The sequence below is a fragment of the Capricornis sumatraensis genome, chromosome 3, assembly GCF_032405125.1.
Source record: "Capricornis sumatraensis isolate serow.1 chromosome 3, serow.2, whole genome shotgun sequence".
Taxonomy (NCBI): domain Eukaryota; kingdom Metazoa; phylum Chordata; class Mammalia; order Artiodactyla; family Bovidae; genus Capricornis; species Capricornis sumatraensis.
Window position 1 is genome coordinate 40986854 of NC_091071.1, and position 135257 is coordinate 41122110.

A 135257-nucleotide genomic window follows, 5' to 3' on the forward strand; every position below is an offset into this window, starting at 1 on the left:
TCATTCTATGAGGCTGTTATCCCGATACCCAACAAAACCAGAGATCAACGTCCCTCATGAACACAGGTGTCAAGTCTTTAAAATGTTAGCAATCCGAATACAGTGACATTCCACACCACAGACAGGTGGGATTTATAACAGGAACACAAGGCTGACTGAACATCTAAAAGTCATCGTAATAAACCACGGTCATAGAACAAAGGACAAAGTCATCTCAATGGATGCGGGAAACCGTGACGAAATCCCACACCCGTTCATGGTTTAAAATAATGTTAACAAACCTGGAATCGAAGGGAGCCTCTTGGAATTGATAAAGGACATCTGTTTAATCTCCAAACGCTGCTGTATCAAGCCATGGCAAGTCAAGTTGTTTGAAGCGACACAGACGTATCACCTGCCAATCAGAGGTCGGATGTCTGTCAGGAGTCAAGTGTCAGTCAGCAGAGCGGGTTCCCTCTGCTCCAAAGGGAGAATCCGTTTCCTTGCCCTTCCCTGCTGTGCGAGGCGCCTGAGTCCTTGGCTCCTGACCCCCCTCCTTCATCTTCAGAGCTCAGCAGCTGGGGGCCGAGTCCTCTCACGGCCTCACAGCGGCCTCGTCCAACCCCTTAATCCATTCCAGAGAACACCTGGAATTACAGTGGGGCCACCTGGAAATCCACGTTCGTCTCACCGTCTCCAGGTCAGTTGATCAGCAGCCTCAGTTCCGCCCTCCCACGTGACCCGACATATTTGTGATTCCAGGGATAAGGACACGTGCATCGGTGGCTGGGAGTGTTATTCTGCCCGTGACACCATGGATCAGAGACGTAAGCCAGCGTCATAATCCACGGTTACTGATGGAATGCTTCTCACTGAAGTCAGGAACACAGCAAGGATCTCTGCTCTTGCCACAGAAGGCAGTGCACACACTGGAAAGGAGGAAGGGAGAATGTCCTTATTCACAGATCGTGTGATATTACATAGGGCTTCCCTGGGGGCTCAGCTGGTAAAGAATCCGCCTGCACTGCCGGAGACCTGGGTTAGGTCTCTGGGTTGGGAAGATCCCCTGGAGCAGGGAATGGCTACCCACTCTAGGATTCTGGCCTGCAATAGTCTGTGTAGTCCATGAGGTTGCAAACAGTTGGACACTGAGCAATGGCTTGTCCTAGGTAATCCAGCTACACACACACCTGGGACTAATTAGTAAGGTCCTGGGATACACGATCAACAAGAGAAACCTGCTGAACCTGCTGTATTTGTACATACTGAAAACAATCTGAAAGTGAAATTAAAAGAACTCCACTCAGGGACTTCCCTGGTGGTCCAGTGGCTAAGATGCCACACTCCCAATTCAGGGGGCCCAGGTCTGATCCCTGGTCAAGGAAATAGGTCCACATGCGGCAATTAAAGACCCTGCATGTCACGACTAAAGATCTCACACACTACAGCTAAGACCTGGCACATATATATATATATATATGTATACATATATATGTATATTTTAAGAAGCAAAAATCTGGCTCCATTCATATAGCATCAAAACTCATAAAGTACTTAGAAATTATCAAAAGTAGTACAAGATTTATATACTGAAAACTACCAAAAAAAAAATGCTAAGAGAAAGTGTAAGTAAATAGATTCTATATTCCTTAATTAAAAGATTTTTGTGATCTTGGGTTAGGCAAAGAGTTTAGACACCACATCAAAATCGTAAGCCATGAAAGAAAAAAACTGATACACTGGACTTCATTAAAATAAACTCTCTTACTTCAAAGTTCAGTTCAGTCGCTCAGTCGTGTCCAACTCTTTGCGACCCCATGAATCGCAGCACACCAGGCCTCCCTGTCCATCACCAACTCCTGGAGTTCACTCAGATTCACGTCCATCGAGTCCGTGATGCCATCCAGCCATCTCATCCTCGGTCGTCCCCTTCTCCTCCTGCCCCCAATCCCTCCCAGCATCAGAGTCTTTTCCAATGAGTCAACTCTTCTCATGAGGTGGCCAAAGTACTGGAGTCTCAGCTTTAGCATCATTCCTTCCAAAGAAATCCCAGGGCTGATCTTCAGAATGGACTGGTTGGATCTCCTTGCAGTCCAAGGGACTCTCAAGAGTCTTCTCCAACACCACAGTTCAAAGCATCAATTCTCTGGCGCTCAGCCTTCTTCACAGTCCGACTCACATCCATACATGACCACAGGAAAAACCATAGCCTTGACTAGATGGACCTTAGTCGGCAAAGTAATGTCTGCTTTTGAATATGCTATCTAGGTTGATCATAACTTTCCTTCCAAGGAGTAAGCGTCTTTTAATTTCATGGCTGCAGTCACCATCTGCAGTGATTTTGGAGCCCAAACAATAAAGTCGACACTGTTTCCACTGTTTCCCCATCTATTTCCCATGAAGTGATGGGACCAGATGCCATGATCTTCGTTTTCTGAATGTTGAGCTTTAAGCCAACTTTTTCACTCTCCTCTTTCACTTTCATCACTTACTTCAAAAGACAACAGCAAAAAAAAAAAAAAAGTGGCAAGCCACAAACAGAAAAATATCTGCAAATGTTATCCTTGACAATCCATAAAGTTGTACTTATAATGTTCAGTGCAACAACTCAGTAAGGAGACAGATAAAAAATGGATGAAAGTCTTGAATAGACAGTGCTAGAGAAGATGCCAATAAACACATGAAAAGGTGCCCAGTATCAGTCGTCAGAGAAACACAGAAGGGCTCAAAACCAGAAGAGAACAGAGCTGACTGTGCCGGATGGCGGTGAGGATGCAGGACCAGACTCTCACAGTCTGTAGAATTACACAGTCATCTTGGAAAGCATCTTTTAAAAGCGAAATACTATGTGAGCCAGTAACTCCACTGCTAAGAATCTACCCCACAGGAGTGAAATCTACGTCCACACAAAGGCTCACGGCAGTGTTACACATAATAACCCCAGAGAAACCAACCGGATGTCTAGCATCTGATGTATAAGTAAACAGGCATTATCCAGTCACAACGAGGAATGAAGTTCCGATGCACACTTTGTGGACGAACCCTGAAAGCATGCTCAGCGAGAAAGGTGAGACGCAAAGGGCACCTGCTGTGCGGGGACGCTCTCCACCAGCAGTGTGTGCCTGCACAGCGGCACACGCGTGCTGAGTGTCTCCAAGTTGTATGGTGTGCTGACGGGTGGATTTTATGGTGTGAGAATTGTGTATCAGTAAAGCTGTTTTATTTAACTTCTATGCAGAGTACATCATGAGAAATGCTGGGCTTGAAAAAGCACGAGCTGGAATTAAGATTGCTGGGAGAAATATCAATAGCCTCAGATATGCACCCTTATGGCAGAAAGTGAAGAGGAACTAAAAAGCCTCTTGATGAAAGTGAAAGAGGAGAGTGAAAAAGTTGGCTTAAAGCTCAACATTCAGAAAACGAAGATCATGGCATCTGGTCCCATCACTTCATGGGAAATAGATGGGGAAACAGTGGAAACAGTGTCAGACTTTGTTGTTTGGGCTCCAAAATCACTGCAGATGGTGACTGCAGCCATGAAATTAAAAGACGCTTACTCCTTGGAAGGAAAGTTATGATCAACCTAGATAGCATATTCAAAAGCAGAGACATTACTTTGCCGACTAAGGTCCATCTAGTCAAGGCTATGGTTTTTCCTGTGGTCACGTATGGATGTGAGAGTTGGACTGTGAAGGAAGCTGAGCGCCGAGGAATTGATGCTTTTGAACTGTGGTGTTGGAGAAGACTCTTGAGAGTCCCTTGGACTGCAAGGAGATCCAACCGGTCCATCCTAAAGGAGATCAGTCCTGGGTGTTCATTGGAAGGACTGATGCTGAAGCTGAAACTCCAGTACTTTGGCCACCTCATGCGAAGAGTTGACTCATTGGAAAAGACTCTGATGCTGGCAGGGATTGGGGGCAGGAGGAGAAGGGGACAACAGAGGATGAGATGGCTGGATGGCATCACCAACTTGATGGACATGAGTTTGGGGGAACTCTGGGAGTTGGTGATGGACAGGGAGGCCTGGCGTGCTGCAGTTCATGGGGTTGCAAACAGTCGGACATGACTGAGTGACTGAACTGAACTGAAATGAAAGCTGTTTTAGAAAAAAAAAACTGTTGGGTAAAGGCATCAGAGTTGATCCTTTATTACATTATCCCAACATACTTCTAGAAAAACACTTCAGCCTAGACAAAATGAAATGGAGGGAAAAGGGTAATACTTAATAACTGTATCAAAAGTAACAACTATCCACAGGAAAATTTTTTTATAAATATATGAAAGATCATAACACAGAAATCTACACAAATACCAGGGAGAGAAACTGAAGAAGACCCAACTATGCCCCGTCCACACTGGAAGGGGAGACTCAAACTGCAACAGGTCAAAAGTGAACAGGCAGTTGTGCGCATGCTGCAGGCTGTGCCTCGTGGACAAGGAGGAGGCCGGAAGCCCCTGCAGACGGAGAAGGGTCTGCTCTGCCTCCAGAGTTCCACGGGAGCCCAGAAAGGGCCCGGGTATCTGGACCCTGAGCACAGCAAGCTGGTGCCCGAGAGGGAGGAGGAAGGGAAAGCCACCAGGAAGAATGAAGCTCGAACGCCAGCTCACTCTTAGGAAGCGAGAGAGGGGAGGCCCCGAGACCATCTCAGAGAAAGGACAGTGATGGCCCCACCAGGTCTTTTAAGAGAATACGCTCAATACAGAACGGGACTTGACACCGCGAAGAGCTTGACACATACATCAGCCTAGATTAAAAAGCTTTTCTCCCCACAGTTTTTCCATTTAAGGAGCATCTTATGAGGCCACATTAAGATTAGGAACTCTCACCAGAATGACAAGAGAACGGAGAGGCAGACCTCAGTGCCAAAGACAGGCCTACTGGCCACACACCACAAGGGCCTGCATCCAGAACACGGTTTAAAAACAAGCTGCACTGACAGCACCCAGCTAACTCAGCAAGAGAGCGGAACATGCACTTTACAGGAGACGACAACCCACTGGGCAGCAAGCCTCTCTGAAGCGTTGCCTGCCATCACTGGCAACTGAAGAAACGCAGGACAGCGACAGCCTCTGCCTACCCGCCTTCGGGCTGAGAGTAGACAGGGTGGGATGCTACTGAGGGCCCCTCTGGCCCTGGGAGGGGTGGGTGTGTTACCTGCCAGGACGACACACACTGGTCCCGGCAGGTCCACTCAGGACACAGAAACCACAGCAGCCCCACAGCAGGAGGCAAGGAGGGGTCTACAACGTGGCACCACGTCCATGAAGACCTGAAGCCAGACTCCTCAGGGGCCCTCGGGGTCAAGGGGAAAGAGGCCAGGGCAGTAGTCTTCCTGCGTCAGGACAGGCCGCCCGGGGGAGCAGGGACAGAACTGGCCCCGGGCTTCTCCCAACTCGGCGGGCTGACCGCCAGCACTGCTGCAGGACTCGGGCAAGGCCGACCCGGCTGCCGCAGTCCCAACAAGGGCGCCCCACCACACATGCTCCCCAGGGGTTTACAGGAAGTTCCAGCCCAGGCCTGTGGGTGTCAGGGGACAGGCGCCGGGCCGCTCGCTGGCTGGGAGCTTTTCGGTGCAGAGGCCCCAGGGCCTGACTACTGCTGAGTCTGCACTTTCTACTGTGTAAATGCGTGTTTGCCCTGTAAACTTCTGGGTGTGGACTTTCTCCCTGCAGATCTATAATTTCTCAGAAGAGCAGCTGAGAGATGACCTGGAAAAAAATCAAAGCTCGATAAAGGGAGGAAGACAAAGCCAGTCCTTGAGTCACGGGATGAGCAGGGGAGGAGCCACGAGGCAGGGGGTCTCTGGGCCCCGGGGGCTCCTGCCTCACTGGGAGGCCTCCACAAGCCTAGCCTTACCCACACGTGGTTCCGCCTTTTTCAAGCCCTGCTGACACAGGCCCTCCACCCCAGGCAGAGCAGAGGAAGGGGTGGGCGGGCACAGCAGCCACAGGCAGGGTCCTGGTGAAGGGGAGGGGCAGCTGGAGGCCAGCCCAGGGACCCAGCTGGGTCTGGAGGAGCCACACCCAGCCTCCCACGTCTGACCTGGGGCTGACCTCAGGCCAGACACTGGGCCCCCCGAGGCCTGCACACTGTGGGGTGGCCGTGCCCCACAGGTACCCCAGAGGGCAGGATCTGGCCCCCGAGGCCAGGCCACCCCCACTCTCCTCTCTGGAGAACAGGGCCGTGAAAGCAAATAGAGCAGCCAGGACCTGGCCAAGCATTCCTAGAAGAGGCTGGGGGTGGGGCACGGCCAGACAGCAGCTGACCCTGAGGTCACGGGAGAAGAGGAGGCTGGGCCGGGCCCTGGGAGCTGACCAAGGACCCCACCCAGGTGGGGAGGAACGGGCGGGGCGTGGTCAGCATTCGGGGGACTGGCAGGCCCAGCTTAACTCCCACACGGCCATCAGCTGGGCAGGAAGCCCCCAGGAGCCCCCGAAGGGCCCCCACCCCCAAGCAGGGGGAGGCTGAACACTAGCCCCTCGCAGGCTGCTCCAAGGGAGACCCCCGCCCAGCACTGCCTGCAGCCCCAGCTCCGCGGCCAGCCCTGCAGGGGGATGGGGGGCAGGGGAGCCGGGACAATGGGGATGGGCCCTCGGGCCTCAGAGCCGCACCGGCCCCCTCGCCCCTGAGGGCATGGTAGGCAGACGCCGCCCCCAGCCCGTCCCTTGTGCCACCTGCCCCACACTCCGCTCTGAGCCGCCGCTGGCGCCCGGCAGGAGGGGGTTAACGGCGCTGGGGCCAGCAGCTGGGCTGGCCGGCGACACGGGTGCTGCCCTGCGGAGGGGAAATCCAGAGGGCAGGACCAGCGGCCCAGCAGACGCCCCGCTCCCGCTCAGCACGAGGGATGGCCCCAAGCAGAGGTGAGGCTTCCTCGGCCCCGCCACTCGCGCAGGGGTGGCCAGCCCATGCCCACGGCCTACCATGGTAGGGGCTGCCCCCGGGAGGGCTTCGCTCTGGGAGCCCCCGGGGGAAGCCTGGCCGCTCCTCTGGGGGGAGTGCCCACCTCCTCTCCCACCCCGGGCCCTGGCGGGGGCGCAGGGGATGCAGGGCCTCGCACAACCCCAGCGCCCCACCCAGGCCCCCCCACTCCTTGGAAGCCAGGCCACTGCCACCCCGTCCCCTTGCGGAGCCTCGCCCACCCCAGCTGCTGTGCCCACCCTGAGACCCGGAGCACTCAGGGCAGGGAGAGGCCCGCTGCGGGGGACAAGCCCAGTGCCCAGTGGAACTTCTGGGGGGCCTTGAGGGGAAGCCTGGCATCCTTTGTCCAGTGATAGAACCAGTCTCCAGTGGTCAATGGCCTGGGGCCCCATCTGCCCTCGAGGCTGGCACCCTCCTCCTCTCCCCACGCTGGTGCTGGGCTAAGTCCCTGGTACGTGCCACACACATAGCAGGGAGGGGAGCGCCCCCGATTGGGTGGTCTGACTGGGGCAGTGGGCATCCAGCTGTGTCCAGGCCCTCAGGGCAGCAAGCGCTTGCCCACCCAGGCCTGCTCCAGAAGGTTCTGTCGCTCACACCTTCCTCCAGGCCTGCCTGGCAGCCTAGGCTGGCTTGAGTGTCCACCTTGGAGATGAGACTGAAACACGGCCTAGTGGCCAGGTCCCTGGTCCCCAGTTCCCTCTGGTCCTGCACAGTGGAAAGGGCAGCTGGTCTTGACCTGGAGGACGTCCCAGTCCTGCCCGTTGACGTGGGGCCCACGTCTCTCGCCCACACCTTCCGCTCTGGTCAGCGGGGCCTTCTCTTAACGGGTGCATGTCGTGGTCCTGGGGTGCAGCTGGCCTGGAAGGTCCCATGTCTTGCTCCGACCTGAGTCCCCGTCCTGGGCCCCTCCCCAAGCCCCTCTCCCCGCAGGAGGCCCGGCCCTGGTGGTGCTGCTGGTCTCCTGGGCAGCGCTGGGTCCCCACGGCCTGGAGGGAGTGGAACCCACGGCGCCAGCAGACCCTGAGGGCCTGCAGTGCCCAGTCGTCTGCTCCTGTGGCCACGACGACTACACGGACGAGCTCAGCGTCTTCTGCAGCTCCCGGAACCTCACGCGGCTGCCAGGGGGCCTCCCGCCCGGCACCAGGGCACTCTGGCTGGACGGGAACAACTTCTCCTCCATCCCTGCGGCCGCCTTCCGGAACCTCTCGGGCCTGGGCTTCCTCAACCTGCAGGGCAGTGGGCTGGCTAGCCTGGAGCCGCAGGCGCTGCTGGGCCTGCGCAGCCTGTGCCACCTGCACCTGGAGCGCAACCGGCTGCGCGCGCTGGCGGCCCACACCTTCCTGCACACGCCCGGCCTGGCCTCGCTCGGCCTCAGCAACAACCTGCTCAGCCGCCTGGATGAGGGCCTCTTCCAGGGCCTGGCGCACCTCTGGGACCTCAACCTGGGCTGGAACAGCCTGGCTGTGCTGCCCGACACCGCGTTCCAGGGCCTGGCTGGCCTGCGGGAGCTGGTGCTGGCGGGTAACAAGCTGGTCTACCTGCAGCCTGCGCTCTTCTGTGGCCTGGGCGAGCTGCGAGAGCTGGACCTGAGCCGGAATGCCCTGCGCAGCGTCAAGGCCAATGTCTTTGTCAAGCTGCCCAAGCTCCAGAAACTCTACCTGGACCACAACCTCGTGGCCGCCGTGGCCCCGAATGCCTTCCTGGGCATGAAGGCGCTGCGCTGGCTGGACCTGTCGCACAACCGCGTGGGCGGCCTCCTGGAGGACAGCTTCCCGGGGCTGCTGGGCCTGCACGTCCTGCGCCTCTCGCACAACGCGCTCGCCGGCCTGCGGCCCCACACCTTCAAGGACCTGCACTTCCTGGAAGAGCTGCAGCTTGGCCACAACCGCCTGCGGCAGCTGCCTGAGGAAGCCTTTGCAGGCCTGGGCCAGCTGGAGGTGCTGGCGCTCAACAACAACCAGCTGCAGGAGCTCAGGCCCGGCGGCTTCCTGGGCCTGCTCAACCTGGCCGTGCTCAACCTCTCCAGCAACTGTCTGCGCGACCTCCCAGAGCGGGCCTTCCAGGGCCTGGCCAAGCTGCACAGCCTGCACCTGGAGGGCGGCTGCCTGGCCCGCCTGGGCCCGCTCGCCTTCGCGGGCCTCTCGGGGCTGCGCCGGCTCTTCCTCAAGGGCAACAGCATCACAGACATGGATGAGCGCAGCCTGGGGGGCCTGGTCGAGCTGCTTGAGCTGGACCTGACCGCTAACCAGCTCACGCACCTGCCCGGCCGGCTCTTCCAGGACCTCGGCAGCCTGGAGTACCTCCTCCTCGCCCGCAACCGGCTGTCGGCGCTGCCGGCGGACGCCCTGGGGCCCCTGCAACGCACCTTCTGGCTGGACATCTCGCACAACCGCCTGGAGGTGCTGCCCACGGCCGTGCTCGCGCCGCTCAGCCGCCTGCGCTTCCTCAGCCTCCGAAACAACTCGCTGAGGACCTTTGCGCCACAGCCCCCGGGCCTGGAGCGCCTGTGGCTCGAGGGCAACCCCTGGGACTGCGGTTGCGCGCTGGGTGCCCTGCGGACCTTCGCCCTGCAGCAGCCAGCCTCCGTGCCCCGCTTCGTGCAGGCCCTGGCAGAGGGCGATGATGACCGCCAGCCGCCCTTGCTGGCCTACAACAACATCACCTGCGCCAGCCCGCCCAGCCTGGCGGGCCTCGACTTGCGTGACGTTGACGAGGCCCACTTTGCCCACTGCTGACCCAAGGCTGCCCCGGCGTCTTGACGGGCCCTCGCGACTCCGGGGGGACAGAGTTCAGGACCTGCAGGCCCCAGCCTGCTCCGAGGGCCTGTTCATTAGGGTCGGGGACATGGCCTCCCCAGCTGTCATCAATTAAAGCAACCAAATAAACGGGGCCGTGTGTGCGGGCAGGGTGCAGCTCAGTGTGGGTGGGGTGCTAGCCAGGGCCCCTTTGGCTGCCGCAACCCCGCGGCCCCGTGGCCTGCCCTGCGCCCAGCCTCCCTTTTCATCCAAGAGTCCCCCCCCGGGAGCGGTGGGCCCTCACTCGGGCTCCGGGAGCCTCATGCATCAGCCCCTCACCAGCGTCCTCAGAGGCAGCTTGGTCCTGGGAAGCAGGGCCGGAGGGGGTGCGACCATCCCTCTCTGAGTCTGTGTGCTCCCAGCTGCACCCCTGGCCGAACACCCAGGCTCTTCCGCGGGAGAGTGGCACACGGGCCGCCATTCCACCGCCCAGGATGCATCCCAGCCTCCCCGGGACCCACGCAGGGAAGAGGCCTGGGGCTCCGCTCCACACTTGCCTCTCCTGCCCGTCAGCCTGGCCCCCGGCCTGGGGCGGGCCCTCAGCTGTCTCTGGGCCAAGCCTGGCCACTCACACACCCCAAGTCACCCGACACTCCACTTGAGACTCACCTGAGTCTCCAGGGGCCTGTCGACAGCAGGACTCCTGGCCAGTTCTGGGACTCGGGGGTGGACATGGCGACACCAGGCCGGGGAGGCGGGACCAGGGCGGAATGCTCTAGAAAGGTGAGACATGTAAACATGGCTGTGCAATGCATTTATTTCAGCTCCTCTGAGTTATAAGTTTGACCCCTTACTGGGTGTCACCTCCTTCACTGGGATTCTGGGCCAGCGGGCCAGGCAAGCTTCCAGACACACCAGCTCTGTGGTGCATGAACAACGTAGAGACTTGGCTGTGGGGAGCAGCTGTCTCTCTGGGCCACAGGGGTACAGACCTGCGCCAGCAGGCAGGGCAGGCCATGGCGCGGGGAGCCCACGCCATCCCTGGGTGACCGGGTGGAGCCACTCACTGTTGGCGGCTCAACCGAGAGGCTGCCGAAGCTCCGCAAACGTCCAGGGCGGGCCCCGTGGGGAGAGCGGTACACAGGGCCTGGCCGGGCCCCTGCTCCAGACCTCCAGCCCCACAGCGCACAGGAGCGCTCAGCCCACCTCGGTCAGGAGAGCCCCGCGGGCGTCTGGCTGAGAATCTTCTGGGCGATGGAAGAGAGCGCGGGGAAGGCGGGGCTGTCGGGAAAGTCCTGGATGAAGTCCCGGCCGTCCTCCAGGCTCCGCGTGAGCTCGGGGTCCAGGGGCACCGAGCCTGGGCAGGGGCGGAGAGTGGGCGGTGAGGGCCAGGCTGGGAGGCCCTGTCCACCCCCTCAGCCCAGGAGCCCGCGGGCAGCACTGCCGATGCCCCACAGGACCAGTTCCTGGGCTCAACCTCCCCAGGACAGCCAGCAGCCGCCCAGCAGGCCCCGCCGCCTCCCAGGTGCTCCTGCAGAAGAAAGCACAGGATGCCTGTGGATGGCAGCTCTCACCGGGGTGAGGGGGTCAGCAGGGTGGGAGGAAGCCCCCCTCTCCCGGGGGAGGGAGCAGGGCCCTGCGGCAGCCCCAGCCCACTCACCCAGGAAGGGGACTCCGGCGTGTCTCGCCAGCTCCTCGCCGCCTCCCCTGGAGAAGATGTTGGTGCACTCCTGGGACACAGAGACACGGGGTCCACCTCCATCCTCTCTGCCAACAGTGGGCCGGGCCTTGGGGGGGGGTGGTGCTGGCCGCCCATGCCCAAGACCACCCAGGACTCACCGAGCAGTGGGGGCAGACAAAGCCGCTCATGTTCTCCACGAGCCCGATCACCCGCAGCCCCACCTTCCTGCAGAAGGTCAGCTCCCGTCTCACGTCCCCCACGGACACCGCCTGGAGACCAGGAAAGGGGCAGGGGCAGCAGATGGGTACCCCCAAAACAGCCAAGATGGGCGAGGAGGGCACGGCAGAGCGCCTGCCCCGGGGCGAGGGCGCCTGTGCGGGAACAGTACCTGGGGCGTGGTGACCACGAGGGCCCCCAGGGGGCTGTAGGGGCGCAGGGCGTCCACCACGGCCATGTGCTCATCAGAGGTGCCCGGGGGCGTGTCCACAACCAGGTAGTCCAGCTGCCCCCAGGCCACATCAGACACAAACTGCTTTATCAGTGCTGTGGAGACCCAGGGAGGCTCAGGATTGGGGGTAGCAGGTGGGTGGGCAGGGTCTCACCGGGCCCACACCCACTCCCGGCCCCAGGGCAGGGCGACCTTTGGGCCCGCGGCCCATTCGGAGAGCTGTGTGTGCCACTGTGCGCCAGAAGCAGGGAGAGACTCTTCCCCAGCACGCCCCCAGGACTTCTGCTCGGGCCCTAGCTTCAATGGCCGGAGCGGGGACCCTCCAGGGACACATGTCTGTGCCTCAGAGAGACGGCCTGTGGGGAACGCGGGCATGGCCTGGGAGCACCCCCCGCCTTGGGCCTGCTTCCACACCTGGCAGCCCCGCGCTGGCCCTTAGAGGGAGCCGAAACCCGTTTGCTGGGGCAGAGGCACCAGAGCCCATCTGGGCACCCCACAGGGCGCCTTCCTGCCTGGGGGAGGACCAGGCAGCTGCAGGGCTCACGGCTGAGGCTCACACTCTCACTCCCCAGGCCAACTGTCTGCGTACTTGCAGGCTCGACGGGTTGGGGTTGGGGGGAGTGTCTTGGAAGTGAAGACCTGCACCAGTCTTTCCCCCAGCACCCGAGGTGGCGGGGCGGGTGGGGAGCCGGCAGCCTGGCGTGGCATTACCATTCTTCTTGGGGCCTCTCCACACCACAGCCTCGTCCGGCTGCTCCAGCAGGAAGCCCACAGACATGAGGGAGATGCTCTGCTCCCGGTCCACAAAGACGGGCACCCAGCCACTGTCGCCCTGGTGTACCGCCCTGCCCTGCACCCGGAGCATGTGGGGGACGCTGGGGCCGCACAGGTCCACGTCCAGGATCCCCACCTGCAAGGGGGCGTCCACGCGGCTCGTGAGGGCCTCTGGCCAGGTGCCGCCCTGTGTGCCCACCCAGGAGAGCGGGGGCTCGCAAGGAGACAGGAGGCGCTCACCTTCTTGCCCGCGTGGCGCAGGGCCAGTGCCAGCTCCGTGGAGATGGTGCTCTTCCCGACGCCCCCCTTTCCTGAGAGGACAAGGATGATGTGCCGGACGCCGGCCAGGTTTCCAGGCTCTGGTCGGAAAAACAGGGGAGGAAGGCCGGGTGTCTCCGTACCTTCCTTCCACTGCCCACTTCCCGTGCTCACCAGGCACTTCCTACGCCCAGGTCCTGAGAGGGCCATCCTGAGACCTGCCCCATCATCTGACATACGCCAACACGGCCACGCAAGAGGGAATCCAGCAGACCCCAGACCCAAACCACTGCTTTCTCAGGAACGGTCCCCCCCGCTCGGCCTGGAGCAGGGCTGCTGCGGCCAGAACTGCTGCAAACGCTCCACTCTGCAGTGTGCACACTTGAGTGCACGCACACCTGGCGTGCACAAGGCCAGTTCCAGCCAAAGCCTCCAGCTGGCACCAAGGGATGAGGGTGGAGACCAACGTGCTGCCGGCCCCTGTGCCAGCACCTACAGGTCTGACCGCAGGCGGGCAGCACCCTCCTCTGGGGGCAGAAGCGGCACTCCTGGCAGCCCCAGCCTCCTGCTCAGGAGGCACCCACACCGTGTGAGGGCGGAGAAGTCAGGTCACTCGGATGGCGCACGGCTGTGCCTTAAGAAACCCTGGGCACCCCCCGGGCACCATAGCGCCAGTGCCAGACCCCAGGCAGGCTCTGCCCCAGCTCCTGTTTCTCCCAGTGAGCCTGAAATGTCACCCTGAACACATTCACGACTCCCACCCCTGCTACCCCACAGAGGCGCCATCTGTGTACAAACAACCCTTAGCCCCTGCAAAGCACCCTGAGGACCTCACCATGGAGAGTCCCACCCGGCCTGCAGCAAGCTGCTCATTTCAGCAGCCTCCCTGCATCCCGGCTCCCCAGGAATGGCTCAGTGCGAGGTGAGTGAACACGATCTCCCTCCTGACCCATCTCTTATAGACAGGTTCAAAGGCTGCTGCCACCAAAGGGTCCCTAGAAGGAACTCAGGGTGCACCTGGCCTGGTTTCTCCACAGGCTGCGGTCCTCAGGCGGTACAGTGCCTGTCGTGGGTCTCCGTCTAGAGATCCTGTACGGTGACGAGGAAAGGGCACCATCCCCCAGCTGAAGATCACTGCCGACAAACAAAAGCCTCGGCCACCTGCCTCAGGCAACTTCCGTGATGACTTAAAAGGCTACTACTTAAACTGCTTTAATATCAGAAAGTAGTTGGGGAGGGGCTTCCCTGGTGGCTCAGTGGTGAAGAATCCTCCTGCCAATGCAGGAGACACGGGTTCGATCCCTGCTGTGGGAAGATCCCATGTGCCACAGAGCAGCTGAGCTCGTGGGCCACAACTACTGAGCCTGTGCTCTGGGGTCCGGGGAACACAACTCCCGAAGCCCACAAGCTCTAGAACCTGTGCTTCGCAACAAGAGAAGTCACTGCTCGCCACAACTAGGGAAAAGCCCACACATCAATGAAGACCCAGCACCACCTATAAATAAATAAAAGTATCTTTTAGAAACAGTAGTTGACAATCAATTTCACCTTTCTTTGGTGGGTGGAGGGGCACTTGGGCAGAAACTTAGGAAAGAACAAGGCAGATGCGGGTCCTGACACCTGCGTGCCCTCCACACCAGCACCGCATTGCCAACCTAAGAGTGACGCCTTGCTCTCCTCACTGGTGGGACTGGGGAGCTTCATCTGCCCGAGCCTCAAGCAGGATACTGCGGCTCCCATCAGGTAACTGGAAGGAGCAGCCAACTTCCCAGACCACAGTTCTCAGGAGCCAACCACAACTTTCCCTCATAAGTAAACTCAAAGGCTTACAAACGATGACAAATCAAATGCACACTACTACACGGGAGAGGCTGCCCTGGAAGGGGCAAAGGAAAGCAGAGTCTCCCCACAGAGGGAAGTGAGGGATCCCACGTGTGGATGAGCCTTCAGTCCAACCAAATCAAGATTATCTGTTACACTGGACAAGTACGGGAGTGTTTGTATGTAAAGAATCTCTCCAATAGGATAGAAGCAACTGACAACAGAAGCTGCCTCTGGGCACAGGGAGGTTTACTGCATAGCCCGTGAGGCTTCGCGAATTTCTGTGTGCATTTGCCCCTCCGTTAAAATAAGAAGTATTCATCATCAACCTGGAAACCATCCCCTCACCTTGTAGCAAGTGTGCCCGTATCATAACAAACTTCTTCTGATTTTTCTCTCCTGTTACATTTATAATCGGATGAATGAATCCAGCATTGTAAACGCTTTGTGCTCAAGATATCAGACCCAAAGTCTTTTAGAAAATAATGTGGCTAAGGTCCGTCTAGACAAGGCTATGGTTTTTCCAGTGGTCATGGATGGATGTGAGAGTTGGACTGTGAAGAAAACTGAGTGCCAAATAATTGATGCTTTTGAACTGTGGTGTTGGAGAAGACTCTTGAGAGTCCCTTGGACTGCAAGGAGATCCAATCAGTTCATCCTAAAGGAGATCAGTCCTGGGTGTTCATTGGAAGGACTGATGCTGAAGCTGAAACTCCAATACTTTGGCCACCTCATGCGAAGAGTTGACTCATTGGAAAAGACTCTGATGCTGGCAGGGATTGGGGGCAGAAGAAGGGGACGACAGAGGATGAGATGGCTGGATGGCATCACTGACTCGATGGACTTGAGTTTGAGTGAACTCCGGGAGTTGGTGATGGACAGGGAGGCCTGGCGTGCTATGAGTCATGGGGTCGCAAAGAGTCGGACATGACTGAGCTGAACTGAATTGAATCTGTGCGAATCCGGCTGTGCCCAAGGTATACATTGGGTCTCATGCAGATTTTATTTTAAAAAAAAAGGCTTAGAAAATCAGAATAAAACTTCTACAAAAAATAGAGAATGTGACGTTTCGGTTTCTCCTTAGAGCGCCTTATTCAAGGAGAACCTCCTTCTAAGCGCCGTAATGACACGTGCGCGCATCTCTGAGAACTTTATACCGCAAAATAAGACGGTGTGTTGAAACCCAGAGCCACGACTAGCAGCTGCGGGCCTGCCCCTTCCCTCTCGCCTCGGCGCCCGCCGACCCGCGACGTCCAGCGGCCACGCACACTCACCCGCAGCAGCTTCCATCCTGCCCTGCTCGCCCCGCGTCCTCCCCTCGCAGGCCGCCTCCCTCCAATCTGAGTGAAGCGCCTTCGGACCAATGGGCAACGCGAACCCGCCTCGGCTCCCCTTGATAGGTCCACTCGCGCTACCCTTAGCCAATCAGATTGCGCAAGGGGTGCACGCAGGTTCCGGAGCAGACGGAGTACAGGACGGGGACCCACTTCCGTGTAAACGCCCCAATACGGGACCGCTTCGTTTGCCCGCCCCACGCCCAATAGGCGTGCGGGACTTGTCGCCGACCGCTTCAGATATGGCCAATGAGGACGTCGATATAGGATTGATAGGTCCAGCAGCCTCTCAGAAAGAGGCATGTGCAGCGGGGCCCGCCCCTCTTTCGAACGCCGAAGTCGAGTGCTCTGCGGGACCAATGCGGCGCGGGGGGCGGGCCGCGGGGCGGGGATTGTTTACGTCTTGCTCCGGAGCGGAAAGTAGGTCGCGGCTGGCCCGGCTGAACGCGGCGGCGCGGAGCGGCTGCAGGTGAGCGGCGGGCCTCGGCCGCTCCTCCCCGAGTATTCCGGGCTCTGCTGCCCCGCCTGGATCGGGACCGCACCGCACCCGTTGGCCTCGCGGAGCTGCGGCCGGCGCGGCCGGCGCGCCTTTGTTCTGGCGGCGGCGGCGGGGCCAGAAGAGGCGGGCGAGGCTCTGCGCCGCAGGCCGGGCGGGGCGGCGGGTGGGAGGAACCCCGCGACCTCGCCGACCCTTAGACAGTGCGATGCCCGACGGAGAAGCGACCCCTGCTGCAGCGGGGTCGTCTCGGGGCCGTGCATCCCGCGTGCACGACCTGGCGCCTTCTGTTGCCGTGGCGGTGGCGGGCGGGGCTTAGGCCGGGCCCGCCGTGGCCGACTCCAGTAGCGAACTCGGGTCTGCAGACGGGCTCCCATCCCTCAAAAGCTGTGCCTGCGCGCGTCCCCTGCCGTCCCTCGGGATCGTGGCGGGGGACAGTCCCGGCTCTCCTGGGGAATTTCAGTACAAGATCCCAGAGATCGACTTGTAACTGTAAGTCGGGCTTGGAAGTTGAGAGCCAAAGAGGGGAGGGGAAAGCGTTCTGGGCAAAGGGCTGGAAAGAACCAGCAGCCGGAACAGGGCCGGAACTTGATGGGCTTGGTAGGATTTTGCATTTTATCCGGAGAACAATGGCAAGCCCTGAGAAGTTTATAACTCGCTAATTAAAACATTTTTAAGATTTGTGTTTCGAAAAAGCTGGGTTGTAGTGAATGAAGTGGGCGGAGCCGGAGCGGAGGAGTCCTGCCGGGGTTGGGGAGGCGCGGTGGCAGCAGATGGTTCAGGACACCGTTGGAGGTGGTATGGGGCGTGGAGGGCCGTGGTGGGAGGAGGTGTTGGGATGACTGCTGTGTGTCTGGCATGAGGAACTGGGAGGATGGAGGTGCCATTTGTCAAACTGGACACTGGAGGAAGGGCAGGCAGGGCTTGAGATGCCCGAGGAATGGGTAGGCAGGACACTTGAGTTCCTGAGGCCAAGCTCAGAGAGGGCCCTTTGAGAGTCATGGATGTCTGGATGGTGTTCCATGCTCTCTACCTGAGTGTCATCAAGGTGCTTGGATCCTGGAGCGAGGTACAAGCTTGTGAAGAGTTCCAGACCTGGGTGGGCCAGCACAGGCTGTGGGACCTACTGGTGTGCTGCGTCTTTCTCTGCTCCGACCCTGTGGTTTCTTCCAGCTCCTGTCCACCATGGCCAGGCGCCCGCGGAGCAGCAGAGCATGGCATTTTGTCTTGAGCGCAGCCCGCCGAGATGCGGATGCCCGGGCTGTCGCTCTGGCAGGGACTGCCAACTGGGGCTACGACTCTGATGGGCAGGTAGGTTCCAGTGGGTGAGGTTGGCATGGCTGGACAAAAGTGAGGAGGAGACCCGCAGAGCAGGCACTGTCTGAACTGAGATGGGAAGGGAAAGATGGCCCTGGGGGCAGAGGACGAGGTCATCTCGGCTGCATGTGCTGTTTCTGCTCTCCCAAGCACTTCACGCCAGTTAAGGACACATGTGGCCTTGTGTGGTAGGACCCCAAGGCAGATATGTTTCTCTGTAGTGGGTGTCCGTGGGTACTTTGGTCAGTTCACTTACAAAAACGTTTCCATTCTATCTACTCAGCCCATTACAAGGGTGGTTATTGTTATCTCCAAGTGCAGCTTTTTGGACATTTCCTCTGCCTGTTGAAGTCTGTGTTCTATATTTGTGTATATGCACCTGAAAAAAAGAACTTTGATTCTTAAAGACGACCAGTATTCCTGTCCCTTACTGTGCTCAGGATCCTGAGCTCTGCAAGGCCCAGGAACACAGAGGCCGTGAGGAGGGGGGCTAAGCTGTCTATCTGCAGGGTAGGTTCCTGAGGTCCCTCAGGGACCTGGGGCTTTGCAGCAGGAACCTTGTGGCACTGACCCTGCGGGGGGCTGTATGCACTCTGTGTCTGCAGTGGGGAGCCTCACAGTCAGGTTCCTGAACCTCTCATGGCAAGAGCTGGGCTTCGGCTCTGCCCTGAGTCACCGCCGCTGTTCTTGGGGATCTCTGACTTGGCTCTGGTCTGTTACCCTCACCCAGCCTTGGTGCCCTGGCTCAGCCAGGTGTCTTTGGGGGGACAGATGTCTCTCCCCCCACCTTCAGTATGAGGGCAGCTGAGAACCTGGAACCACCAGGCTTTGGGGGGGAATTGGAGCTGGTGGTATCCTGGGCCCCCTTCCTGGGCCTCCCTTAGCTCCCTGCCCAGGCCAGCAAGAGGCCCTGGCCTGCATTCCTGTCCCGCCTCCAGCTCCCACTGACCACGTGGCCCGGGCAGTCTTTCCTGCCTGCGCCTGCCTTGCTGGCTCATTGCTGTGGGATGTGGGAAGCGTCCAGGGGCTGGAGGCACGGTGTCTGACACGCACTTGCAGCTCATCCTGTTGTCCAGCAGCCCTGAAGGCTGCACGCACACATCGCTGCCCCTGCTGCTCTGAACTCTCTGTGCAGCTTGTGGAGAGGCCGGTTCTGCTCTCCGTGCAGGGGGTTACGTGCTGGATGCCAAGCGTGGGAACTCCAGGGCCAGCGGTAATCAGGTCTGCACCCTGGCTTGGGGAGGGGTGTCTCCTCCCGCAGCAGGGAGCCTGCCTGTTCCCCAAGAGCCAGGTGCTGGGGGCCCTCAGCCTTTCCGTGGGTGCCCGTCTGACGGGCTCGACCTCCTCGCTCACTGCCCAGCCTCTGCGTTGCTTCCCTCCTGTGTGGTGCTCGGGGCTGAGTATGATCAAGCAGGGACTCCATCCTGGGGGGAGGAGGCAGGTGCGCAGGGAGCCGATAGGAAGAGGACACAAAGCCCAGGCCTGGCAGAGCCTCTTTGAACCGGTATTCAAGAGAGATCCAGGGGCGAACAGACCCCACCCCGACCCCAAGGGGACAGGGTGGGCAGGACAGGGGGCCGGGTGGGGGCACTGACGCTGTCTGAGGAGGGTAAGTCTCTTGACTTTGCTCTCAGGGGAGCAGAATCTCAGGTCTGAATAGGTCCACTGGACTGCTGTGCAGAAGGCATTTTGGCCCAGAGGGGCACCCAGAGGCCAGGAGAGTGAGGGCAGAGGCCTGAGCCTGACCAGGGGGCCAGGCCAAGCTGGGAGAGTTCAGCACAGGCACGTGGAAGCAGTCTGTGCCCTGGGCCCTCGCTGGCTGGCTGGGGTCTGGAGCCCAGGTGGGTGTTTGGAGGCACCCTAGCTGGCTTTCAGGAGGGTCTGGTCAGCTGGTCTCCGGAACCTGACCAGTTCAGCCTTGGCGTCTGGTGCTGGGCTGACATCGGGCCCCTAAGGCTTGGAGTCTGTCCTGTGAGGACTGAGCCCCCGTGCAGAGGGCCTGTGACCGCAGGGCTCCCTCAGCAGGGCCCTGTGATGGGGGTTGAGCTGCCCTGGGCACAGACGGGGAGCCGCAGTCTGGGCCAGGTGTGCAGGCCCTGCCACGGCAATCGGGCCCCAGGAGCCCAGCTGCTGCTCCAGGGAGACCAAGCTGCCTTCATTACGTCAGTGATGGGCTTTGCCACGGGCTCCCCTGTGTATCCGTGACCTAGGAGCTCTTGACCTTGAGGGATGGCTGAGTGTGTAGCCCCGCCGGGGGCTGATAACCCACTGGGCCTCCAGGGCTCTCAACTCCATTCCCAGGAAGCTTCCTCATGGTCAGCCTTTGAGGAGGCCAGAAGAGGTGTCCGTGGTGGCAGCGGCTGGCTGTGTCCCAGGGCCGGGGTGGTCCTCTGGAGGCCAAGCCCCAGGTCTCTCCCTCGGGACGTCCGGCTGTTGAGCCATGGGCCTGCAGCGGGGCAGGTGGGTGGAGGGTGGCTGGGCCAGTGCCGGCAGGTTGGGCGGCGACATCTACTATGTCCTTCAGCATAGTGACTCAGACTCCGACCCTGAGTGCGCGTCCCTGCCGTCGTCCATCCCCAGCGCCGTGCCCGTGACTGGGGAGTCCTTCTGCGACTGTGAGAGCCAGAGTGAGGCCTTCTGCGGCAGCCTGCACGCCGCCCACCGGGGCCGGGACTGCCGCTGTGGCGAGGAGGATGAGTGTGAGTGCCGGGCCGCGGCGGGCGGGGCCTCGGGGTGGGCCAGGGCTCAGCCGGGACCTCTCGCTCTCGCAGATTTCGACTGGGTCTGGGATGACCTGAACAAGTCCTCGGCCACCCTGCTGAGCTGTGACAACCGGAAGGTCAGCTTCCACATGGAGTACAGCTGTGGCACGGCCGCCATCCGGGGCACCAAGGAGCTGGGGGAGGGCCAGCACTTCTGGGAGATCAAGATGACGTCGCCCGTCTACGGCACGGACATGGTGAGTGGCTGGTGGGGCCGGGAGGTGGGGGTGCTGCCAGGCGCCTCGGTCCCCTGCCCCCTCTGCCCGCCCCCATTCCCAGATGGTGGGCATCGGGACGTCGGACGTGGACCTGGACAAGTACCACCACACATTCTGCAGCCTGCTCGGCCGGGACGAGGACAGCTGGGGCCTCTCCTACACAGGTGCGTAGGGCCCGGGCGGGCGGGGCTGGGGCCCCCAGGCTGTGGGGCTCACCCGACCCTGCTGCCCCCAGGCCTTCTCCACCACAAGGGTGACAAGACGAGCTTCTCCTCGAGGTTCGGCCAGGGCTCCATCATCGGTGTGCACCTGGACACCTGGCATGGGACGCTGACCTTTTTCAAGAACAGGAAGTGCATAGGTGAGGCCGAGACCTACTGTGGCCCTAGGGAGCAGGGTCAGAGCCCCTGGGGGGGCTGAGTGCCCTGAGGCTGTTCCTCCCCCCCGCCCCAGGCGTGGCGGCCACGCAGCTGCAGAACAAGAGGTTCTACCCGATGGTGTGCTCCACGGCGGCTAAGAGCAGCATGAAGGTGATCCGCTCGTGCGCCAGCGTCACCTCCCTGCAGTACCTGTGCTGCTACCGCCTGCGCCAGCTGCTGCCCGGCTCGGGGGACACGCTCGAGGGCCTGCCCCTGCCGCCCGGCCTCAAGCAGGTGCTGCACCACAAGCTGGGCTGGGTCCTGAGCATGAGCCGCCAGCCCCCCGAGCCCTCGCCCGCGGCCAGCGGCCCAGAGCCCCGGCGCTGCCAGCGGAAGCGCTGCCGAAGGACCTAGCCTGCTCCCTGATCGAGACCCCCGGGGCTGGGACGTCGTGGTCCCCGCCCCTGCCTGTGGACTGCCCCAGGGCCGCCGAGGGGAGGACCGAGCTGAGGTTTGTCCTGCTGCCCCTCTGCTGCCTGAGGCTGGGACGGGCCTCACCACAGGGGCTCCCGGCCGTTAGCCCTGTGACCCCAAGACCCAGCCTGTCTGCTCCGGTGCTGGGCATGAGAACAGCTGCCGCCCCAGCGCATCTGGGTGCAGGTCTGGGGGGCTGGCAGGGAAGGGGCTGGGGGCCTATGGGCTGCTGCCTGCGAGGAGGGCGCAACTTGAGAGGTGGGCTCTCCCTGGCACCACCGGCCTCATGTTTTTCTTAACTTGCTTTGCATGTTGTCAGCTCTGTTCCTCCTGTCTGGGGCTGAAAGTGACCATAATAAACTCGAAGTCTGATGTCCACCTGCCTATAGAATGAAGTGGGTCAAAGTGAGGCCTGGGGCTCACAGGTGTCTGCGCTTGTCTCCTCTTGGGGCCTCACGGTACCCTGGGGAGAGGTAGCCTGGTTCTCTCCTCCCTCTAAACCTTGTCTTAAAAATGAAGGTACTTCCCCCCCAACCTCCCGGTGATGGGAGTTTCCCCTGTGGGATCCGAGGCCCCTGCAGCCCTTCCTGCTGGTGCCAGCTGTCTACCAGCCCCTCGGCCAGCGTGCATGCCCAGGGCTCGTGAGCTGCACCCCCAGCCATCTCTAGACCTTCCGCAGGCGGGAGAATTTTCTTCTCCCAGTTACGCAAGATTTCTCTCTGCCGCCCCCTCATCCCCCAGCTTGGGGTCAGACCTGACTAAGCCCCGGGTTCGGGGCGCACCACCCCCCGTGGTTTCCCACAGGTCCCCTGGGAGGCTGTGTTCTCTCCTGCCTGCAGGCGGGGGAGGCCCTGTGCAACCCACGGGCCTGCTCAGGAGCCCAGGTCCAGCAGGAGGTCAGGGTCAGTGGTGGTCAGGAAGAGGCAGATGCGGCGGGAGAGGTCGGGCCCCACCCTGCGGGGTGGCGTTCGCTTGCCCGTCTTCACCGGGAGGTCAGCCAGCAGGGCCAGGCGCTCCTGCTCCGTGCCACAGGCCATGTACGCCTAGGGAGGGCGCAGGGGTGACCAGCAGGCCTTGGGAGCCGGCCCCCGTGCCTAGGGTCTGGGTGAGGGCGGGCACCCACCTGCTGCAGCAGGCGGGGGGATGGGAAGGCGCTGACAACGGCATCGGCCACGGCTGGGCTGACGCGGTTTAACTGCCTGACCTGCCGCCTCCAGGCCCCCCGCAGCCCCATGCCGTCTCTGGCCACTCGCTCGCCTGCCGTCCAGCGCCCAGAGGTGCAGAAGGGGAAGGCCCCAGACTCCCGGGCCTGCCTGGGGAAGGGGTGCAGGGAGGTGCTAGAGGCTCCTCGCCTCTGCTGAGCACCCCGTCCCCCGCTCAAGAGAGCCTGGGACTGCTCGGCCCTTGGACACCGCTGCCCCCACCCCCCCCAGCAGCTCCCAGAAGGGAGAGGGTCACGCACTTGAAGGGGCGCTGGGCAAGGGCTTTGGTGAAGGCGCACACGTGTTGGCTCAGCTCCTGCCAGGAGGCCACCAGCAGCACGTCCACGTTCGCCCAGAGCTGCAGGTGCACCAGGGCCTAGGTGGGAGTGACCGCGGTGTGGGGCACAGGGCTCCCCAACACATGCCCCCACAGGCCACACGAGCCCCCATGCGCCCTGGACAGCAGCCAAGGGCCAGGCCCCAGGCCCACCCGACTGCCTCACCTCCTCCACCTCAGGCCAGCCGACCGCCGCCTCGGTGCAAGTGACCGCTGGATGCTCTGGCTGCTGCGTCTCCAGGCTGGTGGGCTGCTGAGACCTGGGCAAGATGGACCGTCCCTCTGGCCCCCCCGACTCTCCTCCCTCCCCACAAGCTGCCCAAGGGAGGGGGTCAGCTGTGACGCCAGCCCCCAGAGCCACCCCGCCTTCCCCCAAACCCTCCCATCCTGGTGAGGCGGGCCAAGGGTGTCAGGGTGACTAGTACCACAGGTAAGTGTCCAGCCCGATGACAGCTAGGTGGAGACAGGCAGGGCTCTCAGGTGTGACCCAGGGCACAGAACAGGTCGGGCCACATACCTGCAAGCCAAGGAGGCTCACCTGTTCCTCAGGGCTGTGGCAGGCGGGGTCCACTGGCCAGCGCCCGCTTGCAGGAAGCAGAGGAGCCAGCCCAAGAAGGAGCCCTCGGTGCTGGGAGGGGCGTGGTGGACTCCTCCGCCCGGCCTGCTCTTCAGAAAACCAGCCCTGTGCTTCCCACAGGAAGGTCTACAAAAGTCCCCAGGCACATCCCAGGCACCTAGAAGACTTGGGCTGAAGCCCCCTCCCCATTCCTGGCCCACCTCTGCCTGGCACAGAACAGGTGCTTGATGAACTGTGAACCCTGAGATCCAGGGTCTGGCAGAGGGTCCGACCTAAACACACTCTGTGCAAACTTCAGCTGAGAGAGCAAGCCCTATTTCTCCCCTGGCTGGGTTGTGGGGTGTCACAAGGCCGACTGCACAGCCAGCCTGCGGCCCTGGTCCCCAGGCCCCCACCCCTAACTTCTGACTCAGGGCTCAAGAGTACCTGCCTTATCGTGGCTTCTACAGCCCAGCGGTTTCCCCCACTTCAGCCCTGATGCCCAAGGCAAAGCTCCCAGCCCTGCCATCTGCTGACAAGGCTCTTTGCCCGCTCCCCCGCCGCACCTGGGTCAGCTGGACAACGCCCCGCATAAACTCTTCAGGCTCCAGCAGCCGCAGCACGTGGGGCTCATCCTCAGCCCATACCTCAGGGGGCACCTGGGGAACATGCGGGGCGCTGCTGCCCACCCCGGGCCACAGTCCGTGCCCCCAGGAGTGCCGGGGCTCACGCAGGGTCTCCCAGGACTGCTCTCCACCAGCCCAGCGTCCCGACTTCTACTAACACCGACCCAGAGTGCCAGGCGGCTACGCCTGCGGCCACAGCCTTGGACGGGCGGGAGGGCCGGTCCCTCAGCGCGGCCCTTCCTTCAGGCTCTAGGTCCCAGCCTTGTACAGCCTTCTCCGCGACCCCCATTCCAAGTTCACTGCTCTGAGAAACGTGCCTCTCAGAGCAGCTCTGCCACGTGAAACACCCAATCCCGGGCTGCACTCGGCCCCCACCCCCGGGACACTCACACCGCGCGGACAAGGGTCTGGGCTCGCTCGGCTCCAGCGGAGGCTCCGCGCCGGGCGCTGCGGCTCCGCGCGGGGCTCACAGCCCAGGGCGTGCAGGGCCTCCATCAGGGTGTCGGCACCGGCGTCTTCCAGGACGGCTGGGACGGGGCGCAGGGGGGCCGGCGGTCATTGCTCCCTCCCCCGCGCGGGCACCAGACACCCACCGCCCGGACAGCGCGCTGCCAGCACTGACCGCCGGCTGGCTCCCAGGGCGCAGGGAGGAGTCTGGCCAAGCGGGCCCAAGGCCGGGCTCCCACCTGGGCGGCTCTCCGTACCTGGGTCCACGAGCACCGCCAGGCGACGCACCGCCTGCCCGGGCCGCAGCCGCCGCAGCGCCTCGGCCGCCGGCCTGCGCTCTCCAACCGGGTCCCGGGCCCTCGCGGGGCTCTCCGCGCCAGCCGGGCCCTCGGCGTCCGAATCCGAGATCTCCCACGTCGGGGGCCGCCGCTGCCCCGGGCCTCGGCGGACGCCCCCGGCCCTCCCGAGCCCAGCCCTCGCCATGGCCCGCCCGGCCCCTTCTCCGCTTCCGGCCGCGCCCGGACTCATTTGCGGGGGACACCCGCCGCTTCCGGCGCCAGGCGCGGCGGCGGCGGGGTCTTCCGGCCGGACCGAGGAGGTCTCCCTGGCCATGGTGCGCAGAAAGGTGCGGCCGCGGCTGATTGCCGAGCTGGCCCGCCGTGTGCGGGCCCTGCGCGAGCAGCGGGAGCGGCCGCGCGACTCGGTGCGCTACGCCCTGGACTACGAGACGCTGATACGGCCGCACTCGGGCCGCAAGCTGCCCATGCGAGCATGGGTCGACGTGCACCGCGAGAGTCGGCTCCTGCAGCTGCTCGGCCGCCTTCCGTTCTTCGGCCTGGGCCGTCTGGTCACGCGCAAGTCCTGGCTGTGGCAGCACGACGAGCCGTGCTACTGGCGCCTCACGCGCGTCCGGCCGGACTACACGGCGCAGGTGCGCGCATCCGGAGCTCCGCGCCGCTCCCGGCCCCGCGGGGCTCCCGCGCCTCCCCTGCGCGCCACTGAGTGGGAGGAGGTCTCCGGTTGCCCGACCCCTGGGCGAGCGCTTTCCGAGCTGACCTCCTCCCCTACTTGCTTTACAGAACCTGGACCACGGGAAGGCCTGGGGCATCCTGACCTTCAAAGGTAAGGTGTCGGAGACTCGGTGGGGAGGCTGCCCGCAACAGGTTGTTCCGGCAACGTCTGAGCGAGGGCCCTCGGTCTCCTCTCCCCAGGAAAGACGGAGAGTGAGGCCCGGGAGATCGAGCAGGTCATGTACCACGACTGGCGGCTGGTGCCCAAACACGAGGAGGAGGCCTTCACTTCTTTCACGCCGGCGCCGGAGGAGACGCCGTGCCCCGTCCCCTACCCGCCGCTCCTCCGGGCCATGATTCTAGCAGAGCGACAGAAAAACGGAGACCCCAGCACGGAGGAGCCCATGCTCAGCCTGGAGAGGATACGCACTGATCCCTGGGACTATCCTGAGAATCTGGAGGCGAAGAAAAAGACCAAGGGCACCGCAGTCTAAAGTGCGGGAGCGGGCAGGCTGCCCCAGGGGTGCAAGACAGTGGGCACCCCTTTGGGTCACACCTGAATCAGCCCCCCTGGTATCTTGGATCTGACCTCCCCGCCGACTTGTCGAGGATCTACGTTTTCGTAGAAAGGGTGCGGTCTGCACCTTGTCTCCTCTGTCCCGGCTTCACCAACGCGCAGATCTGACTGCCAGAAGTGGCTCCTGGGGGCACGCTGGAAGCAGCAGGGCAGCAGGTGTGGAGCCCTGTGCTGGCCTGTCACTTCCACCTTGGCTCCCCTTCCCACGACCCGGGCAGAAACTGAACGCGAATAAAGGCACATGAAGTAGCCTGGGATGTGGCTTCTTTTGAGTTTGGGGTTGGGGGACCAAAGCGGGCTGGTGGCAGGGCTTCGGGGAGGAACAGGCTGTCACTGCTGCTTACGGCCGTTGATGCGGAGACCCGAGGGGACTGGGGCGGCCCGGGCGCGGCCGTAGAGGTCCCGGTGTGGTCCTGGACGACAGGCGCCGCCTCGCTAAGCCCACCGAGGCTGCGGCTCCCGGCGACAAGGCCGCTTTAAGCACAGGCTCCGCCCCGGTCCGCGCGCCGCCCCCGCCTCGGGCCCGCGCCGCCCGCGCCCCGCCGTCGCCATCATGATCTGCCTGGTGCTGACCATCTTCGCCAACCTCTTCCCGGCGGGTGAGCGGCGGGGGCCGGGCCACGCGGGTCAGGGAGGGGGTGCGGCCGGGCTGGGCGGGCCGGGGAGGGGGTGCAGCCGGGCCTGACGCGCCCCGACCCCGCCGGTCCCCGCAGCCTATACCGGCGTGCACGAGCGTACCTTCCTGGCCGTGAAGCCCGACGGCGTGCAGCGGCGGCTCGTGGGCGAGATCGTGCGGCGCTTCGAGAGGAAGGGCTTCAAGCTGGTGGCGCTGAAGCTGGTGCAGGTGAGCGCCGGGGTCCGCAGCCGTGGGGAGCGGGGCGGGGTCTACGGGCGTGGGGCGGGGCCCCGGGGGCCAGAATCCCCCGAGCACGCGGCCTGTCTCCCTACCTCCCCAGGCTTCGGAGGAGCTGCTGCGGGAACACTATGCCGAGCTGCGCGAGCGCCCCTTCTTCGGGCGCCTGGTCAAGTACATGGGCTCCGGGCCGGTGGTGGCCATGGTGAGTGTCGGCGGGCGGGCAGGTGGGCGGGACGCTGACCCGGCGCTGACCTCCGACCCTGTCGGCAGGTGTGGCAGGGTCTGGACGTTGTACGCGCTTCCCGGGCGCTCATCGGAGCCACGAATCCGCCCGACGCCGCGCCCGGCACCATTCGCGGCGATTTCTGCATCGAGGTCGGCAAGTAAGTCGGGTTCCGATTCTCCCAACTGGGCTGCGCGGGGCCCTGACCGAGCTCTGCCTGCTCCGGGCTGTGCTCATGCCGCCTCTCCCGCACAGGAATGTGATTCACGGCAGCGACTCCGTGGAGAGCGCCCGCCGCGAGATCGCACTCTGGTTTCGCACTGACGAGCTCCTGTGCTGGGAGGATAGCGCGGGGCACTGGCTGTACGAGTAGCCGGGCCTCTTGGGCAGGTGTGCCAGTCCGAAGAGGGCTGCGGCTGACCCCGCGCCCTCCAGGCCCCACCCCAGAGCTGTGGTAGACCCGCAGCAGCCTTCCCGAGCGCAGGTGGTTGCCCGCCTGCCGAGTTCTGGTTGCCTTCCTCCCCTGAATGGGGTTCTCAGGCGCCTCGGCCCAGCCCGCGCCCGTTTACAGCTCGCCTGCAAACGCACCAGGGCGCAGCTCTGGTACTTGGCTTGTCCCGGCATTTGTTTTTATAATAAACGGAAGAAAACTTTTGTGCTCCAGTTGGTTTGGGCACAGGGACACAGAAGTATGGTGTTAAGACATTTATTACATACAGAGCAGACACGTAGGGTCACTTGCAGGGCCAAAGCCTGAGGAGAATCGTCCCAGCCCCTTCCCCTGGCTGCACCCACCCGGCTCACCCCCAGGTCGCTTCAGGCCCCCTGAGGACAGAGAGGGACTTGACGGACATCACAGTGGAGAGTGGCAGGGCATGGGGGAAGCCTGCAGCGGTACCGGCTGGGCTCAGGGGCAGTTGCCCAGGGTCTGTGCTTCTCTGTGGGAGGGGGTGGGCAGCAGGGCCTGGGGCGACCCTGCCCAGCGCCTGGAGGAACAGGAGTGAGGCCTGGGCAGGGGGGTAGCAGTCCAGGGCGATGCCCCTCAGAGCAGCAGGCACGGACGCCTAGCAGCTCCTCTCCTTGGCCTCTGCTCATGAGCCTGTCATCAGGGCCCTCATGGGAGCAGGCTGTGCCACCGGCCCCAGGCACTTAGTAGCGTGTCTTAGGAGCAGGCTCCTTGGAGACTGCACCGGAGGCAGGCCCTGGAGCACTCCTTCCTATCACCCTGAGGCTGAGCCTACATCCAAGGACTGACCCCAGGAGAGGCCAGGGCCCCCCTGTTCTTCCTGAGGCCTGGGCCTGCCCTGGCAGCCTGAGAAATCCCACCCTAGGGGCCTTCTCCTACAAGGTGGGTCTTTGCCCAGGTTGAGCCAGTGGGGAGGGAAAGATGGGTCAGTGAGGGCCTAGCACACGGGATGATCACAGGGCTCGAGCGGGATGAGGGTGTCTGTCTGTCTTCTTGAGCAGCTGCCCCAGAAGCTTGGTTACGTGCTTTCATGCCAGTTCCCAGGGTGGCAGGGGTTGGGGTGGGGGAGAGCCCAGGGAAGGTGAGCAGCTGGGCCAGCTCCCTGAGGGTTGGAGCCCCGCTCTTGTGGACAGCAGTCAAAGGCAAGTGGACCAAGGGTGGGAAGACTCAGCAGGGTTGAGTCCCTGCTTGCCCCCCGGGGGGACCCTGGGAGAGAGTGATGGGAGTGGGGGACTCAGGGTGGAGCCGGGGCCACCTGTAGGGGTGTGCCCCGGCCTGACCCCCCCGGGGTTCTGCCTCGCTCTGGCCCTGCAGTGCCCTGGGCCTGGAGGACTTAGGGCCAGGTGCCGGCCAGGAGCTGCTGGGGGGCCAGTGTTCCAAGAGGCTCTGCAGCCTCCCTGGTCAGAACGCCACCCGCTCCCTGCCCCACCCCCAGCCAGACCCGCTGCTCTGCCAGCTCGCAGGGGGAGGCCCTGGGCCTCAGGTGAAAGCTGCAGGTTGAGAGGTCAGAAGTGGGATGGACGGGTGCCTGGCCGCCCCGGGGTGGCGGTGCGCAGGTGGGCGGGGCGTATGTACAGGTGCGGGTGGCGTCGGGCGGGCAGGGTGGAGGGGCGCAGCTCACTCGGGGGTGTAGGACACCTGCCACACGATGATGTGGCTGCGCTCGGCCTTGGACAGCACCGGCTTCACCTGGCTGACGTCCCCCATGCCCTCCTCCGGCTCGTCGTCCTCGCCGTCGCCTGAGGAGAGCATGGCTGCTTGAAGGGGCCGCCCACCCGTGAAGGGGCCTCCGGCCCAGGACACCCCGGCCCCGCCCCGTGTTGCGCCCTCACCAATGCGGAAGTCGATGTAGCCCTCCCCGCCGCTCAGCACCAGCACGTTCTTCAGCTTCTGGGCCTCGGCATCTGCGGCAGGAGCGGCGGGCCCGGGGCCCTCGGAGGGGCTGTCAAGCACGCTGCCATTCAGGGTGGCCAGCACATTCCCTGCCGATGGCACAGGGCCTTAGCGGGGCGGCGGGGACCCCCGGGGTCTCCTGCCAGAGCCTTGCTGCAGCCCTCGGGGTGGGGTGGGGTTGGGGGGTGCCAGGAGCTCACCTGGCACCGAGACGAAGAATTTGACTGCGTCCCGGTGGCCGTGGAAGCAGAGCTGCGCCTGCGCCATGGAGCAGTAGGGGATGAAGCTGCTGGCTGCCCGGTCGCTGCTGTCATCCCCGTACACATGGATGACGCCGCCGGGGCGGGCCCCCTCTCCCGACGTGGGGGACGTCTTGTTGGCTGAAGAGAGAGGGGCCGGGGGTGCTGAGCCTGCACACTGGGTGGGTGGGCCTTCCAGCAGGTGAGGGATGGGGTGGGGCCTGCCTGGGGCCCACAGCTGAGCCAAGGGCAAGGCCATCTCAGCCCCAGGGCGTCCAGGATGGGGGCCTCCTGAAAGCGAAGGTAGGCACTTTGGACTCACCTCGCAGCCCCAGGAGCTGGCCTCGGTGCAGGACCACGGCTGGGGAGGGTGAGGGCAGGGCAAGGAAGGGAGAGAGACAGGTGGTCACAGAGGAACTGGGCAGAGGGGGCTGCGCCCGGGCAGCCCGCATCCACCCATGTCCTGGCAGTGCGCCCGCCCGGGACCCTAACGTGCGCCCACCGTCTCCGCAGGCACCTGGGGGCACTCACTCTCAGTCAGGGGGATGGAGATGACGACTCCATTGCCGGTGCCCACCCAGAGGCGGTTGCCCGCAATGAGCAGGGCCGTGATGCGCACGAAGGAGAAGCCCAGCTTTCCCGTGCCTGTGGGAGCAGGGGGTGGTCAGCGGGGTGGCCTCGGGGGACCCCCACCCCACACGCTGGCCGGCCGCCCTCACCCAGCATCTTGCTGACGTAGGGCTCGATGTCCACGTCCTGCAGGTGCTGGTGGGTGTGGGCGTGGTAGAGCCGCAGTGTGGAGTCCAGGCGGATGGACACCCAGACCCCGTCGCCGATCCATGCCAGCTGCCGCACCTGGCTCTCCCGCCGTGGGTGGGCATCGAACGACTTCTGTGGGGTCAGGGCAGCCCGTCAACGGGGCGGGGTCCCTGAAGCTGCCACAGCTGAGGCAGCTCACAGCCGCCTTTCAGGGCCTCATTGCCCTCTCCTCCTGGGGGCCCTGGGACCTCCCCACAGCTGTGCCAAGGGAGGTGCCTGGGGCCTGTGCAGACTGCGACTGCTGGGTCAGAGGGAAGCAGCAGGTGGGCTCCAGGCAGATGGGCATTCACAGCCCGGCTGCCCTTTGCTGGCCCATGACCTCGGACAAACCAGTCGCCCCGAGGGCGTTTCCTGCGACCCCACGAAGCCCCACGTGGGGAGCCCTGCCGCACTCACCTCGATCTGCATGGTCTTGGGCTGGATGACGTGCACCTTGTTCTTGTAGCCACACCAGACGCGGTCGTGCACGACGGCCATGCAGCGGATGGAGTGGTGTGGGTGGCCCAGGTCCATCAGGTGGTAGTTGCTCAGGTCCCACTGGCCGTCTGCACAGAGCCCGCGAGCCCTGCTCAGGCCTGGCTGCGCTGCCTCTGCTCACGCGGGGGTCCCGCCCCGAGGGGATGTCAGGCCCCCCGCACCCTCAAGCCAGCTCTCACCTTCACCCCGGTGGAAGATGGCCAGGGTCCCATCGGCCAGAGCCACCAGCACGCGCCCCTTCACGTGCCTGTGACGGGAGGGCAGGTGGGCGGTGAGCTGGGCTCAGGCCACTGCCCGCAGCCCTCCCTGCCCACCCGCCCCGGCGGGGTCACGCACACCAGGCTCAGCACCGAGTCCTTCAGCTTGATGGAGTGCAGACACTTCTTCCAGCTGGCCACAGCTGAGTGCACATAGAGCCTGCAGGAGGAGGCCGGTGGGCGGGGGTGCCCGGGGCACCCTCCCCACCCTGACCCCCGTGGCCCCACCTACCAGCCGTTCTGGGCTCCCAGCCACATGGTGGGCGCGGCACTGGTGCTGCCTGCGGGGTCCCCGCTGGGCTCCGGCTCAGGCTGTACGCCGCTCACGTCAGCCTCTGGCCCGTTCTCACTGTGGGGAGGATGGTGGCTCCAGGGAGGTCCACGGAAGCCTGGCCCCACCCCTGCCAGTCCCCCCTACTCCCGCTGTCCCATCCTGAGAGAGCCTACCTGTCAGGCTGGGCGCTGGGGGGCGGGGTGGGGGCCGGGTCTGTAAAGACATGCTCCGTGAGGGGCCCAGGCCGCACAGCAGCTGCCTCTGCCTCGCTGGGCCCTGCATCTGGCACCTCTGTGGCCTCCGTGGCCTCCTCCGTGGATGGAGCCGGATTGACCTTCCCATTGGCGACAGCCGACACCTCCCCTGTGGAAGGGAGGGGTGAGAGGAGATGGCCACAGGCCTGGCCTGGGACTCACCCTGGCCCTCGTCTAGCACCAGGGTGTCCCTAGGGCCCAGGACTCACCCTGGCCCTTGTCCAGCACCGGGGTGTCTCCCCGGGAGGAGCAGTTGCTGCGTGGTACGTTGCAGCGCGTGGCACAGCCCACCAGCGTGATGCCCGCCAGCACCCCATCCGTGCCTGAGTCCTCGGGGTTCACGTCGCTGTCCAGGAAGATCTCCCCTGGAGGGTAGTCGCCATCGCTGGCAGCTGGAGGGAGTCATAGCCGTCACCCCGTTCTGAGGGGCCCCCGTGACACCCCCCAGCTCCAGTCCCAGTGTGGGTGTTGGGAGGGAAGGGGCTGCCTGTGACGCCACCCCATCTCCTTGTCCCGGGTGAGCACCACACTGGGGTCTCCGCCTCTGTCAGCGACAGGACGGGGCAGTGAGCTCTCCCCGGATGCCCGCCCTGGGGACCCAGCACCCACCAGGGATGCTGGAGATGCAGAGCACGTGGGCATTGCACACGGTGAACTGGTCCACGACGGTGCCCGGCTGGTTGGCGTCGATGACCACCACTTTGCTGGTGGTCAGCGTGCTGGTGAGGATCCACACGCGGCTGGAGGTGGCATCCGCCTCGGGGAGCTCCTTGGCCTGTTTCCAAGCACAGGGACAGGCTGGGGCACCCACTACTCTGGCAGCAATGGGGGCCAGTGAGGGGGCCCCACAGTCTCTCAGGATCTGGCCTTGCCCATGGCCTCAGGGCACCTGAACACCCTCCCCTGTGTCCAGGACAGCAAGAAGGCAGGACTGTACTCTGTGTCTAGGTCCAGGCACTCAGAGCCTCACCTCCCCAGAGGAAAGCTAAGTTCCCAGCATTAAGGCGCTGACTCCTACCTCAAGCCTGGAGGTGAAGTGAAGCCCCAGCATCCAGCCCCTAGCCTAGCTCCCCGGCAGGCAGAGACTCCAGCCCGGCTGCCCTAAATCTCCGCCCCTCCTCGCTGCCCCGCCCACCCTCAGCGGACCTCAGGTGAGCCGGGTCTCAGGCCACTGTCCCCAGCTATCCTCCAGACTGGGCGTGGCAGAGCCCTCTGGACGACAGGACGCCCGCTACCCTGACCTTCTTCTTCTCGGGGGATGCGTGGTTGCTCTTGGCCTCTCCTTCCACTTCCCGGTCGCAGGTCAGAGGGTCGCGGCCCGGCGTGGGCTTGATTCCATTTCCAGGGCCGTCTTCACTCAGCTTCCAGCCGCTCAAGTTGACGCCCGCGGCACACCACAGCTGGGGGAAGGCAGCCGTGAGGGCGGGGAGCCGCCCCCCACCCCCGGCTTCCCCGCCCTCGTGGACGTAGCTTCTGGGGGCCTCTGCCGCCCGGCGCGCTCCGGGGCCTCACCTTCATGGTCGGGTCCTCCTCCACCAGCGGGCGGCAGTACACAGGTACCGGCACATTCTTCACGCGGGTGTCCTCCTGGCCGCCGTTGGGACTCAGCTGCAGGGACAGGGCAGCGCGCGCTGTGGACGCCAGGCCGGGCTGGCTCACCGGTGTGCGGCTGCCGTCTGCTGCCGGGTGGCGCACTTGGGACCGCCCTGCCCCGCCCACGCCCCGCCCCAGCTTGCACCTGGGACCCCGCCCCGCCCCAGCACCTCCTTCTACTTGGGGGCCCGCCCACGCCCCGCCCCAGCACCTGCTTGTACTTGGCCGGCAGACTCCAGCCGCAGGCCTGCAGCCGCCCGTCGTCATTGCGCACGTGCTCGCGCACCTGGCGGTACTGCTCGCGCTTCTGCTCCCGCCGCGCAGACGACGTGCAGTCGCTGGCGGGGAAGGGCGGGCGGGTCACTAGGTCTGCGGGAGGGCGCCTGTGCCCCGGGGCTCCCCCTCCTGGACCTGCACCGCCCTCGCCAGGCACGCATCTGATGGCTCAGAGGCCACTCCAGCAGCTTGCCCCGGCCCAGGTGTCCCTGTCGCCGTCACCCACGGCCGTCCCCCTTCCTTCCCCTTCCCTTCTGGGGAAACCCCCCACAGTCTTCTGACCTGGCACAGAATTCCCCATTCGGCCCTGGACCCAGATTCTTAGCTTCAAAACTAAGGACAGCACAAAATTCCAGACACAAACTCATTCCCCAGGAAGAAGCTCAACGCTGCAAGAAAAGTTCCTGTCAACTCCGAGAACCTCTGTGGAGCAGAGGGTGCAGGAGCCGCCCGGTAGGGCTAGGGTCGCTTCTGGCTGCCTGGTGGGGGTCACTAGAGGAGCAAGGCCCAGCCCCTGGGACCATGCGGAGGGAGTAGGGGGAGCATGACCTCGGCCAGGGATGCCCAGTGCTCCCATGGGTGTGCATGCCTCAGTGGGACCCCAGAGCAGCACGGTCGGGGCCAGAGGAGAGGGCCCGGGAGACTCACTCATCTGGGAAGAACTCCAGGGGCCGGCTGCCCGCTGCACTCTGGCACATGCCGTGGTTGCGGCGCTGGCTGAAGCCGGCTGTGGTGGGTGACTTGTAATGGATGTTCACAGAGGGGTAAGACCGCTTGGCCGGAGGCGGGCTGGACGAGGAGCTGAAGAGGCGGCTGAAGCTGCCGGCGAGGCACAAAGAGTGAGGGCAGGCCCGAGGGGCAGCCTCCCCAGTGGCCACTGCCCACACCCGCCCATAGCCCCCAGCTCACAACTGCCAGATGGTGGACTTCTTCTTCTCCTGGACAGACGGGTGCTCGCGGGATGCTCTGCAGGGAAGGGGAAGGGGAGAGGCCCTGCTCAGCCCAGCCCAGCCTGACTCTACCCTGCCCAGTCCAGCCAGCCCCCGTGCCATCACTGGGCCCTCCTGCCTCCCTTGCTTCAGACCCTCCCCCTGGACACAAGCACGGGAGCATCAGACGAGAGGGGCTCCTAGACGAGAGGGGCACCCATCACTTCCTAGAGGGACCCTGCCACGCTGGCCCCTCTCTAGCCCCAGCCTCTCTCTAGCCCAGAGGGTACATCCACTGGCCAGACCAGGGCTGCACCAGAGGCCTGGCTCTGCTGGCCCCTGCAGACCCACCAGGGAGGCCCTGGCACCCTCAGTCCTTCGGGAAGAGAGGGGGAGGAGAGGTCAGTCGCAGTTCCCTCCCCAGGACCTCTGAGAGCGATCCTCGCCCCTGACCACAGGAGCCTGGAGGCCCACCTGATCATCTCAGTCCACCGCACGGCCTCCTGTAGCTCCATCAGCCGCTCTTTGTACTGGTTGCGCTCCATGAGCACGCGGGCCATCTCCACTCGCGTGAAGCGGCGGCGCTGCGCCATGGGGATTTTGTCCTGCAGGGAGAGTGCCTCTGCTCAGCGGTGAGGGGCCGCCTCCGGGAGTGGGCGCACCCCAGGGTGGCTTCCCCATGGGCTCAGGCAAGTCGGTGGGGAGGGCTGGCCTCGGGACAGCACCACCCACCCGGAATGGGTCCCCTTCTTCCTAGAAGGCCACATGGCACACTCCAGGGCCACTACGCGATGTATTTTCTTAGAAGCTCCTGGCAATCCCAAACGCCTCCATCAAGGTTAACAGGTGGGACTGGCCCATGGGCACAGCAGTAAGAGAGGACCTGGGGGGGTCTGGTGAGCAGGACCTGGGTCACTACGTCAGAACTCATCGCTTGAGGTACCGGTGAAGCTGCTGTCCCTTTCAGAACCGTGTCCTCATGCAGCCCTACTTGGGGTCACCCTCCCTGAGTGCCCCCACCACTGGCACTCAGAGTTCACAGCTGTGCTTGCAGCCTCAGGCGCAAGGCACCGATCAGGTGCCTCCCCCACCAGGCCCCAGGTGGGTGGGCCTTGGGGAGCGGCAGCTGCCCAGGACACCTGTGGCTCTGTCCCCTCCTAGAGTATCTGGAGGTGGGGGCCGCATAGGGTGGGCCAGGTGAGAGCTAGTTTCCCAGGTGCTGGCTGTGGAATTGGTCTCCCGATAGGTGTGTCACACGACCCCACAGTAACAGCTGATGAGTGTGAGGTTAGCATCCAAACGTCACCTCAGGTTAGAGGCCCAGGACCACCCTCTGTGTAAGGAGGGCAGCCAGGTCGCTGGGCCAGGTGAGCGGAGGGAGCCTGCCCGTGACTGCGGGCAATCCACAGCTGCTAGGACCTGGGCGAGGTGGCATCCCACAGGAAGGGGGGCTGGTTCTGACCTCATAGAGTCCAGGGTGGGGGTGCTGCTGCTGGGTGCAGGCTTCACACAGGAGATATGAAGAGGGCCCAGAGACTGGAACTAGGGCATCCCGCTGACCGCCCCATCGCGCCCTGCCCCGCCCCCAAGCCCCACCACGCCCTGCACGTTAATAGTGGAATATACCAATTCTGTACAGAGACAGCTGCTTACATCCTCCACCTCTTCTTTGGGTTCACGGTGGGCAGTGATGGCCTCCGACTTCACTCTGTGGGATGAGGACGGGAGTGGGGCGGCAGTGAGGCCCCCCAGGGCACCGACGGGGCTGTATCCCACCTCTCAGCTGCTCGCAGGGCTCTCCCCTCAAGCTATAGGCCCTGAGAATTCCTGCCGGAGCCCTGGGGCCCCCCACACCCCTGCCCATGTGCTCCCCGAAGCCTGGCCAAGGAACAGGACCTCCAGTCAGCCGGCCAAGCGCTGGTGGGAAGGCAGTGCTGGCCAGGGGAGACCTGGCCCTGAGCCCCACAGACCCGCATAGGCGCCCCCTGCCTCGGGCCCGCCCCTCACACCTCCCTTTCCTGTCTGCAGCCAGAGGCACCCCGTCGGGAGAGCGGGGTGACGATGGAGGAAAAGGCCACAAGGAGGTGCAGAGCGCTGAGGGGGTACCCCAGCCCTTCCTGGGCTGACTGAGGGCGAGGGCAGGGGGATCGCCGGGACCCACAACGGCTAGAGGCCCTTTCCCCTCTCCCCTCCTCCTAAGCGAAAGGCCGCGTGTGAGCGCGGCGGGAAGGGCCGGCTCAGCCGCTGGATGAGGGACACCCACGAGGGAGCGCTGTCCCTCGTCCAGGACTCCCGCAGGCGACAGGAAGGCGCGCCCAGGGCGGGCTGGATCCCGCCCTCCATGCCCGGCCCCGCCCCCACGGGAGCCCCGCCCCACGGGTCACGCCCACCTCCTCAGCTCCTCCTCCAGGTCTTTGATGCGGTTCTCCAGCCTGAGCTTGGCCTGCCTGGCGGCCTCCAAGTCCCCCTTCAGCGCCTCCTGCTCCCCCGACAGCTGGTCCACCTTGGCGATGAGGTCGTTTTTCACCACGTTCAGAGCGTTTCTTTGAAAAGGCAGAGAAAGATGAGCTGCTGTGTGCATTAAAGGATGGGCTCTCAGAGGTGGCTGCCCACCCTGGTGATCTGAGCACATACACCCTGGTCCCAAAAGTGAATGAGGGGTGACAGGTGGTGGTGAGAGGCTGTGACCCCTGCCACCCTCCAGGAGGGTGGGCTCAGTCTAGTGGGTCCAGGTTCTCCCTGCAGGCCACCCTGCAGGCTGGGTGGCTGTAGCTGTTACAGGAGCCCCTGGCCCGTGGAGGGAGGGCATTCTTACTTGGTTTCTAGAAGCTGTGAGTTCTCCAGCAGCAGATTCCCCACTTCCTTGCCCATTCCTGAAACAGAGGGCACGGAGTTGTCACATGTGCCTGGTGAAGCCAGACCCTGATGCCCATCCCTGTCTCAGAGTAACAAACGTCCCCCTGGGGGAGGGGGTGCAGCCCACGCTGGAAAGACCCCACCCCGGGAGCTGACGCGAGGGGCCAAGGACCAGAGGCCCGAACTGCAGGAAGACACCAGGCTGGGCCATGCCGGGAGAGGCCTCTGCTGGTCACGGCGCAGGCTCTCCACCAAGCAATGCAGTCGGGCAAGGACCTGCTGCATGTGAGCTCGTGGGGTCTTGGCCTGACCTCTGCAGGGCACTGGGCAGGTCCCCGGGTCTTGGTGGACACCGCAGCCCTGGGCTGAATTCTAGAGCTCAGCGATGGGGATTGCGGCTGTCTATTGACATGAGGTCTGCGCACCAGCAGGGCCTGGACGGCACCTCGAGAGGACTCTGCACAACCTCCTCCATCTCTGCTCGCCCCGCCCAGCGTCACCACCCTCCCTCAGGAGCACAGAGGCTGCAGTTGTGGTGATGGGACAGGGCCCCGGGCCCAGGGGGAGGGATGGCCCATGGCAGGTACAGCCCTCAGCGGGCTGGGAGCAGACCTGGGACCTGGCCCGAGGGCAGGGCCTGCAGGGGGCAGAGGTGGGAGTGAGGAGGGCAGCGCTCTCGGGGTGGTGCCTGGTGGGGACCCAGGAGGCCACAAAGCCCCAGAGCACAGCTGATCCTTTAGGACAGCCTCCTGCGCAGTTCGCCCCACAGCCTAACGCGGCCGCGGCATGAGGTGACCCCGCAGTGTGCCCAGCCTGGATCCCTTGCTGTTTCCGTTCCCAACTCCCCGTCCCCAGCGGGGCCTGCCTGCCCTTCAGGTGGGACACAGCTGGCCCTGGGCGCAGGCCTTCTGAACTAACGAGGCTCAGAGACACTGAGGCCCCCCTCAATCCATCGAGGGCCTGCTCTGAAGGGGTCAGGTATCCACTCGCCATGCCTGCTGGGGGCCCCACACCCCCACCCAGAAGCCACGGCCCTGCTGCCCCCACGCGCCCCCCATCAGGCTCAACAAAGCAAATGGCTCGGGAAGCGTGAGGGGGTGTTGGGGAGGCAGAGGAAGCCAGAAGTAGGGAAATGCATACTGAACCGGGGCCTTGGCCTTACCAAAAAAATCATCACGCACTATGGGCGCCATCCCAGTCCCACGGGAGACGGGCAGCCAGGGCGGGAGGAGGAGAGGGAGAGAAGAGAAGCGCGTTAAGCCCGTGTGACGAGCAGGCGCGGGGACATCAGGGCTACTGCTCGTCAGGCTAGGGGTGCTTGCGGGAGCGGGATGGCGGGGCAGAAAGGTCACCCTTGGGCGACGCAGAGGCCTGCCAGGCCAGGAGCGCCGAGTGGTGAGGGGCCCTCAGGGCGGCCCAGTGGACCTCTTAGACAGTGACCTCCTGGGAGAGGTGGGGGTTAAGGGCGGGGTCTCTGCAAACGAGGGGGAGCTGTGCCAGGCCCGGTGCCTTCGAGTGGGTGTGTGGGAGATGACCACCTGAGGGTGGTCAGGGCCCCAGAGCCTCTGCTGAGAGCAGGCGGGCAGGCTGTGGCTCACGCGCCCCATGCAGAGGACCCCTGACTTCCAGGCTGCACCCGACAGAGGGGAGACACCACAGAATGGGGCCCGCACGCGGTATCGTTAACTCTCGGCCCTGCGGAAGCTGAAGAGACAGCCTCGGAGGAGAGGCCGGGTCCAGCGCGCAGCAGCTCCCCCTCACTTGTCGAGGTCCCTGTCCGCAGGCCAGTGGAGCAAACCAAAACAAGCTTCGGAGCAGCAGTGGGCTGGCAGCAGAAGCATGCGTGCCTTGGTGGCTGAGGCCGGGGTCGGGTGGGGACGGGCTGCAGCTGGGGTGTCCCAGGGTGCCACCCCTCCACCAGGACGCCACCGCGGGGAAGAGAGTGACAGCAGAGATACACACCTGAGAACTCCCCTGCAGCCACGTCCAGCAAGGCACGGAGAGACCGGGGCGGGGGGTGGGGTGGGGAGGAAGCGACAAAGGTCAATTGGTGACTGAAACCAGCAGAATCAAGAGACTCTTGTTAAAGAAAAAGCAGCAGTGACCGGCCATTTCGGGTTGAAGAGCCCGAAAGAGTATGAGGGGACATCCCCAGGCCCTTGGGTGCCAACTGCCACTCAAGGCAGGGCCTCCGCGGGAAAGGGGAGGCTGGGACAGCACGGCCCTCAGTACCCGGGCCTGGGGTGGGTGTGGCCCTCTCTGCTCCCCCCACCCATCAGGAGGGCCACCCGCCTGTGAGGCCAGCCTGTGTTGGGGGCTTTGGTGGGTGCTGGGCGTCCAGCCTCATAAGCGCCCCCAGAGTGGGTGAGCTGCCAACACGGACCTGGCCTCGGGGGCGGGGGGCCTGGCCAGCCCAGGTCTAGGTGAAGGGCAAGACCTCAGGTCAAGGACGGCCAGACGACCAGGGCCCTCTCCTTTGCCAGGAGGAAATCACTGAGTCAGGATGGGGTGGGGTGGCCCTTCTTTGTGCCACACTGCTCCCCGCTACCCAGCTGAAGACTTGATGGAATGGTGCGCTTCCATATGGTTCACTTCACACAGAGAGAAATGGTGTAGTCACCCGACGGAAGTGACAAGCGACAGACTCTGCTGGAGGCGCCACAGTTGCTGCCTCCAGAACCTGGTGTTCTTCTCAGACCTCTTTCTACACAGACATCACTGTTCAAAAAACAAAATCTCGACCACACTCTCCATCGTCTTGGGCAACGCTCCAACCATCACCTTGAAAGCATCCACGTGGAGACACCCCACTGTTTGCCACAGCTCCTCTGATAGGCGTTTCTTCGACCCAGGGCTGTGCAGGCACCACAGCACGTGCACGGGCTCCTGTGGGCATGCTTGGCCCTATCGGAGGAACAGTGGCCTAGCTCCTGCAGGCCCAGATGGCCTCCACGTCACCCATCAGCTCCCACCGCAGCACGGACAGCACCCGCTTCATTTTCATCAGTCGTTTGAGGAAAGAGAGTTATCTCTATACTCTCACGGTTCATTTCTGTGTTATTCCTGAAGTTGAGCAGCTTTTCAGGTTTGTGGGTCCTGTGAATGTCCTACTTTATTCTCTACTCATTTCCTGTTGTATGTTACTTCTTTTAATGTTAATGATAGAGACCATATATATATAGGCTTTGGCCATGAAGAGAGGCGCAGATTATGAAAATACTCTCCGATATCCTCTTCCAGTTCTGTTATCCTTGTATTTTTACGTTTCAATCTTTATCCACCTAGAAATTACTTGTGTGCACAGTGTGAGGTTAGATTAGACTTCATTTTTCCAAGTGGCTATTCAACAACTCCAGTACATATGCTGAGTCAGCCACAATCGAGCACCTTCTGGCGTCAGTGATGGGGGACCGGGCTTCCCATCGCTGACGCGTCCTCCAGCTGAGCCGGACTCTGGGCACAAGAGCAGAGCCCCAGCTCAACCGTCCAGCTCATCCCTGGACACAGGGCCGGCCCCACGCTCCAGGGCTCCGTCCACACGTCCCGAGAGCTCTCCACCCTCCTCAGCTCCTCAGGGCTGCCTGCCCTGCCTGTGCCCCTCACACTGAAGCCTCCAGAAAGGCCCCCAAAGGCCCGTCACCCCCAGGAGCAGGGTCTTGTTCCAGCAGAGCTGAGTGGTGCCCAAGAGGCCTTCCACCCAACAAAGTGCCGGGACTCAGGGTCCCACCCCCTAGCTGAGAAGACAGCTCTCCCTGCAGCCCCTCGGAGCAGACTCATCTGAGGTGCTAGTTAGGGCTTCCCGCGGGAAGATCAGGTCAGGCACCCCTGCTCCAGGGAGCCAGCCCCAGGAACCCTGTGCGCATCACGCTGGGGGCTGGTGACCCACCTTCACCTACGGCTTCAGTCCTGCGGTTCCAGGTAACACTCACTGGTGTGCGGCTTACAGGGACTGACATCCAGGGTGGTGCCACCTGAACCACAGGAGGTGGCCAAGCGCCACAGCATCTGCCAGCCGGGGAGGCACCGAGGTGGGAGGGCAGGGACGGCCACACGGCGAGAGTGGACCCACCATCAGCACTGCAGCCGTGGGCATGGCAGGGAGGGGCCAGCCCTGCAGCCTGGGGCCGTGGGGCAGATTTGGCCAGCGGGAGGGATCGACATGGGCAGAGCTGCCAGGGAGTGAGGAGGCCTGTGAGCTCCAGCAATCTCTAATAACCAGGTGAGGTGCCACAAGCGAGGCAGAAACCTCAGTCCCGACAGCCAAAAGGGAGACGACCCAAATGCTCCTCGGTGGCTGAACGGAGCACGAAGTGTGGTCTGTCCACACACTGGAACGCTATTCAGCCACAAAAAAGGAATGAGATCCTGACACGCTCCTACGTGGATGAGGCTCAAAGGCACTCTGCTAAGTGAAGGCAGGCAGATGCAAAACGCACTGACATAAAGTGCCCAGGGAGGCACATCTGCAGACAGGGGGTGGAACAGTGGCATGGGGTCGGGGGAGGTGGCGGGGACCGCTGCTTATTTGGGGTGGCGGGTGAAGTGTTCAGAAGTCACACAGTGAGGAGCGCACAGATTGCGTGGCGTGGACATCCCACCTCTGTAAAGCTGCTGGTCAGGGCAGGGCCGCTGCCCGGGCTGGGTGTGAGGTCAAGTCCTGGCTCTGCCTACGCACCTCACCCTTGTGACCCTGCTTTCCTCATCTGGGACGTGGGCCACCAGCAGTGCGAGGGGTCAATGGTGGCCGTTCATGGAGCGAGCTGGCGTCCCTCTTCTCGTAAGGACCGTGATAAATGCAGGGATCCTGTCACATGACACGAACGGGGAAAGGCACGAGGCCCGGGGCCCAGCGTCGTCCCTGAGACCCCCCGCCATCAGTGTGGCCAGGAGCAGGCCTCCACCCCCGATAGGGAAGTGCACAGTGTCCTGTGCCTGCACGGTTTCCAAGCGGGCAGGGCCCTGGTGCGAAAGCTCTGCCACGCACAAGGCTGCCCGCAGCCCCTCGCAGCCTCCCCGGCAGGAGGGCGCTCGCTCCAGGGACCACAGCCTGGACCCAGGTGCCTCCTCCCAGCCGTGCCCGGCCCTGCCGGCCTGCCGCCCGTCCCCATGAGTCCACACCTGTCCCGGGGGGACCCATGTCTAGAAACCTCTCCTGAAGACATCACCGGACACTCTGGCAAAGACCTAAGCCCGCTAGTGGCTATGAGAGTGGAAGTCGAACTGTAAAATTTAGAACCAAGATGGAACCCATCAGGTCATTTGCAGTGACGTGAAGATAAGGAAGGTAAAACGTGCCACGGAATCTTAGTCATTCGGGGGAATATTAGAATCAGCACAGAGAACAGGCTGGACGTACGTGGCCGCCCCACACTCTGGGCACACGTGCTGGTGAGGGTATCTCTCATCATGACACGGCGAGGGCGGGGGAGCTGCTTTGGTGTTTACTCTCTTATCCGCAGGGTGTGATAATTATTTAACGTTATTACCAGCATGTACCCTTTTTCAAAAATTGAGAAAAATGCCTAAAAATTAAATTTATATGGTATTAGCTGAAATATGTAAAAAAAAGAGCAGAAAGATGTCAAAATATTAAAGGTGATTATTCCTAATTAGATTTTTTTGAATACTAATAGTTTTTTATATTTAAAAATATGTATTTTTATATAATGCTTAGGAGAAAGATTCCATTAAAAATATTTACTGCCCAGAGTGGGCATCCCTGTCTTGTCCCTAATCTTAGAGGGGACGCTTTCAGTCTTCCTGCACAGAGTGTGAACGTACATCCCAGTCCTGAAACGTGCGTCTGACAGCCGAGACGGTGGTGAGTTTCATGTGTGTGTTTCACTGCGCCCCAATGCACATGATTGTTCACCCACAGCTGGGCACAGCTGTGCTGGTGCCAAGCCCCGGTGCTGCGGCAGCCCGCAGCCCCGACCCTGAGTAAGAGGTGGCTCCTGGGAACCACTAGACACAGGAGGCGGGGCTGTGCCTGCTGAAAATGCCAGCTGGGCCCCCTTCGTCTGTGGGTCAGACCCGGCGGTGTGGGCAACTGGCAGGCCAGCAGGGCGGCACTATCCACACGGTAACCCGCTGTGGAGATGCCCCGAGCGCCCGCAGGCGTGTCTGTCAGGGGAGAGACAGCAGCAGCAGGACTGACAAAAAAACTCCGGGATGCTGGACAGCCCTGCCTCCTCGAGCAGCAGCTGGTCAAACACCATCACACGTCAGAAGGCAGGGCTCCCAGATGCCGCTGGAGGATCGCTACCAGCCCGGGGGACACACGTCCAGAGGGAGCAGCGGTGCAGGCTCCAGCTGCTGCCCCAGCCCAAGGAGAAACGAGAGGACCCGCCCCCTGGGGGTTGGGAGGGGACACACCGGAACCACGGCCCGGCGCCCGCCTCGCTGGCTTGGAGTGGCACGGACGCTTCAGGAACAAGGCTGCCTCTCCAGGCTCCGCTCTGGACACGTGCCGGGTCCAGGAGTGGGGCGGAACCTGGGAGACTGCAGGACTTGCCACCACTGCCTGAGGGCCCCAGCCCGGCCTCGGGCCTACATGGGCTCTCCCTGGACCATCTCAGACTCGTGGAGGGTGCTGACTGTCTGGGCACATTCCTCGCGAACTGGAAGAGCTAACAACAGCCACCCTCCCAGAACATCTCCTGAAGGTGGGAAGGGTTCGGTGCAGGGGCCGCTGAGGACTACCGGGGACAGGACTGTTCTTGGGGTGACGGTGTCGTCTGCAGTTAGTGGCTCAACTCTGTGAGCACCGCAAACCCCACAGGGTGGCACCCTCCACATTTACAGCTGGTAAAAGAACTTCTCACAGAGACTCCACCCTCATCACAAACAAGAGCACCCACAGCAGGCCTAGGGATGGCGGTGTTACCTAGCAGGTCGGCCCCTTCGTCCACGTCTCCAATGACCTCGGAGCCCGCCGTCGACAGCTCGTGGTACAGGGAGTCGGTGTTGATGCCGAAAGCCTTGTTCACGATTCCCTGGGTCGGGCTGCGAAGACACACGGTGAAGGAGGCCAGTGAGTGGGCAGCGCCGGCAGACCGGGCATGGGGCACCCTGCGGGGCTGCCGACGCCAGCACCGCCGGACTGGGCATGGGGCACCCTGTGGGGGCACAGGGGCAGGAGTGGCAGGTGCTGGGTCAGCACCCCAGGCGTTTCCCGCCCAAGGAGCTGCAGGCACCTCCCTTGGGGGCACCGACCCCGGCACGGGCTCAGGGCCCAGCAAGCACCTGCTGCCCGTGCGGTCCAGGCGAGGCTCCCGGCCCATGTCCAGCTCTGGGGTGGAGTCGATGATGTCCTGGACGTCAGACCACTCATCACTGCTGCCCATGCCTGGGGGACACAGTGGAGCCTGGGTTGGGGGTGGCCAGCGTCTCCTGGCACTCCCTGTGGCTGCCCTGGGGCCCCCTTGTCCAGAGACCCCAGGCCAGGCCAGTGTGGGCGGGAGGGTCGGGGGGGTTCTTCTGGGGGACTGGGGGGCCGGGCGCAGTACCTATGCTGACATTGCGCATCTCCTGTGTGACCTGCACCTCCATGTTGCGGCTGTTGCGCTTCTCCCGTGCCCGCTTGCTGTTCTTGGAGCCGCCGTAGTCGCCCAGTGGCTGCAGGCCCTCGCTGAGGGGCGTGACTGCGGCCGAGGGCACGGAGGATGTGGGCGTGTTGGACTTGGTGCCCGTGGTGCTGGGCGTGGCCGCTGCTGAGGACTGGCCCGACTCGGACATCTCGTCCTGTGGACACTGGGGCCAAACACAGATAGAGGGAGGCTCGAGGTGCGGGTCTCGCCCCCGGGAGGCCGGCTGGACCACACAGGGTGGGTGGGCAGGTGACATCCACTGCCTCGAGGCCCCCTCACTTGGGGTCTTTGTCACCCTGCAGTAACAGAGCACTTGGGGCCAGAGTGAATGGGACGGGGGGGCACTTCTCTCCCACCGGGCTGATTCCTCTTGTCACTCGGCTCATCTGGCTGCAGCCTCTGGCTCTCCAGGGGCAGGTACAGCTTATTTAAAAGGCTTCCCCAGGACAGACACGAAGTTATGTGGATGGGGCAGGTAGCCCCTTGCAGCTGGAGGGTGGACGGAGCTAAGCCACAGCCCAGGGCAGGGCAGAGGGCCCCCAGTGGGGGAGGGGACTGGGGAGGCCGGGGTGCCTTCTGACCAAGTTACCGCTCCTCGGCGAGGCCCTAGAGGGCGGACCCCTCCTGCCCCGGCCACAGTCAGGGGCTGTGACGCCCCAATTCTGCCAGCGGTGGCCCCTCCCCAACAAAGAGACACCAGGGGACAGGCTTCACTTAACCTCCACGGCCCAGCTGAACTGAAGTTTGCCTTCGACACCCGCGCAAGTGCAAACAAGTTGAAGCCCGACTTCCGCAGAATGGGATGTCCCCCAAATATTTCAGGGGTGCAAAAAGACCACATTAGTAAAAACTGCTGTTGACTGTCGACCTTAAGGATCTCCCTGGAGACAGAACACACTGTCTGAATACTGTGCTTCCCTCCATCCGTCTTTCCTGGGGAACCTCAGTAGCAGCAGCCCCTGATCTTCTGTGAACTGAGCCCGGGGCCCGCAGCTTCTCGCCTGTGCAGAGAAGGGGCACAGTCTCTTGCGGGGGACAGCCCTGTGTCCCCTCCGGGCACACATTCCCCTTGGTGCTTCCAGAGGACCTGATGGTGGGCTACAGCCTTCTCCGTGAAGCTGGAGCAAAGCTGGGATTCCTGCCTGTAACTAAGCAAGGCCGACTGGGTTCCTGGGGCCGCCTCCAGGTGACCGGGGGTCAGAGCTGGTTGGGAACTTCTGAGATCTGCCTGGCCCCGCCTGGTCACCCTGGGTTCCACCCCTCCTGGGCTGAGACGCCTCCACCATTTGCGTCACCACTAGGAGGGGCTTTCGTCCCGGCGGCTGTGTCCCTAGGGGACACTTGGTGGTGTCTGGAGACATTTGTGGTGGTCAGAGCCAGAGCTGGGGGTGGGTGGAGGTGGGGTGCCCACAACACCCCACAGGGCACAGGACGGCCCCCCAGCCAACCACACTTGGCCGCGTTGCCAATGGGCCGCGGTGAGAGGTCGCCTGCAAACACTTTTGATTTGGCTTTGGGCTCTGCAGGCTAGGGCCCATTTGTAAAGGACAAACCCTCTCCTGCCCATAGCGCCGTGCATGTTGTGGGCCCGTGATGGCCCCCTGTGCTCTGTCCACCCACGCGACAGAGGCGCCTGCGTGATCCACGGGGAGGGTTCCTGCCGGTGCCCAAGGAGGCCAGGGCGTAAGGCTGCTGTCCCGGGATTTCACAAGGACGGGGCGCCACGTGAGCCCACGCCACACGGAAGCACACATTTCCAGACCACCTGACTCAACGGCCATGCTCCCTGCCTGTCTGTGACTTGAACACTTTTGCTCCCTGGGCCTCCTGACCCTGGTGATCACTGCGGGGGTGAGGCGGCATCACCAGGCCTCCCTGGCTCCCCGAGCTGTCCGTTGCCCTACAAGAGGCCACCACTTACCCACAGGACACTCCCTGGCCACTACTTACCTAAAGAAACCTGCCAACCTCTAACACCAACGTGCAGCAGTGGCCTCCAAATGCCACTCCAAATCCCACATCCCAGCGGCCGTGCCTCCCATGAGGAGCCACAACTGTTTGGTTAAAACACTGAAAGTACAGTACATAAAAACAAAAAACAAAACAAAAACAACAAAACAAATTTAAAAATTAGGAAAACCGGAAAACCTACAGCATAAAATAAAAAGAACTTAAAAGTAATTGTTAAAAGAAATCAAACAAAACACACCTACGAACTAAAACATAAAAGACTATGGTTTATTAAAAGAGGACGATTTCAGACAACGCAGGAGGAGGAGAGACGCGGTGGGGACGTGAGGGGCCGTCCGGGTGGCCGCCCCACCCTGCAGCTCTGAGGGCCATGCGCTCGGCAGGAGCCCTGGGGAGCCTTCTGCCCAGACCCCACTTGCCGGCGGGACCCTCAGTAACTGGTGGGCACGAGGCTCACTCCGCAGAACAAATGCAGAGCGAGTGGGCTCACTTTCCAACACAGCTGGTAGCTGGCAGCCTCCTGAAGCCTGGCCGGGTGCTGCAAGGCCAGGGGGAAGCTACAGGGAGGCCTGGGCCTGGGTTCACCCCCGACCTGGGGGCCAAAGGCTCTGCCACCCACAGGCACCCTCTGATGGCCTCGGAGGGGCATCACCGGACCCAGGGCGGCCTTGTCTCCCACAAGGTGGCCTCTTCACGGTCAGGAGGTCGGTGGCCTGCCTTCTCCAGGCTGATGCAGCCCACAGACCAAGACACGCGGACAGTGCTGGGGAGCCCTGCATGAGTGCCTGCCCTTGGCCTTGCGGGACCCCAGTGCTGGGGGGCAGGGCACTGCTCACTAAGCTGGGCAGCCCGGATGTCCACCTTCTCAAGCTTGGGCCTGGAGGTCATCAGCACAGGCGGGCCAGGGAGAACAGCCCAGAGAAGAGAAGCTACCCCCGGCCTCTGGCCTTCTCCTAGTTGGAGCGCAAATCTGGGACGCCAGGACCACGCGCGGGGAGAAGCCTGGTCTGGGGTGTGGTGAGGGATGGTCACTGTGCTCAGCCCTGCCCTGGGCTCGCCCTAGCACAGGCAGCTTCCCAGAGCGGCCGGGACCCCGTGCGGACCACACCCTCCTGGACACAGTGGGGCAAGGTGGGGCCCCCATTCCGCGGCACGGCTACAAAACCTGGTAGCTGGAGCTGAGCTGCAGCTGGCCGAGGTCACTCAGGTGCCAGTGGTCCCCTGCAGGTGCGGGCTTGCCCCCCATCTGTGCACGTACCGAGCCATCGGCCAGGGGGAAGACGCTCAGGGACGTGGGGCGCTCCTTCCTGCTGAAAGACAGAGAGAGGACAGGGAGGGTTTAGAGGAGGGGATCCCGAGGCAGGGCTGCAAACCCCTCCTGGACACACGGGCACCCACGGTGCAGCTAGGGTTGCTCCCCCGGACGCCCCTGTCCAGGGCTGAGTAGGCCGTGACTGTCTGGGCCAGGCGCCTGAGACCCCCACTGACTGCAGCCAGGCTGACTAGTCTGCTCACTCGCCCGGGGCACCTCCGCTCCGCGGTGGTCCTTCGTTCCATCCCCCTGTTGCAGCGTCACCACCCCTTCATTTGCGTCCACTCTAGACAGAGGCCTGCACGGCAGGGCCTGCGGCGGCCCTGTGGCTCCGCCGGCGGCACGACTGGCTTCTCCTTGGCCAAGCTTCTGCCTCCAAGGGTCAGGAGGGGTCAACCTTTCTCCCCTGCTGCTTATCCCGTCACTGCTGTCAGGAGCCCTGGGTCTGGAGTAGAGAGCTCGTGCTGTCTGCAGCCACACGAGTTTTTTTCTCGCTCCCAGTGGTTCCTCCTTTTAAAGCTCCGCAAGCAAACTGGGAACGTCCAGTAGGCTGGATGGAAGCTCAGAACCACCTGCCGTGGCCAGTCAGTCCCTGGAAGACACTCCAGGCTGTTAGTGGTGAAGGCACAGGGTCAGGCCCCGGGCGGCGCAGAGTCCATGCTGCTCAGAGCCTGGTCAGGCCAGGCGTCTGGACCCCTCACACAGGTGCTGAGATGGGGGTGGTGAGGCCGCTTCAGGGGTCCCCAGGGGCTGGTTCACAGGCTGGGCTGTCTGGAGGGGGGAGCCTTCTTCACGGTGCCTGGCGGTGCAAGTGGTGGACAGGCAGGTGGAACGGCCAGGGGCACGACTCCAGGAAGGAGGTCTCTGCCGGGGATCCCCCACAGTTCCGGGGCTGGTGCGGCTGGGGCCCCCGTTTCCTGCCTGTCTGTCCTGCTCAGGAGGATGGTGCCCCTGCAGAGCAGCGTCCTGGATCCTTGGGGCCTGGCTGTGCCCTCCGGGGCTCTTCTGTGGGGACAGAGCCAGAGGAGGCTTGGGGGGCTGGAGGTTTCCCGCAGACGATCCCGTGTGCCTCCTCCGTCAGCCCTCGTCCCGCGAGACAGACGGTGCTTTCTACAAGGCTCAGCCGTTACTTAGAAGGAGCCCGGATGGCAAGCTAGGCAGGCTGGGTCCATAAATCCACCATGGTTCTCCCCAAGGCTGTGTGCTGGCCACAGGCCTTGGCCCCGGGCGTCCAGGGAGGCAGCGCAGCCTGCGGGCTCCTCCCTGGGGCTCCCAGCCCCTGCTCGCTGCTACTCCTCCATGGGGCTCTGGTGTGGGGGCCTCCTCTCCTCGGGCCCAACTCTGACAGGGGGCTGCACACCAGGGTCCTTTGGGCCAGGCTGTCACCAGGTGCCACAGGGCAATATGACGGTAGGGGCAGCATGGGGCCACCTGCCTCCCAGGACGGCACTCTTCTCCATCGTCCGCCTCCACGGCTCTGTGCACGCGTGGAGATGGCCAGGCCCAGATCCCCGATGGAAATCCTCACGAGGGATGAGTCCCACGTCCTCTCCTCTCTGAGCCTCAGGAGTGTTCGCTGGGAATTGCTGTTGGCTGGCCATCCAGAGCCCGGTCCGACACTTGGCCAGCACATCCTCCTGTTTCAGCCCGTCCACCTCCGAGGCTGCAGCCTGAGACGGCCACATGGCTCACAGATGGCATGCCTCTGGCTCTGGGCTGAGCGACTGAGCTGGGCTGCCTGACACCGGGCGCAGGGTCTTCACCGGCACCTGCCACCTCCTGGGGTGTGGACATGAGGTCTAGCCTGTGGCCGGCGGGTGTTGGCCAGTGGGGCCTGCATTGCTCCCGTCTCTGAGACCCACCCGCCCTCCTCAGCCGCAGGCTCTGTAAACGTGCGTCCGGAGCGTGCGATCGACGCGCAACCCTGGCAGCCGTCCGGGCTCCCCTAACCCGAGGCCCGGGGACGGCTGCGGGCTTTACCTTCTCCTCCAAGACTGGCGAGGACTGCGGGGCGGGACAGCACACGGCAGGGCGGCACACGGCGGGATGGCACAAAGTGGGGGCAGCACACAGTGGGGGCGGCATGGGGCGGGGGGGGCGAGACAAGAAGACAACATTAGAGGGCGATGGTCGGGGCTGGGGGCATGTGTGGGCACATGGAGAGGAATGGGCCCCACAGGAACAGACTGACGTGGGACACGCAGACGCCTACTCCAGACGGACACAGGACACAGAGACACACACCTTCTTGGCTTGGATGGCAGGTGGCACCCACTCAGACAGGGTGGGGGGCGAGCGTCCTCCCCCAGACGCCCTTGCACACGAAGGCACAGCCGCGCAGTGGCAGGGCACACGGTCACACACGCCACATTCGCGACACAAACATGCTCATCAGTTTTATTCTAGACACACAGGTTCATGACATGGCCAGGGGTGGAGGGAAACGGCCGAGGCTCAGGGGCCAGTGCTAAGGAAGAGGCCCTCCTGGGGGAGCCCCCACAGGATCCAGAGTCGCAGCAGGACAGGATGTACCCCAGAGAAAAGCGGGCCTCCCCTCAACCTGCCATACGGGCCCCAGCGGGACGGTGCTCCCTCTCCTCCCATCAGGGTGCTGTCTAGACGCAGGGGTGAGGCTGCCACCCACATGTGTTCACCTCGAGTCTGCCCGGGGCCGTCAGACACGCACAGGGCCCCGGAACCTCTCGATCACAACCCAGGTCCAGGCGGGGCTGCAGGGCGGCAGAGCCCAGTCCCACATGCTGCCGCAGGCACGAGCAAGCGATGCTGTGCCCTGCGGGGAAGGTGAAGCCAAAGGCGGCCAGCCAGCTGGCAGGGCGACGGGCGTGGCCCAGGCATGGCCCTGCCCTCAGCCTCCCACACAGGCACTGCTCTGGCCACCACCTCCACACACACAGGAAGGCGCCTCTTTCCCTCCAGGGCAGGGGGCACAGGCGGCAGCCCCCACGCCACTTTCTGCAGGCAGGGGTCTCCTCCCTGGGGCTCTGCTCTGGAGGAGTCTTAGCAGAGCCTGAGAGCCTGACGAGGGCGACGGTGAAGCCACACCCAGGAGGATGGGAGGTGGGCCCCAGAACTACAGAGGGAGCCCCCAACTCGAGGCTGGTACTCGGTGCGGTTGCTTGGGAAGTCCCTCCATGACTCGTGGCAGGCGTGAGGCGTCTGTGGTGTCGGGCAGCGGCAGCCTGGAGATGGACATTGCCCACCTTCAGACAAACCTCATCCAGAAGCAACGTCTACAGAGGCTGTGTATCTGAACAAACTCTGGTACATATTCCCTCACTAAACTCTCACAGAGCCGGGGTCACATAATGACCCCTGACACCCTCTCCTGGGGCACTCGTGTTTCCAGAAAGGAAGCATCCACAGTGGCTGGAGCTCCTCTCCCCACCGGAAGCAGCGAGACCATCTGAAAACAGGCTGGGGGCCTGGTGCCCATCCTTCCCAGGCTCTGCCAGGCCTTGCGGACACATTGCACTTTGGTTTCGGATCCGAGGACGCAACAGCTGTGCGCACCACGCCGGGCGAGGAGCTGGCGGGCCCGGCCTGGACGAGCTTGAAGTATCTTGATTGCAGACATCACCCACCAAGGAGGAGGCGCTGAGAAAACGGAGCCTTTACGGGACGGACCAGGGGCTTCAGGCACTCGTGGGAGGAACAAAGGGCCGCAGCTGCAGAGGCAACTCCACTGGGGGGTGAGGGGCGCTGGGGTCCAGCCTTAGGCCCCTCCTCCTTCCTCCAGCCTGGGAGAAGGCCTCCGACTGTGCGCTCTCAGGGGACGGAAGTGTGCTTCTGTCCTGACTGAAGATGGACCAGGACCAGCCTGGCCTCTGCAGGTGTCTCTGCTCCCCGAATGAAATTGGAGCAGGGTGCACAGCTGTGTCTGCTGGGCCCCCAGGGGGAGGGGCCTCCCCCACTCCTACAGCCAGTTCCCGCCACTCGAGCTGGTCGTGGCCAACAAAGTCAGCACAAACATGCACACACGCATCTCAGAGGGAGTCTTCACCCCCCTCCCATCCTGGTGGATCCTGTTTCCTTTATTTCACAAAAGAGAAGATGAGGTGCAGAAGCACGTGGTGACCCTTAACACATCGCAGAGGATGGGGTCAGGGCTGGGCGCCTCCCATTCCCGCTGACCGGCCCCAGGCCCTGGCATCCTGCAGGACCCCGCCCGCCCCATCCCTGGGCATGTCTGCTGGGGACGGAGTGGCACCTGGTGCCACCCCAGCTGGCGTCCTGTGACTGACACTTGTCACGCTCTGTGAACACCTGCAGGTGACTGCCAAGTGCTCTGAGTGCTGGTTTTGAGGCTACAAGTACATTTACAAGAGTAGGCGAATTCACCAACGCGGAATCGGCAAGTGTCAGGATCCACCACGCGGTTCCCCGGGGAACTCCTGACTGCCCACAGCCCCGCACCCGCTGGGTGCCTCCTCAGCACACAGCCTCGCTCACGCCACATGCTCCGACCAGACACGCCCTTCCTGAGCCTGGGGTCGGGGCGCTGGGGTGCAGCTGGCTCCTACCTCCGCCCTGGCAGGCTGCCCTCCGTCTGGCTGTTTCCCCCGACCTGCTGCATCTTGGACCTCTCGATGTGCTCCACGTAGGTCTGGATCATCTGTGGGGATGACACGTCTGTGTGACGCTGCCTGCCCGCCCCGGCCGCTGCTCTCAGGGCTCCGACAGAGGAGGAGGCAAAGCGTAGGGACCGGGCGTCGGCCGCGCAGGGTCCACGCCCGCCGGTTCAGCAGGGGCGCCCCGGGAAGACAGAAAGTGGCCGGGCTGGGCAGCACCCACCTCCGTGTGCCGCTGGTGCAGCGCGTTGTACTCCTTCTTCATCTCCGACTCCCGCTCCTCCAGCCGGGAAACTGGAAGACACAAGCCACCCGCCTCTCCAGGTCACAGCCTGCTCCTGCTCCGGGCTGGCCTGCCGGGAGCAGAGGGCTGCAGACAAACCCACACCCAGCACCCTGAGCCCAGGGGCGGCCTCATCCGCGGCGACTGCCCTGAGGACACAAGCAGGCGGGCTCCGAGAGGGCCAGTGGGGGAGACTCGCATGGGCCTCAGTCAGCGGGCAGCTCCCGGGTGCGGGCGGAACCCACGGGGATGTTGAGTTGTGGCGAGTGTGGACAGGAAGTAAGCGGATGGTTTGTGAACAGAGGCTGAATTAGGAAGTAAGCAGCCTCTGACACACGTTCAAGAGAACAGAGTCCAAAACACAGAGTGGAACACACGGTGTCCCTCACTTGGACCCGGGGCTGAGAGGTGGGGTCATGACCATGCCATCTCTGGGCTGAGGCACTGGGATGGGCCCCTGCATGCTCTGTGAGTGCCCGGACCGCCTGGAGGGCCACCCCAGGGCCACCAGGCCTCAGACACCCTGCGCCCCTGGGCCTTGGTTCCAGCCGCAGCCCAGTGGAACTCGGTGCAGAGCATGGGATGGGGCCCGGGGCAGCCGTGCCCTCCCCTTTCCGTGGTCCTGACCCCCAGCTCTGATCAAATGGAAAATTCAGAGTGTGTCTTGGAGCTTATATGTGTTTTCCTTCTAAGAAGAGGTGTCCTGTGCGCTCAGTCGTGTCTGACTCTTTGCAACTCCACAGGCTGTAGTCTGTGTGGCTCCTCTGTCCATGGAACTCTCCAGGCAAGAGGAGCTGAGTGGGTTGCCATTTCCTTCTCCGAGAAAAGATGAAAAGGTTTCATATGTGAAAGTATTCTAAGCGAAGGGAGTGTGAAGGATTCTGTGGAGTTACAGAAAGGGTGGATCTATGCCAAACTGAAACAGGCCCCTGCTTGTTCTCACCGAGCAAGGACGTGTGTGTGTGTGTGTGTGTGTGTGTGTGTGTCTCTGTGTTTGACTCATCTGTGTGTGTCTGTGTGTCTGTGTGTTTGACTCTATGTGTGTGTGTCTGTGTGTTTGACTCTATCTGTGTGTGTGTGTCTGTGTGTGTGTGTTTGACTCTATCTATGTGTGTGTGTGTGTGCGTCTGTGTGTTTGACTCTATCTATGTGTGTGTGTCTGTGTGTCTGTGTGTTTGACTGTGTGTGTCTGTGTTTGACTCTGTGTGTGTGTCTGTGTGTGTGTTTGACTCTATCTGTGTGTGTGTGTGTCTGTGTTTGACTCTGTGTGTGTGTGTCTATGTCTGTGTGTTTGTGTGTGTGTCTGTGTCTGTGTGTTTGACTGTGTGTGTGTGTCTGTGTGTTTGACTCTATCTGTGTGTGTGTGTCTGTGTCTGTGTGTTTCACTCTACCTGTGTGTGTCTGTGTGTGTTTCACTCTATCTGTCTGTGTGTGTTTCACTCTATCTGTCTGTGTGTGTTTCACTCTATCTGTCTGTGTGTGTGTGTGTCTATATGTCTGTGTGTGTGTGTGCACTGCCATGGCCATCGGTCGCCTACATGCTCACCTACACGCTCACCTACATTACCTGTGGGGTACTGGCTTCAGCAAATGGCCTTCATGTCTTGGTTTGGGATATGATAGACCCAGTCACCAAACTTTTCTTTTAAATTTCATCTTAACTTTTCAGAATGTGGACAGTGGACAGAATGTGGTCCACTGGAGAAGGGAATGACAAACCACTTCAGTATTCTTGCCTTGAGAACCCCATGAACAGTATGAAAAGGCAAAATGATAGGATACCAAAAGAGGAACTCCCCAGGTCAGTAGGTGCCCAATATGCTACTGGAGATCAGTGGAGAAATAACTCCAGAAAGAATGAAGGGATGGAGCCAAAGCAAAAACAATACCCAGTTGTGGATGTGACTGGTGATAGAAGCAAGGTCCAGTGCTGTAAAGAGCAATATTGCATAGGAACCTGGAATGTTAGGTCCACAAATCAAGGCAAATTGGAAGTGGTCAAACAGGAGATGGAAAGAGTGAACATCGACATTCTAGGAATCAGCGAACTAAAATGGACTGGAATGGGTGAATTTAACTCAGATGACCATTATATTTACTACTGTGGGCAGGAATCCCTTAGAAGAAATGGAGTAGCCATCATGGTCAACAAGAGTCCGAAATGCAGTACTTGAATGCAATCTCAAAAATGACAGAATGATCTCTGTTTGTTTCCAAGGCAAACCATTCAATATCACAGTAATCCAAGTATATGCCCCAACCAGTAATGCTGAATAAGCTGAAGTTGAATGGCTCTATGAAGACCTACAAGACCTTTTAGAATTAACACCCAAAAAAGATGTCCTTTTCATTATAGGGGACTGGAATGCAAAAGTAGGAAGTCAAGAAACACCTGGAGTAACAGGCAAATTTGGCCTTGGAGTAAGGAATGAAGCAGGGGAAAGGCTAATAGAATTTTGCCAAAAGAAAGCACTGGTCATAGAAAACACCCTCTTCCAACAACACAAGAGAAAACTCTACATATGGACGTCACCAGATGGTCAACACCAAAATCAGATTGATTATATTCTTTGCAGCCAAAGATAGAGAAGCTCTATACAATCAGCAAAAACAAGACTGGGAGCTGACTGTGGCTCAGATCATGAACTCATTGCCAAATTCAGACTTAAATTGAAGAAAGTAGGGAAAAACCATTAGACCATTCAGGTATGACCTAAATCAAATCCCTTATGATTATACAGTGGAAGTGAGAAATAGATTTAAGGGACTAGATCTGATAGATAGAGTGCCTGATGAACTATGGAATGAGGTTCGTGACACTGTACAGGAGACAGGGATCAAGACCATCCCCATGGAAAAGAAATGCAAAAAAGCAAAATATCTGTCTGAGGAGGGCTTACAAATAGCTGTGAAAAGAAGAGAAGCAAAAAGCAAAGGAGAAAAGGAAAGATATAAGCATCTGAATGCAGAGTTCCAAAGAATAGCAAGAAGAGATAAAGCCTTCCTCAGCAATCAATGCAAAGAAATAGAGGAAAAGAACAGAATGGAAAAGACTAGAGATCTCTTCAAGAGAATTAGAGATACCAAGGGAACATTTCTTGCAAAGATGGGCCCGATAAAGGACAGAAATGGTCTGGACCTAACAGAAGCAGAAGATATTAAGAAGAGGTGGCAAGAATACACGGAAGAACTGTACAAAAAAGATCACGACCGAGATAATCACAATGGTGTGATCTCTAATCTAGAGCCAGACATCCTGGAATGTGAAGTCAGTGGGCCTTAGGAAGCATCACTACGAACAAAGCTAGTGGAAGTGATGGAATTCCACTTGAGCTGTTTCAAATCCTGAAAGATGATGCTGTGAAAGTGCTGCACTCCATATGCCAGCAAATTTGGAAAACTCAGCAGTGGCCACAGGACTGGAAAAGGTCCATTTTCATCCCAATCCCAGAGAAAGGCAATGCCAAAGAATGCTCAAACTACCGCACCATTGCACTCAACTCACACGCTAGTAAAGTAATGCTCAAACTTCTCCAAGCCAGGCTTTAGCAATACGTGAACCGTGAACTTTCAGATGTTCAAGCTGGTTTCAGAAAAGGCAGAGGAACCAGAGATCAAATTGCCAATATCTGTCAGATCATCAAAAAAGCAAGAGAGTTCCAGAAAAGCATCTATTTCTGCTTTATTGACTATGCCAAAGCCTTTGACTGTGTGGATCACGATAAACTGTGGAAAATTCTGAAAGAGATGGGAATACAAGACCATCTGACCTGCCTCTTAAGAAACCTATATGCAGGTCAGGAAGCAACAGTTAGAACTGGACATGGAACAACACACTGGTGTCAAATAGGAAAAGGAGTACATCAAGGCTGTCTATTGTCACCCTGCTTATTTAACTTATATGCAGAGTACATCATGAGAAACGCTGGGCTGGAAGAAGCACAAGCTGGAATCAAGATTGCCGGGAGAAATATCAATAACCTCAGATATGCAGATGATACCACCCTTATGGCAGAAAGTGAAGAGGAACTAAAAAGCCTCTTGATGCAAGTGAAAGAGGAGAGTGAAAAAGTTGGCTTGAAGCTCAACGTTTAGAAAACTAAGATCATGGCATCTGGCCCCATCACTTCATGGGAAATAGATGGGGAAACAGTGGAAACAGTGTCAGACTTTATTTTTTGGGCTTCACTGCAGATGTTGATTGCAGCCATGAAATTAAAAGACACTCCTTGGAAGGAAAGTTATGACCAACCTAGGTAGCATACTAAAAAGCAGAGACATTACTTTGCCAACAAAGGTCTGTCTAGTCAAGGCTATGGTTTTTCCAGTGGTCATGTGTGGATGTGCGTTGGACTGTGAAGAAAGCTGAGTGCCAAATAATTGATGCTTTTGAACTGTGGTGTTGGAGAAGACTCTTGAGAGTCCCTTGGACTGCAAGGAGATCCAACCAGTCCATCCTAAAGGAGATCAGTCCTGGGTGTTCATTGGAAGGACTGATGCTGAAGCTGAAACTCCAATACTTTGGCCATCTCATGTGAAGAGTTGACTCATTGGAAAAGACCTTGATGCTGGGAGGGATTGGGGGCAGGAGAAGAAGGGGACGACAGAGGATGAGATGGCTGGATGGCATCACTGACTCGATGGACATGCGTTTGGGTGAACTCTGGGAGTTGGTGATGGACAGGGAGGCCTGGCGTGCCGCGATTCATGGGCTCGCAAAGAGTCGGACATGACTGAGTGACTGAACTGAGCTGAACTGAACTTTTCAGAGGAATGAAGGCACCTGTTATCCAGGTAGTGAGATAAGGCAGCAAACTAGGCCTTAGCCATCTAAACCTCTATTTCAGAAACCTGACGTTACAGGGGTCCTTATAACTTTAACAGTAGAGGTTTTTTTTTTTTTTTTTTTTTTCCCTTAATATTTGCTTATTTGGCTGTGCTGGGTGTTAGGTGCGGCATGTGGGATCTAATTCCCTGGTCAGGGATCAAAGCCGGGCCCCCTGCACTGGGGGCTCAGTCTTAGCCACTGGACCAGCAGGGAAGTCCCTGACAGTGTAGTTTAGACAATGACTTCTAGAGCTAAAATAATATTTTTTTTATTAAAAACAAAATGCTTTCCTTGCCTCTCCTTGCAAGGGAGAGGGTGTTCCCATAAGCAGCCTCCTGGGCCAAACCTTCTCCAGGAACTGTCCCTACAAGGGCATCCCTTTTGGGGTCACGGAGGAACACCCGCTCCCCAGGAGCACTCACGGGGGCCTCAAACCACCGCTGGGGAGCCTGTTCTGAAAGGCCACACAGAGATTGTGCATTTAGGGCCAAACTGCAGCGTTAAGCAAACATGCTCTGTCATCAGAGGGGCCTTATTTATGTACTTTATTTATTTCCACAGAGGAGTTAAGGCCATTGACAGACACAGAGCCGTGTAAAGAGAGAAAACAAATAACTGGGGGAATCACAATGAAGATGAAAAGCGGCTCTCATCGCCCAGCCTCCCTCCCAGCTGGGGCAGGGCTGGGGACAAGTGCGTTCAGGAACTGTTTCCTCCCTCTGGCTCCCACTTACTCTGATCTGCATAGTTTTTGGCCTTCAGTTCCAGCTGGCGGGTCTGGAACTCGTAGTGTTCCACCTGGATTTGCAGCTCTTTCTTCTCTTGTTCCAAGGCATCTTCAAACTCAATAAATTTCTATACGTGCAAGGAAGAGAAACAGCAGGTATCGTAAACGTGGGCGGGCCAGATGACATCGGCCCCTCAGAAGGGCAAGGGCTTGGACTCAGAATGTGGGTCCCCCCACCCCAGAGCCCCTTCCCTTCCCTGGGGGAGAGGAGGGCCAGACAGCTCCCCAAGAGTGGACACCACAGCCTTCTGATCAGCTGCCTGGGAAGTCACTCGGGGCCCTGAAGCTGGAAGAGCCCACTCGCTCACTTTAATCTCGAAATTCTTAATAGTGTTTATTCATTTTTGATGTTTTAAAAACAATTTATTTATTTGGCTGCACTGAGTCTTATTTGTGGCATGCAAGGTCTTTAATTGCAGCACGTGAGATCTAGTTCCCTGGCCAGGGATCAAACAGGGGCCCCCGCATTGGGAGCATGTAGCCTTAGCCCCTGGACCATCAGGGAAGTCCCTCTTAATAGTTTTTAAGCAAGAGGCCTGCATTTCCACTTTGTCACTGAGCCCCGCAAATGACGTAGCTGTGGAAAAGACTGAACCCTGAGCATCTAAAAGAGGCCGGGCGTCCTGCCCTCCTAACGTGTATCTCGGTCACTGCTCAGCTCAGGATGCCGCACAGTGCTGCAACGCACAGTGCTGCTCTGATTCTTTTAAAAACGGGGAGGGGGATGTTGGTCTGGATTTGGAATCTGCACCTTATGTGGTAGTTTTCTGAGCAAGATTACTACCAGATCAAGTGAGAAGAAAGCAGTTCACAAAGGAAAAGAAAATCCTACACGTTCTTAGGAGGAAACTGAGCTTAACTCTGACAGCCTGGGGTGAAGTTGGGCTCTGCTCCCCAGGGGATGGACCAGGTGGAGGCCTCCAGGACACACAGCCCGGCCACAGCCCTGATGGGAGCTGTTAAAACCTCGATTGTACTGCATGGGAAATGGAAATATTAGTAACACATTTCATTTGTAGGAAGTATACATGTCAGCTGGGTTCTGAGGATGTCAAGAGGCTTCAGGGGATGGGAATGTGAAGCGGCTTGTGGGTTCCAGGTTTCAGGCATCTGGGGAGTTGATGAATTCACGGTGGCCACAGCTTTATTTCCCATAACACCTGCACTCAGCCCCTCAGCCCCACTCGGGGCCCCAGTGACGTTTCTCCCCGCATCAGCTTTGCAGAGGTCTTTGTGCTGAAAAGCACTGGGCTCCTGCCCGCAGGATGCCTCACCCAGAGCAGTGACAAAGAGGGGCAGGATCGGGGAAGGGAGTGAGAAGGAAAGTCTGCACTGATGACATCACATGCAACTTAAGTAAAATAAATGATGCAGAATATATAACCCGCTGCCAGGAAAATGCACACAAACGGTGCAGCTGCAAGAAAAGCAAAAATAAGCGGTTTTGAATGACTGTGGTCATGACCAGCATATGAAGAACAGACATGCTATTAACTGACTGGTAAAGAAAATTTTTAAATTGGGTAATTTTAATTCCCATTACTAAAAAGTGATATAAACATATACTTTTATAGAAAAATCTTATGACAGTGTTAAGTGAACTTAAAAAAAAAAACATAGTTCTGCTGTGCTATCAATGATTAATCAACAAAACCAAATTCTAGCATCCAGAGAGCACCAGATAAAACTGGGTGACATTCTTCCAGACTCGTGTGTGTGTGTCTGTGTTGGACGTGCCGTCATCTTGTACATGGTATCTGGGTCTGACTCACTCCTTCGTTTCTACTAGAATGTCTTTCCACACTAAGAATGGTATTCTACCATGCCCACTTCTGACAGCTGTATGTGTATGTTCCCCTGAGGGTCTGTGTGTGCAGGGCAGAGTCTACTCAACTAGCATTGCCTCTTGTTGGACTTTTAGCTTGCTCTGCGGGTGGTTTAGTCGCTTAGTTGTGTCTGACTCTTGCCACCCCATGGACTGTAGCCCGCCAGGCTCCTCTGTCCACAGCTCATTATGTCCTTTCTCCAATTTTCTGCTACAGGTTCTTACTTTTCTTAACAATGTGTAAGGACTTATTAGATCCATTCAAGAATTTGTCTTCTATGCTACAAGTATTTTTCCCAGGATGTACTTTGTGTGCAACATAGAAGTTTGACTTACTTCTGCACAATTCACTTAGTAATTTACCCTTTCTTCATGGCTTTGAGGGCTACCTTTGTCATCTGCTAGACCCTAAGACTATTTCAGTCTCTGTCTGATCCAGTAACCAAAGGTTTCCTTAAACGTGTAGTGCTATAGCATTTTCTAACAGCCGATACACAGTCCACTTCTTCCGCCTTCCCTATCAGTACTTCGTTTATTCCCACTTGTGGATCCTTCTTGATTAAGTGGAAAGTCCTCCTCAATCACTTATTTATTTACTTATATGCTTATTGATTTGGCTGTGCTGCATCTCATTTTGGATATTCGAGGGATCTTCGATCTTAATTGAGGCATGTGGGATCTAATTCCCCAACCAGGGATGGAGCCTGGGACCCTGACCTGGGAGCACAGAGTTTTAGCCACTGGACCACCTGGGAAGTCCTCGCATTTACCGTGTTTATTTTTTGAATCGGACACAACTGAAGTGACTTGGCACGCATTTTTTGAATCAGCATTTTGCCTGCCAGGAAGCATCGGTTCTTCGGGCCTCAGGAAGGGGTCCTTGTTTTTCATGACAAAATGCTCAGGGCTGGACTTGGGAGGAAGGGAAATCTCACCCTGAGCCAGTGAAGAGAGGTGCGATGGGGCAGAAGGAAGGCGGGAAGTGGGAAGAGCGAAATTCTCCCTCCCTATAAACCAAGCCTGGGCCCGTGTCCAAGCTGGAACACCAAGGTTCTACACAAAGAAGAGCACTCTGCGGGACCAACCGTTTCCCTACGATTCCCACCTGTATCTCATCGTGTTACCTGCGTCTCATAGTTGACAGTCAGCTAAAACGATTTTGAAGCAAAAGACAGCGTAAGAGAAAGCCAGATTAAGAGGGTCAGTGAGATGTTTCTAAATCTGTCCTGAAAGGTGGTCACTAAAATCCAACACAGAGGGGCTCCCCAGGTGGTGCTGGTGGTGGTTTAGTCGCCGAGTCATGCCTGCCTCTTGCGACCCCATGGACTGTAGCCTGCCAGACTCCTCAGTCCACGGGTGGCACCAGTGATAAAGGATTGGCCTGCCAATGCAGGCCACACAAGAGACACAGGTTCGGTTCCTGGGTCAGGAAGATCCTCCAGAGGAAGAAATGGCCACCTGCTCTAGTATTCTTGCCTGAAAAGTTGATGAGTGAGTGAAAGTTGCTCAGTCGTGTCCAACTCTGCAACCCAGGCCAAAATACTGAGGTGGGTAGCCTTTCCCTTCTCCAGGGGATCTTCCCAACCCAGGGACTGAACCCACGTCTCCTGCATTGTGGGTGGATTCTCTACCAGCTGAGCCACCAGGGAAGCCCAAGAATACTGGAGTGGGTGGCCTATCCCTTCTCCAGGGGCTCTCCCTGACCCAGGAATAGAACCGGGGTCTCCTGCATTGTTTACCAGCTACTAAGGAAGCTCAGAAAGTGTTTAATTGAATAATTCTTGATTTAAAACAAAATATTTGAGGGGAAAAAAATCCAATGCAGATGACAGTCCCCAGAGGCCTGGTCACACCAGGCCTGAATCAGCTCATTGCTTTGCAATCACCATTGGGTGGCAGCATCTCCTCAGATCAATGAGAAGCCCCTAGAAACTCACAGGGGACCTCCGCCAACTAGAGGGCCATCCCTCGGCCTCTCTGCTGGGCTGGACCAGCGCCGGGATGCTGAAGGCTCTTGGTGGGTCGGCAACCACTGCACTTGGCACTTGCGGAGGAGCCATTCCTTGCCCGCTGCGTCGGGGGTCAGCCTAGAGCTGACTAGGGGCACCTCAGGAGCTCTGCACCCACGGAAGCATCACACACACAACACGCTGCTCTAAGCTAAGCTTGAAATATGTCCTCTTTCTTCTCCTGAAAAAACTCTTACAACATCATTATAGTAATTTTAGTTAATGAAGAGGCAAGCTAGCTCTTCAACTGAAACGGAAGATCCAACATCACCTTCGTCAAATATTATGAGGGATAAATAATGTGTAGGACTAGTGCCTGGCCAACTAAACAGGTACTGGGTCTTTGGTTTGTATGAGGAACCGCTCGAGGTGAGACTTGGGATGAAGTAAGAATCCCCCGGACAAGTGAGGCACAGCTGATGGGATAAAGTAGGGGCTTTGAGGCTGGTGGTGAAGTGAGTGCGGAAAAGTGGTTGAAAATCACAGTTCTCCAAAATGAGCTAGGGGAGGTGGGGAGAGGGGTTAGGAGGGAACTCTACTAACTGGGTCAAAGTCACAAAAAGTGCAATAGGTGTTCTCAAGGAAGCAGAACATACTTTATTTAGAGATCATTTTCTTTATTTTACTGATTTTTAAAACGTTGATTTTTATTTATTTGGCTGCGCTGGGTGTGGCCCACGGGCTCTTCGATCTTCACTGCGGCATTCAGGGTCTTTAGTTGTGGCATCTGGCTCCCTGACGGGGGATCGAGCCTGAGCCCCTGCATTGGGAGCGGGGAGTCTTAGCTACTGGACCACCAGGGAAGTCTCTTGCAGCAGCTACTGAATCTTTGCTTTCTGTAAGCAATCCTCAGGGCGAGACTTGGGATGAAGTAAGACAAATGAGAAACGACTGGTGGAATGAAGAGGGACTGGTGGAATGAAGAGGGGCCTTCGAGGCTGGGAGGTGAAGTGAGGAAAGGAGGTAGCAGCTGGGGAGGTGGGGCGAGGGGTCAGGAGGGAACTCTATTAACTGGGTTAAGGTCACAAAGATCCAATAGATGTTTTCAAGGAAGCAGAAAGTATTTGTATTTACAGATTATTTACTTTATTTTTTAAAAATATTTATTTATTTGGCAGAACTGGGTCTTAGTTGCAGCACACAGCATCTTTAGCTGCAGCATTCAGAGTCTAGCTCCCTAAGCAGGAATTGAACCCAGGCCCCCTGCACTGAGAGCTCGGAGTCTTAGCCATTGGACCATCTGGGAAATCCTAGACCATTTGCTTAAGATTTAAGAGAGTCAAGAATTTTCAGGGGTGGGGCACAGGGTAAGTTAGTTCTATAAAGAAGTCTTCCATAAGAAAGCTAAACATTTTTCCATTTTTATTGAATATGGCCATTTCAATGTATCCAATACGAATGGGAATGAGAGGAATAAAAGTTTTAATTTACAGCATTTGGGTAGAGTGGGTCAGCCTGGTGCTGGATGGTGAAACAGAATGAATCTCTTGTCTGAGACATGGTTCGCACATGGTATGTCCTTGGGACACCCCCAGAAGGCTTGGCCACAGCCAAGTGAAAAAGACACACACCAATGCACCACAGATCTGAGTTTGTTTGGAAATGTCATCTGTTCAACCAAGGCTATCCCAAGTGTCACTTGGCGCCTAGTGACACACAGAGGTTCAAAGCCATCTCACAAGAAGTCTTTTGCCCCCAAAGAGCAGCGACGAACAACTGACAGTTGAGGAAAAGGCATCAGGGTGACTTAACCGGAATGCTGAGCTAGGAAACCCCTGATTCCCACGTCTAAATACCAATTTACCACACGATCCCCTTTGCAGGTTTTGTTTCTAAGATACACTTTCCCCTCCCTCCCACTAAAAAAAAAGGGCTCTGTTTTAAAATTAAATTCAGCTTTAGTTTTTGGAATTTACTTTTTGGTGAATTTCAAGGTACACACCGAAGTAACCTGAGATGTGGGCTCTTATAAAATCCAGGAATCAAGGAGGCTCTTCTCAGTGTCCCATTGATCGAGAGCATTCTTTCCAGTCTATACATAAAATCCAACTTAAGGAGTAAACTGACTGCTTGTGTCAAATACAAAATTAAAGCAACAGAAGCCAGCAACCCCAAGTTCAGAACGTGAGAGCGGTCACTAGGCAATCACTCCTTGCAGCACAGTCATTAGAATTCTAGTAACGTTCACAACAGAGAGTCATTTTACTTAAAGGCAAAGTAAATTAAGACACTAACTCCAAATCTTCCCTCTTACATATGTCCTTTAGGCCAGGGTCACACACAGGAGATAATTCAATTCTGGCTGAACTGAAATATACACAACAGGGATCAAAGATTTTGTTCTTTTGCACGTAATTCCTTCCTGAGGGTGAGGTGTAGAGTGCATTTCCAAAAGAAAAAGCCTCTTCTGGGGTGTCTGATCTGAGGCAGGCAGAGCGGTGTAGGCTCTGTGCCCGGGGAGACCCCTCTCTGGATGACGGCTAGTGCCCAGCTGCTGCCAGCGACTTCTGTCACAATCGAGTGTTTACTGGGCGCTCACTGACGTGATGAACTTGTGAGACCTCACACCTTGGAGGTTTTTCCCAGCTTTCTTCCCATATCCCTTGACTGCTATCGTTTACGTCTACAGTGCAGTGTGGGCAGGCGGGAGAGAGGGAGGGAGGGCATGTCTGCATTCAAGCTTCAGACGTGTGTCTGCGATCAGGCTGGGCCTCCCAGGTGGCGCCGGTCGTAAAGAACCCGCCTGCTAATATAGGAGACATAAGAGACACAGATTCGATCCCTGGGTCGGATCCCTGGCAGAGGGCATGGCAACCCATTCCAGTATTCTTGCCAGGATAATCCCATGGACAGAGAAGTTTGGCGGGCTACAGCAGAAAGGGCCGCACAGAGCTGGACATGACTGAAGTGACTTAGCACGCATGCACCCTGCTATCAGGACAGTGGAAAGAAACCCAAGCACTAGGTTGGATTCATTTCAGAAAAATGCAAAGATTCTTCATTGAGGTTAAAGGCAGATCAGCATCTGCCTGAGAGAAATCCCAACAAATGGCACTGGTTTAATTCACACCGATTTTCAAGAGCTGGTAAGATAGACAGGAAAGATATGTGTGTAAAATCTATACACTGTAATACATTATATACTTATTTAAGCATTTTATGTTAAGTATTAATATATACTTTGCATGTTGAAATCCATATTACATTTCTTTACTATATATGACATGGTTGGTACCAGAGGAAGGAAACAAAAAGGAAGATAAGACGAAAACTGAGTGTCTGGACCTGGGAGAAACTTCCCTGGGGGACGTTCCTCTCTAGTAGGTAGTGCTCTCTGAAGCATTCTGAGCAGTTTACACAAACTTCAATTTCCTAACCTGCTTGGCTTTTATCTCCCTCTCAGCCCAACAGGAGAGACCGAAGGACGGGGTCTTGTGTCCGGAAGCACACACCGCAAGCCCGAGGCCTCACGCAGGGGGACCCGCCTGGATCTAGGTCCAGTTTGCTGGGGGAGGAGGCTGTAAGGGGCCGCACAGGGTGAGGGGGCAGGAGCCCCAGCTGCAGCTGAGCAGAAGGAGGGCCCCCAGGGTGCTGGAGCAGAGGCAGGGCCAGGAGCCCACCGCTGCTGAAGATCAGAGTCCCAGCACCCTGACCCTGTCTCACAAGCCACCACTGGAGCTGCGCTCTGCCGAACCTGGTGCTTCCCAAATCTCTCGACCGTGAGGGGCTCAGAGAAGGCTACTGACTTATGACTCCACGGCTCTGGGTGTTGGTGAATGTTTCCTTCCATGGGGAGTGAGCCTTCCCTGTCCCGGTGAAAGGGACGCTCTCCTGGGACACCCCGCCAGCTACTAGCGCATTCTAACTGCCTGGTTCTCCTGCCCTGTCTTCCAGAGGGGACTGATCGACGCCCCACAGTGGGCTGCACTCGGCAAGGACGGGATGAATGAAAGAAGGACCACAACCCGGGTAAACCTCACATCGTTTCGCCCGTGAGAGAAGCCTGTCCAGACAAGAACACATACTGCAGGATTCCGTTTGAACAAAGTTCTAGAAAGTGCACATCAAGCTACAGTGACAGAGAGCAGCCCGCGATCACCTGTGGAGGGGGGAGCGGGGAGAGACCACGGGGGCAGGGGTGCAGGAAAATTTGGGGATGGTGAAGGTCAGCGTCATCTTGACCGTGAGGATGGTTTCTCGGGTGTAGATGTGTCAAAAGTTACCAAACCGCACACTTCAAACATTACAGTTTAGTGTTCTGACCTCACAAAGAACAGAACAGAAGGCCGGGCTCTAACTGTGAGCCGTGCGCACAGGCCGCTTTCGAGGTGCTGGGAATTCCCTCCAGACCTCTCCTCAGCCTCTTGAGAATTTCATCACCTCTCTGCTGTTTCCTAAATAGCTAGAATACCTTTTTTTTTTTTTTTCTCATTAATATTTTCTTCTGTTCTTCTGTTTCAAACCCCGTTACACTTTGGGGTCTCCTTTCTTTGTAGAACATGTTCACTGAAGGAAAAACACTCCCCCTTTTCTTACTGGAGGCTATGAAACAAGTCACAGAATCATTTCCTGCCTGCCCTTACAGGACTGAGCCACACCATCCACAGCTGCACTGCCCAGTTCCCCAGTTCAGCCACGTGTGGCTATTTAAACTTAAATTAATTTAAATTACATAAAAATAATAAAAACTTATTCTCAGGAGCCTGAGCCACACGTGAAGTGTGTGGGCCTGTGTGGACACAACACAGCAGAAATTTCTGTCCTCACACAGAGCTGTGTCAGACAGACAGACGGATGGACGGATGGCTGAAAACCACAGAGAGCGGCTTTGCCCTCCAGGAACCAGAGAGCTCAGCACGGGGCAGGAGTAGAGGAGAGCCGTGCTCCTGCCTTGGGCGCACACGCACAGGCAGCTGGCATCTCTGTGGGACCCGATCTTGGAGCAGGAAGGACCAGAAGGGCACTACCCCTGGCTGAGCAGGAAGCAGAGACTCTCTGCCCTGCGGGGCCTGCTTGTTTCCATGTTTAGGGAGAGTCTGGTGTGACTGTAGAGCTCTAATAGACCAATATTTAGAGGCGACCATGCAAGGCAGATCCAGGCACCAAATCTTAATGGCTTCCTCTAAGAAAAGCTAAGAACTGAAAAAAAAAACAAAAAAACAACTGCTTTAACACGACAACACGGCAGAAGAAGAAACCGCACACCTGTCCAAGCAGGGGTGAGTCTACTGTCTGTAGCGTGGCACGTAGGAAGAAAACCTGATTCAGCGCGACGATTCACTTACGGAAAATGCCAAGTGAGCCTCACTGTAGAGTCGGACGATGGCTTCTGCCCCTCTAGCTTTATGCTGTTCAAATATCTCTCAGTGAAAAGCCTTACTTCTGTACAAGGTGATTCGACACAGTTTTGGATAGAAATAAACTGTCTAGCTTGTAAACGCTGAGCAAACACCGCACTGGAGTCGCTGAGGAGGAGGAGGGGGTGTGTCAGTAGTAGTTTCTTTAGGGCCAAGAAGGTTTTCAGGCAGAGGAAGGCTAGTAAACCCACACCTTGTCTCTCGGACACTTGCCCTGCTGTGAGCCTGCGCTGCCCAGGGTCAGAGCCAACACGGCCGCGGCCCAAGCCTCCCTGGGGCCGCCGTGGGCAGGGCGACCTGGGCTGCCCACTCACTCCCGGCCGTCTTGATCAAATGCCCGTTTCCAACTTCCTTTCCCACTGAGAAAGAACTCAGTGGGTTTTAAACACGTTGTATAGGACACAGATTCAGCATTTTTAAGGTCTCTGTAGAGGCTTCAGAAGCCAGCAGCATCCATTTAGTCCTGCAAGTCTGAGCGGGACTCACTGGCCCGGATGACAGGGACAGAACCCTCATGGTCAGAGATTGAGGCACCCCAGGCTGGCCAGCCGAGGCCACCTCATCAAGGTGCTCTTCCCTGACTCAGTTAGACCGACCTTGCCGCAATTCTCCAGGCAAACAACAGCCCATCATGGGACTTGGCACTTGAGATGAAAGCAATGTGCCACCTCTGGCAACCCACTGGCTTTACAGGGGGTGCCACGTGGCTAGGGCAGCCAGAGAGGGGGAGATAGACTGCAGGGCGTGTGGCTCTCAGAGGCGAGGCTGGCACCCCAGTGCCTGCAGACTCTGGGTTTGGCCCCCTCCCGGGCTCCGCTGTCTCTAGCTACCATCGCTCCCATGGATGAGTCACCTGGGGTCAAGAACATACTTGCCACCTCTCACTGCGGCTTTTATGGTCAAGAAGTGTGGGGCAGGGCTATCTGCCCTGCTCCAGGCTCCCTCTAACTCTGCAGATTCCGAGTGCTTGGAAGGCTGCAGCAGCTCAGGTTACCCAGCTCTGACTAAGCCTTCCTGAGCAGGGTGACCCCAGGGCAGGAGCCACTCTGCATCACACACACACGCCTGCAGCCGGGGCTGGGCCGGCTCCCGGGTCTCAGGCCCTCATCTCTGCTCTCAGGCCCCACCTGCAAAAAGAAGCCAGGCCACCATGTCTTTTCTGTCTGCTGAATTTGGTAAATGAGCTCAAGTGCAAAAATGGTCACAGAGTTTGCCACCCCCCCTCCTTTTTTTTAAAGATTTTTTGACGTGGATGGTCTTTTGAATTTGTTACAATACTGTCTGCTCTACGTCCCTGTTTCTTAGCACCTAGGCATGTGGGATTTTAGCCCCCCAACCAGTGATCAAACCCGCGCTCCCTGTACTGGAAGGCCAAGTCCCAATCACTGGACCACCAGCGAAGTCCCTGGCCCTTTTCTTGGTTGTACCCTCACATGAGGTCTCTCCAAGGGCACATTATAACCATCAGATCACAGCCTGCTTGCCCACCAGCCAAGCGCTCATGTGCTCTGTGGCTCTGCTCGGCAGCTCTTAATGGTGGGGGCGGGGGTGGGGCTCCGCCTCCAGGGCACTCTCCCCAGGCGGGGCATGCACCCAGCTCTCAGTCCAGGGGCAGCAGCGGGAAGGCTAGAAGCACTCTCGTCATGGCTACACTTGAACTGAGCACAGCAGAGCAGGGGCCTCATCCACACAGAGCTAATTCTTAGGCTAGAACGTTAGGATTCTCAACCTGAAGGCTGTCCATCTTTTTCCTTTGAGTTTCTTCTCGTCCACTACATTGACCACACAGATACAGGACGAAAGAAAACAAACCTACTCAAAACCTCAGTGAGGCATCAAATGGCGGCTGAGAGCAGTCAGAGAAGTGGGCGGTGCTGCCCAGCATGAGGCAGCCACCGGCCCGGCCCTCGGCTGGTGAGGGGAGCCCCAGGGCTCCAGCCTGGGGGTGCAGCTCTCTGCCCTCCCATAGCAGCATGACATGGAAGGAAGTCAGGGGTCAGGGCAGACTGGGTCCTGGCCTGTTTCTTCTAGGCCATGTGACCTTGGCCCACCCCCAGTTAGGACCAGTTCTTTTCCCAGTAAATGCCTAGGGCCACTCTGAACTCTAGAATTCCACAAGCTCTTGCACCCCCTTAAGTCGAGAGTCCTAAATCAGTTCTGGTGGAGCCTGGCACCCCTATCAATAGGCAACCTCCTTTTGACAGATGGATGGAAAACCCTGGAACAAAATAAGCCACCGTAAGTAGGGACAACACAAGGCATGGTGGAATTTTATAAACATGCTTTAAACCAAATGAAGAGGACATAAACTGCCTTGCCTTAAGAAAACGCCAAGATACTGAAGCAATCTTCCATTTCAATACTAAAATTTTTTAAAAAAGTGTTAACCCAAATTAATTAAAAAGAAATTTAACTCATTTAATAAGAAACTTCCTATTCATAAGTCAAAGAGCATCACCTAGTGCCTGGAAGAACATCAGAACCTCAGGGCTTAGAGATCACCCAGGGCAGCCGACTCATATGACTGATGGAAAATCAAAATCCGGAAGAGGGGCAGGCAACATGGACAAGGTCACAGACACAAAGCAGGAAGGAGAACCCAGGCCCCCTGAATCCACCTGGCTCTGCCAATGGGGCTAAAGATTTCACAGTGAATGAATGAAGGTAAGAGGTGTTCCCTGCAATGCATGACTCTTCTAACCGGTTCACAAATAAGTGAGCTCCAGGCTATGGAGGTATCCGAGAGGACGACTGAATACTTCAAAATTCTACTTTTATCTTCTCAGAAGCCACAGTGAAATTTCTCAGCCTTTCCCACATGAGCTGACCATCTTCCCAAAGGAAACCACAGAACAGAGCACTCACTTCCAGAAACCTGGAGTCTTTCATCTGATGCAAGAAGAGCAACCTAACCATGGCTTTGGTTATGTGTTTACGTCAGTCACCAAATTCACCCAAGTCACCGACCCTCAAAACACTGGGTCAGAGAGGCACGGAAAAGATCCGACAACACCTCTTCTGGCCGCAGAACCCTAAGACCATAAATCCCCTTCCTGGAAGGGTTTAGAATTGCAGCAAACCAGAAGTAGCAACTGCGGTCTAGAACACGTCTGCGTAAAACACACACACAAAAGCAAAACGAACTGGCGTCTGCAACGAGAGGGGGACAGAGAAGGCCCGGGAAGGTTTCGGTGTTAAGGTCCCCCAGGGACGCCAGGTGATTCAGGGCTGGGGCTCCCAGCTGGAGCAGCCTGCCAAGAGGAAAGGGGAGCCAGGGCTCATCCCCGGGTCAGGCTCACACCCCGTCGGGCTCATCCCGGGATCGGGCTCACCCCCCCGTCGGGCTCGGGGCCCCGGGGGCACTGGTGGGCTGGGCGGGGCTGGAGCTAGGGCCCGCGCAGGGCGGGGGCTGAGGGCGGGTCCCCGGGCGGGGCGGGGCGGGGCGGGGGTCCCCGGGCGGGGCCCCGGCGCAGCCGGCCCACGCACCTCCTCGGCCTGCTTGCGCAGCGCCTTCTCCCGCTCGTACTGGGTGAGCAGCTGCTCGTTGTCCTCGCGCAGCAGCTCCAGCTCCACCTCGTGCTCCTGGTTCTCGCTGAGCACCGAGTCGAGGTTTTCGAGAACGTTCACCACGAGAGGCATCAGCTCCTTGACCACCTCCTCGTCGTAGCAGTGGATGAGCCGCTCGAACTCGCGGTAGATGGAGCCCGCCAGGCCAGACACCCGCTCCGACATCACCGAGCCCGAGCAGTAGTCGTCCTGGTAGACGACCACGCCGCCGCCCTCGTCCATCTGGATCTCCATCATCGTGGCCACCGCAGCCGCCAGCGCGGCCCGCTGTCCGCCGGCGCGCCCGCCCGCCCCGGCTGCCCGTGGTCCGGAGGCCGCGGCCCGTTGTCGCCGCCGCAGCCGCTGTCGCCTCAGGGCTCAGCCGCCGCCGCTGATGCTGATGCTGCGCCCGTCACTCAGCTGCCGGAAGTCCTGCCTCCCGGAAGTCCCGCCCACCAGACTGCTGGGGGCGGAGCCCGCTGGGTCCCCGCGGCGCTGAGCCGCTAGGGGTCGCAGGGGCCGTGACGTAGGAGGAAGCCGGTCCCTGGGCCGGAAGCTCGGTTGACCGGAGCAGGGAGCGCTTCCCGTCACGCGAGTCCGAGGCGCCAACACTCGCGCCCGCGACGCCGGAGCGGACGTTTATGAAGTAATGGCGTTTGTCCGAAGAGTATATATAAATGACCCTGTACGATTTAGGGACTTAGCGAGCGTACGTGTATCCGCCCTTGCCTACAAAGAAATGGGCGGTATCCTCGCGCGCCCCTCCCTCCCCTGAGGTGCCCGCGGTGCCAGCCTGGTCGCTGTAGACCTTCACTGCACCGCAGTGCGTGCTCCTGAGTAGGCTCTCCCAACTCCCTCCCCAGTGCCCGCGCCCTCCCGTGTTCCCTCCGCAGGTTGACCGGCTCATCCCTAGTCCAGTAATGAACTCTCATCATTTAGTTCACTTCTGTGTCCTGATATTGTGCAACTTATTTCCCGGTGTCACTTGAGCTGTGTAACCTAACTCCTATTTCAGCGATTTTGGGGGTGTGCGGGACACATGGGATCTTTTTAGTTCCGACCAAGGGATGGCACTTGTGCCCCCTGCAGTGATGGCGGGAAGTCCCTCAACAGTTAAGTTTCCATCCTGTTTGACTAATTCTACCAGTTTTTATAGGCCCTTATTTCTTCCACTTTTAGCCACTTGATTTGCATTTTGTTCCACTGACAGATCTGAGGCCGTGAACCTAAGACATACACTTTCAGCTTTGGGGACCACACAAATGGTGTGAATCCTGATCAAAAACCCTTAAGTGGCAGCTTAGTGCCAACAGAAATGCTTTTTATCCCTGTCCTTCTGATGCAGTGCTTCAAAGTGAAGTCCTGCTAACCTGATTGCATCCAAGAACGTTCCTCTGGGTCATGCCCTAAATACTGTTGCACATTCTTCCCCTCGCCTATGGATGCTCACCCACCCCACTGAGTAACGGTGGGAGCTTTCAGTCTCACATTCAGCCTGCCTGGGGTTTGATCCCGGCCAACTGGAAAACTGAGCCTGAAACAATTACCAACCTCCTGGGAACATTAGGAAGACCGTGAAAGGAGTTTAATATCATCTCTAGCAAATAGTAAGCATGCAATAAATATAGACATGTTTTACTTTCTCAAAATGATAAGCCAGGACAGATGAAATGTTTGATTTCTTCTGGTGAACAAGTTACAGAGGAAGGTTGTGAATGTTTGGGGGAATGTTTTAGACTTCTGCCCTAGTCCTCTGCTGGGAATGTAGGCCCTTTTGAATTACTGCAGTATCTTTAATAGAGTACAGCAGCCACCACTACAACAGTGAGAGGCCAAATGACTTGACATCAACTTTATTAGTTTTCACAACATGTTTGGGCAGATTACTTGAAATTGGTTAGAGAAAATTAAGTTTTAACAAAATATATGCCTGATAATTCTTGATGCTTACTGAATACTAGCACACTCTGAGAGCTCACGCTAACCAAATTAGAACTTGCTTCCTTTCAGATTTGTAAAGATAATTTGCTATTCAGCTTTTTCTTTTTCTCATTTTAAGACCCTAAAATGTAAGATGTCCAGACACACAGGTTTCAAAAGTTCTACTTTAATTTCTAAGTATTCATCCCAAATGCCTGCACTTTGTAGTCACACATATAACAGGAAATTTCATTCCTGAGCTCCAAGAATGCTAAGGATTAAGAACATAACAAAAGTTCAGAAGAAATTAACAGGATAACCTGGGAGGAGACAGACATCCTTGCGGGGTTTGACTCACAAAGGTGTTAGAACAAGTTTCACTCTGGCAAAAGAGCCAGTGTGTTTCTAGACAAGGCACAGAACTGAAGATGGAGCCCTTAGTTGTTTTCATTTCTGCCCCATAACGTGGAGGAGCCACCCTGGTCCTCTGACTCAGCCACTGCCTGGCCTCTGGAGACAAACAGGCTGTGACAACTCACTGAGGCTGAGACCTGAGTGCTTGGCCACGGCTGGAGCAGCTGCTACAAGTAGGTGCCACTGCCCCACCCAGTCCCGGGAGCATACGCTGCACTCTCAGAAACATTTTCAGATGAATAAGTGAAGACAGTGCCAGGTCACCTATGTCGGGTTTCTCTCTTAAGTGCTGTCCTGGTAGCTGGCCCTGGTAGTTGGCAGAACGGGGTGAAGCTTCTTCTAGGGGGCTTTCCAGGCAGGCTAAGTAGCTCCATTTCCCCCAATCCACTTAATCCACGTAAGGATATCAACTGTGCTTGCAGGACATATGAAAACGGCTAATATATAGAAAGCAAAAACAATCTATGCTTTTTCTATAGGATGCGAATCTACAGGCAGATTCTAATAGCTCAGCACTTTATTCATGGAATTCCCTGGTGGCTCAGATCTGTCCACAGTGCAGGAGACCCGGGTTCGATCCCTGGGTCAGGAAGATCCCCTGGAGAAGGAAATGGCAGCCCACTCCAGTACTCTTGCCTGGAAAATCCCATGGACAGAGGAGCCCGGTAGGCTACAGTCCATGGGGTTGCAAAGAGTCGGACATGACTGAGCGACTCCACTTTCATCTATTCATGGCCAGGGGTCAGGGCAGTTTCAAAGTCAACTCATTTGGCAGGAAAATGAATGGTGTTAAGAGAAAAAAGAATCATTACCTTCAATTTACAGAAACTAAAAAGAACACTGCCAGATTCCCATCCATTCCTTTAGAAGCTAAGTTTTTGGTTTTCAAATGAAATAACCTTGAATCCATAAACTTTCAGAAGATTAATTTGGGCATCTTCTGGCTTAAAAAAAAAATAAAAAGGCAAACCCCTTCAACCAATGAAGAGCTGTGAGGAAAGGAGGAGAGTTCAAGCTCTGGAGAATGGATGCAGAGGGAACACGTGACCACACAGGACTGCCTGCCCAGCCTCGCGCGGACACACACACTGTGCACATGACCGACAGGCAGAGACTGAGTGCCTGATTGCTAAGTGTAATTCAACAGCTACACCCACTCCTGCCTTGTAAAAAAACAGGCTCCTCTCAAGGTTACATGGTGATGTGAGCACAGGTTTGTTGTTTCCAATGACAGCTTTACAAAACAGTTGGCACCAAATGCACATAAAAAAAGTTTTAAGGCTTAATAAAAACACAGACCGGTAATTTCTCAATGTAGCTTGGAGGCTGAGAAAAGGATGCAGAGAGTTAACGAACCTCCCAAACACAGGCAATCCCCAAGGTACAGAGCATTTTCTAAATACAAATGGCCTCCCCCATCAGGTTCAAAGGAGCAAATGAGCAAATTTTTCTGCTGCTCCTCCCATGACCCGACCATCCCGGCTCCCTCAACCCAGGCCCATAGCCCCAAGGAGGGAAAGGAAGAGCAAAGCTGGGGACGAGTAAGCTGACGCGGTCCTGCTGCATTGGACTCTGCCCTGGTGGTGATCTCCTCCCCCAGCCCACCCCGCCTCGGTTCCCAGCTCTGCCCCAAAGTCCCTGCAAGGGGACAGATTTAGAAAGCTCTTCCCCTCCTGTGGCTGACGGGAAGGCAGAAGCCCTGAGGGCCAGCAGCATGTCAGGGTCTTCTTGGCCATTCAATATGGAATTCGCTTTTCTTGCATGTTAAAGAACATAACAAAACAGTTATAAATAGTTCACATCTACTTTTGGAACATCTCATCGTAACTTGTGTAAGTCAGTGAGTTTGAGCTTAAAAGCTAATCACCAGTTACGTCAGTTTTTAATGGGGAAAAAAATGCTCTGAATTCCAGACAACTTTCTTATAAATGACCACTTGAAGGCTAGAGGGAGACAGGAGGCGCTTGAGAGAATCACATGGAATGAGAGTTTCTCAGCTCCAAAGTCAGCAGGTGGACAGCAGCGGGTCTTTGGTTGGCAAGCACCGTGCGGACCCCCAGCACTGGTGGAGGGTGTGAAGCCTAGTAGGGAGCTCCCACAGGCACTGGAGTGTTCAGGCCACTACGAGCGTGGCCACACTGTAGTAATGAAGACGCTTCTAGCACCTGTATGAACTTAGTAGGCACTCGTACCAGTGGTCCCCCCACCCAAACTGTTGGTCTCTCGTGACTGTAGTACAGGTACTGACACTGTAGCCCTTTAGAGGCTCAATGGGAGAAACTTCCATCTGACAGATGATAGCGTCACGACTCTTGCCAGTCCGGTATCTTCGCTGGCAGATACCATGAAATGAGCCAGTTGAGAATTTACTGCCAAATTATTTAATCTCCTGGCCTAAGGTCTCTAAGTCTTGTCTGGAAACTGAATGTGGCCCAGAGGTTCTGCAAAGCTTTAGAAGGGTGGCCTAAGAAAACTCTCCTTCTTCTTTGGTGTACCTGAGCGAGAGACTTTTTTCTAGAAAGGGGTCAGAAACAGACCACAGTCAACAGTTACTGAAGTAAAGCTGGCACTTGAGAACAGGTCTTGAGCTATTACCAAAGAAACCAAACCTAAGAACCCAGGGTTCTCAGGCATCTATTCCTCCCACTGCCAGCAGGAACATAAGGGAAGAAACAGGAACAATTTAAACAACGCCAGTACCTGGACATGTCTGGGTAGTTTTAAAGTCCTGTAGAAGGTAGTGGTCTTGCTGACAGGAAGTGTTGCTGGTGAAGGGAGCAGTCCACATCACTGGTGAGGAGTACAGGCCCAGACTTAAGGCTGATGAGGAAAAAAGGAACAACTCACAAGCAAGACTGCCTGTAAAGAGTCTAAACCAGTCTCTCGTGGACAAAAAGCAAGAGATTCCTATGTAAGACCTGGCCGAGGTTTGAGAGGGCAGAAGCAGGGTGCAAAATCCCTCCATAAAGCATATGACGGAACACAGCATTTTGGTTTTCTGTTGACAGCTGCTGAGGAAAAGCAACCAAGACGTTTTAAGAAAATCTCTGGAATGGAGGTGAAAAACACTGGGGCTGAACAAGTCCCCAGGGTGGCTCCTCTGTCCCACAGTGGCGGACCCGCGGTTTTGGTTTTCTCTCAAAGGCTTTAAGCTTTGCTACTGTGTTAGTGATCCCTAGATACCCAACTAGCCAACACACCACGGACGTGAGACCCCACTTCTCAGGGGCACCTGGCCTGGCCCCACTTCCCTCCCGCCCACTGGGAGCTCCTCTCATACCAGGGCCCCGTCTCCTCCCTCGGAGTCCAGAAGGTGGGTCTTCATCTCGAGATGGCTGTGAACTGGACGGCAGCTTCAGGTGTCCACCTGAGACCCTCTCCCCACCCTGCTCCTGCGGGCTAAAGGAACTACACTATTTGAAATCCTATCTCTGGAGTTTCTTGTCTGGCTATGGGACGCGGCAGGCCTCTTAGTAGAAGGAGATGCTGGACTTGCCTCCGGGCGGGTTCAGGACTTTGTTGTGGGAGCGAGGCCGGGGGCCCAGCCGGGGTTCGTGGCTGTCGACGGTGGGCGCAGGCTCCTGGACGCAGGCTGCTTCTCTCGGGCCGCTGGGCTCGCCCGGCTCTTGTCTGGGTGAGGCACTGGCTGCAGGACAGAGTCAGCACAGGGCCCGTCAGTGGCTGCCCGCCACCTGGTGGGCAAGCTGCACACGCAAACTGAAGTCTGCGCCCTGGAGCAGCAGGCACGGGCGTGGGGAGTCAGGCCCAGGTGTCAGGCCAGGTCAGCATGGAAGGCCCTGAGCCATGCTCGGGGGAACCCCCAGGGGTTGTCTCCACACTGCTCCCTACCACCTCAAGTCTGACGAGAAAACCTCAGAGCGAGTGAGAAGGGCGGGGAGCTCGTCCTAAGTGGAGGGCCCAGGCAGGTTTCCCTGGACTACCTAACTGACCCCGTTCCCACCTCTTCATCATCAACTGAAGGCAGTAATTAGCATCCAGTCAGGTCGGGACACTCGGGGACTGAGCCTGGCACCCAGCCCCACGAGCAGGCAGCCCACTGTGGGGCAACCCGGGGGAGGCTGCCCCACACTGTGCAGCCCTGCAGTTCCCGGCGACCCCACCCCCAATGCGGCCTCTGGTCAGAGTTCATTGAAGGCTTTGGACCTCTGCCCTTCACTGTACAAGATCAGCTTCTAGAAGAGGATGCTGTGGTTTGAGGCCCAGACTGACCAGCATGGACAGGAGGTGCAGAAGCCACCGGTAACATTGTCACTGAGTAACTGAGCCCATTTCCCCTGCCTCCTCCCTACACAAAACCCACCCATGATCACAACTCTGCTGTCTTCATCAGCAGGTGGGCTGGGGCACAGGGACCCCTCCCAGTCCTCCAGCAGCCCCCGCAGAGCTGAGCCCCGGAGAGGGACGGACAACGAGCTCTCACCTCTGAGGTCTGGCGTGTCCTCTCCCTCACACAGGAGCACGTGGTCCTGCAAAGAGGCAAACCCAGGTCAATCCGCAGCTCGGACACTTGCAGCCTTGCTCAGGTGGACGAGAAGGTGCGGGTGACCTGGGTCTACTTTTATCTTTAAAAAGTGTCTATTTGGACAGTTTGAGGCCCCAGGTAACCCTGCTCCACAGCCCGCCTCCACTCTGGCCTCAGCCACACTCCTGCCAGCTTCCAGCCCTCGCCCCATCACGGGCTGATTTGAAAGCAAATCCCGTATTTCACTGATCCATAAAGGTTCCAAGATGCAGCTCTTTGAACTGCAAAAATAATGCCTCCTTAAATGTCTCACGCAGGGTCCAGTTTAACCTCAGCCCGTGCTCTCACTGACAGCCTACCTGTGCGTTCTGCTCTGACACACACAGGCGTGTCTTCTCTGCGGCTGAGCGATCCCCAGCATGTGTGCAGTGCAGCACATCTGGCTCACCCGGTCATCTGGTGATGAGACAGCTGGGTGGTACCCACCCTCTGGTCACTGAGAACGGTGCCATTAAAACAGGTCTCCCCAAGTATCGGTTTTCACAACTGAGGTTATATACCCAACACTGCTGGTTCATACAGTAAAATTCTGTGTTTTCACTTCTTCAGAAACTGCCAAACTGTTTTCCACAGTGGCTGCACCATTATGCATTCCCAAGAGCAGTGCAGGAGGGTTCCAATTTCTCCGCGTCCTCACCATTCCTTAGTCTTTTTTGATAACAGCCATCCCAGCGCGTGTGACGTGGTATCTCACTGTGATTCTGATTTGCATCTCCCTATAGATCGTGTGCTGACTGACCGTTTGGATGTCTTCTTTAGAGAAATGTCTATTCACATCCTTTGCCCCCTCCCTTTTTTGGATCTGAAATTTTTATTTTTTAAAATTTATTTTCTTCAAGTATAGTTAACTTCCAACGCTGTGTTAATTTCTGCTCTATGGCACAGTGATTCAATTATACCATTTCATCTCTCCCCCTTGCCTTTAGCCATCTCTGAATGTGTCTGTCTTTTTGTTGTTGAACTGGAGGGGTTCTTTACATATTCTGCAACCATCAGTCTTTGAAAAGGAAACCACATTGTTTCCTATATTCAGCGTCACTCTGATTGAATCCCTGTGTCATCAGTTAATAGGAGGTTTGGTCGGATTCAGGTCTGGTTGTTTTGACAAGAATTCAAAGGTGGCCCATGATGAACTTCTAGCATGAAGCCCATCGTTTCCGGAGGTGTCCTGTTTTCTGATGTGTGAGCAGCCATTGATGATTGCTTCCTAGATCTACAATTTCATTACAAGTTTGCAAAACGGTCATTTCTGAATTCTGTTATTCACTTGTCATTTATGGGCTGGAATACTTTAGTATGAGGAAACTTCCCCTCAGCAGCTGTCATCCTGCGGTACATACAGTTCATGGAGAAACACTGGCTAAGTAAGTGCCTGATTCTATCCGTCAGCAGTTTTCCAGATGGACATTCTCCGAAGGGGACAAAGTAGATTTTTAATAATAGTAACGGGAATCCATAAATTCTAACTATTTGGTGAATTTTAATCCAATGTAGCTACTCTACTTATCAGCTGATGACAACACTGAAGTGTTGCCGAGAGGTGAGCTCCCGTTTTCAGTTCAGCTTCATCAGTATCCTTAGCAGCTCTTCGTGGAGGGAAGAGAAGAGTGATGGCCTGGCTGCATGGGCCGCCCCTGCCACCAGCGACCCCCAGGGCGCGTCATCCCGAGGCTGGCGCACACTCCCTGATGACTAAGGGCAGCCCCGATGACTAAGGGCCGCAGCCAACAAAAGCAACGTCACCCGCCTTGTCTCCTCCTAAGGCTTGCCATACCCGCTCGGAACCATTTTAGACAAGGGCCTGGCACCAGCTCTGCCTCTGTCACTTAGGTCTGCTCTCTGAGTGCAGTCCGTACCTTGGGCTTGTTTGGGTGCGCCGTAGGTGAGGCAGCAGCGACGGGGGACCCGAAAATGTCACTGGTCTTGCCCCCCGGTGGGTTCAGACGTGGCCGAGTCTGCACAGGCCCTGATTCGTCAAATATACCGCTTCCTTTTCCCCCTGCAGAAACAAGCAGAGTGGTGAGCGGCCTGGAACACCCACCCAACCCCTCCACACTGGTCACTTCAGAGACCTCCCCTCACGGCGACCAGTCCTGAGTTCAGGCTGAGGGTGAGGTGACTGGGTTGACGAGGGATCCTGAAAGCTCCCCATCACACCCAGCCCCTTCTCGGGGCCAGCTGGGCCTTCAACACTGGACCTGAACTGCACTGGGCTGGCTGCGAGGGGCAAGACGGGCAGGTGGTCTAAAACAGCATTTTCCCCTCTAGAGTGTCCTTAACCCTGAACTTTTCAGATTTTTCTGCTCAAGAATCTTCTGCATTAAACCCAGAAAAGTTCTTTCATACATTAAAGGCAAACAGCTGCTAACTTTTGAGGTGAGATGGATAGAACTGAGTTAACATGCCCTGTTCAAGGCAAACCTGTAATCTGGAAAACATTTATTAGTCATTCTCCTGACCTCAATCTGGCTGGAACTTCCAGTGACAATTAGATATGCCAGTGAATTACAGATATTTAACATCTTTGCTGCCGAACAGAAACAATTTGATGAGCTACTTTGAAAATATGCATCTCGGATGTTAGTTCTTATAAGCTGATGGCTGAGGAATAGACAGGGGACCTAAATGCTGACATTAAACAGAAAAGACTCTAGCACATGGCGCCGGCCAGTCACCCCTGCAATCAGCAAACACCAGCATCTCCCTCCCACCAAGTGCAGAGCTAAGATTTATAATCTCACAGGAGAAAGAAGGCGCATTCCACACGCAGCTGAGACCAGACACGAGTTACCCGGCCCCTCTGTGCCCATTCCTCACCCTCAGAGCGGTGGAAACAAAGGCCCCTCCCGCCTGAAGGTGCCGAGAGAGGAGTCATGACTCACTGCCACCCATGTGTCCAATGCTCACGACAACGCTGGGACACACTGCTCAGTGAAAACAGCGCAAGACAGTGTGGACGGCACACGCTTCCGTGACGCAGGCGGAAGGGTGTTCCGAAAGAGCTGGATCTGATAAGGACACTGGTACTCCATTACTCCGCCCCCTCCAAATGGGGTGGCAGCGGTGGTGTGGGAGCTTAGGATTCTAAATATGCTCATTTTTACAGCAGTGATCTTTGTTGACTGCCTCCAAGAAGTTAAAATTTCCAGTCACTTCTCGGCTGTAATGACACAGACCGACAGGACAGGCGAGCAGCAGAGCTCTGAGGACAGAACCCAGCGCGAGAACCCTTTCTGGGGCGGGGGAGAAGCTTAGAGAACACGTGGGTCTGACCGCAGGAAAAGGCACACATCCACATCACGTCAGGCTGATCACAAGCCTTCCAGTCCCAGCCACAGCCGCCCAGGTTCCCTCAGCCCCTGGACTGGGTCCTGCTCAGCCACTACCAACTGTAGGACAGCACCTGGCTGGAGTGGACACACAGCGGCTGGGCGGAGGAGGGCCCGGAGAGGAAGCTCCCAGACACACTGCTGTTACTGGGTGTCTTCAGCAAAAACATCCAGGCCACAAAGTGCAGAAAAGCTGCTGCCCAAGGCCACCCCCCGAGTGCCTGTTACTGAGCTGTTGCTGGTCACGTTTAAGCGTGAATTTACTTAAGTAAATTTACTTAAGTAAATTCTAAGATGTGTGTTCAGCTTATTTTAAAATGCAAGACAAAAATAAAAGTAACTCAATCTGAAGGTTTTGGCTAAAAGCACTGCTCATTTAAAGACATTTTAAAAACTGTGAAACACGACACAGAGAAATTCCTGAGACACAAACAAAGCAAACATTCCAGCAATGATCACAGGTGAGTGTGGGTCAGTCTGACAGGATGCCGCCAGCCCCCAGAAACCTGAGTTCCCTCCCCTTCACCTTCGTCAATACACGCTCGAAAACCACCACAGGTCTGTTTTGAACTTTATGAAAAGTAATCACACTGTGCGTCTATTACTCTACACTTTACCTGAAAGATGAATCCGCTTTGAAGGTGGAAAAGATGCTCAATTCACTCATAACGAGAGAAGAATAAATCCAAGATACACTTTTTAGAGACCCAAATCTCAGGAGACACAACCCTGTGGAGTGTGGGAAGCAGGCGCTGCTGATGCCCTGGAGGATGTGTCTGAAGACCAGGAGAAGCACCAGCGTTTTATACTGACCCAGCGATGCCGTTTCAGGAAGTCAGCCCCACTTGGAGTATTTGGAGGTAAGCTGGGAGTCAGGAAAATCTGTATCCAATGGCAAGTTCTGCTGCCAGTGAGCTGAGGCCCAGACTGGCCGGTGAACTTGAGCCTCAGCTCCCCTGTAGAGGGGGTTACATATCTCCCCAGGCTGTGGAGACAGCCAGCACCCCGCACAGGCCCCACAAACACCAAACAGCCTGCCCACATCATCCCCACCTTGAGGTCTAAACCAGGAGAGCAGGTGACACACGGTACCAACCAGCCCGGGGCCACATCTAGGGATGGCCGGCAGTAAGGCCCCTATTCCGCACGCGCTTGGTCGGCGGGTGGGGGGGCGGTGCCTCCCCAGAGTGCACGGGGTGAGTCTGCCGGCCAGGATGCACCTGCAGATTCCCTTCTCAGCTGCCTGTGAGACTTCATCACAGGTGATTTTCTCCCCTTGCTCCTTCCTGTCTTCCTTTTTAAAAAGTGTTTCTCCATGTTAATTCATTCACCAGTTAAAAAGTGCTTCTGGGTGATAGGAGGAGGCGGGGGTGGGGGGTGGGGTGGGGTGCAGATTCCAGCATTTGTTACCTGCTCAGCTCTCATCTCAGAGCCCCTGGCAAGAAAGGAAAGAAACCCAAAACAACAGGACCGTAAGGAGCAGAGGTTTCAGCACAGGGTGGCCCCAGGCTGTTGTAACACTTTGGTTTTCTAACTCTTTAGTTGGGTAGGAGGCCAGGCTGCCAAGCGGTCACAGACTTTCAAGAGTCTGGCAAAGCAGAACCACCCCATGTGGCATACTTCCTAGAGAACCCGAAGCCCCAGAGACAGCTGCAGACGACACGGCGCTAAGCCCCAGCCGCCAGCGTGCCCACCCCTAGGCGCCCCCTGTTTGAGTCTACCTGCCACAGCACATGGTTGGTACACAGGATGCACAGGGCTGAGCACTCGGGCTCTGCACCCATCAACTGGGTGCGTGAGGATGTTACTCAGGAAGAACCACCTGCTTCTTGGGCTTCCCTAGTGGTGTAGTGGGTAAGAATCCACCTGCCGATGCAGGAGACGCGGGTTCAGTCCCTGGTCCGAAGGGTCTGGGATGATGCCGCAGAGCAACTAAGCCCAGGCCCCACAGCTACTGAGCCGCTGCTCCAGAACCTGGGAGCCGCAACTACTGAGGCCCACGCACCCTCGAGCCCGTGCTCTGCAACCGGAAGCCACGTGCAGCAACAAAGACTCAGCACAGCCAAAAAAAACCCAACACACCCAACAAAACCACTTGCTTCTCTGCCATAACCAAATCCAAAGATACTGCGCACCCCCTACCCCACCTGACCACTGAAAACCATAGGAAAACCCAGCCTTTGCGTCCACTGCTTTTGTTGCTCCAGGTCTGTGATATTTGTACCCAGAATCAGGACAGGGTAGGGAGGAGTCCCAGTTCCGGTTCTGTTTGACTTCATCATTTGTCTGAAACACTTACTTCTGTGTTGCCATCTCTCAGACCTTTAAGGATGGTACAAACCTTGCTCTTCCCGTGTGGACACAGATGGGGAAGGCCCCTCAGGTAACTATCACTGTGTGGTCACTCACACACAGTGGCTGGACCGTCCATCAGCCAAGAGAAAGGCTCTTCTGAGATTCCTCCCACTGGAGCCACTAAAAGGTGCGTAAGGACTGAGAAGCCACAGGGCTGCACGCCAGGCTGAGCCGTCCTTTTTATTTAGTTTCAATCCTGCTCACAATCTGATTAAAAATACTCTGAACACACAACTTGCAGGCAAGTTCAAGAATCTGAAGGAGTCCATCAGCTGATGTGGGGAGCCTCCCCAGTGGGAAGCAGAGCCCCAGCATGCGCCTGTGTGCCCGCCTCGGTGCCTGCACATGGCCACTATCTGCTCACAGGTGAGGAGCAAGTCCTGAACGACCTGGAGGACACAGAGCTTAAGTCAGGATCAAACTTCCCTTCCTCTCCAGGACTGACGGCAGGGGATATGCCACACCAGAAAGCATTTGAAAGGACTGATACAAAGAGAGAGAGATTTTTTTTAATCAAAAGAGCAGCATAAAAGAGAACAGGTAGAGGCCAGAGGATTAAAGAGTCACAGGCCCGTACCGGGGGGGTTGGTCCTCTTGGGTATGTTCTGAGGTTCTTCGGTTGGTCCAAAAATATTAGACGCCATCCTGTCCGGCCTGCGGGGAGGCGCGGCTTCCTCTGGACGATCACCTGGCTCTCCTCCCGGAGGCTTTGCAGCCCTGCAAGCAGAGAGGCTGTGAGGGACCGACGGCAGCTGTCCCGGGCACCACGGTCCAGGGGCTGAGGCAGACATCTGTGGAGGGTCACGACACGCTCACGGCCAGCCAGCAAACCTCCCCACCTGCCCATGAGTTCCCATAAAGGTCTTCTCGGCACAACTTGGTCCTGCCAAGACCTCCAGATGTGTGCAGGCTCTCAAGTTACTGCTGGGACCTCTCATCAGTAAAATTAAATGTTTCCCTGAAACAAGCAAATGGAGCCAGTTCAGTAGAGTTTCACTGTCATTTTAATTAGCAGGCAGTAGTGCTGGGCCGGAGAAGGCAACGGCAACCCACTCCAGTACTCTTGCCTGGAAAATCCCATGGACGGAGGAGCCTGGTAGGCTGCAGTCCATGGGGTCGCTAACGCTAAGAGTCGGCACGATTGAGCAATTTCACTCTCACGCACTGGAGAAGGAAATGACAACCCACTCCAGTATTCTTGCCTGGAGAATCCCAGGGACACAGGAGCCTAGTGGGCTGCCATCTATGGGGTCGCACAGAGTCGGACATGACTGAAGCGACTTAGCAGCAGCAGCAAGGCTGGGCATGTGAGAACACAGTGCAAGTGGACCACAGCAGAGGCAGGGATCATAACACTGACCATAACACAAGCCTGGAGGGGCCCATGCTCGTCAAGGCCTGCCCACCCCGCCCCCTCAACAGCCTATCCCCATGTCCCATAAAGCTCCTGGGGACCGGTGGTTCAGAGTCAAGCTGCAATACACTTGGATTAAGTTCTTTACATACACCCTACAGCTTAAAAGACCTCAGGTTAACAATGGCTTTTAAAATCCCTTTAACACCAGATAATCCCTTAGCAAGAAAACAAAAGCAGGACTTTAAGACAGAAATCTGACCTAGTCCTCTTAAGAGCCACCATTTGATTCCCTTCCTTTAACATGGCCTCAAGATCTGCAGCTGCTAGCGGATCCCAAGCACGTGTGCTTAGTGGCTCAGTTGTGTCCGACTCTTGGCACCCCCATGGCCTGTAACTCACCAGGCTCCTCTGACCACAGGAGTCTCTGGGCAAGAATACTGGAGTGGGTGGCCATGCCCTCCTCCAGGGGAGTCTATCCAGACCCAGGGATCAAACCTGCTTCTCTTGCATCTCCTGCATTGGCAGGAGGGTTCTTTACCACTAGCGCCACCTGGGAAGCCCCACCCCAAGCAGAGGCTCCCAATTAAGAAGATGGCTTTTCCTTCTCCAGCATCCTACAAGGAAGAACGTTCCCCTCATCTTCTCGAAAACACTGACACTCCAGAGAAGTGAGGTATCAGTTGAGAGCAGCCGCTCTGCACTGTCTCCCACAGCTTGGAAGCCAGCCCAGGGGCAGTGGTCCTTGCGGCACGTCCTCGCTAACTGCACCAGTGTTTGCAGGGCACCCAGTGCCAGGCCGTGTAAACAAAGACAGAGTGTCCTTAATGCACACAACTGAGAAAGTGCTGGGAGGCAGCCCTCGGCCAGCTGGTGCGAGTGCCGAACAGCAGTTTTCAGGGCCAGAAACTTGATTCAATATGAGCACTCCAGGATAAACTTCCGGTCTGTAACAGCACAGACCCAGACAGGAGGATGAGTGGTCACTGTTACAGGGGCTAATGACTGATGGTTTGGCCAGGAGTACTACTGAATCCTGACCTGACTCCCTCAAATTTGCAGGGATTTTAGCAGTTGAAACAATCCTTTCATTCTATGTACTGTTTACCTCCACGGACGCCACAGTCTTCTGCTCTTATTGCCCGGCCAGGCCACAGAAAGGGCTCACAGTATAGAAAGTTTCAGGCATCGGAAGAACCAGCTCAACCGAGCAGCCGGCTCCCCCGACTGCAGGACACCTCCAGCCCGGGCAACTCTACGTCACTCTCAGCACCCAGTGCTCCCCAAGCCAGAAAGCGAGCCAGCGCGCGCTGTGTGTTCCTGATCATTTAAGACCAGTCGGTCTGCTCTGTCACTCGCTGTCCCGCCTGTTTCCTGGTCAGTAAAGTGGGGGAGGGCGACTCCTGGGTTCGGGCTGCGGAGTTACGGCGGAGGGCACCCCCTTGCTCCGGGACTGCGGGGTTAGAGGCGAGGGAGTCGCCTGGCTTCAGGGGTAGCGGGGAGGGCACCCCCTGGCTCCGGGGTTAGAGGCGAGGGCGTCGCCTGGCTTCAGGCGTAGCGGGGAGGGCACCCCCTGGCTCCGGGGTTAGAGGCGAGGGTGTCGCCTGGCTTCAGGGGTAGCGGGGAGGGCACCCCCTGGCTCCGGGGTTAGAGGCGAGGGTGTCGCCTGGCTTCAGGGGTAGCGGGGAGGGCACCCCCTGGCTCCGGGGCTAGAGGCGAGGGTGTCGCCTGGCTCCCCGACTGCGGGATTCTGGGAAGAGGGCGCCGCCTGGCTCCCGGGCTGCGGGCTCCCAGGAAGGGGCTTCGCCCTGAGGGCAGTCCGCTCGCACACACGCCACAGGGCGCCGGGGTCCCGGCCGCGCCACCACGCCTGCCCCGCAGCTGCAGACTGCTCTGCCGGCGTCTACGGCGCGCCCGCCCAGGAAGCGGCGCGTGCTGGGACCGAGGTGCGGGGAGGCGCACCTCAGGCTTCCCGCCGCCGCCACCGTGGCCGCGCCCACCTCCCTTACCCGGCCGCGGGGGCCCCGGCTCTGTGAGTTCACCGCGGCCGCCCCGCCGCCCGCACGCCCTCCACGTGACTGTGCCCACACCCGCGCCGCACCTGGAGCCGGCCCGGCCGCCCTCGCTGTCCGGTGCCCGGAACATGTCGCCCGCCGCTCGGAGCCTCCAGTCCGCCGCGCCGTCCTTCCCGCCTGGCCCCGCGCGGTCAAAGGCCCGACCGCTCGTCCCCATTGGGAGTCGCTGACGTCAGTCAAGCAGCGGCAGCCTATCGCGGTGTCGGGCTCCGCCTCATGAGACGAAAGCTTGCGGAGGCCCGCGCCAGACACGCAGACGATTGGTGAAAGTAGATGTCGCTCATGGGGCCGGACGCCGCCACTGGATAGCAAGCCGAAGGGGATGGCCCTCCCCGCTCCCTGAGGTGGGCGGGGTCGGAGGCTATCCGGGCACCTCGCCAATACTCCCCGCAGCACCAGGCGGCCTCCAGCCCGACGGCCAACCCAACCCGTAAGGCCAGCGTCGAGAGGCGACGAGCACGGTCCAGACTATCCCGAGAAGCCTGGTCTTCGAGAGTCTGTCAATGGCACGTGAATACGTGGCTAAAGGAAATGGAACAGCAGTTCCTCTGTCCTGCACGTCGTGGGGGCAAGAACACTAAGAAACGGGAAGCAAGGAATTAAAGCGCGCAGCTGATTCCTAGTTGGAAAAAAATAAAATATATTCAGCGGTGTTGTTTCTAAATTACACTGTAGACAGTCCATCGATTCCTCTGAGATCACACCGGATGATGGCCACCTGGGCTGTTTGCAGAGTGCACAGTTAAAAAAAAAGCAGAAACAGTACTTATTAGACCAAGTATTAGTATTGTATTTATGCACAATAATAAAAACAGATTTACAAGTTCAACTGGAAATTTAAACATAAGAAGTTTAACAGCTTTTGTTTATTATATTAAATAACCAAACACCTTTTATTCCCCAAATTGGTAAAGAATAAATAATATAATTTACAATATGGTACAAAAAATAATCAGGAAGGACAGGCATTCTGCTTTATACATACTGCATATTTATAATCTATAAAACAAATTCACATCTCAAACAAGCCGAAAACGTTAGATGATATGGCTTAACGATTATTAGAAGAAACAGCAATAATCTGCTTCCCAGAAGCCTGGGAGCAGGCTATCCTGCTACAGAACAGCAGGGCGGGCTGCTGTAGTGCTTCCAGGACTTGCTCCCCTCACATGACATACAAGGTACTGCAGGGTTAGGAGTTTGTCTGACAGCCAGGAAAGATCTGCTCTGGGTTTTTCTTTTTTTAAGACAAAAGTGCCATATTTCCTCCTAAATGCACCTGGGATAGATTTCGTGAAAAAGAAAAAGGAACTGCCAGTTTCCTTCTCCCATTTGTTTCAAGTGTTTTTTATTCCATCTCCTTTCTTTGCACATGTTTAGATTCAGCGGTGTGATTGAGTTAAAGATGCTATTAAACTGAAGAGACACCACCAGCAATGAGGCTGCGGTACAGAATGGAGAACAGGACTGATGCAGGAAAGCGAGTGGATCAGCCCATGAGAGTTCCAAATATCCCTCCGCCCTGAGCAAGTACTCTACACCCAGGAGACACAGGGGGCCCTCAGCTGGCCTCTTTACCTTCTGAAGAATGCGCTGCTCATCACTGAGTATTCACAATGAAGAATCAAGACAAAAACAACTGCCTAGAGATGGGGGCTGTTCAGTCTCACTCTTTAGGGGAGATGAGCCAGCAAAGATTCCCTGATGACGTCAGTGATGAGAGAAAGGCTTTTCTGAGACTGACTTGGTCTTAATCACAACACACTTCAACACACAAAGGAAGCCGCAAGTGCAGACAGAGACCATCACACCTTCCACTGCAAAGGCAGAGGGAGATGCTGCAAGTGGGAGGCTCCTCCACTTGGGTCTTTTGAAAAATCCCAGCCTTGAATGTAACAGTTGCTTATTTGCGTACATATAGAATTATTTAGGCTGGGAGAAAATGCATCCAACATGTTAATGCTACATATGACACCATTTTCCCTTATTATGGCAAGCAAACACTTACAGCTGTCTGGTTGCTAGAGAAGCAGTGTTCTCTGTATTCATGTCAGCTTCACAGGTTGAGAAGAGTCAATCCTCGCCTCAGCAACTCACCTCCCCACTGCAGACACTGGCAAGGAGTCTATGCGAGAGACGCAGGCGGGAGGTGCTGCTGAGTAAAGGGTTGACAAAGGCTGATCCAAATCTCCAGGGCTTTCCTCATGCTAGACATCACCAGGTGACAGGTACCGACCTCCCCACCAGACCGCCTTGGGGCACCCCCTGATGGACGAACAGCCTGGGGTCTCTATGGTCCCCAGCGCGGTGCATGCTGCCACTGGGCACTAGCCCCACCATGGGTGCAGTAACGCAACTTGGCATCGCTGGTCCCAGACAGTGGGGAAAGGATAAAGCTGGTAGTGGCCTAACCTCGGCCCCGCCCACTGTAGATCTAGCAGTCAGGTGCCCAGAGACAGACCTGATCTTGTTTGGCTCGATAAGGTGCTAACTTCGGGAAGCTGATACACTGATCACAAAACACAAGCTAATTTAGAGAGACTGTGGACTCAAATACTGCAGTCTGTCTCCCCTCACAAAGTGGTGCCACGCCCCTTTCTTTCAGACCTCCAGGGGCTTGGGACTCTTCTCAAGAGTCCAGAGTAGCTGCCCACATAGGCTTTTCCTCTGATGTCTGTGCCCAGATCCAGAGCTGAAAGAGGGAGACCCCTGACAGGCCAGAGCCTCGGGAAAGCTCGAGAGGCAGGAGGGAGCTGGGGAGGCAGTGGGATCAAGCGGCCCCTCCTCAGGCACATGCCGAGGACCCTCCGCTCTGCCTTGCATACTGGCTCAACTCATCTCAAGGCAGGGGAGGAGCCAGAGAAGCCAGGCTGGCTGGGAAGGCTGCTGGTCCACAGCGAGCTGGGGGGAGGCGAGGGGACAAACACAAACAAGGGTGGGCTGGACCAGATTCAAGAAGCCACACTGACTGCGGCTCCCAGGTGGAGGGTGGGCAGCGGATGGGTTGGGAGCCCAGCACCACAGCACTGGCGCCTGCCCACAAGGGGTATGCCTGGAGGGTGGTCTGCACCTAGGGCCCACTGAGGCCGAGAACGCAGAGGAGCCCCGTTAGCTCCACTGGGGAAAGCTTGGACACTGGACTCCCTGCTGGTCACCCAAGGTGGCTCAAGGAGCACACCAGAGGCAGGTGGATTCACCGCACTCTGACTGTGCCCAATGTCTGATCCCTACAGGAGACCATGAGGCAAAGTGCAAGCAAAGGACTGTATATGTGCACTTGGGCATACTCTGCACTGACGTCAACAAGAGGAAGAGAGAACTTCCCCTGCAAAGGGCATCCGTCCAAGACGCCAGGGAGGAAGGTGTCAGAGAGTCAAGGTCATCAGGAAGGTCTAATCTGTAGTCAGACGAGTGCTCAGGGATCCCCCCAGTGAGAGAAACAATGTCTCAGGTCACCGAGAAGAAACCTGCAGATGGGTGCGGGAAAGAAACCAACTCAACAGGGCCCTGTTCTTCCAATGTCTCCAACGTCTAATTCTTAAAATACAAGAAAAACATTTTCTGACCAGCTTAGCAGGAAGTCCACACAGCCCACAGAAGACATGATTCTCTTCCCCATCCTGTTGAGTCAGTCAGGACAAAAGCCCAGATGAGGGAAGCGCTAGGTGGGACCAGGGTTTCTGGATAGACGGCACTTGCCACACTGCCCAGGACCCTCTGCTGCCCTGTGACTGGAGTGTCCCCTACAGTGTCCGCTGTGTCACGGTGCAGACACCACCAGGCAGAGCCAGGTCACACCCAGCTGTCCTCCGGCTGCAGAGAGGACCACCAGAGCATGGCAAGGGTTTGGCAGAGAAGGCAGCAACGGCCTGGAGCCTCCCTGCAGAGAGCAGGAAATCACAGCTCCCCAAGCCAGAACGACGAAAGCCAGGCCCAACGCTCCTTCCTTTTGAAGACAAAACCCCTAAACATCCAACACAACCGCCAAGGTGGAAGTATGGGCACCGTACAGGCCCTGACCCATGCCCCTGCCACGGGGAGCTCAACACCACAGCCACAGCTGATGCTGGCCCTGCCGGACTATGCATGTCCTGGCCCCTCTCCTTGGCCAGCAGGACGGGGCTGTGTGCGCGTCACACGTCCTGGGTGCAGAAATGCCTCTGCTCAGACTGTCTCCAGGGAGTCCCAACTTGACCTGCGTTTCCTCCCATCTGAAGATAGTTCCCCCAGACACTTGAGGACCACCAACCCCGTCCACCGCTCTTGCATCCCCCAGCTGCCCCCACCACAAGGCACCGTCACTGGGACAGGTCGGTGACTGGGGGGCCGCCTCCCCCGCCGTCAAACAGAGCCTCCCGGCGGCCGGGCTCGGCGATGGACAGCTCCTGGGCTAGGTCGTTGAAGCGAGAGATGTAGTCGATGCTGTTCTCATTCATCATGCACACAAGCTGCGAGTCCACAACCTGCGGGTGGGGACGGGGAGGCCTGTCAGCAGGTGGCTGGACACCACGGCCAACTGCAGTGCGCATCCCTCACGGTGAGGGTTAGAGTCCCCCCAGGAGCCACATCATGCAGCCCTGAGCTCCAGGCACAACCTCAGGGTCATCACTGTGAACCTCACTCTGTGAACAAGTGCCACTGCCCGGCAGTCGGGTCAGAGTGGCAGAACCCCACCCACACGAGACTTCTGGGAGGATGGTCAGTGGCCAGAGGGGCAGAGAGGGAGCAGCAGCTTAGTTCTACTGCAACGCTGCCTGGAGGAGGTGCAAGTGGATGAGGGAGTTTGCACGGGTGTGTGTGACACATGTGTTCTGAGGCAGGGTGTGCGCAGAAGTGTGGGAGCGAGCCGTGTAAAGACCTGAGGGAAACCTGCCTGCAAGAGGCAGCAAGTGCAGAGGCCCTGTGGGAGCAGCCAGCTGTTCAAGAATCAGCAAAGATGGTGGAGGAGACAGCGAGTGAGGCAGAGAGTTGAGGGGAAGACCCAAGTGTACAGAGGGGCCTCCAGGATCAGGACGGGGTCCTGTGGGCAGAGCTGGTCCCGGCTGGACCGGACAGTCGGCCCCGCGAGGATGGGGACTCTGACCAGTCTGCTCAGGGCCTGCAGCAGTGCCCAGCCCCTGAGAGGCCCCATTCTGCGCAGGGGCCTGGCAAATCTGGGGTGGGGGCCAGTGCTCAGACTCGGGGTGAGGACAGGAGCTCACCTCAGCGACATCGGCCAGGGACCGGGACACAAAGGAGTCTCGCGAGTTCCCGTCCAGCAGGCTGGGGCCCAGCAGGGAGGTGCCGCTGCTGGTCCCGACAGGGGTAGGCAGCATCTTCCGGCTCTTCTCCGGGGAGATGAAGCTCGCTGCACGGAGGAGGGAGAGGCCTGAGCAACTGGGCCTGGGCCCCCCGGGGCATCCCGGCGCCCTGGCTGGAGGCGTCAGGCCGCATCTGCCCTGCCCCACTGGGGAGCGCTGCAGGGCCCGCCGCAGCCCAGGGGGTCGCCACGCACCCCTGCCTCCACGTGCGCTCGTGCTCCAGGCTCACGACCTCCCTCTGACGTGGGCTCTGCACTGCTCCCTGGGACTTTCTGAGCAGAGAACTTGTGGAGGACTGGCCGCCAGTGCCACCCAAACCAGAGCCCCCGTCTGTTCTGGACTGCCAGGTGTGCCCTCCCTGGTACTGGCCTGGCTTGCCATGGTCCAGCCTGCCCTGCTCCGAGCCGGGTGCACACCCTGGCCACGCTCTACAAATGCAAAGTGTGCGGGTCCCAGACCTGCCACGGGAGTGCCTCTGGGTAGGAGATGGAAGCTGGCGGGGCTTCTCCTAACACCTCCTTCCCGACACGAGCACCCAGTGCCGGGGGTGTCCAGATGCCAGCTCCGTGCATCCCGGCGCCCCCAGACTCACCAAACAAGCTGCTGAGTGACGAGTCCGTGGGGTCGCTAGGGCACCACTGGGGGTCGTGGGTGGGAGAGGCGATCCAGTCTGGCTGGGGGCTGCTGGACGGGGAGGGCAGGCTCTTGGAACTGTCGCTGCCATTCAGTTTTGCTGGAGAGAGAGGGACTCCTTCACCTGTTGACCAAAGTTTGGGGTCAGACACCATGCAGGGTGAGTGGCTGAGGGAGCACAGCATGTGCAGCTGAGCTGGGAGGCCCAGGACCCCACTGGGGCCCCCTAACAGCAGGGACACGCACCCATCATCAGACACAGACACTGGCCACAACAGAGGCGGCCCGTGCTGAAGTGGCACCTGAGCCCTCTTGCTGCTGCCGACAGCAGCCCTGCAAGCTGCCTGGTGTCCCCAACACCCCAGGGAGGGGAACACGCTCAAAGGGGCTGGTCACTGGCCCATGATGACATGCTGCCAGCTGCTGATTCAGCTCTGAATCCATGGCTGGCCTCGACCACCAGGTGCCAACCACACTGCCTTCTATGGCACCGTCTCCAGGATCTGGGGAGCCAAAGCCCATAGGTACCAGTTCAACCCCTCCTAGAATCTGCCAGCTAACAGGCATCACCCCAGTTCAGAGCCTGTGAGGAGATGGCCTGCCTGATCCCCAGGCCAGAGACACCACATCAGCCCCTCTGTATCCCAAAGCCCGGGCAGTTACTCCAGACCACCATGGCTCAGGTCCCGCCCACAAGGGTCTTGTCTGCCAGTGCCGCCCCCATCAAGGCTGGCGGTGCCTCAAAGATGCAGAGGCTCAATGACCAGAAGAAGAGCTGGGCTGGACAACAAGGTGCCCAGAGGCGGCAGTCAGTTCTCCGAGGGAACCGAGTCTGGGAGGCTGGCAGCGGCGCCTGTGGCTCACCATACTGGCCAGAGCTGATGGCAATCTCGATGATGGAGTCACTGATGTGTGTGGCGGGCTCTCCCTGTGAGAGCACGTCCTCAGGTGGGCCGGGCAGTGAGATGTCCAGCAGGGCAGAGACGTTAGGCGGGGAGAGCCGGGTGCTGGAGGCCTCCGATGAGGGCAGCGGTGTGGAGAGCCCATTGTGGACAGGGGCCTTGGACAGCTCAGACAAGGAAAGAATGGGTGGGTTCTGTGGAGACAGGCACTATTGAGACACGACGGAACAGGCAGCCTTATCTAGGAATGAAAGACAATGGGCCCCGCAGAGCAGTGACTGAGGATGAGGACAGCAAGAGAGGCAGAGACCCCAGCCGCTACACACTCTCCCACCAGGAAACACCCCTAGGCAATCACCACCCCCAGAAACCCTGGAGGAGCACAGAGTTGAGGGGCCAGGCCAACGTGGCCTGGATCTGCTTCCACCTCCAGCTGAGAACTCTTCTCCCTAGCCCAGAAAACTTAAGTCCCTGAAGGACTGTCTCGATCAGCCATCTTGCAGAGGGAAGTTGGCAGCCTGAGCCAGGACCCATGTGTGCATGATTGAGGCAGGTGCAGCGAGGCACGGGCACTGGGCATCACGGGGAGCAAGTCCAGGCCCACGAGCAGGACCATGAGGTGGGACATGGCGCTCCCTGGGATGTGAGGCAGCTACTTTGCTCAGCAGTCAGCAGTACACTCTACCTGGAAACCGTCAGCCACTGGCTCCTGCCTCGAGGGGACGCTGATGAATGGGTCGTTTGTGGCCTACAGCAATACAAGGAAGACGCCGGTGAGTGCAGGCCAGCTGCACAGATGAGGGATGGGAACCACTCCCGGGGGCAAGAAAACCTGCTGCTCTCAGAGCGCGCCCCCCGCACCGCCCCACACTGAAGACCGTATGAGAGTGCACAGCCAACTCGCCACAGCAAGAGGTCGAGCTTCAGTCCTAAGGGGCCGCCCGCAGAGCAAGGGGCCAAGGCAGCACCCGAGTGGCCAAGAGTCCTGGGCTCGTCAGCCGCTCTGCCTCCACCCATGGCTCGCCCACTGCGCCATGTGGCCTCACTCAGGCCCTGGCCTCCCTGTTCAGTGACCTCCTCCCTCCAGAGCAGAGCTGGAGTCCTACACCACCAGCCTGTGTCTGTGACTCTCAGGGACTGGACCCTAACGTGCCACCCCTGGAGCTGGTGGCTGCTGGGTGAAGCCCTCTACACACACTCACCCCTACAGCAGGGAGGGGGTCTCCATTCTGGTGGGGGCCGGTGGAGTCTGGCCCCGTGACAGCCACTGTCACCTCATCTGAAGATAGCGGGGCGATGCCGGACAAGCCATCTGTGTCCAGGACTGGCAGGGGGCTCCCAGGGATGATGCCAGCACTTTTAGCTGCTAGGTCGATAGCACCTGGAGAAGGAGCAACATGCAAGGCTCTGCTCTCGTGACACCCGATGCCCGCACGGAGGGGACCCCCACATGCAGGCCTCGTGTACACATCAGGCAGAATCGCAGACTTACTGGCCAGGGGGCCCGTGGCCTGTGGGGGGAGGACCTTGGGCACGATCGGCCGGGACACAGCTGCTTTGGCCAGGGAGGACTGGACGGGCCGGAAGGAGCCTCTCCCTGTGAGGATGTGAGCGGAGGCAGACACATCAGCCGCACAAGCCAACAGCTGCTGGGCACGCAGCAGGGCTGCACACACTCCCCTTCCCAACCAAGCTCCTGCATGGCCACGGTCCCGACCACAATGCTGAGCCGAGCTGGAAACCACTGAATGTCCTAACACTTGCTATCTTGAGGAAGTCAGCGGTCACAGAGGACCCCAGTGGGCAGAAAGCACTGTTGCCTATGACAGCAGCATCGCTGCACCTCCGGGGGGCTGCTGAATGGCTGTGGTCATGGCTGTCGCCCCCAGGAATAGCCCTTTAAGGGTGGCTGTTCCCTGAGCTGAGTCACAGGCTCCTCTGAGATGGTCAGAGCCTCAGACCTAGGGCCAAAATTCTGTCTCTTCCACCTGGATCCTTCCTGGCAGGCATTCTGCCATTGAAAAGTAGGTGTGAGAAAAAGCCATTGACTGCTGTCTGGGTCTTGGGAAATGAAGACCGAAAGGATAAAGCATGGAATACGTGCTTCACTGAAGGAATCTCTCTGCATAAGATTCACTTCAAAGAGCAGAGGCCCCTCTGAGCTTGAGGGAGTACGGAGCGTAAGTCATGCCCCTACGGACTCACATACCTGACTAAACACCTGAAGACATCATGGACAGGGTGGACAAGAGACCCTTCTCTAAAGTGAACTGAGCACAGCACCCCGTCCAGGGCCATGCGAGCCCACCTGGGGAGGAAACTGCCTGCAAACCACTGGTCAGCAGTAAACACCTGCCTGCCCACACCACTGCCTGGGCCCACTGCCCACTGCAGCTGCACCCCCTGCGTGTTGATAGAATGGACCCAGGAAAGCCTGGAAGGTAACGCAGAGAGCCATGGGGACAGACGCCTGTGATTTCCCAAGTCGGGGCTGCGAGGAAAGGAAAGCTTCCTGAGGAGCCACGGTGCCCACCGGTCACGGAGGAATTCGACAGGATGGAGAAAGAGCAGACGTTGTGGGACTGGTTTTCGGATGGCCTCGGAAGCAGCGTTCTCTGTGGAGGGAGAACAGGCAGAGTGACCACCACCGGCTACAAGAAGCAGGCTCATCGCTGACGCTGCCAGCTGTCGATGTGACATGCTGACAGAGTGTGTCAGCCAGGGAGGCTGGAGGCGCGACAGCTCTGGGTGCACAGGGGGGCCTCCCTGGGCTATGCCCGGCGCCTTGAGCCGGTGCACTCACTGTCCATGAGGTGAGAGGCCCTGGACCCCTGGCTAGCCTTGCGCCTCTTTGAAAGGGCCAGGCAGGACAGCCTGGCCCCGCAGTGTCTGTTGCAGCTACTCGCATCCACCCCGCCGCTGTGAAAGCAGCCGTGCACAGTAGGGAGCTGAAGGGCCAGGGCTGTGTGCCAGCAAGACCTACAAAGACCGTTAAGTGAAGGAACCACAAATGAAGTGATTCCAGTTACGTGAAATGCTCAGAACTGGCAGCTCCCAAGAGACAGGAAGTGGCTCCAGGGTTGGGAGGGAGCGGTGCAGGTAACAGGTCGGGGTTCTGTTTGGGGCATGAGAAGGTTCTGGGATGATGCAGCAGGGGGCTGCATAACCCCACAAACATACTAAAACCCTGAACTGTATGCTTTAAATGGGCAGGCTTCCTTAGTATCAATAAAACTGTTGACGAACAATACAAAATAGCCACAGGCAGGTGGCAAGGGTGTCCTGGCTGTGACGCTGGGCTGCAGTGAGACCTCCAAGCCAGGAAGTGTGCTCGCTCGTCCAGGGCGGAGGATCTATGTATTCAACCAAATACACTAAAAATTAAATGCCCCAATGTTATATCAGGGTGCACAAAAAACATGGGGCACTTGGAATACATCTTCCTTTCTGAGGTCTGTGATGCAATCCCTCATTCCTAAATAAATTAATTCCAAAACAGGAACAGATTTCTGCATCTAGTAAAAGGAGAACTGTGCATTAATTCACAAACATTCATCCATTTCCAAGCCTACAGTTCTTTCACCGTCATCTCCTTCATCTGTCACCTCCACGTAAAAACGCCCCCCTCCTCCTGTGGCTCTCACACCCGGCTCTCCCCTGTGGGTCTCCATGGGTGCTCCCAGCTTCATGACGATGAGCCCAGGAGAGGTCTGGCCTCTGGCCGACCCATAAACCTTGCCAACTGCTTCCACTGACATGTTTATAAATAGATGTTCTGAGAGCCTCAAATATAGTCCAATCTCAGACATTCTTGGAACCCAAATCCCTAGAACTTTCTGTCTTTTCTTCTAAGCAGTTTCATGCTGTGCTGAGACTGCCTTTATTTTCAGGTACAGATACGATCGCTGTGACTACTCTATCTATCCTAATTATTAATAAGGAAGAGGAAAGGGCAAGGACCTCCCCACTTCACATTGTAAACCTGAGACCCAGGAGGACACCAGCATGTTCTGGGCAGCCTGGCCAGCGGGACGGGCCAGCCCTCAAGGAGGTGCGCAGGTGGGCGGGGTGCTGACCTGGACCACCAACGGCTTCCGCAGGTGCCGGTTCCGCAGCTTCCTGGGCTTTGGCAGGAAGAAGTCCGACTGCATCTGTGGGGAGATAGTGCTGGGCTGAATGCGCCCTGTCCGCACCTGGGCGGCCTGGCAGCTGGGGGTGGGGTGGGGGAGGGGGAGCCCACTTACGCTGATGGAGCTCAGGTGCTGCCGGAATGTCAGCTCTGTCTCCTTGTTGGGAAAGAAGAGCTTTCCATGCCGGCTGTTGGGCGGCAACGTTGTTGGGACAGCAAAAAGGCCACCATCTGAGTCGCTGCTGCCCGTGCTGGCAGGACTGGCCACCAAGAGGGGCCTCGGAGGGTTTCTCAGACCTAGAGACGAAGAAGGGATGACGGCAGTGCTCCCCGAGCACCACCACCAGTGCAGAAGGGCATCCACCGGGAAGAAAATCAGAAAGGAATTCTTGACGACCCTATCTGCTGTCCGAGAAAGAAATCTCCTGTATATCCGTCCTCTAAGAAGCTGCTTTTCTCCTCCTCTCCCTGAAATTCTGGTCCTCACCAAGTTAAGCACATCAGAGCTTTCCTTGACCTCTGCCGACCTCAGTGGAAGGGCAGATGCACCTTCCGAGTCATCCAGTCTAGACCAGAGGTCAGCAAATGCTCTCTGGACACGGCCAGACAAGAAGTCAGCCTTGAGCACACGGTCTCTGCTGAACTCAGCACAAAAGCAGCCACAGACAACCTGTGAGCCAGTGGCAGTGTAAATAAAACTTTATTTACAACTTTATTTACAACCAGCAAGCTGTGGACCATGGTCCACTGATGCTCTTGGTCTTAGTCTGATTATACAGAAAAAAGACCCAAAGATAAAAGAACAAAATATTTATGAACTACTATTTGGGGACTCCGGGCTTCCCACATGGCATGGCAGTAAAGAATCTACCTGCAAAAAAAAAAAAAAAAAGAAAAGAATCCACCTGCCCATGCAGGAGACTTGAGATGAGGTTTCGATTTCTGGGTCAGATGATCCCCTAAAGGAGATGGTCAACCACTCCAGTATTCTTGCCTAGAGAACGCCATGGACAGAGGAGCCTGGCAGGCTACAGTCCATGGGGTCGCAAAAGTCGGCCATGGCTGAGCAACTGAACAACATTTGGGGACTCTGCTCACTGTTTTCATCACAGCCGCTGCTGCAGCTTATTTCATGGAAGAGACGGGTTCCCTTTCTTTGTTCTTTATTTGCAAATCTGTGAGGCTGAATTGACACACACAGTCCAGAGATCGTATCTTCCCAATGCCTGTCAGGATTCTAGAACTGCAGGTGCCTTGGGCCAGAAGCATCCTCAATCAAGGAAAAATGTGGATACTTAAGAGTTCACAGAATCACAAAACTGAAGCCCAGAGAGAAGGTGGAGAGGACCATATAGCCTACCTGCTGGCACCACCCTGGTTTACCTGATGACTGTGCCTCTGCTCTGAGGACAATGGGCTCAGAGTCTGTGGCTGCCCCACAGGGGGCCACAGCCAGAGAGAGACCAACACCAGGAGGGAAACAGAAAACACGGACAGCAGGAGAAGGGGGGGCCTGACCCTCCACCAGCGTCAGTCTTTAGAATGCGTGCAGAGTGAGCAATGCCAGTCACGACGATGTATTTTTTTTTCTAAAAAAAAACAGTAAGTAAATCGACGCCTTAGGGAAACGGGTTTTGTCTCTCCTGGGGTTTTATGTGGCACATGACCGAACAAAAGACCCTGAACAATTACTTCCCAGACACAACTGTGGACCAGCAGGTAAGCCAGTCTTGCTTTCCAAGATTTGTGTTCAGCTGGTGGAGAATCCCTTAACTGAAGGCCTCACTCTTCTATTATTTCAGAGGAAAAGAAAAGCAGCCTTTCTAAGACCCAGAAAGAACCAACCCTCCTCAGGCTCTAAGCCACCAGTTCAGCAGGACACAGAGGCTCCTGGTGACCTCAGAAGACAGATCCCCCAAGGTGAACAGACTGGCCAGGGTCCCCCACATCTCCTGCCAGCTCCCATACAGTACCCCAGGGCTTTTGCACTGGGCCCTGCTCTCCCCTCCCCGTGAGGTGGTGGTGATTTCTCTACCCACACGCCATCCACCAGCCTGTGGCCAACATAGTGGAGCCCCAGGCCCCTGCAGGCCCAGCGCCGCATGTGGCCATCCGAGCCTCACCTGAGGAGCAAGGTACAGAGCTGGGCGAGAAGGCCTTGCTGTGGCGGAGGGCAGCCTGGTTTCGGGGGCAGCGCGGGCTGCGGGAGCTGACGGTCACTACTTTTCCTGGCGGCGTCGTTGACTGGTCCTCCTGGGTGGGCTTCAGGGAGGCTGTGGAGCCAGTGTTCGTCTCTGGAGCCTGGGACAGAAATGGGCCGAGACATTGGCCAACTCGGCACATGGACGATGCTTTTGGAGCAAGTGCCGGGGATGGAGACACAGAAATACACTTGAGTGTGGAGGGACAGCAGAGGGTCAGAGGTCACATGCCATGACACATGGTCAGCGCCCCAGGCCCCCAGGGAAACAGCTGCTGCCCTCTGGGAGCCCTGTGCCTTCACTGCCATGGTGGCACAGACAGGCTGTACCCCGCAGTGACAGGAGGGGACGCCGAGCAGCAAGCCAAAGGGACTCACCTTCTTAAAGCCTCTTCTGTGAATCAGAGAAAGGAAACATGAGATTAATTTCTAAAGCTGAACACAAGCACGGCCAAAGAGCCCTCTGCGGAGTCAAACCCCCCCACCTCAGGGGTTTCGTGGGCCTGCCTGAGGCCACGGCTTCCGCCGGCCTGGCTGCCATCAAGTGCCTGGGCCCCTAACACACAGGCACCCCTTCCGCGCACCACGCCTGTGACTTCACTGCCCCGGCCCCCAGCACCACTGCTCTCCTGCCAGGAGAGCTGACTCTTCCAGCCCATGTGGGGGCTCTGCTCGCTGGCCTCACCAAGGTGCACCCAGCAGGGCACCCTTTCCCAGGGCCATCGCAGCCACTGCCCCTCAAGCAGGAGCCTGGCAAGGAACCCCAGACCACTCCAACCAGCCACCTCCCGGGCAGCTGCCTACCAGGTCCCTGGGCCACACTCCACCCAGCCCAGCCCCTACCAAGCTCTGCTCCCTGCACCCCGGCTGTGCCCCCACCGTTCCCCCAAGAAGGCCTTTCCCAAGCACACTGAAACCTGCCCTGTTCCCAGCTCTGGGCCACGCTGCCCCCACGCCCGTCCGAGGCTCCTCCCCGTGGTCCACACGCTTAGGCACAGCGGCCTCCCCACAGCCAGGCACAGCGCAGCCTGTGTGAGCCCCGCAGGACAGGACAAAGGCCTGCACCACAGGGCACCAGGGCCCCCACTCCACCCCACTCCAGGGAACCACAGGCCAGCCTCAGACCAGCTCCTCTGGGAGCCCCTGGGCCTGACCACCTGCCCCAAGGCCAATCCCTCCTCTCTGGAGCACCCCACTTACCAGCCGGGGGTTGACCTCGGTGGAGATGAGCTTCAGCAGGCAGCTAAGGAGGCGCTGCTTGTGGGAGGCGGTAGGCGGGGGGCCGGAGCGGGGGCCTGGGGCGCCTGGGCCTAGCACGGCCAGCCAATCGTACTCGAGCTGCAGCTTGCCGGGCTTGCCCATCATGAGGTAGACCTCAGCCAGCGTGAGGCCCTCGGCGGTCTGCAGGCTCCAGCCCTCCTCGCGCAGCTGCTGGGCCAGCCGGCTGGCCGGGACATCCTTCGGAGGCTTGGCCGTGGGCTGGCCCTGAGGCAGAGGGTCCGAGGGGCTCGCCTTCTCCTGAGGCTCCTCCGCAGGCGTGTCCACCAAGTCTTTAGTGCAGATGTCTGGCTGGAACCCAGGGCTGGACTGAGGCTCCGGGCCGGGCGGGCCGCGGACAGGGGACAGGGCCCTGGTCCGGGCGAGGTCGGCCCCCTCCGCACTGTGGGCCTCTGGGGACGGCCAGGCTGCAGGCCGCGGGTCCACGTGGAGGCCCTGCTCAGGAATGATGAGGTCCTGGCAGGACTTCATGTAGCGGGGGAAGGGGTCCAGCAGGGACAGCTCGTCCTCCAGATCTGGGAGCTGGCCGCAGGAACAAGCTGGTGCCCCGGGCTCTCGGGCAGGGCCGTCCCCGCCCTCTGCAGCGGTGGCCACTGGGGTCTTCTCAAGCTGCCCCCCAGCATCCTGCAGCCCCGGAGGGAGCCTGTCGGAGGTGTCTGGGCTGCTGAAACTTGCGGAAGCCCCCTCCCCAGGGGCACTTTCTGGGGAACTCTCCCCGGAGCTCTGTGAGGCGTCGGTGGAGGGAGGGGGCCGCCCTCCGGCCTTGGCCTCGGAAACGGCCCTCTGGCACTTCAGCTGACCCCTGGCTGTGCCCTGCCCGCTCTGGATGCCCAGGATCTGGGCCGGGGGCAGCGTGTGGGTGTCCTTGGCGCTCTGCTTGCACCGGCTGCCCTCCTGCCAGTGTACCGTGCAGAAGGCCTTGGAGTGCACCACGCGGGCCACGCCTGGCAGCGGCGTCAGAGTGCAGTTCTCTCCTGGGAACAAGTGCAGCGCCACCTTCTCCTGCGGCGGCTCCGAGAACGAGTCCTGCAACTGCCGCTCCTCCAGCGTCTTCCGCTGAGCCCACCGTTAAGGATCCAGCTCGCGCCCCCAGGCCACTGGGCCTCGGGGAGACAGGAGGGGCACTTCCTTCCGTAGGGGCCCTACACCCATCACCTGCCCTCTGGGCTGGGACCGCGAAGGACATGAAGATGGAGAGCTGAACTCAAATCATTTCCCTCAACCTGCTGGCAGGGGTGCCTTGGCCACAGCCCATGGGGCACACAGCAGCCATTCAGGCATGGAGGGCTGTTATGACAAGAGTTCTCACACTGTGAGGAAGCCACAAAGGGGACTCAGACCTCAAGCCCAGAGGACGAAGGGCTGTGGGTTTTAGTTCTGTTCCACACCACCCCATGGCCCAAGTGGTATACCCCAGGGCTCTGCTGCAAAGCCAGGACTGAGATGGAGACGCCCCCAGTCTCAGGCAGCAGGTGCTGTCGGGTCCCAGGGCTGCTTCAGTAAGAAAAAGATACGATTCGCACTTCGTGAAGCGCCCACTTCTGCTTCAGGAACTCAATGAGGCTGGAGACCTTCCGATGTAGCTCCACGATCATCCTGCACAGAATGGCAGACAGAGGCAGGGGCTGGGACGTGCGGGCCCTTCTGGGAGTCCTGGAGGCTGTGGTGTAAGACGCTGCCAGGATCTCAAGGCCTGAGCCACAGTGTCCCTGCAGAGCCCCTGGTTCCTTTCCTAATACCAACCCTTTAAACAGAAAACTGGAGGCCCACGTGAAACTGCAAGAAAAAGTAGGAGAACCTAAGTGTCCCTTTACAGGACGAGGCCTCAACCAGGATAGGGCCTGGCACAACGGCCCTTCTCTCCTACCAGCTCCTTCAGGAGTCAGACTGGGTCCAGCCTTAATGAAACCCAAGAAAATAAAAATATGTATGGGAGGAATGAAGTCCTGACCCAGGCTACGACACAGATGAACCCTGAGACCACAATGCTCACTGAGAGAGGTCAGACAGAAAGGACCCACGTACAGTTTCTGCTGACGTCAAACGTCCAGCACTGGTGAATCTACAAGGACCAGCGTAGGGAGGCTGGTGGGGCCTGGGGAAGGGGCAGGCGGATGGGGAGTGAGTGTTAGGTGGGCATGGAGTTTCCTCTTGGGGGATGAAAATTTCTGCAACCAGAGGTCACGGCAATACCACACTGTGAAGGTGCCCAATGCCCTGAACGGGGCCCTTAAAAGAGCCCGAAGAGCCCGCAGTTAATCTACAAAATAACGAGAACTGGAGAAGGACCCATTCTTGGGTGCCTGGTGCATAGCCAGACACACATCAGGGACACAGCAGGAGAAAAAAGGGAGCGGGTCTCAGGGAAAGAGGAGGGAAGACCCCGAAGCTGTTGGCCTGTGACCACGTGATGCATTCACACCCGCTGTCAGCCTGCAAAACTCCAGCCAGCGACGCAAACGCAGCTCCGGAGTCCGAGGACCCCGTGCCGAGGCAGCCCTCACACTACCCTCAGGTGGAGCAGGGGTACCGGGGTGGCTGCTGCTCCCCCAGGGGCCCCTCTAGCCCTGTCCCTTGCAGCTCGCTCCCCTCCAAACGTTGAGCGCCTCACCTGAGCCGCGGATTCTGGGCGAGGCTCTGCACGCGGGCCCAGGCGTGGTTGTTCCGTGGCTGCAGCTCCACAGGGACTCTCAGGGGCAGGCGCACTGGCTTCTGGTCTTCTTCGTCACTCAGGCCTGCGATAGGAAGGGGCTTTAGAGCCGTCTGTCCGGGTACAGACGGACCTCGATGATAAGGTGAAACTCTTGGTCGGACCGCTAAGGTGCCCAGAGAGGAGGAGGGGCAAGCAGCCCTGGGGAACGCTGGAGAGGGTAGGGCGAGGAGCGGCCCTACATCTGCCACAGCCACTGCACGCCCGCTATGCCAGGCCCTGGCCTGGCCACAGGAGACTCGCCCTGACACCTCCAATGCACCATCTCAGGACAGTTGGGGCTTCAGAGCTGGACTAGAAGCCTGAGTGGACACATCACTGCGCCTGGAGTTGCGGTCCAGGAGCAATCACCCAGGCTTGGCTGCCACGGGATGCCGTGGGACGTTTTCAGCTCAGGCTGGAAATCACTAAACGCAGTCGTCCAGCAAGCCTCCCTGACGGGAACGGGCCCTCAACGCCCGGCCTGGCCCGCCCCAGCGGAGCTGCGTCTGACGTACCATCGGGGTCACAGAGTTTCTTCAGGGCGCGGCACATGGGTGCTTTGATCCGCAGGTTCCTCCCTTTGTACCGGACTGTGGTGGCCCTGGGAGAAGGGTTGAAGGAGCGCTGAGGCCTCACAGTAGAGTCACTCCCACCCTGTGCAGTGATGGAGGGCCCCGGCCGAGCACACAGCCTGGCCTCCGGGGGTTCTGCTCAGCCCCATGAGAGGGCCCCTGCAGAAGCTCCCAGGGTTGTAGGCAGATGGACGTCACACGACAGACAAGGCTGGCTCTGGACCTCCCTGAGCAGGCAGCACGCCACAAAGGGGGTGCCCACCGCTCAGGACGCGCCCTGCCCTCCTGCCTGGCCAAGAGTACCCGCCACTGCCCACCCAACAGCCTGCTCCCGGCGGGGGGGACCTGCCCCGCCCCCACCCCAGAGCAGATGGGCTCACCCCCCTCTACGTGACCTCTCAACCCACCCCACCTCTGCCCATCAGGAACGTCACTCAGGCCTCTGCAAACCACACTGGGGGTCGAGTGGAGGCTGGGGCCCTGGAAGCCAGCAGGTGGGGGTGCTACATGCTTGTGGTCCCGCACTGACCTGCAGCGGGCCCAGATTCAGTGGGGCCTGCCCTAAACGTCACAGCTGTGGGTGACTCTCTCTCTGAACACTGCTGTGGCAGCAATTTATACAATGTTCAAATTACATAAAGAAATACTACTAGTAACTAATTAAAGAAAAATAAAAGCCACAAAAAATAGCTCCCTCTGAAAACACATTTGGTACACTTTGGCAATACTCAATAAAGGTAGATTGTCTTCAAGACTGCAGCCAAACAAGGTAGGCCAGACAATTATGAAAGATTGGGGGTGATCAGGAAGGCCCCTGCTGCCTTTATGTTCTTGCTCCACTTGAAAACAGGAAATCACAAATGACACGTCTTGGCTAGAACTTCCAAATAAAACCACCACAAGACTCCACGGAGCAAGCCCCTAAGAAAACACATTGGCCAGCCACCCAACAGTTGGTGAACAAACACAAGCTTATGTTTTACAAAAGGTTCAAGGCTGGTATCTATTGCTTTTATGACTGCTTTGATTTTTTTACCTATTTTAAAAATTGAACTACAATATTGTTAGTTTCAGAAGCATAGTAGAGAGATTAGGTTATACATGTATATATTCTTTTCTGGTTCTCACAAGATGTCACTATTACACGATACTGAACACAGTTCCCTCTGCTACACAGTAACTCCGTATTTGTTTTACATATGGTACTGTATATCTGCTAACCCCCAACTCTTTTAACTTTTATCCCTCCACCCCCTTACCCTCTGGTAACCATAAGTTTGTTTTCTACATCTATGAATCTGTTTGTTTTGTAAATAAGTCCATTTGTATTATTTTTTAGATTCCACCAATGGACATGAGTTTGAGCAAACTCCGGGAGATGGTGAAGGACAGGGAAGCCTGGAGTGCTGCAGGCCATGGGGTTGAAAAGTTGGACACAACTGAGTGACTGAACAACAGTGTTGGTAATGTTTCGCCTATATTCTCTGCTAGGAGCTTGATAGTGCTATCTTATATTTACATTTTCAAGCCATTTTGAGTTTGGTTTTGTATATGGTGTGAAGGTGTGCTTTAACTTCATTGGTTTACATGTGACTGACTGTCCAGCTGTCCCAATACCACTTGCTGAAGAGACTGTCTTCTCGCCATTGTGTACTCTTGCCTCCTTTTTCAAAGGTGAATGGACCGTGGTGTGTGGGTTTATTTCTGGGCTCTCCATTCTCTCCCACTGATCCAAAGGTCTGTCTTTACACGAAGATCACACATAGTTTTGATTACTGTAGCTTTGTAGCATTGTCTGAAGTCTGGGAGGGTTATGCCTCTAGCTTTGCTCTTTTCCCTCAGAATTGCTTTGGTAATTCTGGGTCTTTTTGGTTTCATACAAATTTTAGGATTACTTGTTCTCATTTGGTGAAAAACATCATGGGTAATTTCATAGGGATCACGTTAAACCTACAGATTGCTTTGTCCAGTATGGCCATGTTAACTATGTTAATTCCTCCACTCCAAAGGCATGGGATATCTTTCCATTTCCTTGAATCATCTTCGACTTCCTTTATCAGTGTTTCATAGTTTTCAACATAGAAATTTTTCACCTCCCTGGTCAAGTTTTGGAGAAGGAAATGGCAACCCACTCCCGTGTTTTTGCCTAGAGAATCCCTCTGGGGTCACAGAGTTGGACACGACTGAAGCGACTTAGCAGCAGCAGCAGGTCAGATTTATTTCTAAAATTTTAATTTTTTTTCACGCGATTTTAAGCACGATTTACTCTTTCTACCCTTGACCTTAACCAAAGGCTGAGAAGCTATTTTTACTCTTTCTGGTATTTCAGTGTAAAGAAATGCCATGGATTTCTGTGTATTAACCTCATGTCCTACTATGTTACTGAATTCACTTTGTAAGTTTGGGTGGCTTTTGAGTGGAGTCTTTAGGGTTTTCTATATAGAGTCGTCATCTGCATTATGAATGACAACTTCACCTCTTCCCTTCCAGTCTGGATGTCTTCTCTTTCTTTTTCCTGACTGTTTTGGCTATGAGTTCCAATACTTTGTTAAATAGATGATGACAGTGGGATCCTTGCCTTCTTCCAGAAGTTAACAGGAAGGCTTTCAGCTTCTCGTCGTTCAGCATTATGTTGGCTATAGGTCTGTCAAGATTGGTTTTTATTATGTTGAAATGTTTCCTCCATACCTACTTTGGTTGAGAGTCAAATGCTTTTTCTCCATCTCTTTGAGATGACCGCATGGTCTTTTCTTCTGCTGATGTGGTTAATCACACTGACTGACTCATGTGTTGAACCATCCTAGGGACTCTGGGACAAATCCAACTTGATTGTAGCATATGATCTTTTCTGTATGCTGTTGGATTTGGTTTGCTAATATTGTGCTGAGAGTTTTCCATCTGAATTCATCAAAGATATGGCTGGTCATCATTTTTTAGTATTGGCCTGGATTTGTATCAGGCTGATGGTACATTCACAGATTGACTTTGGAAGTGTTTCCGCCCCTCAGCCTTCTGGAAGAGTATGAGAAGGATTAATATAAGTTCTTGGTATGTTTGGCAGAATTCTCCAGTGAAGCCATCTGTTTGCACGGAGCTTTTTTTTGTTTTAATTGGAAGTTTCTGCTGTACAGCAAGTGAATCAGTTATAGTATCTATATACACAAATGCTGCTGTTGCAGATTAGTCTCTTCAGTTGTGTCCGACTCTACGCGACCCAACAGACTGCAGCCTGCCAGGCTCCTCTGTCTATGCGATTCTCTAGGCAAGAGTACTGGAGTGGGTTGCCATTCCCCTCTAATTCAGGTGATCTTCCCAACCCAGGGATTGAACCCAGGTGTCCTGCATTCCAGACAGATTCTTTACTGCTGAGCCACCAGGGAAGCCCATATATATATACACATACCCTCTCTTTTTAAAATTTCCTTCCTATTTAAGTCACCACAATGCACTGACTTCCCTACGCCATACAGTAGTTATCTATTTTATACATATGAAGGGAGTTTTAAAATTACAGATTCTGTTTCACTTCCAGTGACTGGTCTATTCAAATTACGTTTCTTTTTGATTCAGTTTTGATGGGCTGTTACAGCTAGGTTGTTCATTTTGCTGGTATGTAACTTTTCATATGTTTATTTAACTTATATGCAGAGTACATCATGAGAAACACTGGGCTGGATGAAGCACAAACTGGAATTAAGACTGCCGAGAGAAATATCAATAACCTCAGATATGCAGATGACATCACCCTTATGGCTGAAAGTGAAGAACTAAAGAGCCTCTTGATGAAAGTTAAAGAGGAGAGTGAGAAAGTTGGCTTGAAGCTCAACATTCAGAAAACAAAGATCATGGCATCTGGTCCCATCACTTCATGGTGAATAGATGGGGAAATAGTGGAAACAGTGGCAGACTGTTTTTTTGGGCTCCAAAATCACTGCAGATGGTGAATATGGCCATGAAATTAAAAGATGCTTGCTCCGTGGAAGAAAAGTTATGACTAACCTAGACAGCATATTAAAAAGTAGAGACATTACTTTGCCAACAAAGGTCCTTCTAGTCAAAGTTTTGGTTTTTCCAGTAGTCATGCATGGATGTGAGAGTTGGACTATAAAGAAAGCTGAGTGCTGAAGAATTGATGCTTTTGAACTGTGGTATTGGAGAAGACTCGAGAGTCCCTTGAACTGCAAGGAGATCCAACCAGTCCATCCCAAAGGAAAACAGTCCTGAATATTCATTGGAAGGACTGACAATGAAGCTGAAACTCCAATACTTTGGCCACCTGCTGCGAAGAACTGACTCATCTGAAAAGACCCTGATGCTGGGAAAGATTGAAGGCAGGAGGAGAAGGGGACAAGAGGATGAGATTGTTGGATGGCATCACCAACTCAATGGACATAAGTTTGAGTACAAACTACATGAGTTGGTGATGGACAGGGAGGCCTGGTGTACTGCAGTCAATCTATGGGGTTGCAAAGAGTCGGACCTGACAGCAACTGACATGATATTTTCTAATGATTTTTTAAATATTTCTGAGGTGTCAGTTGCCGTTTCTTCTCTCTTCTTACCTCATGTGGGTCATCTCTTTATTCTTCTTGGTGAGCCTGGCTAGACATTTATCAATATTTTTGTCCTTTTAAAATCCCAACTCTTGGTTTTATTGACTTTTTTCCTATTGTTTAATTTCTATTCTGCTGACTTCACGTTTTGTTTGTTCTTCTTTCTCTAATTCTTTTAGGTGGTAGGTTAGGTTTATTTGGGTTTTTCTTGTTTTTTTTTTTTTTTGACAAGGGCCTGTATGACTATCAACTTTTCAGGACTGCTTCTGCTATACCCATGGACTTCATATGGTTGTTTTCACTGCCTTTTGTCTTTAGGAGTTTCTCTTTGATTTCATCTCTGACCTATTGATGATTTTTAGTAGCACTGTTTACTCTGTGTGTAATCATTTTTTCCTCAATTCCCTTTCTGTGGTTGATTTCTAATTTCATGCAGTTGTGATCAGAAAAGATGCTTGCACTAATTTGTTCTCTTAAACGTGTTCAGATTTGTTCTATGTCCTACTATGTGGTCTACCCTAGAGAATATTCCATGGATACTTATAAAGAATGTATATTCTGGGTTTTTTTGGATGTAGTGTCCTGTAGCTATCAATTAAGTCTAACTGTTCTATTGTGTCATTTAGGATCTCTGTTGCCTCACTGATTTTCTCTTTAGAAAATATGTCTACAATGTCAATACGGTGTTAAAGTCACCTACTATTATTGCATTCCATCAATTCTCCCTTTGTGTCTGTTAGTACTTGGTTTTTCACTTTTTTGTTTCTGGCTGTGCTGGGTGTGCATTGCTGCATGTGAGCTTTCTCCAGCTGCAGTGCAAGGGCTTCACGCTGCAATGCACAGACTTCCCTTATTGCAGAGCACGAGTTGTAGAGACCATGGGCTCAGTAGCTGCAGCATGTGGGATCTTAGTTCCTGAACCAGGGCCATGGCAGTGAAAGCACCAAGTCTTAACCACTGGACTACCAAGAATTCCCTATTGCTTTTAACACTTATTTTGTCTGATATGAGTACTGTGACCTCCATTTTCTCGTCATTTCTCATATGAAATATCTTTTTGATCCACTCACTTTCAATCTCTGTGTCTTTCCCTCTAAAGTGGATCTCTTATAGGTAGCCTATTGTAAGTTCTTTTATTATCCAACCTGACACTTTGTATCTTTTGATCAGAGCATTTAGTCCACTGACATTTAAAGCAACTACTGATAAGTATGTATTTATTGCCATTTAAATCTTATTTTCCAGCTAATTTTATATTTCTTTTTGGTGTTGCTTTGCACTTTTCATTTTCCCTTTTACGGCCTGATGGGTTTTTTTGGTCTCATTCTCAAGTTCCTTTCTGTTTGGTTTTGGTGAATCTACTCCTTGTTTTTGATTTGTGATTACCTTGGTTCTCAAATATGTGAACCCAGAAATGTATCTACCAGCTTTACACTGGCAGTCATATAAATTCAAATACATTTCAAAAGATCTATACTTCCTTATTCCCCTCCCCCACATTTTGTGATTTTGAGGTCTTATCTTACATCTTCATGTTTATACTTTGCTGTTCATTGTAGTTATAATCGCTTTCACAGAATTTATTTTTTTTAATCTATATACTAGCTTATCTAAAGTGATCTTTAGTCCTTTTAATAGATTTCTCTTTCTTATTGTGCTATTTCCCTTTCCTATAGACTCCTGCTTCTCTTTTTATTTAGAAAGGACCTCTTAATATTCCTTTTAGGATAGGTTTAGTATCGCAAACACTAAATTCCTTTAGTATTTGCTTGTCTGTGAAGGTAGCTCTCCTTCAGCTCCAAACGATCATCTTGCTGGGTTGAGTATCCTAGATGGAAGGTTTTTCCCTATCAGGACTCTGAATTTATTTTGCCACTCCGTTCTAGCCTGGACCATTTCTATAGAGAAATCAGCTGATAGCCTTGTGGGGGTTTCTTCGTAACTGACTCTTTGTTTTTCTCTTGCTGCCTTTAGAATCCTCTCTTTATCTTTTGTCATGATGTGCCCTGGAGTAGGTCTGTTTGGGTTCTTGTTGTTTGGGACCCTCTGTGCTTCTGGTCCCTTGGAAACTGTTTCCCACTTTAGGTTTGGAAAACTTTCAAATGTATTTTTGATTCCCTTTTCTCTTTCTTCTCCTCTTGGGTTTCCTTTTACACATAGATCGGCACATTTCATATTATTCCACTGATCCTGTATGTTGCTTTTGTTTTTTTCATTTGTCTGTTCTGATTGGGTGATTTGTTATTCTATCTTCCAGATCAATTATTCATTCTTCTGAATTACTTAATTAACTGTTTACTGTCTTTAGCTCAGTTTTCATCTTGGTAATTTAATTACCTAATTTTGATTGGCTCCTCTTTATATTTTCTAGATCCTTATGCCAGTGATCTGCATTTCTAATGAAAGCCTTTCTTAATTCCTTCAGCATTTTTACTACCTCCTTTTTGAGCATGGGGTAGACTAGAAAGGTGTATTTCATTATTTGTTCTCTCAGGAGATTTCTCTCATTCTTTTTTTTTTTAAGGATTTAAACATCTTATTCTTACGAGTCACAACTGATGAACACAAAAGCTTCCCACATGGGCACCACTTAGCAGGAAGAGCTGTCCCAGGAGAAGGGTGGTGGACCAAGTAGAAACCTGAACAGCCCAGAGTCCATGGTGGAGTGGGGTCAGGGCCTGAGGGCCTCAGACAGAGGAGCTCCAGTAGCCACAGCACATGTACTCAATGATCCAGTCCACTGCCAGCTTGCTTTGGGGACCCAGCAAACATGGCTCAACCAAAACTGGTGTCTCATGTTTGAATGCACCACAGGAAGCAGAGGTTCTCATACCCCAGCCCTTTCCATTCTGTGATCAGGTTTTATCTTCATAGCCTTCTTTAACATAATATTCATACAGGCCTCTACTTAGGGCTTTCTGCTTATAGAAGAGGTCAAAAATAGAGGGGCTTTCTGGCAGTGGATACTGAAGGTGAGGTTCCACTTTCCTTTTCCCTCCTCAGGTTCTGTTTCAGCGCCTGTCATCTTTGGACCCAATCCATCCAACACTGGCTTCATTAACTAATAGTCACCCAGGAGAGCTTTTCAGCTCTTTCTGACTCTAGGCAGTCTTTCCCATAAGATAATGTGCAAAGATCTTAGGGTCTGTTTGTTAAGAGTGTAGCTGAAAGACCCCTGTGTCCAGTTACAGGCATGGGCTGTTATTCAGTTCTACCAGTCCCTCCGTGACTCAGGGGAGATCACGTTCCCTCTCTGGTCCTTGGTCTGATCAGAACCTCTGTCACCACTGGATGCCCCTTCTCTGTACTCTTGTTCTTTTAACTGGGAGTAGTTCCTCTGGTTTTTCCTTTTACTTAAATTTCTCTGAGCCTGTGAATTTAGGAGAAACAGTTATCTGGGCAGGCAGACCCCAGGAGCCAGCTCCCCTCACCGTTGTGTCAGAAGGGGAGGTTCAGAGAGGATGAGAGCCTGCAGGGAACATGGTCTCCACTGAGACCAAGTGCTTGAGACTGAACCCCCTCAACTGTGGGGAAACACACACAGCAGAGCACTCCCAGCATGTTCTGATGATGCTGGAGTGGGAACCAAGAAAAACGGGTCAGTTCTTACACAGCTCCCCCCAACAAAGGGTTCTGCAACAAGTGGACATTCCTGCCCCTCCATCCCAGACAAACACAACAGCAGCAGCAAGATTTAAAGAGCTGGGGAGCCATGTCATGTGGTACCTGTATTTGTGATAACCACATTTTACGTTACACTGCTGTTTTGGGACTTCCTTTTTTTCTAAGAGAAATTGAACAGGGCCTGCTTTATGACTAGAGACCATTCTGAGGTTACGATCCCTTTCCTCTTCTCACAAATCAAAGTTCTAGGAGTGGCTGGAGGCTGGAGCCGGCACAGGGAGGCCTGGCCCTACCCAGACTGGGGAGGAGCACATGCAGGAGAATCAGGCCCGGTCCTGCTCACACAGAGCGATGGAGAGACCCCTCTGAGTCCTCCATCAGTGACTTCAACAGAACAGGCAACAGAGTAACTCCTCTGTGTGCATGGGAGTCGAGCTTTCCTCTCTTATATTTTTCATTTACTTCTCTGCAAAGTTAACTTGGTAAGTCTAATAAACATGTGCCAAATTCTATGCTGCTGGGTCTGCGACCAATGTAACGAGATTTAATTTTAGAGCTTTTCTCAATTCATTTGCTCCTTAATCTAATTCTACAATTTTATAATGAAGGGAGATAGACAATTATTTGGAAACAGTTTACATGAGAGGCAGGGATGGGAAGTGAGATAAATACTCAATGTTCTGATGTCAAGGACTAGTTTTTCCACAGGCACCTTCCTAACTCCCCCCAACTCTCTCACTTTTACTGGATTTTTGCTTTGTTCTTCAAAACTGATGTCTGTTGTCAAAAGAACACACAATACATCAATGGAGCAGAATTTAAAGTCTGGAAACAGACCCAACAGTATAGTCAACAGACCTTAGACGAGGGTGAAAAAGCAGCGAATAGGGGAAGCAAGTGGGGCCAGTCCCACTGGACACACCCACAGGCCACAAATTGGACCTCAGCACAAACGACATGGTGTGCACCAAAGTCAATTCAGAGTGGATTTATATACCAAACCATAAAACTTTAAGAAAAAAACACTGGAAAAAATCTTGTGAACTTGAGTTCAGCAAAGACTCCTCTGACATACTAAAAGCATGATTCAAATACGAGAAAAACAACAGAACAACAAACTGGACTACACCACAGCTGAAAATGGTTACCCTGTGAAGGTCACTGATAAAGCCACTAAGATGAACCACAGACTGGGAGGAAACGTCTGTAAGTCACCTGCCTGACACAAGGCTTGTCTGGAATAAATGAAAGACATTCAAAACTCAGTGGGCACAAGACCTGAAGTGGCACCCCACAAGAGACGACCAGTGAGTCTTCAGAAGGTGTTCAATACCAGCCCTCAAGGAAATGAAGTGAAAAATCACAGTGAGACACCCCTTCACCAGCAAACTGGCTCAGAAGATCAGACAGTCTGAGCACACCCAGCGTGGGGCGTGTGGGGGAACCCGGAAGCTTCCTTGGAAGGCAAGCTGGCAGTCCCCTGTAAGGTCTACACACACCACTCCTTCCCTGGGAGTCTACAACAAATGTTGGACTCAATGGCCAGTCCTTCACTCTCCATAAACTGCCTGTGTCCTTTACCAGGGAGTGGGGGAAGGATGAACAGACCATGGATCCACACAGCCACAGGGATGACACTCCAGGGAAGGCTCATGCACATACCACCACTCAAACCTTTAGATCCTGGAGCCGACACAGCTCCCACCCGACAGGCACGAGGCAGGCATGAGGGCAGGAAGGCAGGCAGGCAGGTCTGACATTGACAGTGCACAGGCGGGTGGGGGTAATGAACAACACTGGGGCCGGGGCCACTGGCCTCCAACCATACCCCACACCTCTGGGAAGCTTGGTGTGCCCAGTGATGCCAGCTGGCCAAGCCACCTGCTCCTCCTGGCCACCAGGATGAGTCTCTGCTCTTTTATACACGGTGGTGCAAACAACCTGGTCACTCTCAGGCCTGCTCAGACGGGTGGCAGTTCAGACACAGAGCCTAGGAACCCACCACCAGCCTCTGTGAGCACAGATGCTGGGCCAGAGCCAAAGCGCAAAAGCACATGATCAGCCCGCCTGGCAGGCCCTCAGCCTGAGGGACAGGGGCCCACCGGCCATCCAACATCAGGCCAAGGAAGGAGAGCAGCTGGGGTGCCAACACGGCTGCCAGAAAAACGCACAGGACAGACGGCCTTCCAGAGGCAAGAGGAGCTCCCACGCCACAAAGCACGAGACTGAGGAGAAGAGTGAGACCGTGAGAGTGAGGGCCAAGTGGAGACCTGCAAAGAACAGGGATGGACCCCAGGTCGGGGAGAAGCTGGCGCAGGACAATCCACTCCCCTGGGCTGGCCACCTCCTAACGGGCAGATGCTTAGCTGCAAGGAGATAAGGGTTAACTCTGATAAGTTCAAGTTTTAATGGTTCTCACTGAGAAAAGGGGAGAAAACTGCATGTATTTCAAGGTCTATATTTGAGAAAAAAGTGCAAACTCATGGGAGCCAGCCTGCCACCCACGTCGTCTACTCACCCAGCCTGAATGAGCTCGTTCAGCTTCGTGGCATTCTTGTCGTCCATGCCTTCGGTGCAAAAACAAACACACGTGAGGATCAAGGTGCCAGGAGCAGAGCCCAGCAAGATTCCATGTGATTATCTTCAGCGCACAATCCAAACCACTTAATGGAGCATCAGAGCCTCCCAGAGTAACATCCATGTCAGCTACAGCCCCCCAGAACCCACATGTCACCTGCACTAAGAGCACTGTCCCCTCGCCACCAACTACTCACCCACAACTACCTCAGGAGACACCACCCTTTCCTGGGGACCATCATGCCCCACTATGCTTGTCCTGCTGGGTTCCTGGGCTACTTGTGGGCTTGCCTCCAACAGCTCTGCCAAAGCATCGGCCGAGGCCCTGTGTGTTTACTAGAGTGGGCGTGCACCACCGCCCCCCCACAACCCAGGCGACAGGAAGTCGACAAAAGGACAAGGCTGGGGGAGCCTTCTGTGGGGAGGGGTCCAGCTGGGTGACACGGATGGGAAGACCAAAGACAGAGCCCCAGCACTGGGCCAGCACTCCAGGACCAGAAGTGCTTCTGGGCAGGACAGGGATGCAGGGGCTCAGCAGAGCACTCAGAGCAGGAGCCAGGGGTCTGTTTAGGAGTCCTCAGCCTGCAGGAGGAGGGGCAGGGAGCTGGGACGCCTGGCCCTTCCTTCAGAGGCTCCTGGAAGTCCTGCCTGTTTCAGGGAGCACAGGTCACCAAGGGAATGCCCGCCCCACCAGCCTGCCCACTGTGACGCACTCGGTGGCAGCTCATCCTCATCTCACAAGGTGGCCCTGCAGGGGTGTGCCTTCCCAAGCCATGTTGACAGGCTGCAGCCTCACGTGTACAGTCACACGGGAAGGCCAGAACACCTGTACAGCTAAAAGGAATCTAGTTACAAGGAGACGCTCAGACCAAGGCAAAGGGAGGGTCCCAGACCCCGCAGAGCACCAGAGTTGGGAAAGACCAGGAAGTGGGGCGGTTCTAAATCCAGACCCAGGAGACACAACAGCTGTGAATGGGCATGTTGTGGATAGGTGTGCACCGTCTGGCGTGGTGGATGTCCTGGGAGACCTGAGTTGGGCAGAAGACCAGTGAGGCTGTGGTGCCCACTGGAAACATCTTACACATGCTGGGCATGCAGGGGAACATCCTTGTTCTCAGGGGCCAGAGGCTGAGGGGTTCACAGTGTGCCTGGATGTCTGCAACTTACAGTCCCATGGCTGAGCAAGAAGAAAGCCAGTGTGTGGAGGGGCTGGGGGCAGGAGAGGTAACACAGATATGGCCAAGGTTCAGGCCAGTAAAATCTAAACGACAGTGTGTGAGGTCAATACATCCTCCTTCAATACTTCTACATGTTAAAACATTCTGTACATTAAAATGTTTTCAGGCTGAAAGCCGGGAAGAAAACAAAGAGCCCCAGGACTAAAGCTGCAGCCCCACCGGGAGGAGGCCCTGGGGAAGGTACTCACAGCCCCCAATCTTCTTGCGCAGCTCCCCGTAGCAGATGAGGCCATACAGCTCCTGGGACGACTTCTTGAGCCCGCGGGAGAACACTGAAAATGAGGGAAGGTGCAGCTTCAGAAGGCGAGCATGGACGTGCAGGGCTCGAGGTCACGCCAGGGCACTGGGGGTGCTTCTTGGCTTTGACCCCTGCTCCCTGGACCACAGGGCAGAGTACACAGCAATATGGTGCTGTTTTTGCACTTTTCAAAAGAAAAAGAGGGAAGAGGGGACCCTAACAGGCAGAGCAATGTCCCTAGAGAGAAAATGAAATGCCCAACATGGTGGGCTTCCACCAGGCATGGGAGTGTGGGACTACCTCTCTGTGCACAGATCTGGCTGAGCTCCAACGAGGGTGGAGAGTGGTGGGGGCCGGGCAGCACAGACAGATCTGAGAAGCTCAGAACAGAACCGGCAAGACTGACAGGCGGATAGGAGACATCCACAAAGATTCATAGGAAAGACACGGACACTGTCACGGGAAGTGCAGTGACCATCACAACCGCAACTGTCTGGAGCTTGGTCCACAGTCCTGAGAGCCCTGTTGCTGGCCATGGCATTGAGAAAGGACTTCTCCAGGGCAGAGGACAGCAAACCACGGCTTGCGAGCCAGACCCAGCCAGGGCTCTCTATAAACACACAAATGCAGCAGCAGCAGCAGCAGCAGCACACAGTCCTCCACGCCCCGTCCACGTGAGCGAGGAAGCAGGATGAAGCAGTTTCAGTAGAGAGTAACCCTCCAAAGCCAAACTTCTTATACAAGGACAGTTCGGACCACCCCTGGGCCTTTCCAGGCTGGAGGAAGCCCCGGCCCTGGGACCCTGACCACAGGGAGAAGCAGTGGGAAAGCCGGAGGGGTCATCGGGGAGGCGAGAACTTGCTGCCCGGCCAAAGACCACCTGCGAGGCACAGGCAGAGTTCACAGGAGTGGTGTGAGCACGGCCACCACGGTCATCCTGCATCAGCACTGCTGCTGATGGGGAGTGTCAGAACCGGGCGGTCACAGGAGGGACTGAGCCATGAGAAGTGGCAGAAGTGACACGGACACGGCTCTCCCAGCGTGTGGACCAAGGAGGCGGCAATGCCTCCCCGGGGACAGAGATGCTAACGGAAGGGGTACTCTGAGCAACAGTCAGGACTGCACCTGGCATGACCTAGACGTGTGACTTAAAGACAGTACCACACAAACCAGACTCAAACATAGGCGACGAGGGCATGGGAAAGCCCTGGATGGCCAGGCCCCCACCCCCAGCCTTCCACGCCAGGCCCGGCCCACTCCTAACCCACCAGGGCCCCCTGGGGAGAAGGGCGGGGAATGAAGAGGTAGGATCCAGGACCATGGTACCCTCCCTCCCAGCAAGTGAGCCAGGCACCCAGACGCCACAGGCGTCCTCGCAGTTCAGCCCAACCGCCAGCTACAAGGCCTCCTGCTAGCAGGCGTGCTGAGCCGAGAACACGCCAGGCTGTGTGCTGGGTGGGCACGGGGCCAGGGAGAGGCGGGCAGGCGGTGCTCACCGTTGTCGAAGTCGATGTACTTGGTGATCTTGTGCCACGTGCGATAGTAGAAGTGCCGCACCTGCTCCTTGTTCTTCACCATGCCGGCCGGCCTGCCCTTCTTCCGGTACTTCAGCGCGATGTTGTTCTGGATGGCCTCAAAGTCCTTCCCGTGCTGCAAGACAGAGCCCGCGGCACGCACACGGCAGTCACGACGAGGCAGCCTCTGGACAAGGCAGACGCTTCACAGATCTTACTGGGCATGACCTGCAGCCCAGCTTCGCCACAACCTCAGGTTTCCATCAGAACAATGGACAAAGCAGCAACAGAACGACCTTAACAGGTGGGTACCAAGAGGCAAGGAGCCCGGAGCAGAAGACACATAAAGCTTATCACTTGGACAAAGAGCTTAACCTCTAGAGTTCTTTAGAGCCCATGAAATGAGACACCCCCATAACAATAATCAGCAAATATGACAGGATGGAGGAGCTCAGGGTGCTGTGTATCTGGTATCTTAAAACAACACATCAACTATTCAGAAATAGTCTCACCAATTCACTCATACAAAAGGTACTAAACAGGATCACACAGAATGTGCTCTGAATACAGCTGCGGACCTTCCTTCAGCAACTCCATGCAGAAGCCAAGTACAGCTTAGATTTTTTAGGACAGAATTTACACTCCAGAGAACACAGTGTCAATGCTGTCCAGGTACTGCCCATGACTGAAACTCTCATCAACACAAAGCAAGCAAGAGCATGGGAAGGGACCTGGAGGTAACAGCACGCCAGCAGCAATGAGCACCATGGGTGCCCAAGGCTTGGCTTCTAAATCCCACTTTCCAAAAGGAACAGAGTTCCTTGGGAAAACGGGCATTGCCAAGTCTGGGGCAAGAAAAACACCAGGAATGTCTAGAGCATCCTGTGGTGCCAGAGAGAAAGGTAAGGTTGAACATAAACATGTTAGAAGGACACAGGAGCCAACATAAATGGAGAAGGGAGAGCTCCTGGCGTGGGGTTCCCAATTAATAAACGTACATAGAATAAGAGAGCCAGAAGGTTGTCACTGGGCACACACCACAATAATAGTTGTTCCAGTAAGCAGCAGCATCGGTTGCTTAAGTTAGAAGAAGGAAAATGATGCGAAACAGGGTATTCATAGTTTCAAAGTTAAAAAAAAAAGAGGAAGACTTGGCATTGGAGACCCTGAGATATGCAACCTGAATGCAGAGACCAAGGTTCACATAGCAGGCCCAAGAGCACAGCACAGGCTCCCACAAGGACACACCAAGGATGCACAGCACTCCTGCGGCACTCTCAACACAAAGCTTAAGCTCAACCACAAGGAAATGTCAGGTGAGCCCAACGCTTCACAAGAGACCAAGGTAAAAAGAGGAGACTGAGGGACCTGTCCCAACTGGGAGGAGCCAACCACAATGTGGGTCAATGTGACCCGGGGGAGGACCCCAGAGGAAACACTGATGACATCAGGTTGATCCTCCTCACTATGTGGTCACCCTGCAGTCATGAGGGTATCAGGGAAGCAGGAAAAGGGAATGTGAACATTCCCTGGATTCTTTTTGTGGTTTTTCCAACTCTGAAATCATTTCAAAGTTTAAGATCAAAAGGTAAAAACCCTAAAGAATGAATACTCATTCTCTGTGTTAAAAGAAACAATGGCAGGTGAGCCAGGACAAGACAGAGTTGCACATGAAGTGCCTCCTCCAGCATCTAGCTCAGGTACTTCCTCTCCCACAAAACTGCCACCAGCTGTAAGGGGAAGGCCCAGAGGGACGGGCACCACTCTGAGCCACTGGAGAGCATCTTAGAAGAGAGAAGCAAAGACACTTCCTAACAGCCACCTCACTAGAAACGGCTTTGAAGGTCACACCAAGGAGCTGAAGGGCCAAGGTCAGAGGGCAAGGCCTAGGGCCACCAAGTGGGGTATGACGGGGGAGCCCCACTGGCCCTGCAGGCTCCAGGAAGCTTACCTCATACAGCCCCTCAAAGAAGGTGTTTTTGTCCTCTGTGCTCCAGGACTCCCACTGCCGCCGAACCTTCTTGCCTTCCTCCTTCTCCCCACCCGAAGACCCCAGGTTCCTGGAGGAGGAGCGAGAGCCCCCTGCAGGGGCAGCAGGGGCAACCCCAGGCCCATTTGCAGCCGATGATCCGCCACCATCAGCTCCTTGGAGAGAAAGAACCTTACAGTGAGTGATCTGTTACCAAAAGAAGCTGCCCCAGGCCCTGCCCCCAGCAAGTGAGTGACATGGTCCTGCCCTGACCTCTGACCCTCGTGAACGTTTAAACAGTGAGAAAAAAGAAACAGCATTTATGTGGCACCACTGAGAGTACAAGGACAAGGCCTTGATGAGGCACTCAGCACCTGTCTTTCTCAAATGAAGTTTTGGGTAAAATAATTACATTTTCAAACAAACAAACTGAAATTCAAAATCAAGACAACGCCTACATGTGTGTAAGACACTACCTTCTTAAAGCTACAATTGGAACTTCAAAATATGGGCCACACGACCCCACAGAACCTTTTAAAAGTCTCAAAACTCCCGTTTTTCTTGATCACTTTTTATCAACAAAGTCTGGTGTTCTGAGAGTGAGTGACAACCCACACACGCTTTTGATGCGCCAGTTCCGTATCTTGAGATGAGTCCTTGCAGACGCTGCTGGAGGCGGCAGCACAGAAGTCCAGCATGGGGGTCCGAGCCAGGCCCAGGCCCAGAGCTCCAGGCTCCCAGGAGGGCACAGGCAGTGAGGCCAAGGCAAAGGGCACAGATAACCATACACTTTACTTTAACCCAGCCCTCCCACCCATTCCAGTTCTTTCCTCTCAGATGGAAGGGGAACTCCCAGCGTATTTTTGTGATAACCAGTATTCTCTTCTCTCAGAACCACAGGGCCATCCAATGGTTAGAATCTGCAAACTCTAAATGACAAGGGTAAAAATAAGATCATAAAAACAAAAGTTCTTCAAACAGGAAAAGCTAAACAAGTGCAGATAACTGTTAAAATGCTTTCTTGATGAGATAATCATAAGCTTTTCCGTCAGATCCCCTTTCCAGTCAGTTTGCTGGGGGCCCTCCCTGGGCAGACACGTGCTCACTGGGAACTCGGGGACATGTTTCCCTCACCCCTTCGAGAGGGTTCTGCCTCCAAAGGGAATAAAAGACAATCGTGAGAAATAAAAGAAGTGACAAATTAAAAGTGATTCCATGCATGCTTGCAAAGACCACCCCTGCAAAATCCAAGTGCAGGGGCTGTCTGGGGCCCCGGGCAGGCCTGAGTCACTCTCCCTTCTGATGCCTCACTGTGCCTTTCAAGGTGCGGATCCTCATAATCATATCGACATGTGTGTGCTCCGTCGCTCAGTCGTGCCTGACTCTTTTCAACCCCATGGACTATATAGCCCGTCAGGTTCCTCTGTCCATGGAATTTTCCAAGTAAGAGTAATGGAGTGGGTTGCCATTTCCAGTTGCTCTTCAGACCCAAGGATCGACCCTGTATATCTTGCATCTCCTGCATCGGCAGGCAGACTCTTTACCACTGAGCCACCTGAGAAGGCCTAACGTCAACGTAAGCAGCATCTAAAAAAGCTGGTCCTATCAGTCAGCTACTGGGCATGAGAATGTATTCATATGCGTAGAAAAACCACCCAGGTACATGGAATGCGCTGGATTCTCCTGTGGGGAAAGGTGTTATCAGGCCAGCAGGCCACCTTCAGAAAGCAACATGCTCAGGTAACAGAATTCACAATTTATCAGAGCTGTACAGCCCAATTAGATGATCACTAATGAGGCTACTCAAATTTAAATCTTAATTAAATAAAACCCCAGTTCCTTAGTCACACCAGCCACAGCTCTAGCGGTCAGGGTCCACAGGGGGCCAGGGGTTCCCATGCCAGACAGCGCGGGAGGGACCCTTCTGTCACTGCACCTGTATGTTCACCCCTCACATCCTAGACACAGTTAGGGAGGACAAGCCAGTCCCAAGCTGCTTCCTTCCGCTTCGTGAGGCTCAGCAGACCTGTACCTCAGGATCTCCGGGCACAGAGCGGGGGAAGGACGCCCTCGCCACAGGACCTGACTTTGTCAGTTCCTCACCAAACCAAACCCAACCCCTGACCTAACTCATGAGCCCGGCATGTCCCAAGATGTTTCAACAGGCGAGGCAACTCAGCTCGTGTGCAGGGATCGTCGGTTTCGTTCCACTGTGCGCAGGTCAGAGACGCTTCTCCACGAGCTCAAGATCAGGTCACGGGTGCCATTTAAAACCCACTCTCAAATAAAAGAAATTCTGGTTGACTTGGAGCCCATAACTCCTCATGAGTACTCCTCTGAGGAAGCGCTGTCTGTCCACCTCTGCACCACCCACATAAAGGATTTCAGAGTCATTTTCAACTTCTGACAACACGTTCACTAAACCCTCCTTTTCCAAGACAGAGGCAACTTGCTAACAATCACAGCTCAGGTTTAGCTTTGCCAGCCCACACTGGTGTCAACGTACTTGAAATAACACACATTTTTGAAAATTCTGTTAACGCAGGCCTCCTGCTGGCTTTTGCGAGATTTCGCTGGTGACCCGCAACAAGGAGGATGAACCGTGACAGAAAACCGAATGGAAGCATCTCTGGGTCTGGAGGGACCTCAGGGGTACCCACAGAATACACCAAACCAGCAGACGTGAAAAAAAGGGCGACTTAAAAGCTGTTCCGAGGAGGTCCTTGAGGCCACCAACCACACCCTCTTCAAGGCCAGAGGTCAGAGCAGCAATGCTCAGCCTTTCCTGCTCAGGTTTCAAAAAGAGTTCATCCTCAGTAGAGGAAAATAAAGCTAAGGACCCTCAGGCGACCATTTCCACATCTGCTGCTCGTCACTCTAGACCTTGAATGCTTCTCAGAAAGAGAGTAAAATCACAAAACTTCATGGGGGGAGAGAACACAGCACCTGGTACATCCCTGAAAATTCAGATGAGAAGGAGGAAGAACAGCGGCCCACCTGAGCTCTGGTTCCTTCGAGCGCTGCAACTAAAGCGGGAAAAGACAGGCAGGATCAGAGACACTGGGAGAACGAGATGGTTACCAGGAAAAGTCCAGACAGAAAGAGTGACGACTGAAGGGGGAAGACAGAGAAGCCAGCGAGAAGAATGGAGGCGCAGGAAGGCAAAGGGGGGCGGGGGATGTGGAGAAGACAACTCTGAACAAGGCTTAGTGGGCGTAGGGCTCTCCCTGGGGTGGGCGTGGGCATGCACAGGCCCCAAGTCAACGCGACACCTGCAACCGTGCTTGAGGCCACAAAGAGTTTAGTCAGAACCTGCACGTGAGAAGTCAGCATTGGGAAGGCAGGAGGGAAAGGATGCACGAGACCGGAGCCTGGCAGCCTCTCTGTACCTCAGCGCAGGAACGGCTGCGTCAGGCCTCACAGTGCGTTCAGCGAGAGCTGGGGAGCCGGCGCCGTCCCTCCCACCCACCACTGGCCCCGGAGGCCCGGCACCACCTTGGAGCAGGCCCTTCAGCGCCCTTTCTGGTCTCCCAGACCACCCACTCGGGCTGCACCCTTCTCCAGGGCTCATGTTTGAGGAACACAGACGTGCAGCCTCTGTCTGCGTCCCCCGCTGCCCGGCCATCCACTCCAGACAAGCTAGACCGCCCGCTCTCTCTGCCCGTGCCCCCTCAGCACCGTGCAACAGAGAACCAGCCATCTTTCTGCCGGAAGCGCAGGTGCCCAGCCCCGAGGAGCGCGTCTGGATGCCCTGCTCCCTTCTGTCCTCGTGTGCAGTCACCATCACCAGGGGGAAAGAAGCCCTGAAAGCGGGAAAGCCGCACGGTCCGGGCGGCCGGGGCCCAGCCAGTTCCCCTCCTCTCACTCCAGACCTGGCGTCGTCCTCCCGGGACATGGGGCTTCTTCAGGATGTGTGACGTCCCGGTGGCCATCACCCGGGCCGTGGCTGCCTCAGCATTTATGACACACAGAGTCACGGGCAGATGAGGGAGAGATCCTGGTCTCAGTGGCCCCCGTCTGTGACGGAGGCGGCGGCAGGCTCAGGACTCGGGGGGATGCTGGCCTAGCATGGCCATGTGACTTCCCAGGGGACGCCGAGGATGTGGTGACACCCCATCACGGCACACTCTCTGTCCTTAGCCTTCCTCTGGAGCCTGCAAACTTCCTGAGCATAACATCAAAGTCCCAGGGGACAGGAAGACCCTGTCAGGTTGCACTCGAGGGCTTCAGAAACATCCACCCAAGCCCGCCTGCGCTGGGCAAGAGGCGCACTCCCGTCTCGCCGCCTGCCCGCCCCCAGCCCCACTAGGGCGCCGCCTGGCACCACGGAGGCTCACGGCCGAGAGGGCGGCATGCCCAACAGGAGGCCCGGCGGGCGCCCCAGGCTGTGCTCAGTCCAAAAGGGAGGTGTGACGCCCAGGGTCTCAGAGGTGCTTCTGTGCCGCTGCTGAAAAAGCCTTCTCCACCAAGGCACACGGGGGGCGGTTCCCAGGAAGGGTGCTGCCCCACGGACGAATCGAAGCACCCCCATCCCCACTGCCCACCACGTCCGCTGGGCCCCGAGAGCCGCGTGCTGCCCACTAGGACCGTCCCCAGCACTTGGCACTCCATCTGCCTCAGCGGCACCTTGTGATGCTCGATGTCCCCCTCTCTCAAACCAGGCGTGGCCTCCCTCGAAGACTTTCGCTCCTCTCACAGATGTTTAAGACAAACACAACTACGACCCAGTGTTCCCACTAAAACGTACACCCTCCTCACAAAGTAACATAGGGACCACAACTCCCAGGCACGTTTCACACACTGGTCCTCAGTGCTGAGAACACCACCCTTTCTTGATGTGATAGAGCACTCCAGCACACCCCCATCCCGGACAAAGACGGTGTCTGCATCTGTGACTGCTATCTTTGTATTTTCATATCATCCAAAACAGGACACAACATGCTGCTGCTGCTGGTGCTAAGTCACTTCAGTCGTGTCCGACTCTTCGCGACCCCATGGACTGCAGCCCACCAGGCTCCTCCGTCCATGGGATTTTCCAGGCAAATGAAATGAAAACCCTGACGCGTGTACACTCTGGGCACCAGACAACTGCAGAAGCTCACGAGACACCATGGAAACATCGGTGTCGACGTTGAAAGTCAAGGAAGTACTAATACTCCATAGTTAGCTCAGCCTTTAAACCAGAATTCAACTGTTCCCTTACCTACTCGCCTAGACTATCTGTCCACGTTTTGGACGTGGAGCCGGCTTAGGGCACGGCTCTGACTGAGGGACTCCGTAGAAGCTCTGCTCCACAGGCGGCTCCCCTCCATCCGGCCTGGCTCTGTTGTGGCCGCTCTGACACGGCCTGGGCCGGCGGGTCTCCTGACCCACTGCACACAGAGGGGCCTGTGTCACCCAACAGATCCCACGTCGCAGTCCCCATGGCTCCTGCACACGCAGCCTCGGTGGGGAGAGAGGCACGTGCTGGACACAGCTGGAAGAACGGCCCGCCTCTCACTTCTCCTCCCAACAAGCTGAGACCTTCACAGAGCCTGAGGGACCCTGGGGTGATGATCCAACTGGCCACAGGGACCACAAAGCTCCGGCCTCATGGTCTCCGGAGGGTCGGGTGTGTCCCCCTGCGGCTGGTGGGTATGGAAGGCAGGGACTGCCCCGCCCGGCTGTCTGGCCTGGGGAGGGATGAGAGTGACCGCGGCATGGATGCCAGCAGAGCCTCGCCAGGCTGGGCACTCTGCGAGGTGAGGGCTAAGGAGAGCCCACCAGGGAGACAACCACCTGGCCTCCCAGCCTCTGTCTTCTTGCAGGACCCCAGGCGCCCCTGAGCCGAGGGAAGCGCGGCCTCGGCCGTGGCCTGACCTGTCTGCTGCTGAACAGAAGGAACATGAAGTTCGGGCAGGGCAAGCACCCCTCCAGCCCAGCTGAACGAACCCCTGGACCTCAGGGTGGAGACACCGGGCTCCCAACCACAGATCCAAAAGGATACCGTCTCCCCAGGGTCGGCATTAACAGGGTGAGGTACGTCTGAGACATCTTTAAAAAAAACCCTGGAAGGTACAGGCAGACCCCAGACTAAGCAAAGTGCAAACGCTTTCTGTACACGGAATCGCTGATTTCTAAGCACGACACAGTAAAGCCAGACAACGCAACCGCACTGTGGAGACGGTGCCTCCTCTGACTTGCTCCTTGATTCTGCAGAACCAGCCTTCTTGGGTGGGGGGAGGGGACAGCCTTGGAACCAGAGGGTTGGACTCTGCCCCCAACTCAGGCGTCCCCTGAGGCCCCCAACCCCCTAGCGGCTCGGGGGGCATTCCTGGCACCTCTATCCTACCTCCTAACAGGCGACCCCGCCCACCCCCTCAGACTCGGCCTGAAGCTTGACCTGGCAGCCAGGCCCACTTTCCCTAAGAGCAGCCTGTTCGCCGGTCGTGCAGGGCTTCGGGGAGTTACTTATTTCAGTGAGGCAGGCATGGGGTTATCCCCATTTACAGACAGAGAACCTGAGATGTGCATCATGGACTGAACACACGGGAAGGGTGTGGGGGCTCTGTCTCCTGGCCTGGTTCCTGCAGGTTGTGAAGTCAGTCTCAAGTGTGTTCTCAGGCCACTTGGGGCACATGGCAGGGCCAGGGGAGCATTTGTTTTGACATCAAGCAGAGCCACTGGTTTCTGACCTGCAGCCTACCTTCTGTCTCAGCTGAGCACGTTATCTGAACAACACTCCTCGGTATCTGCGCCCAAATAAAAAGCAAAGTAACAGAGGTGCAAGATGCCTGGCACACAGGTGCTAAATCACTGCCACTTGCCCCTGGTCAATTCAAAAAGGATTTGATTCAGACTTTCACTTCTGGTTTTTCACTGAAGTTGACAAGAGTCCATTCTTTTGAAAAAAGAAAAGACTGTACTTGTGTGGACAGAAGCAAAATGAAAACTTCCTTTCCTCCCCAAGCCTTTTCTTCCCAAACGCCGGCAGAGTTCTCCAACCGTTAAGACTGAAACTGGAAAGTGGTCAGTAACCAAAGGAGCCTTCTCTGACTGGGCTGTGATTGTACCTCAAATATAATGGAAATTTTTACTTTCCTGAAGTGAAAAAACTGGAAAAATTCCCTTACTGGTCCATGCTCATCACTACAGGTGGAGAGTTCCACCGTCTGTGCGACAAACAGCTCCTCCAAGAATGTTCCCCAAGGTTACAACTGACCTACTCTCTGCAGGTCAAAGGGGCGGGAGAGGGAACAGAGGCTGCCGAGGCAGGCGGGGCATGTCCTGGGCATGGGGAAACTTGAGGCACAGCCCAGAGGCGGCCTCACCAGGAAGCTCCGGGCCAGAGGCAGGCCCAGGAGTCTGTGAAGCAGAGGAAACACACTTTCCACTCCTCTCCCAAACATCACCAGCACCACAGTTTAGCTTCATTATTCACTTTAGCAAACTTCTGCATGCTAAAACAAGAATATACACAAGCTGTAAGCAGCACAATTTCTAGCAAACTTCCATTTCCCTCATGGGAACTGGATGGCTGCTCCAACCATGTTTGGGCAAGAATTAAGAACAGATCCGAGGCCAGGCTAATCAGAAACCTTCCCCATCAGACCCACACTCAAGTGTGCAAGGGAAAGCAAACCGCCCCTCATCCACTGCCAACATTCTAACTGAAGTCTCACATCACGTCCACGCCACATCACCTCACAGGTAGCCATTTACAGGGGGCAGAGAGCTTCCAGCGCCTTGCTCCATTTCAGCAGCCACACGTAGAGAGAGGGGAGCCTTCCCCGGCACTCCTCAATTCACAGGGAAGGATGCCTCTCCAAGGAGAAAGGCGGCGAGAGGGGTCAAGCGAGCAGACTGAGGTCAGAGGGCCAGGGGACCGAAGCCAGAGCCAGTGCTTCTGAAGTCACAGACCCTTGGAGGCTCCCTAACACTTATACATGGTAACTTAAGACATCTCCCTGACTAGGAGTAAAAAACTGCTTTTTACAAAACAAAGCCAGGAAAACCAATTAAGGTTTTCCTAATCAATCAGCAACTTTCACACCAAAGTAAACTTCTATGAGACAAGTTTTAACTTCTGAAGCATACAAAATTATCTCATGCTTACATCTCCAAGTGGGTATACTTACATCAAAAATCTTCACCAAAAAAGAAAAAGAGTAAGGCTATGATTTCAGAGGACAGTCCTCCTCATCTGAGAATGAGGCAGAAGTTACCAAGTTTAACTGCACATGTTTGGCACAGATCTCCAAAATGGGTCCTCCACTAGCTTCTGAGGTATTTCCTTCTTAATATTATCAGGACCAGCTAATGATTTAAATTCCATCTCCCAAGGAACAAAGTAAAAGTTTTTCTCATGTGAAACTCACTAGAAAATGGTGTTACATATGCTACCTATAAAAGTGCTGCAAACTTGGCCTAAAACAAAGAGTATTAAGAACAATTCACTTGTACCATTAAGAAAAAACTGAATGCTGAAATATAAATAGATACAAACAGAAAACAATACATGGTTTTCTTATTATTTTGATAGGGACTCTAGTAAAGCTGAGACGTCCTCAACAACCCGAGAATGCCAGGACAAATCCTGTGGACTGCTGCTTGTTTATGTCAGGTCATACATGTTTTCACCACTTACTAAATGCTACAGACGTTCTCATGGCACCCAAGGAAACCTTAGTAGAAACTCAAAGGGCCATGTCTTGAGGCCCTTAACACTCTCCAGCCTGGCATACTTGAAGTAGAGGGTGATGGGCCCAAGGTGGACCCTCGGAATCATTCATTTTCGACTTATCAACCTTTCCCCACAAGAGTTTCAAAAGTCCATTCCTTTGTTGTATTTTCACCATCTGAGGCTGAGGAAAAGACACAGCCCGTAATTTCTCAATCCCTTTCTAAACTACTGTTTACTGTTTAAAATAGCCTACCATATAAATCACCCAAGCACCTTTGATGGGGGGAAAAAATTCAACCATCAGAAATCTATTTGTCCAAGGAAAGAATACTTACTGCCCCTTAACACAGGTCAAAACACAGAAACAGTCTCTTTGGAGCAGAAAGAGAGCATGTCCCCTTCAAAGTGCCACTCAAAGTGTGGGTGCAGACACACGAGGCAGGGAGGCATGAGGGAGGGGCCCCCCACCGGGGGAGCGAGGGCACACCCTGCAAGGGGCCCGGGTCGCCTTACCTTTCCCGCGGGGCCCAGAGCTGCCCGCACCGCTGCTCCCCCCAGCGCAGGACGAGTCCTTCCTGAGCCTCTTGCTCTGTGGCCTCACGCTGGACCTGAGGAAGTGGTGCTGATCCTGGGGGCAGGCGGGCGGCGGGGACGGGGCCTGTGGGCCGCCCGAGGGGGCCTGGGGGCCGTCGCCGCCGTCCCTGGGGGTCTTGCCGTCCCTCTTTGTGCCGCGGCTCTCCTCGGCCGCGTCCCCGCCGCCGGGCCCCTCTCCTTCCAGCGAGTCTTCCTCGGCCGACCTCTTGCCCAGCCTCTTGAGCCCGTCCTCCCCGCCGCCGCCGTCTCCCAACTTCACTGTCATCCTGGCCGGGGCGGGGGAGAGGGGACCCGGGTGAGGCGCGCGGCCCGCAGCCTGCGAGAAGTTTAGCCACACCGATCCCCTCTCAACATGGCCGCCGTTGTTTGTTCCAGATCCCCTCCCGCGGCCCGCCCGCCCGAGCCCGGCCAGCGGGCCCGAGTCGCCGCCCGCCGGACCCCGGCCGGGACCCCCGCGCGCCTGCCCGCCCGACGCCCAGGAAACGGTGGCCAGCGACGCGGAGGCGGCGGGGCGGCAGCTGGGCGGCCGCGCCCGGACGGCCCTGCCCGCGCGGCGCCCCGGTCCAGGGTCGGAGAAGGGGCAGAGGGCCAGGGTCGGGGTCCAGGGGTCCTGCAGCCACCTACCCGAAGGGCCCGCGGCTCATGGCCCGCGCGCCGGGCAGCCCGCGCGCCGGCCTCGCTCCCCGCGCTGCCTGAGCCGGTCGGGCCTTGGCGCCCGCGCCCCTCGACCCCACCCCACCCCCCCCCGCCCCCCAAAACGCGCGGGGCTCCGGGCCCGCGCACCTGCCCCGCACTCCGGCCCCCAAAGTTGGCCCGGGAGCGAGGGTGAGGGGCCCGGATCGACCCCGGTCGTGCAGAGGCGCGGGCTCGCCTGCGTACACAGGGAACTCCATGGTGGCCCGAGGCTGCCAGTCCGCCTGCTTATTTTAAAACAGACATAAAGAATAATAACCTGGCGGTTTCTGGGAGTCTTGCTTCTGAGGGTGGGAGATATGTACTGCTGTGGGGATTTAAGAATTAAAAATGCTTTTCAACAAAGGAGCCTGTTGTGTGGAACAGACTAGAGTCACCCGTGGAAGAGACAGCAGAGTAACCTCCAGGTAGGAATGGACAGAAGAGAATTCTGCCCAAACTCTAGGTAACCATGAATAAAAATCCTGCACTAACTTTGTGACTCTCTGTTGTGGGCAATGTCATCGACAAAATATGATGACTTTAAAAATGTCTGTCGCCCAAAAAGCAGATCCACTCAATTTATTCAAAGAGATTCAGGTACTGTCAACGTTGTAAGTCCAGAAATACTAATGTGCACATGAGATGAAGCAAAAAAAGTAAAAACTAGATTCCTCAACAGGTGTTGATACTGTGCCCAAACTGTGTTTGATATGCTCAACACGACTGCTGAGAAAAGGAAAATGAGAGCAAGACATCAAGGCCAACAATGAAATACAGTAAAAGGAGTGTAAGGACCTCTCCGAGAAAGACTTGGAAATGATTAAAATCATAGTGATACCTACTACTGCTCAAAAGTATTATGCCTCAAAACTACCTGCTACAGCTTTCATCTGTTGAAATTGATGTCATAAACCATCTGAATCCACGCCCGTCGAAAATAAAAATTAAAAACCCTGCCATGCCAAAGAATAGAACTACGTAAGACAGATGCCCAAATTTAAAGGACTTCGTGGTAGTACACGACATCTCACTATTCATCCCTTATCCTATCCGTTTCTACTTAAGAAACCTGAAAATACCCCAAATAACCTTCTCTGGGTTATAATGTGGCGAACCCTACCTTCCAGGAACCAAGCCATGATCCCAAAGCTACCCACAGTCAACCCAGGACCCAGACAGTGGTTCTATCAGCTACAACAGAATAAACTTGCCCGTCGGCGAGCTAAATCTTGGGAGACACTACCTGAATACAGAAAAACGTGGCTTTTCAGAATTCAACAGGTATTGACGTATTTCAGTCTTCCTTTAAGAGAAAAGGAAACCAGGGGATGGAATTCTCTCACGGAGTCCCTCCAACCTTACTTCCTGACCGCGCACAGAGGAGGGATCGTCTCAAGCCCCATCCCGGCAGGACACCATTTGTCACCTTCTGGGAAAGGAAAAGCAAAACCCCACCTCCCTGGCTGACTTCTAGCTGCACACAAAGAGTTCCGTCAACGCAACACTCCTGGGTCCGGGCTCCCCCGAGCCGCCCCGACGAAACACCGCGTGCGTAACCACCGCCGTCAGGGCGCAGGCCGCTTCTCCCGCAGCCCCGCTCGGGCTGGGAGCCGGCCTCGCCGCGACAGCCAGTAGGGGCGGTCCACCCCTCCTGAGCCCCCAGCCTCCGGTCACCTTTTTCATCAACGCCTCGCAGCAGCCTGGCTTCCCGGGCCCGCCGGGGTCCTCCCGGGCGCCCGCAAAACCGGCCGAGTCGGGCAGCCGGGCCCCTGAGCGCCGGCTGCTGACAGACCGCAACGCCGCACACCGGTCCTCCCGCCTCAGAAGCAGTCGCCGAACGGCACTCGCCCCGGTACGTCCCCTCGGCGGTCGGCGTGCGGCTGAGGAGGCTGCGGGCGCCGGTGCTATCGCCCCTCAGCCTCCCTGAGGCCCGGCCCGCGGCGAACAGGAGCAGTTCCGGCTACGGCGGCCGGCGGAGTCCGCGGGGCCCACGCGCGGGGCGGGGCCGGGGCGGCGGGAGTGCGAGCCGGGGCGGGGCAACGCGCGCGGGGCCGAGCACGCCAAGGTTTCCAGCGGGCGCGCCCCCTCCAGGGGCCTTCCCATTGGTCAGCGGCGGGCGCGCGCGCTTACACGCAGGGACGCTGGGTGGGGGCGGAGGGCGGATCTGCGGCGCGGGTAATGTTGTGACGCTAGCCTCGCGGCCGTGCGGACTGGTACGTCTCTCCGGATTGGTGGATCGACAGCCAATAGAGTGAGAGTCTAGCCTGTGATTGGCCCGAGCCCTGTTGACGGATGCGTGAGAAGAAAACGCCGCCTCAGCTCTGAGTCTTGAATCCGGCGCGAACCGGGTTTTTACCGAAAAAGTGTGAAGTGCGATTGAAGCAGAGAAACACACCTTTTATTGGATTGAGTGTGAAGGCTTTCAAGTTTTTTAGCGCTGCCGATGGTGCTGGACGCTTAGGTTGTTTTTCTTCGTTTTGGCGATAAAGGAGTGTTTTTCAAATTCTAGAGTTTATGGAGGAGGGATAAGAGTGATGGTGCTTAAGGGTACAAATTTGTTAAGGAGTAGGATGTAATGCACAATGTAATGCCTGCGTGCTCAGTCGTGTCCAACTCTTGCGACCCGGTGGGCTGTAACCCGCCAGGCTCCTCTGTCCGTGGGATTTCCCAGGCAAGAATACTGGAGTGGGTTGCCATTTCCTCCTCCAGGGGATCTTCCTGACCCAGGGATTGAACCCCTGTCTCCTGCATTGGTAGGCGGATTCTTTACCACTGAGCCATCTGGAAAGCTTGCACAATATAATGGATACAAACAATAATACTGTACTGACTAATGTGATAAATATCTCTATAATCTAATCACATAATATATAAATGGGTCAAAGTAACATTTTGTACTCCTTAAATTTACGCAATATTACATACTAAATTTATTCCATAAATTCCTAGTGTTTATGAAAATGGGTTTTTTAAAATAGAATGTTCCTTGTATGCTTAACAAATGAAAGACCTTTGCTGCTGTTTGCTATAGTATTCTTAGTAACGTTGCTTTTTCTTTCAAAATTAGTTTAACCCACCATACCGTTAGAGCAGGATGGCACGTTGCTAATGCCTTAGGGAATGCAGTCAGCCGCCAAGGTTAGGAAAAAGGTTAGTTTCTAACTAAATGAACTCGTACTTTCTACTCTAAGCTATTTTCTCTCTAATGGCGTCCATAAGCCTCCTCCCTCAAAGCACTGAACGCATGTTACCAACTTCAAGGAACTATGTTGAGTCAACTGACTTTTCTCAGAAATACTCTTGAACGACACCCTCTTGGAGACAGATAAGAATCTAGCAAACCTTTTGGGGTCCAAGAGACCCAGCAATAAGATTAACTAGAGAGGAGAGAATCTTAAAGATGGCGTTCTCCTTCTTTCCCAGTCTCCCTGCTGCCTTCCTCCTGACTGACCTATGTGGTTGGAAAAACTGAACTACAGGAGCGGGTCGCGAACCGACCGTGTATCCCCATCACATACAGAAGAATACACCAGCTTCCCTTTTCTGGGCAGAAAGGCATATTCTGTCCCCTCGGCCCCCTCTGCGAGCTAGCGTTGTGGACTCTAGACAACCATCGAAAAAGGGGGAAATTGCCATGCACAGCCCCGAAGCTCGCCACCCGCGGGAGGAATCCTGCTCTCGGCTGCGCACGAACGTTTCCGAGCGTCTTCGGCTCTTTCCGGCCTCTCGGGGCGCTTCGGCTGGTCTCGGCGTCCGCCCGCTCGGTTTCGGCTGTATCCGAGCTGGGCTCGCGGCCGTTGTCCAGGCAACGCGCGGCGGCTCAGAGGCCCAGCCAAGGCGAGTGCAGCCCCCGGCCCGGGACCCGGGAGTAGGGAGTCTGGGGGCCCGGAGCCTCAGGACAGGGCGACGACGAGGCAGGGCCGGGGATGGGCTCGGGAGGTCGAGGGCCGGGACGGCTCGCGGAGTCTGGCGGGTCCAGGAGCCCGGAGCCTGGGCCCGGGAGAAGGGCGACACCGAGGCGCGCCGGGCCCTCTTCTCCGCCTCCTGGATAATCTTCGCCCAGAAACCCTGCCTGGGCC

General features: G+C 56.7%; 9 protein-coding genes across 16 annotated transcripts; 4 read left to right on the plus strand and 5 right to left on the minus strand.

Annotated features, from left to right (window-relative positions):
- The first annotated feature begins 6818 nt into the window (after positions 1-6818).
- On the plus strand, positions 6819-9665 carry IGFALS (insulin like growth factor binding protein acid labile subunit). The gene is made up of 2 exons (XM_068969093.1): positions 6819-6840; positions 7814-9665. The coding sequence occupies exons 1-2, from the start codon at positions 6825-6827 to the stop codon at positions 9631-9633; spliced, it is 1836 nt and encodes a 611-aa protein (XP_068825194.1). The 5' UTR covers positions 6819-6824; the 3' UTR covers positions 9634-9665.
- Positions 9666-10472: 807 nt separating this feature from the next.
- Positions 10473-15937, minus strand: NUBP2 (NUBP iron-sulfur cluster assembly factor 2, cytosolic). 2 transcript variants are annotated; one of them, XM_068968351.1, is made up of 7 exons: positions 15890-15937; positions 12777-12895; positions 12474-12672; positions 11703-11857; positions 11473-11583; positions 11294-11363; positions 10473-10990 (listed from the first exon to the last, which is right to left on the minus strand). In XM_068968351.1, the coding sequence occupies exons 1-7, from the start codon at positions 15903-15905 to the stop codon at positions 10845-10847; spliced, it is 816 nt and encodes a 271-aa protein (XP_068824452.1). In that variant the 5' UTR covers positions 15906-15937; the 3' UTR covers positions 10473-10844. The 2 variants fall into 2 exon arrangements, with proteins under 2 accessions (XP_068824452.1, XP_068824451.1); XM_068968350.1 differs by lacking the exon at positions 15890-15937 and adding an exon at positions 14964-15083.
- A 415-nt stretch (positions 15938-16352) lies between these two features.
- SPSB3 (splA/ryanodine receptor domain and SOCS box containing 3) lies at positions 16353-21937 on the plus strand. Of its 3 annotated transcripts, XM_068967934.1 has the most exons (7): positions 16353-16418; positions 17619-17756; positions 20287-20461; positions 20534-20721; positions 20804-20906; positions 20978-21103; positions 21196-21937. In XM_068967934.1, exons 2-7 carry the CDS (start codon positions 17631-17633, stop codon positions 21513-21515), a joined length of 1038 nt encoding a protein of 345 aa, XP_068824035.1. In that variant the 5' UTR covers positions 16353-16418; positions 17619-17630; the 3' UTR covers positions 21516-21937. The 3 variants fall into 3 exon arrangements, with proteins under 3 accessions (XP_068824035.1, XP_068824033.1, XP_068824034.1); XM_068967932.1 differs by having other exon boundaries at positions 20534-21103; XM_068967933.1 differs by lacking the exon at positions 16353-16418 and adding an exon at positions 16654-16937 and having other exon boundaries at positions 20534-21103.
- EME2 (essential meiotic structure-specific endonuclease subunit 2) lies at positions 19279-25355 on the minus strand. The gene is made up of 8 exons (XM_068968424.1): positions 25001-25355; positions 24687-24823; positions 24237-24329; positions 23540-23631; positions 23281-23374; positions 23038-23153; positions 22699-22888; positions 19279-22618 (listed from the first exon to the last, which is right to left on the minus strand). Exons 1-8 carry the CDS (start codon positions 25353-25355, stop codon positions 22448-22450), a joined length of 1248 nt encoding a protein of 415 aa, XP_068824525.1. The 3' UTR covers positions 19279-22447.
- On the plus strand, positions 25317-26554 carry MRPS34 (mitochondrial ribosomal protein S34). 2 transcript variants are annotated; one of them, XM_068968984.1, is made up of 3 exons: positions 25317-25674; positions 25823-25865; positions 25928-26554. In XM_068968984.1, the coding sequence occupies exons 1-3, from the start codon at positions 25354-25356 to the stop codon at positions 26245-26247; spliced, it is 684 nt and encodes a 227-aa protein (XP_068825085.1). In that variant the 5' UTR covers positions 25317-25353; the 3' UTR covers positions 26248-26554. The 2 variants fall into 2 exon arrangements, with proteins under 2 accessions (XP_068825085.1, XP_068825086.1); XM_068968985.1 differs by having other exon boundaries at positions 25955-26554.
- Positions 26555-26882: 328 nt separating this feature from the next.
- Positions 26883-28052, plus strand: NME3 (NME/NM23 nucleoside diphosphate kinase 3). Its single transcript, XM_068968127.1, has 5 exons — positions 26883-26929; positions 27044-27174; positions 27287-27388; positions 27457-27569; positions 27665-28052. Exons 1-5 carry the CDS (start codon positions 26884-26886, stop codon positions 27780-27782), a joined length of 510 nt encoding a protein of 169 aa, XP_068824228.1. The 5' UTR covers position 26883; the 3' UTR covers positions 27783-28052.
- Positions 28053-28282: 230 nt separating this feature from the next.
- Positions 28283-72118, minus strand: MAPK8IP3 (mitogen-activated protein kinase 8 interacting protein 3). 3 transcript variants are annotated; one of them, XM_068967135.1, is made up of 32 exons: positions 71779-72118; positions 59049-59169; positions 53427-53497; positions 53156-53247; positions 48468-48609; positions 45251-45494; positions 44988-45090; positions 44629-44747; positions 39705-39716; positions 38905-38922; positions 37702-37759; positions 37277-37429; positions 36513-36594; positions 35361-35491; positions 34867-34923; positions 34606-34776; positions 33893-34019; positions 33601-33696; positions 33330-33488; positions 32698-32863; positions 32298-32480; positions 32008-32197; positions 31793-31909; positions 31640-31720; positions 31483-31550; positions 31223-31371; positions 30727-30898; positions 30539-30652; positions 30330-30368; positions 29969-30148; positions 29708-29857; positions 28283-29614 (listed from the first exon to the last, which is right to left on the minus strand). In XM_068967135.1, the coding sequence occupies exons 1-32, from the start codon at positions 72094-72096 to the stop codon at positions 29493-29495; spliced, it is 4005 nt and encodes a 1334-aa protein (XP_068823236.1). In that variant the 5' UTR covers positions 72097-72118; the 3' UTR covers positions 28283-29492. The 3 variants fall into 3 exon arrangements, with proteins under 3 accessions (XP_068823236.1, XP_068823237.1, XP_068823238.1); XM_068967136.1 differs by having other exon boundaries at positions 48468-48612; XM_068967137.1 differs by lacking the exon at positions 38905-38922.
- Positions 72119-73730: 1612 nt separating this feature from the next.
- Positions 73731-87935, minus strand: JPT2 (Jupiter microtubule associated homolog 2). Of its 2 annotated transcripts, none has more exons than XM_068967660.1 (5): positions 87855-87935; positions 84977-85116; positions 80572-80714; positions 78614-78659; positions 73731-77818 (listed from the first exon to the last, which is right to left on the minus strand). In XM_068967660.1, exons 1-5 carry the CDS (start codon positions 87896-87898, stop codon positions 77643-77645), a joined length of 549 nt encoding a protein of 182 aa, XP_068823761.1. In that variant the 5' UTR covers positions 87899-87935; the 3' UTR covers positions 73731-77642. The 2 variants fall into 2 exon arrangements, with proteins under 2 accessions (XP_068823761.1, XP_068823762.1); XM_068967661.1 differs by having other exon boundaries at positions 73731-77814; positions 78604-78659.
- A 2570-nt stretch (positions 87936-90505) lies between these two features.
- CRAMP1 (cramped chromatin regulator homolog 1) lies at positions 90506-130768 on the minus strand. Its single transcript, XM_068968085.1, has 20 exons — positions 130423-130768; positions 121230-121423; positions 119261-119414; positions 117715-117798; positions 116230-116278; positions 105478-105563; positions 104882-105005; positions 103785-103866; positions 102193-103326; positions 100916-101093; positions 98908-99089; positions 98740-98814; positions 97197-97278; positions 96156-96260; positions 95866-96044; positions 95349-95411; positions 94626-94857; positions 93721-93885; positions 93030-93175; positions 90506-92291 (listed from the first exon to the last, which is right to left on the minus strand). Exons 1-20 carry the CDS (start codon positions 130766-130768, stop codon positions 92127-92129), a joined length of 3825 nt encoding a protein of 1274 aa, XP_068824186.1. The 3' UTR covers positions 90506-92126.
- Between the last annotated feature and the right edge of the window lie 4489 nt (positions 130769-135257).

What these genes read in the sequence shown, in the direction of transcription:
- NME3 (XM_068968127.1), top strand. Translation starts at nt 26,884, where the DNA reads ATGATCTGCCTGGTGCTGACCATCTTCGCCAACCTCTTCCCGGCGG. An exon ending in CGCCAACCTCTTCCCGGCGG is followed by an intron (nt 26,930 to 27,043) that starts GTGAGCGGCGGG and finishes CGGTCCCCGCAG; the next exon opens with CCTATACCGGCGTGCACGAG. An exon ending in TGGCGCTGAAGCTGGTGCAG is followed by an intron (nt 27,175 to 27,286) that starts GTGAGCGCCGGG and finishes CTACCTCCCCAG; the next exon opens with GCTTCGGAGGAGCTGCTGCG.
- NUBP2 (XM_068968350.1), bottom strand. Translation starts at nt 14,988, where the DNA reads ATGATACGGGCACACTTGCTACAAG. An exon ending in ACGGGCACACTTGCTACAAG is followed by an intron (nt 12,896 to 14,963) that starts GTGAGGGGATGG and finishes TTTTCCGACCAG; the next exon opens with AGCCTGGAAACCTGGCCGGC. An exon ending in TGCGCCACGCGGGCAAGAAG is followed by an intron (nt 12,673 to 12,776) that starts GTGAGCGCCTCC and finishes GCCCCCTTGCAG; the next exon opens with GTGGGGATCCTGGACGTGGA.
- CRAMP1 (XM_068968085.1), bottom strand. Translation starts at nt 130,768, where the DNA reads ATGACAGTGAAGTTGGGAGACGGCGGCGGCGGGGAGGACGGGCTCAAG. An exon ending in GTACATCGACTTCGACAACG is followed by an intron (nt 117,799 to 119,260) that starts GTGAGCACCGCC and finishes CCTCATTTTCAG; the next exon opens with TGTTCTCCCGCGGGCTCAAG. An exon ending in GTCACTCAGCAGCTTGTTTG is followed by an intron (nt 93,176 to 93,720) that starts GTGAGTCTGGGG and finishes TCCTCCGTGCAG; the next exon opens with CGAGCTTCATCTCCCCGGAG.
- EME2 (XM_068968424.1), bottom strand. Translation starts at nt 25,355, where the DNA reads ATGGCCAGGGAGACCTCCTCGGTCCGGCCGGAAGACCCCGCCGCCGCC. An exon ending in CAGACCCTTGTCCGCGCGGT is followed by an intron (nt 24,330 to 24,686) that starts GTGAGTGTCCCG and finishes CATGTTCCCCAG; the next exon opens with GTGCCCCCTGAGGTATGGGC. An exon ending in CCCCCCGCCTGCTGCAGCAG is followed by an intron (nt 22,619 to 22,698) that starts GTGGGTGCCCGC and finishes CGCCCTCCCTAG; the next exon opens with GCGTACATGGCCTGTGGCAC.
- MAPK8IP3 (XM_068967136.1), bottom strand. Translation starts at nt 72,096, where the DNA reads ATGATGGAGATCCAGATGGACGAGGGCGGCGGCGTGGTCGTCTACCAG. An exon ending in CTGGAGTTCTTCCCAGATGA is followed by an intron (nt 34,020 to 34,605) that starts GTGAGTCTCCCG and finishes CTTCCCCGCCAG; the next exon opens with CGACTGCACGTCGTCTGCGC. An exon ending in CATCCCCCGAGAAGAAGAAG is followed by an intron (nt 32,864 to 33,329) that starts GTCAGGGTAGCG and finishes GCTTGGAAACAG; the next exon opens with GCCAAGGAGCTCCCCGAGGC.
- SPSB3 (XM_068967932.1), top strand. Translation starts at nt 17,631, where the DNA reads ATGGCCAGGCGCCCGCGGAGCAGCAGAGCATGGCATTTTGTCTTGAGC. An exon ending in CTGTGGCGAGGAGGATGAGT is followed by an intron (nt 20,462 to 20,533) that starts GTGAGTGCCGGG and finishes TCGCTCTCGCAG; the next exon opens with ATTTCGACTGGGTCTGGGAT. An exon ending in CAAGAACAGGAAGTGCATAG is followed by an intron (nt 21,104 to 21,195) that starts GTGAGGCCGAGA and finishes CCCCCGCCCCAG; the next exon opens with GCGTGGCGGCCACGCAGCTG.
- MRPS34 (XM_068968984.1), top strand. Translation starts at nt 25,354, where the DNA reads ATGGTGCGCAGAAAGGTGCGGCCGCGGCTGATTGCCGAGCTGGCCCGC. An exon ending in GGCCGGACTACACGGCGCAG is followed by an intron (nt 25,675 to 25,822) that starts GTGCGCGCATCC and finishes CTTGCTTTACAG; the next exon opens with AACCTGGACCACGGGAAGGC. An exon ending in GGGCATCCTGACCTTCAAAG is followed by an intron (nt 25,866 to 25,927) that starts GTAAGGTGTCGG and finishes GCAACGTCTGAG; the next exon opens with CGAGGGCCCTCGGTCTCCTC.
- JPT2 (XM_068967661.1), bottom strand. Translation starts at nt 87,898, where the DNA reads ATGTTCCGGGCACCGGACAGCGAGGGCGGCCGGGCCGGCTCCAG. An exon ending in CAAGAGGACCAACCCCCCCG is followed by an intron (nt 80,715 to 84,976) that starts GTACGGGCCTGT and finishes TTGTTTCTGCAG; the next exon opens with GGGGAAAAGGAAGCGGTATA. An exon ending in CGCACCCAAACAAGCCCAAG is followed by an intron (nt 78,660 to 80,571) that starts GTACGGACTGCA and finishes GCCTCTTTGCAG; the next exon opens with GACCACGTGCTCCTGTGTGA.